Source organism: Schistocerca gregaria, chromosome 2 (genome assembly GCF_023897955.1).
Source record: "Schistocerca gregaria isolate iqSchGreg1 chromosome 2, iqSchGreg1.2, whole genome shotgun sequence".
In the NCBI taxonomy this organism is placed as follows: Eukaryota; Metazoa; Arthropoda; class Insecta; order Orthoptera; family Acrididae; genus Schistocerca; species Schistocerca gregaria.
The window spans coordinates 446131739-446275917 of record NC_064921.1 but is presented as its reverse complement, the minus strand read 5'-3'; the positions used below and the strand labels follow the sequence as shown (position 1 = coordinate 446275917).

The 144179-nt window shown below is 43.2% G+C and overlaps 1 protein-coding gene across 1 annotated transcript; it reads right to left on the bottom strand.

Moving 5' to 3' along the window:
* Window positions 1-45056: 45056 nt before the first annotated feature.
* Window positions 45057-142698, bottom strand: LOC126336237 (uncharacterized). The gene is made up of 5 exons (XM_049999727.1): window positions 142612-142698; window positions 100418-100573; window positions 93176-93334; window positions 46233-46401; window positions 45057-45193 (listed from the first exon to the last, which is right to left on the bottom strand). The coding sequence occupies exons 1-5, from the start codon at window positions 142696-142698 to the stop codon at window positions 45159-45161; spliced, it is 606 nt and encodes a 201-aa protein (XP_049855684.1). The 3' UTR covers window positions 45057-45158.
* Between the last annotated feature and the right edge of the window lie 1481 nt (window positions 142699-144179).

Here is a 144179-nt window from a genome sequence, read left to right as displayed (position 1 = left end):
GCACAGATTAGAATTTATGTGTGGCTACTTAGAGAATGAACCAGCTGTAAGAATGCGATCGGTCATTCACGATTGCCACAGTGAAGGAGAATTTTACCATGCCTTCCTCTCAGCATATTGGTCTCAAGCCACACAAGACCGAGTAAAACATGGCATCATAATGATGAAACATTTCGAACAATCTGAATTTTCCAGTCTTGTGAAATATTTTGAAGACATATTGCACAAGAATCAGTACCTGTCAAACCCATAGAGCCCCTCAGAACTCATCCGCATTTGCTTAATCAAATTACCGGAACATTTACGACAGATTATTTTAGCACGACGATGCAAAGACGACATTGAAGCTTTTCAGGGACTGTTACAAGAACTGGAAATTGACACTGACAATCGCGAAAACAGGAGCACAACAATTACAGGTCACACCTGTCACAATTCCGCAATGACAGAAATAATACACGGCAAGGCTATTCGTACAACGCAAATCGTGACCAAAACAGACACCACCCATATGACAACCGTTGGCAGAATAATAGTTAAGAGAAAGATCGCACTTCCATAGTAATGAATATTACACAGATAATCACAGAAACAGACAATATGGCAACCAGAACTATTATTATCACGGGAGACAGAATAATTTCAGACGCAAGGATCCACCGCGCAATGATAATTCAGGGAGAAATTCTCCACCACTTAACCGACAAGAAAGAAACTACAGGAACTACCGACATGACGACAGACGATATAATCATAACGACAGACCGGGATTTCATCAGAACTGGCGGGATTCAAACAGAGCTGGGCCCTCTCGGCAAGGTGAATTTGTAGAAGTTAGGTCTCCTAATCCCAATAACGACGCCAGCCAACAAAGAGATAGCAGACAATGACTCGCACCGCAGGCAGCCACGTGCGCCGGCTTGCTCAGAGAAAAATAACATAGGCGCTAACCTTGAGAAAAACTCCAGTATTCTTTACCGACGTTTACCGCATGATAATTGCGTTCAAGTTGAAACCCTGAGTACTATGAAGAGTAAAGGATTGCACCATATTTCACATGTAAAACCGTTTATTGAAAGATAATCTGCTTTTTAACTTTGTCTTTGCCACAAAACTTTTCACTTCACATTTCTAGTATGCTTTGTCAGACTTAAGAAATTGTTAACATGAAACAATGTTTTGAAGTTAACTATCCAATCTAGAACCTAGGAAATATTTTTAAACAGATATTACGAATGCATTGTTGCAGCGAACAGACGACACAGTGTTATTGTGTGTGTACATTCTTGCTTGCTAGTTGCACGATTACGTAACGACCATAAGGCACACATACTTAGAACATATACTGCTAATGAGATTTTAATGCAATATTTTGGTTTACTTGAAAATACATTCTTTATTTGAAGTACCTTCTGTGAGATTAAAGATGACTTAGCATTTGGTTTCTTTGATAGCTACACGATTATATCACGACGCTACTAATGTGTGACACAATTTACATTGTGCTTTTGCGGTGTATCTGTTTTATACCTGCACAGTTTTTCTGAATTATTCTGGAAAGTAAAACATGTTTTAGTAGTAACTTTTGTGGTATAGCTACAATGCGACAGCCTTTTCTGTAGCACAACAATACGTTACAGTACAGTACTTACTTCATCACGGCAATAAGCATAGTAACTACGATATCTATACGCAAAGCATTTCACTTTTGTTTATCATGAGGTAAGTACATTGACTTCTGCAGAACTTAGCTTTCGGAGGACGATAATTACGACACTTCCACAGCACAGAGATTATCTTACAACAAGACGCACAGTTTAGCGCTACAGTACATGTATTTGAGTGACTAATTTTTTACCTAAAACATTTACTTTTAAAGATATTTGAAGTCCAATGATACAAAGGTTTTCCGTGATACATTTCATTCCATTGCTGTAATCTGTAACACCTGAGGATATAATTACATTAATCCTCAGGGGGTACACGCTTACTTTGTGTACCATGTGTCTGGCAAGCACAAGGAGCCCTAGCTAATATGTTATTTGCATATACAACTTGACACATCGGTACCATATTTCTCTAACACATAAATTACACAGCTATCTGATCATCTAACTGAGAGACAAACTTTTTTTTTGTTACGTCAGTGACACATGTTTATGCAATTACACAGTTGGATAATTTCACACTTATGAAATTCTATTTTGTCTGTACTTTGTGAAATGTTCATATTTCTTCAGAACCATTGTGATACTATGAGAGGTTTGAATGATGTATTTGGTATGGGATCATGATTTTTAAAGTACGTTTGAAGTAGATGACACTTTTGACATCAGCAGAGAATTTTTTTAGGTTTTGAAATTATTGGAAGAAGCTACGACGATTTTGAGATTTGGCTGAGGTTTTATGATGTTATGATGACGATGTGTATTACGCTGTTGCGGTATGTTTATGATCAATATGCTGATGCTATATGACTTATTTGAATATGCTACGTATCTGTTGTGATGAAATATTGAAGAAGTGTCGACGAATAAGGTAAGGGATAATGAGTAGTGGTTAGGGACTCTGGTTTGTGAAAAAGGTGGTTGGAAACCAAGAATCGTATTTTAAGAGTTATGAAATGTATGTAAATGCGCGAATGTATTACAATAGGATTTTTTCTACAGATGTGTAATGCAAATTCTTGACCTGTGAAATTTTTTATATGAGACTGCCACTGTAGCGGAAACTGCTGTCATAAATATTTCAGTAAGAAAGGTAAGTGACCTTGACGTAATGAGTTTTGGGCGCCCGGCTGAGAGGTAGTCGTCTGACAACAGAAAGCCATTAGGTGAAAAAAGGGCATTATCCTCGCTATTGACATTCCCTTGTAGAAAGCATCGCAAATACGACACGCCCATTACTTGGAAAGATACTTACATCTGACACCTGATTATAACAAACGTCTTTCTACGAGAGTTGAGAGAATTCTACTAACTTATGAAATCTCGCATTGCTATTGAATGATATTTTTATGCTTTGTACGTAGTTGCTTATTTCATTTGATATCTGTTTTCCAGCTGTGTTGCAGCATTGGTTTTATAAAATAAAATTAAATTTATTTGCTAATGTGAACACTTTCTGTCAACAGATGTATTAAATAATTATTTTATGATCCATATTCTTCGAAAAAGGAGCTCTTGGAATGGAAAGAGCAATAAGAAGCGACTAATAACAGTAACTTTATATATAATTTTCTTTTCAAGTACTTGGTAATTTGTTGTAGCATTAGTTTTTGTGGTGCACCACTTTAATTACATAGACATTAAGATGTGATTATAACTTTCTCTTATCTGCATTGTTGTCTTTAGTATACTATTTTTTCTGCTTGTGGGTTTGTCATGTTTAGATATAAGTTATTACATTTACTGCTGCTTGCTTTGCAAATCTGCATTTTTTTGGGCCATTGCTGATTGTGTTAATTTGTTTCATGCTGCTGCATTGCGTCGTTCCTTAGTTTAGCATCTGAGCTCAGTAGGTTTAAGTTAGCTTAAGAGGGGGTAGACTATATAAGAAACTAACTATGATGAATTGGAAGAAAAGCATTGAGAAGCTATAAGAAAATGGTTTGGCCAAAAAAAGTAGTGTACAGTGGAGAACAACTATTTTCGAAAGAGGAGGTGAACAGAATACAGAAAGCATGCTTGGATAGGATTTTTTTGGCGGAAACAAATGTTGAAATAAGACGAAAGATCAATGGAATGAAGTTTTGGGTTGGACTGCAGTACCAAATGTTACAGTGAAAACAAACCCTGTCCTTTCCTTTTTTGTTATCCCACTATGTGTTTGTGTACCCTTGTGTATTTGTTTTCTTCCTGTCTCTGTGTACTGTTTCATAGAATTTTTTTCTTCTAATACTAAGCTACATTCACTATGATGAAGAATACTGTTATCCTCAAATATAATTTGCATTAATAACATGTTATTTACTTCGTAAAGATGTTTACACATTATTTATTCTGTTTTGTTCCAATGCACATGTGCGAAGTTGATGTTTCAAAAGTTATTCTGATCTTTTATGTATGTACTTATGGCATAATTTTTGTAACACTGATGTATTTGTTATTTCAATTCTTTTGTAAAGCCTGTATTACTGCAAATGTTATCTGTACTATTATGTTCTTTAATGATATATTTTGTACCTTTGTCATTGTATTCTCACGTTATAAAATTGAAATTGACACCAGTTCATCAAATTAAGTAACTTGTAAATTACATTTCACTGCACACGTTTTTGTTGGTCATAGTATATGGACAATATGTGAGAAGTAGGGACTGATAGTGTTTGCACGTGTGTTAATAATTCAGCAAGGGACTGGATAACAGCATTGCTGGTTCTAAGGACATTTCAAACAAATTCTTTGTGATTGGACAAGTGGTGGTTAATGAACTTGCTATATTCTCCGCAAGACTCTTCGATGGTGATTGTGCACCTGCACAGTCGCAACAGATGGCTGCTGGCTATCTCTACAAGGACTGAAGTGGGTCTACACCTTTGATGACTCACCAATACCATTATTTCTACAAGGACTGCAGTGGGTCTGTACCTCTGGTGGCCCACCAATACCCTAATCTCTACCAGGACTACAATGGGTTTGCTCTGTGATGACCTACCTACCAATAGTCTTCAACTTCGACTGACTCTGCTGTGGGTTTGCTCTGTTGTGGCCCATTACCTGTCTGCATGTCAAGAGTCAGCACTGTCTTTCCGTTGGAAGGACAACACTACTTCTTCAAGACTGCTTAGAAATCCACTACTTCCAAGTGCAATTTCTTTTATTGCTCAGACTTTGAGAAAAACACAGCAATTTTACTGTGATGAACGATCAGGACTGTCTTTATGGACTGTGAGAAAATTTTAGCTGTTGACCAACATTGTATCAATCAGTGTGTGCATTTGATATCTTTGTTATTCTAATGATGAAAAATTTTATCAAATCATTATTGGCCAGTGCCCAAAACAATTTGTAAAGTTTTTTGTGGGGAGCATGGGGGCTATGTAAGTAGGTTGTTTAGGTTTTTTATTGGTAACGCCACATAGCGCTCTGTATGAAAAATCACTGGCTGTGCTGTGTGCAGTCAGTGGCTGGTTGGCATTGTTGTAATACTCGCCATTGTAGTGTTGGGCAGCTGGATGCTAACAGCGCGTAGTGTTGCGCAGTTCGAGGTGAGCCGCCAGCAGTGGTGGACGTGGGGAGAGAGATGGCGGAGTTTTGAAATATGTAAGAATTGGTGTCATGAACTGATATATATATTATGACTATTAAGATAAATACATTGTTTGTTCTGTATTAAAATATTTCATTTGCTAACTATGCCAATCAGTAGTTAGTGCCTTCAGTAGTTTGAATCTTTTATTTAGCTGGCAGTAGTGGCGCTCGCTGTATTGCAGTAGCTTGAGTAACGAATATTTTTGTGAGGTAAGTGATTTGTGAAACGTATAGGTTAATGTTAGTCAGGGCCATTCTTTCGTAGGGATTTTTGGAAGTCAGATTGCGTTGCGCCAAAAATATTGTGTTTCAGTTTAAGCACAGTCTTGTATAATTTGTCAAAGGGGACGTTTCACTCTGACAAAAGTTTCTTTTAAGTACGAGTATTGTGATATACTTTGTGAAATTGTAGGTGCCCTACCAGCAAGTTCAAAAATGGTTCAAATGGCTCTGAGCACTATGGGACTTAACATCTAAGGTCATCAGTCCCCTAGAACTTAGAACTACTCAAACCTAACTAACCTAAGAACATCACACACATCCATGCCCAGGACAGAATTCGAACATACGACCGTAGCAGTCGCGCGTTTCCAGACTGAAGCGCCTAGAACCGCTCTGCCACTTCGGCTGGCCTTACCAGCAAGTCCCTCTGTTTTATTTTACCATGAAGATATTCAAATATATTAAGACCTTTTTCTTTTATACAAGATAGTAACGTATCTATTTGAAATTTGCTGCGGTGTTTGTGGTTGCATAAACATTTTAATTTTCAGGCGTAAGCTTCCCAGCTTCTGTTAGATTGTTTCTTATTTTATCTTTGTTTTAGAGATGATATCATGTCAATATTAGTTAGATATAAGTATTGTGCCTGTTTACGCACTGGAAAATAATCTTAATCCGTTGTGCAAACTATTTATACTATGCTTTCTCTGTATGTGTTGTTGTATATTTGTACCAAGTTGTAGTATGTGGTGCAATAAACGCAAGCAAAAAAAAAAAAAAAAAAAAAAAGCAAGAGCTATTTCCGCATATTTGACCAGTCAGAGACATGATGTGGGTCAATTTTCACACTGATGGAAAAGTTTCTGTTGTGTTCCGAAAGCCTTCAGTTACGAAGTTCTTTTCAAGATTTTTAATACACTGTTAGGACAATTACGTGGTTCTAGTTAAATGAGACAAAAATCATTTAGCCACTTTATCATCTTCATAAGAGTCACTCATTTTAATCATATCTCTAATTATTCAATCTTTTACGTCGTAAGACTTCTTGAAAACTTTTCTTCGCTGAATTTCACCGCTTTCGAAATATTAGCGCCAACAACTTTAGATGGGGCTAGCGGTAGCCTACATAACCTTGGGTCTTCACGTAGTGGACTCAGGGACAACTGCGCTGCAGCGAGATAGCACGCTTTGGTACTGTGTGTAGTGAGCGTGGAGACCTCCCAACAGCCGCCTGTTTCACGCCATGCAAGTTGTCATGGTCACTTTGCGATGCTGTACACAGCTTAGTTGCTTGACACACTGGGTGTACCATCGACTTCCGCTGCAAAACGTAACCAAATTTTTTTCTCCTCGCGAATTCCGCTTGGATACAGTTCTCCCTGTTTGTCGCAGTGAAATAGTGACGCAGTGAAACGTTTATACAGCTACTTAATTACACGCTAGAAATAAAGGAAATTACATGCAAATTAAACATCATGACTGTTTTACGAATCTGTCAGTCTTAAGGTTGAAGCTAGTCGCTTTCTATTAGTTGTCGCGTCCCAAGTATTTTTTTAACGGTTTTCATTTCTGATGCTCTGAGAAGAAAAGTTAGTATGTCCTAAGTACGACTAAGCGATTGGAGACTGAACACCAGCTAAGCTGCGTAATAGGAAATTAACACTCTTTCTGCTCACTCGTTCACCTGATGATTTAAATAAATCACTAGAACGTTACATCGTGGCAGCCGTCTGGTATTTGAAACCTGCTCCATCCGAAAAATGTCCAGTGTCACAACCACTCTGTTATCATATGCCATGGGACAGTTTGGGTCGACTTATTTTTACCCCCGCATCTGTAGCCTTGTTACGCGACAGAGTGTAGACAATGTTCGGTTTGTGAGTCTACGCAAGGTGTTATGTGGTTCTGTACAATGTTACAAATATTACAGCAAACACCCTGCAGGCCATTAAAACTGCGACATCGTGAGGACGGCGTGAAAAAACTTCAAATTTAAGTGGTGTGTACTACTCTTCTGGACACATAAATAAAATTTCTTTCCGAGCAACCACTTGAAGCAGGTAGGTGTAACGCCATCGACATTCTACACGTAGCGTATCAAAAGGTAAGGAGCATCCATGATGAGATGTTTTAGGACCTTATTTTGCAACAAAAATATGAAAACAGTTTTTCCGTGTTCGTTGTTTCGGAGTTACATTTAGCATTGTATGCCACACTTAGCTACATAACCGTATACAAATGATAGCTACAGAAAATCAGACAATGACTGGAAATGCGTGATGTTCAATATGGCGTGGAAAGACAGCGTCTCCGAAACTCTAGTTTTTTCGCATACAGGTTTGAATACGAAAAAATGGTATTCACGTTTAATGTTGCAAATGACGTCGCCTATGATCGCCTCAAACACTGACCTTAACCTTCTGAGACACCCCATATACGAGGAAAGATTATTCAGTGAAATTAACATACAGAAATCACGTTTGAATGGTACTTGTTGTGAGTAGATACCTTTAGGAGAAATGTTTGCCAGCACATGTTGGAAACATCTACATCTACATCTACATGATTACTCTGCAATTCACATTTAAGTGCTTGGCAGAGGGTTCATCGAACCACAATCATACTATCTCTCTACCATCCCACTCCCGAACAACGCGCGGGAAAAAGGAACACCTGAACCTTTCTGTTCGAGCTCTGATTTCTCTTATTTTAATTTTATGATAATTCCTACCTATGTAGGTTGGGCTCAACAAAATATTTTCGCATTCGGAAGAGAAAGTTGGGGCTGAAATTTCGTAAATAGATCTCGCCGCGACGAAAAACGTCTTTGCTTTCATGACTTCCATCCCAACTCGCGTATCATATCTGCCACACTTTCTCCCCTATTACGTGATAATACTAAACGAGCTGCCCTTTTTTGCACCTTTTCGATGTCCTCCGTCAATCCCACCAGCAATATTCTAACAGAGGACGAACGAGTGTAGTGTAAGCTCTCTCTTTAGTGGACTTGTTGCATCTTCTAAGTGTCCTGCCAATGAAACGCAACCTTTGGCTCGCCTTCCCTACAATATTATCTATGTGATCTTTCCAACTGAAGTTGTTCATAATTTTAACACCCAGGTATTTAGTTGAATTGACAGCCTTGAGAATTGTACTATTTATCGAGTAATCGAATTCCAACGGATTTCTTTTGGAACTCATGTGGATCACCTCACACTTTTCGTTATTTAGCGTCAACTGCCACCTGCCACACCATACAGCAATCTTTTCTAAATCGCTTTGCAACTGATACTGGTCTTCGGATGACCTTACTAGACGGTAAATTACAGCATCATCTGCGAACAACCTAAGAGAACTGCTCAGATTGTCATCCAGGTCATTTATATACATCAGAAACAGCAGAGGTCCCAGGACGCTTCCCTGGGGAGCACTTGATATCACTTCAGTTTTACTCGATGATTTGCCGTCTATTACTACCAACTGCGACCTTCCTGACAGGACATCACGAATCCAGTCGCAACAACTGAGACAATACCCCATAGGCCCGCAGCTTGATTAGAAGTCTCTTGTGAGAGATAGGATCGCGACGTCTTGAGACTGGATTTCATTGTTCGGTAGCATTGCTGCTCGCGTTGGTCAGGATCCCATAGCCATCATGCAATCATGGACTTAATAGGTTAATGACTGCCATAATGCACAGCATGCAGAATCTCAAAATCTCTGCAGGCTGGGCAGACGTATTCTTCACTCGGCCGTGCAGCGTTGCACAGCTACAGGACATACCCTGAGCCAGAATATGGGCAGATTTGCAGCGAGTCAGGAACCCACACGACGGCGGTCATTGCATCGTAGCTTCACGCTGCTCCAGAGAGACGGGCGCCAACAGTGGTGCATCCAACATCACTGGACGGGAGAGTGGGGCAACGTTGCGGTTTGAGACGAGTTGCCGGTCTGTGTGCAGCATCTTAACGGAAATATCCACGTGTGGAGGCTCCGAGGTGAAGAACCATTGCCAGACTGCAGTCGTTGGCATCATCTGCGCCCAGCGCCAGACAGTGTCTTATGGGGTAGCACTGCGTCGACGACACTATTCCATAGACTCTAATTTGGAGATCAGGCAGTAAGTTCATGACATGATAACGCTGGTTGTTATCTCCCATCTTCGATGTCTCCAGGAGGCTGTCTTTCAACGGGGTAACATAAGACTGCAGGTTACTCTTGCTCTCCTAACCTACCTCCAGTCAGGGGATGTTTGGCTACTGCCTTGGGTTGGACATTTTCTCCGCTCAGGGACTGGGTGTTGTGTTGTCCTAATCATCATCATTTCATCCCCATCGACGCGCAAGGTGCCGAAGTGGCGTCAAATCGAAAGACTTGCACCAGGCGAACGGTGCACCCGACGGGAAAGCGTCTCCACACAACATTTTTTTTTATTAAAATTGCTACACCAAGAAAAATGTAGATGCTAAACGGGTATTCATTGAAAAAATATATTATACTAGAACTGACATGTGATTACATCTTCATGCAATTTGGGTGCATAGACCCTGAGAAGTCAGTATCCAGAACAGCCATCTCTGGCCGTAATAACGGCCTTGATACGCCTGGGCATTGAGTCAAACAGCTCCGATGGCGTGTACAGGTACAGCCGCATGCAGCTTCAATACCACAGTTCATCAACAGTAGTGACTGGAGTATTGTGACGAGCCAGTTGCTCGGCCACCATTTTCAATTGGTGAGGGATCTGGAGAATGTGCTGGCCAGGGCAGCAGTCGAACATTTACTGTATCCAGAAAGGCCCGTACAGGACCTGCAACATGCGGTCGTGCATTATCCTGCTGAAATGTTGGGTTTCGCAGGGATCGAATGAAGGGTAGAGCAACGGGTCGTAACGCATCTGAAATGCATAGTTCACTGTTCAAAGTTCCGTCAATGCGAACAAGAGGTGACCGAGACGTGTAACCAGTGGCACCCCATACCATCCCGCCAAACACGTATGCGACCATCATGATGCTGTAAACAGAACATGGATTCATCCGAACAAATGTCGTTTTGACATTCCTGCACCCAGGTTCGTATTTGCGTACACCATCGCACGCGCTCCTGTCTGTGATACAGCGTCAAGGGTCACCGCAGCCATAGTCTCCGAGCTGATAGTCCATGCTGCTGCAAACTGCGTCGAACTGTTCGTGCAGACGGTTGTTGTGTTGCATACGTCCCAATCTGTTGACTCAGGGATCGAGACGTGGCTGCACGATCCGTTACAGCCATGCGGATAAGATGCCTACCGTAAATCAGGAATATGCAAACTCAAATGTGATACATGCCCTAAATTCTACATAGGACAGACAGGTAGAAGCCTGGTTCAAATGGCTCTGAGCGCTATGGGACTTAACATCTATGGTCATTAATCCCCTAGAACTTAGAACTATTTAAACCTAACTAACCTAAGGACATCACACAACACCCAGTCATGACGAGGCAGAGAAAATCCCTGACCCCGCCGGGAATCGAACCCGGGAACCCGGTCGTGGGAAACGAGAACGCTACCGCACGACCACGAGCTGCGGACAAATTAGATACAAAGAACATATTTATGCTTTAAGACTTGGAAACTTGAACAAATCTGCATTTGCAGCCCATATTGCTGAAGAAAACCATTCATTCAGAAACACTGACAACAACTTAAAAATTTTACGTCTAGCAGAAAAAGGAGCCACTATGAATATATTAGAAGAAATAGCAATAAACACACACAAAACATCACGCCAGACTATATCCTTAATGAACAAACAGAGTTAGCTAACAGCCCCTTCCTGAAAAATTTCCAAAAATTATTTTCTAACCTCCAAAGCAAATAATATTCCTACGCCTATCTGCAGATCAAGTAATAAATTTATATGTTACTATAATCCTCATGACGCTAAATGTAATTAAATAATGTACTATTTTACCTATACATTACTAAAAACAATAAGAGGAACAACTTTATAATTAATGTAATAGTATCAATGTCTCTCTCTAGTAGTGTAATAAGCATTTCAGTTGCATAAGTGAGTATATGATCCTTTTCCAAACATAGCACATCTTCAAATGTTACGATATATCATAGCATCTTTGATACTCATATATTCGTAAGCTTTTTGTATGTATTAAAACATGTGGTGCGTAGTAAAAATCTTTTCAGTGTCAAATCCAAAGTGTTCAGTGAGAAAAATTTACGTGTGCAACAATAAGAATGCAGTGGGAATGTATCCACATCTGTTGGACGAATGTTATGAAATCAAACACTCCAAACCGATATTTCACGTAAGTCAAATCCAACGAAAATCTGTAACGCAACCACCTGTGTGTGACGTGCTTATAATTATGTATTATTTATATTTTAGGACAATTAATCTGTAAAACACGCACCATATGTTATATGGAAAGCGTGTAAACCATCTGAAGATGAATCATAACGATTCGAAACCGGTAACGGTACCCTTTGAATAAAGGAACTGAAAATAAATTTGTGGTTGGTTGCTGTCCCAACACCAACATTTGTCTTGTGGTCGCTAATGCCTGTATTGTTCACGATCCTCCCTATTTGTCCAGGATTATTTGTTACTAAGAGGTCAAGTATGCTTTCGCAGCCATTTACGCTTCGAGTGGGCTCATGAAGTAGTTGTTCAAAATAATTTTCTGAGAAAGCATTCAGTACATTTTCGGATGACGTTTTATGCCTACCACCTGCTTTAAACAATTCGTCGATAACTCTCCTTCGCTGCAGGCTGAAAAGTTCTGAAATGCAGCATAATAAATCGAGAATTGGCATTACTGGAAGAGGCACTTGAATTTTCCTACAGTGCTATGGACGTCTGGATGTGTCCTGAATGGCTGATCTCTCACTGCTGCGCGCAAGTTACTTCCATATCTCGGTGAATACAAAAGTTTCGAGTATTTATCATACAACATAAGTGCCTCATCGAGTGCTATAATTTGCAGAAAACCACGTTTCGATATCTTGAATCGTTTATGAGAGATGACGATTGTTATGACCACACGATTCGAGATGCGCAAGGATGTGAATGGGAGCGTCATGCGCGACCGTCCTTCGGATGTAAAATAAATTAATTCGAGGACAGAACGAAACATCATTCTGTTTCCAATATCAAATAAAATTTCGGTATCTTATCTACGTTTCATTCCCTGCAATGTATGAGCCAAAATCCACCATACGCAAAGTTTATGCAATGTATTTTTACCTCTGCGAACAGTTTAAAATTAGGTACAATGTTTTACTTAATTTGGTGATGGATAGAAAAAAACAAATTCGGTTCTTTATTGAATAAAAATATCAGACTGTTAGATATAAAAAAAACCTAATTTTTTCACGTAAAAGTTTTCGAAACATCGGATGATAGGTATTTCGTATCGGCCGTCTCTCAAAATATGCACAAGTCTTTGGAGAGAGTACAGCCATAGCAAAAGTACCCTCAGCACAGAATACAAAGAGCTCGTCTGTAGGAGCCGAAGGATTAAACTTGCACAATATGCTTGTTTGGTTGGACCAAAACCCGCGTCCGCTGGTTATTCAAAATCACCAACACAGGGTCGGTTTTAACTTCAACGACAACTGCACGTATTTGTTGATTTGCGTGAGCCCAGGTCAGCCGACATAGATTTTGCATTGACTTAGGAGGTACTCAGTTCGAAGCCTGTTTGCAACGTAGACAGCACGATGTGATGTTCATGCTGGGTTTATTGACGTGATGAAGAACGTACACCCATCCCAGTGATTTCGATGCTCTCCAGTGGCAAGCCGTACGTTTCCGGATATGGATTCCTTCTTGAAAACCGATCAGTTTGCTTCCCCGCACAACCTACTGAGTTTTGTTGATGTTTTTTTGGGGGGGGACATCCTGTAATTAGATGCTCCTCTTAAAATGGAAAGGAATAATCAAATCAGACTTTACTAAAGCAATAGTTTTCTTCATCTCGTGTAACCTTCGCATGGTAAAGTTTACACTTCAATCGCGTGCCTACTGGGAGAGCATATTGTTTGTTTCTCAAATTATGGAGGCCCCCCAAACAGGGTGTTTGGGGAGGAAAGGTCAATGTTTTACACAGTGATAGCAAAAGTAATTCTGAACAATAAATGTTATATGAACATATCTCCACAGCTGCACCGTTAGGGAGCTATGGGTACTGAAAGGAACTTAAATTCTACAAAATTGATGTGCACAGCGTGAATGTATACGCAATATAACTGGACTGTAACGTGATTTTCTTGAAAACAATGTTAAAGAGATGTACAGTTATATTACACATTTTTACATAATGTTTATATTATTATATATAACATTAAAATATGCATGTTATATGTAGTGTTGAAAAAGACGTACCACTTCTTTACAAACGGCTTTAATGCTTATCGTACAGACGTACAGTTCACAGAACAGGTTCAAATATCCCACCATGAACGTCAACGCACTTTTGCACTCTAGCGATAACATGTCTTGCTTGTTCAATTGCCTGTGGTTGATTCCTAATAATTTCAGCAGCGTCCATGATGCGACGAAGCAGTTCATCTCGTGTATTTACCTTCACTTTGTGCACCTCTGATTTCATTCAACCCCATAAACAGAAATCTGAAGGTGTAGGGTCAGGTGACCTTGGAGGCCAGTTAATAGCGCCGCCGCGGCCAATTCAGCGATTAGGGTAAGTGCGGTTGAGATGGTCCCTCACACGTAAGGTAACATCTGGAGGGGCACAGTCATGTTGAAAGTTCGCTTGGCTAAAGGAACGACTTCCAATAGTTCCACAAATGAATTTTCCAAAAATTGCACGTACCTCTCTTCCGTCAATTGCTGACTGATAATAAATGGACCTATCAAAAGGTTACCTATCATGCCGAACCAAAAATTTATGGCAAAATGAACTTGGAAATTGCTATCCACTGAAGCGTGTGTATTTTCCCGTGACCACCGATGATTATTGCGTGTGTTGTTCATTCCACGTCGTGAAAACTGGGCTTCGTCAGTGAATGGTATGTATGGAAGCAAATGACTATTCTCAATTACCCAGTGACAGAATTGAAGTCGTTGGGCATTGTCGCCAACGTGTAGATTTTGGACACGCTTTATGTGTAATGGATATAGGTTTTGCGCATGTAATGTTTCCCATACACGTGTCTGTGGGACGTTCATACGCAGGGACATTCTTCGTATGCTCGTACCGGGACTTCGCTCAACACTTTACAGAATTTCTTCCCGTTCTTGCAAAGTTTGCTGACGTGCACGTTCGGACGAAAAATGTCTTCTTGGAAGAGAGCCTGTTGCATTCAAAGTGATGAGCACTTTGGTAAAGACTCGCGATCAGGTAATCGTCGAGTCGGAAAGCGCCTTTGGTATTCTTCTTTTGCAGCGGTAGCAATACAGTCGCAGAAGCCAGAAACAAACACCATATCTGCGTATTTCTTATTACTGTAGACGTGTGGCATTGTTAGCAGCCCATAATACGTGGTAGATTGCATAGCGTAAACATGGCATCTACCCGTGCATTGTTTACAAGAAAATCACATAACGGTCCAGTTGTATTGCGTATACGTTCATGCTGTGCACATCACTTTTTCACAGTTGAAGTTCCTTTCATACCCATACCTCCCTAAAGAAGCATCTGCGGACCTATGTTCATATAACACTTTTTGCTCAGAATTACTTAGAGTCTTAGATACTATCACTGTTTGAAATATTGACATTTCCTCCCCAATCAACCTGTATACAGGAGGCACTATGGTGCACTAAGTCCTTCGCCCACTTCTTCCACACGAATCAGGAGGCTGAATGGCTGGAATGCACAGGAAAAACCAGCTTTCTGATTGACAATGGTAACGCCTACGTGCGTCTCGGTGGCGCTAGCTGCGGCGGTCACCCCCGCACTGAGTAAAACAGAGCGCTTTTTCATGGGACATAAATCAGGTCAAGACGTTTCAAAAATGCTCAGAATGGAAGGGGAAGGCACAACCATCTCTTCTTCTCTTATAGCCCAATAATGAGCCTAGTGCTCTAGTTGGCCGCCAATATTGTGGTGTGGATTTTTCTCGCTTACGTAACAGAACAGGGGGCGATTCGTGCGGATAATCTCCTTTTCTTTGATAGGTCGACAAATATTCACAAGAACTGGCTGACGCTGAATTTGGCAAACTTTTGCGGTTGGACTCGAGAGGAGACGCAAACTTCTTCGTGGCAATCGGGTTCCGACTTTGCCATGTGGAAGACTGGTAAGTGTTCTCTCTTTGGTGTTTCAATTTAACTGACTGGATGTAGCTGATCAGGCATTCTTTAAGTTTTAGGAAGACCACGGCAACGTTAAAATTCGTTTAAAGCTATCTGCATGATTCTTAGTTGTGTTATTTCAGTACTTTCGCTTTTATCACTGGTAAAGCTATTATTTCTGCCACGTTATTGATTCAGACGTGATCACTGGAGCTAACACCTCTTTTATGATATATTTCCCAGCAATTTGTGCGCCAATCGTGTTTGTATTGTGTGTATCTTCATGTGCATTTGGTCATTTTTGAATCTAGATGTTTGGTATGTTCTGTATTTTCTTAATTTTTTTTTTTTTTTTTTTTTTTTTACATATGTGTAGACACTTGTGAAATAAATGTGCAGTTATTGAATTCCTTCTGCTTTAATTGCTCTAGCTAATAATCTCTGCCTCTCTCTCATTATCGATTAACAATGCCATCTGCGATACTTAGTATGTATGAAGGGCTTTTTTTCGACAATTCCGTTGTGCGAACCTTTCTCCAAATGACAGATAGCGTTTTAATTTGCTTTCCTGTAACTGCCCTGTTAAATTGTTAGAAAATTAGTCAGCCGGTGTCGTAATTTTGAAATGAGAGTTTATATGATTGTCGCATAATAAATATTTTGTGTGTTGCGTCATTGCGACACAGGCAAAAGTCAATTTTGGAAACTAAGCCAGTGAATATTAAAAGTAATGTTACTAAGGAATACACCCGACTGACTACACAAAATGAGAGAGCACGCACATTCGCAAGTGAGTGAATCAAAATAAGAATTAATAATGTAAGGTAAATGGGTTATAAGTATAATTATATCGGTTCACACTCAGTTGTATGTGAACGTACGATCCGGATAGAGACACATACATTCTGAGTACTATCATTCCCTGTGGCCTGGGTAAAAATAACTGTGGTTAAATGCATTTATTCATCTGAGAAAGAAAATAATCGGACCTCGTAATTAAACGAAAAGAAAGATTGCAGGTTCTTAAATGGTTCAAGTGGCTCTGAGCACTATGGGACTCAACTTCTGAGGTCATCTGTCCCGTAGAACTTAAAACTAATTAAACCTAACTAACCTAAGGACATCACACACATCCATGCCCGAGGCAGGATTCGAACCTGCGACAGTAGCAGCAACGCGGTTCCAGACTGTAGCGCCTAGAACTGCTCGGTCACTCCGGCCGGCGCAGGTTCTTAATGTCACGGGAAATGTGACCTAAATATTGCAATTGACACTGGCGGCCACGAAGGGAAAGAGATGAACACATTCACGTACCTCTATTGGTAAGCAGCGCCGTCGTGAAGACCATCGCCTCCTTGTAAATTCCCCATATAAAATTAAAATAATAATAACCTTCTAGAGTCACAGGAGCTGGGATCTTTGGTATCGTAAATGAGAAAATCGTATTGTTTCAGCAGTTGCTTTTATTATTTAACACAAGTTCATTAGAAATTACACAGCAGTCCACTTGTTCGTCTTTTCACCAGGACATGAGAATAACGAAAGGTAACTATTATTACAACTAATGAACGAAGAGCTTAAATCTTCTTTGTCCATCAGGGCTTTTCAAATTAATCTTAGCTATGTGAATCGAACAATTATCTATACATTTATCAATAAGAAGAATTATTAAGTTCCTTTAAATTGCCCCCTTGGGCGAACTGTCCGAAGAAATGGCGAATTCCGGGCAATGAGCCCAACCACTTTACACGCTGGTAGTTCTTTCACTCCTTTACACACGTACTAGAATTGCTCGTGTCTTTTAAGGAATTTATCATCACCACTTCGCTTATATAGTTGAGGTGCCGGCCCTGGCATGGAGCTGATCATTTGTTGTAACATTCGTTTCTCTCGTATACTTTACATGTGTGGCTTTTTAGCAACGGAAACATGTATACTAGGGTACATAAAATATACATTAATTTACATACTACACACAAAAAAAGTTACTGCGTCGTCCTTTACATAAAAAATATGAATATTATATTACATTTTATACAAGTCCATAGTTCAGTTCTTTATGACTGGTTTGTAGCGCCGTTGTTCCTGCGTACAAATAACATTTTCGATAGCACGTTGACAATAAAATTACATTCCATACGACTTTTCTATGATTCTACAACTACATTTTTCCTGAAAATAAAAAAGTTTCACAAGAACGTCGTATATTTTGGTGTGTCGATCCAGGCTGTAGGCTTAGCAAGGGTATCTGGAGTGGTAAGGGTGATAAATTCTTCCTTATTGTTGCTTATGCTCCCCGCTGCCTCCTTCTTTTATGTTAGGATATATTTTATAACGTCCCAGTATATCTCCTTTCTGGGTTTCATAGTTGTCTCATCATGGGCAAATAAACATCTAACAAATAAAATTTACAGACGTCGTACTTGCACGATATTTCGGTCACGTAGCTCTTAACCTTCATCAGGTGCGACCTGAGACTGTCTCAGGTCGCACCTGATGAAGGTTACGAGCTACGTGACCGAAATATCGTGCAAGTACGACGCTGATATACGACAGAACACCCGACAACCCAAGATGTCATTAGAACGCCGGGAAAGTCTGAAGAGTTACAAAATTCACAGAGATTAGTACTTAGTATAACTTAACACTAACATATCCATAACCATAGGTGTTGTTCTGCCTCAGGTTCAAGGAACGTGGGTGTCGTTTTTATTTCTTAACGTGAGGCATAGATCATAAGCTGTAGTGGTAAGACTATATTTAGTGAGTCAGGAAATCGTGTCTCTACATCTCTTTGCACTATGGCGAGTGTCCATTTGAAGGTAGATTTTGCTTTCCGTTCAAATTGTCCTCCTGCCTCACGTCGTTAATCAATAATGCGGAAGTTACAAGTCACCACACACGCAACAATTAGTCTGGCAGCACGCTACGCACCGTATGGAGTCCTGTAGTTGAGCACCCACTGCCGGGTAGCGACGCCGCGCGTGCCAGTCAATACATCTTTACGAAGTGTTTTGTGCAGCGTTCGCAGCATTTACGGAACTACAGCAACTGCTTCAACTCGTCGTACACCTTGGCTGTGAGAAGGGACCAGAGCGCACCTACTACGTTCACTGCACGAAAGTAAGTACAGCATTTTCAGAGGCGTCGACTTATAAACAATATTTGGGGGGGGGGGGGGGGGTTGCTGTTCTGATACTGCGAACAGCTGAAACCAAGGGGAAACTACAGCCGTAATTTTTCCCGGGGGTCTGCGGGTCTGGCCCCGGGAAATTTTCTAAATGTTAGATGATAAATAGTGAGTCATATGATCAACATTAGAACCCCGATAACTGGACTCTCGATAACTCGCCACTCCGAGAAACTCGACAAGCCTGACACATTTTTTGGCTTTGTAAAAAGAAACAAAACATAAACACACACGGTATTTTCGTAAAAAGCTAATTTAATTTACAGTAATGATCGTGCTTATAGACTATTAAGAGCAGTGAATATATAGCTCTGAAAAGACAGAAATTATATTTAAATAAATCCTAAACTATAATTAAAAGAATAAAACATAAAATATTGCTATCACACAGTAATAGCGCTTTGATTAATAATTAAAACTGCTAATTTAAGCTTACTCTTCATTAAATAAAAACAATATCCCAAAATAATCATTTAATACACTTAATAAAGTGAATACAGTATGCCTAATACTTTCAGTCAAAATATACTATTGTAATATAGTAATACGGTACTAAAATAGTACTAATATTTCAAAACTGAAAATTTAACATTATGTATGTATTTCAAAACTGAAAAAATTTAACATTATGTATGTATTTCATCCTCCCCATGAACCATGGACCTTGGCGTTGGTGGGGAGGCTTGTGTGCCTCAACGATACAGATAGCCGTACCGTAGGTGCAACCACAACGGAGGGATATCTGTTGAAAGACCAGACAAACGTGTGGTTCCTGAAGAGGGGCAGCAGCCTTTTAAGTAGTTGCAGGGGCAACAGCCTGGATGATTGACTGATCTGGCCTTGTAACACTAACCAAAATGGCCTTGCTGTTCTGGTACTGCGAACAGCTGAAACCAAGGGGAAACTACAGCCGTAATTTTTCCCGGGGGCATGCAGCTTTACTGTATGATTAAATGATGATGGCATCCTCTTGGGTAAAATATTACAGAGGTAAAATAGTCCCCCATTGGGATCTCCGGGCGGGGACTACTCAGGAGGACGTCGTTATCAGGAGAAAGAAAACTGGCGTTCTACGGATCGGAGCGTCTAATGTCAGATCCCTTAATCGGGCAGGTGGGTTAGAAAATTTAAAAAGGGAAATGGATAGATTAAAGTTAGATATAGTGGGAATTAGTGAAGTTCGGGGGCAGGAGGGACAAGACTTTTGGTCAGGTGAATACAGGGTTATAAATACAAAATCAAATAGGGGTAATGCAGGAGTAGGTTTAATAATGAATAAAAATTAGGAATACGGGTAAGCTACTACGAACAGCATAGAGAACGCATTATTGTGGCCAAGATAGACACGAAACCCACACCTACTACAGTAGTACAAGTTTATATGCCAACTAGCTCTGCAGATGATGAAGAAATTGATGAAATGGATGATGATATAAAAGAAATTATTCAGATAGTGAAGGGAGACGAAAATTTAATAGTCACGGGTGACTGAAATTCGAGAGTAGGAAAAGGGAGAGAAGGAAACATAGAAGGTGAATATGGGTTGGAAGTAAGAAATGAAAGAGGAAGCTATCTGGAAGAATTTTGCACAGAGCATAACTTAATCATAGCTAACACTTGGTTCAAGAATCATAAAAGAAGGTTGTATACATGGAAGAACTCTGGAGATACTAAAATGTATCAGATAGATTATATAACGGTAAGACAGAGATTTAGGAACCTGGTTTTAAATTGTAAGACATTTCCATTGCAGAAGTGGACTCTGACCACAATCTACTGGTTACGAACTGTAGATTAAATAGAAGAAACTGCAAAAAGGTGGGAATTTAAGGAGATGGGACCTGGATAAACTGACTTAACCAGAGGCTGTACAGAGTTTCAGGCAGAGCATAAGGGAACAATTGACAGGAATGGGGGAAAAAAACACCGTAGAAGAAGAATGGGTAGCTTTGAGGGATGAAATAGTGAAGGGAGCAAAGGATCAAATCGGTAAAAAGACGAGAGATAGTAGAAACCCTTGGTTAACAGAAGAAATATTGAATTTAATTGATGAAAGGAGAAAATATAAAAATGCAATAAATGAAGCAGGCAAAAATGATATCGACAGGAAGTGCAAAATGGCTAAGCAGGGATGGCTAGAGGACAAATGTAAGGAGGTAGAGGCATATGTCACTAGAGGTAAGATAGATACTGCCTACAGGAAAATTAAAGAGACCTGTGGAGAAAGGAGAGCCACTTGTATGAATATCAAGAGCTCAGATGGAAACCCAGTTCTAAACAAAGAAGGGAAAGCAGAAAGGTGGAAGGAGTATATAGATGGTCTATACAAGGGCGATGTACTTGAGGACAATATTTTGGAAATGGAAGAGAATGTAGATGAAGATGAAATGGGAGATATGATACTGCGTGAAGAGTTTGACAGAGCACTGAAAGACCTGAGTCGAAACAAGGCCCCCGGTGTAGACAACATTCCATTAGAACTACTGATGGCCTTGGGAGAGCCAGTCCTGACAAAACTCTACCATCTGGTGAGCAAGATGTATGAGACAGGTGAAATTCCCTCAGACTTCAAGAAGAATATAATAATTCCAATCCCAAAGAAAGCAGGTGTTAACAGATGTGAAAATTACCGAACAATCAGTTTAATAAGCCACAGCTGCAAAATACTAACGAGAATTCTTTACAGACGAATGGAAAAACTAGTGGAAGCCGACCTTGGCGAAGATCAGTTTGGATTCCGTAGAAATATTGGAACACGTGAGGCAATACTGACCTTACGACTTATCTTAGAAGAAAGATTAAGGAATGGCAAACTTATATTTCTAGCATTTGTAAATTTAGAGAAAGCTTTTGACAAGGTTGATTGGAATACTCTGTTTTAAATTCTGAAGGTGCAGGGGTAAAATAGAGGGAGCCAAAGGCTATTTACAATTTGTACCTAAAGCAGATGGCAGTTAAAGAGTCGAGAGGTATGAAAGGGAAGCAGTGGTTTGGAAGCGAGTGAGCAGGGTTGTAGCATATCCCCGATGTTATTCAATCTGTATGTTGAGCAAACAATAAAGGAAACAAAAGAAAAGTTCGGAGTATGTGTTAAAATCCATGGGGAAGAAATAAAAACTTTGAGGTTCGCCGATGACATTGTAATTCTGTAAGAGACAGCAAAGGACTTGGAAGAGCAGTTGAACAGAATGGACAGTGTCTTGAAAGGAGGGTATAAGATGAACATCAACAAAAGCGAAACGAGGATAATGGAATGTAGTCGAATTAAGTTGGGTGATGCTGAGGGAATTAGATTAGGAAATGACACACTTAAAGTAATAAAGGAGTTTTGCTATTTGGGGAGCAAAATAACTGATGATGGTCGAAGTGGAGAGGATATAATATGTAGACTGGCAATGGCAAGGAAAGCGTTCTGAAAAACAGAAAATTGCTAACATCGAGTATAGGTTTAAGTGTCAGGAAGTCGTTTCTGAAAGTATTTGTAAGGAGTGTAGCCATGTATGGAAGTGAAACGTGGACGATATATAGTTTAGACAAGAAGAGAATAGATGCTTTCGAAATGTGGTGCTACAGAAGAATGCTGAAGATTAGATGGGTAGATCACATAACTAATGAGGAGGTATTGAATAGAATTGAGAAGAAGAAGGGATCGGTTTGTAGGACATGTTCTGAGACATCGAGGGATTACCAGTTTAGTATTGGAGGGCAGCGTGGAGGATAAAAATCGTAGAGGGAGACCAAGAGATGAATACACTAAGCAGATTCAGAAGGATGTAGGTTGCAGTAGGTACTGGGAGATAAAGAAGCTTGCACAGGATAGAGTAGCAAGGAGAGCTGCATCAAACCAGTCTCAGGGATGAAGACCACAACAACAATGTATTTCATTTTCTATTTTATATAGATTTTTAATATTGCTCTAAATGCCATTTTTGGGGCTAGAGTGTCTTTAGAAAGGTGCAAATGTCGACTGTCTGACTGGATTACTGAATATGAAGTCGTTGATGACTGGTCGGATATCCATTTCATCCAGAACATCTCGTTGAGCATGAAAAACAGCCGAGTTGTTCAATCGCTTCTGTCCCATTGTTGATCGGAGATATGATTTGAGACGTCTAAGGCCGCTAAATGACCATTCTGCTGTTGCTGTCGTGATTGGAACTACTTGGAGAAGCTTAATGGGCTTCACTACTTCACATAACGTTTCTCCAACTGCAGGTTCTTGTGTAACGTATTTTCTTATACCACGCATGTTTTTTTAAGACCAGTTGTTTTTATTAGTGATATTAGCTAACACATTCAAGTGTAAGTGCAGTCTCTCAATGTCTAGGTCATTTTTGAAAAACTCATTTGATTTTTCCAAATTTGTTTCACCTCTGTTTAGTAAAGGCAAGCACTCTTGTTCAACTGCAATGACCTGTTTGAGTCCAATTGAAACAAACCGCTAGGTAATGCAAGATTGCACTGTTTCACAAACTTCGATGTAAATAGCTTTGTAATATTATTTTGGGGTTTTTAAAGTGCGTGGTGAGCTGACCTCATTGTTTTCATACTTCTTTGGTATACTTTGATTCAGAGGAAGCGAAGGATCATCAGCTTGTGAAAGTTTTTGTTTTAAACACAATTCCCAAAAGTGTTCAGAACTATCACGCCTTCCATTCAATATACAAATCAAGCCCTCACATTTTTTTTCGTATCAGTAACACTTAGATGAGGACATTAACGTTTTTCATTGATGTCCTCTACAGGGTATATTGCATGGCAATAAAGACGTAAAAAGTAATAAGTCTTGAATTGTAACATGAACTCTAAGTAGCCTGCACATTTATAATCTGCCTCTGTTTTTTCCTCTACAGAAAAAGTTTTCAAAAAGCTCTAGAACTTCTTCAAAGTTTTTTAATATTCTCAAGATACTAGAAGCTTGCATAGTCCGTCGAGTCGGGCAAAGGGGTCGTAGACCAGCTTGGTCGATGGCGCTCTCACAGCGTATGCTTCTGAAATATCCCATCCTCTTATTAGATTCACTTACGGTGTTTATTAAGTCCTTGGCTAATGCCGTAATATCCCTCATAGCCGTAAGATGGCGGAGACTGTTTACATCTGTCAAGTCTAAACTGTCGGCAGTTTAAGTTATCCATTGACAAATCAATGTGATTCAATGTTGGGGGTCTTGTATAAGCCAGTAAAGTCTTCATTGATGATTAAGCAATCATCGACAATATGAGTACATAATGACAATTGTTCGTGACTCGAAGAACCACTTGTTTCGTCAACCACAATAGAAAAATGTTCAATCTTCTTGACTGAAGCCAATACCTTTCTCATCACAGACTTTCCTAGTAGATCAATGATCTCGTTTGAATATGTTGGACGTGCACTTGTATTCCGAACCTCGTAACCAATCTTTAATCTCAGGTATAGCATTTTATAGGAGTTCCAAGAATTTAAAAAAATTGAGTTTACATCTTCGTTGTCTCTAATTGCTATGCTAGTCCTTGTTGGCATAGAAATCGCATGGTAGTAAAAATTGTCTCAAGAGCTAAACGGTCTTTCTTCATATCAGTATCTAACTGTGCATTCAATTGAGAGGCCACACTTCAGTTAATGATAAACTTTAGTTTCAGAACACCTTCTTTATGCGTAAACGTATTTTCATGAAGATGGAATTCTTCCAAAGCCTTTTTCCAGTTAGAAAACTCCGTGGAAGCAAATACATCTTCTTTTTTTGAAGAAAACTGTAATAGATTTTTAGCATCTGCCTCTTTGTAGGTTTTGCAGAAAACTTTTTCGGTAGTTGCTTCATATTCTAGCCATGTATATTTGATCAACCAAGACTTCTGAAACGATCTTCCCATACTGGATTGTCCAGGTTTCGCCAGTGAACGGTTCTTACCTGAAGTTGACGAAGCAATTGATGACACAATAATTGTTGGAGGTTGACATGCAGTATCATCAACTTCCAAGCTCGCCTTTTTGGTAAGAAATTTATCCACTGCAATCTTAATTCACAGTACACTAAGAGACTAAAGTAAAGAAATAAAATATAGTCATATAAAATAGTCCGCTAGACACTAAAGTGAGAAAACTAAACATGTCTGCAGCATGCCCTGATTGGAACTGTCCACACTGAATGACTGCAGCAGGAGGGTGGGCTGTATATAGCCGCGGCGTCAATGTCTCGAAGCGTCAAGGCGACGCGAGGCGGAGGGTTCCAGGCACTTCTGCTCCAGTCCTTTTGAGGTCGCCGCGGCTGCAGCACTAGCCCGCCGGCGCTAGACTTTACCTAAAGGTTCGCACACTGGGACAAATTCTAAGTGTGCCTACAGAGCTGTAACACTATCATGATTCACATCACTCGTTTACAGTTAACTTGCTGACTGCTATAATAATTATTTGTTTTAACTCATTACTGAATGTATTTTAAAAGGTAACTATCGTCAAACAAGGAAAATAAAAAAATCCAACATAATTTTGTGATTTTACAAAGCATAATATAACTAATAATTTTCTAAAATTATTGGGGGGGGGGGGGGGAGTGAGGGGGAGGGCTCTGCCACCTCAAACGAATTTTTGAGGGGGCTCAGGCACCCTCAGGCCCCATGGAGACGGCGCCTATGAGCACTTTGCTGATGAGATTGCTAACGGCACAACGTCCTAGTGCACAAACACCAACACCCTAGCAGGCTTCCTCGATCCACCAAGTCTCATTTATTTCGAAGAAGAAGGCTTGTGGTATAAAACTTCTTCTCACTTGCCTCTATGCATATAACTCACATGCCACTGAATAAATCACTGTCACAGAATAACTCACTGCTATTGGATGACTATACACTGTTACATTGATTTTTACCGTTCAGAAAATTGTAACTCATGAGACCTTTGGCTAGGTTTTAGTAGTTTATGCCCACGTTCGTTATTTTCTTCTGTATCATCTTTCAAAACTTTATCTGTGTACATACTGTCCATTTTCGAGATCAAGAGCACTTTCCTAAATTAGCATTGTGCTGCAAATGCACTTATACATCGAAGCAACTATACAAAAAATGAATGCACCAAATGTGCTTATAGAAATTGTCTCCAAATGAGGCAAAATCTGTGCATTAACTACCCATGAGTTACTTTGGGGGGGGGGGGGGGGGGAGGAGGAGAGAGAATTTCATCTCTACGTCGCCCAACATTGTAACAACGCATGGTACACATATCAAAAACAAGTAGAATGAAACAAAAACACATAAATAAACAAATCACTATACTTAACTTCACACATGAATTGAAAATTAAAATGCTAGGTAATATGAACTACAGATTGGTAATAAATCTTGGCTGCTGTACGCTATATTGCTTCCTAAGTCTGTGTCTGTGTTTGTATGTGTTTTCATGTTCGTGTGTTGATCATTGTATCACTGATATGCGCACAATTTTTTTTTAATTTAACGTAACCTTAGTCACCTCTTACGTTATTTCTTCTACAAAATATCTTCAACTCAGATTGGATAAAATATTATAAATGTAAGAGAAAATCAGTGTATGTATTCTTCTAAAGTCTACATAGATTCGTAGTACTTTCATGTCGAAGAAAAGACAAATTATTAAATTTCTCTGGTGTTGCTGAGCGTCAAGTACTGTAATTCTCAACGATCTTGGTAATATTTTATAACGTCGATAGTAAATCGTGTTGACATTACTGTAATTTAGTTGCTTCTCATCGCCAGTTGATGTCTCTAGCACCTCGATGAACGCCATGTGTAATGAATTATGTTTGTTTCGGTATTATATGATTTCTCTGCCAGTTAGTTTCCTGTAACTTATCTTGTATATATTTCTTTTTTTATTATAAGAGACACTGTTAAGTTTGCCTCGGGTAACGTTTACCAGTCGTACCTCAACAGTGTATTTGCACTCTAACGTGTGTATTAAGTTAAAAAATTATTTATGTTTCAGTAAGATGACACCAGTTTTTATTCGTAGGTTATATCTTTAGATGCACTTTACTTAGATTAGGTTGTCATGCGTGTGGTATATACCATGCTAAACTTTCATTAGCAGCCAGAAATCATGTCATCATTGCAGTATACAAAAAAATTAATACCGTTTTGCTCGATGAATTCATAGATGATGCATAGTGGTGTGGATACGTCAGACAAAAAATTTTTTCTCCTTGCAATATGACATGTACTTGCTTGACCCTAGACTTATGCAGTACGGTACCTTAGGGAGTCAAATATTTTCTGTAACTTGCCCCATAGCTTACAGCCTTGATGTACAAGTGGCATAAAAAAAACTTACAGCTACTTTGTTCTGAGGTCTGTGCTAATTGTTCGCTCCAGAATCCTTCGTATGTGAACTTAACACTAAAATACCACTGTGCTCATAAACTATTCAGTCAAACCTTCCAAGTACACCCTGTTCTAAAATTTCTAGCCATCAATTGATACGTGTATGTCCAAGCTGCTTGTGTATTGTGTCCACACTCACTGGCAAATGTAAACATAGGTGGTGAAATGCTCTGATTCACGTAGCTGCATAAAATGTACTTACTTTACCCTAATTGTATTCCTTCTTTTTACCATAGGTTACTTATTTCACTCATGTGCATAGATGTGATATGTGATAATTGAACATGGTAGAGTATCCTCAATTCTCTGTTTGCATAGAGTCCTTTGACTTTACCATTGTGAGGATATGCAAGTAAATTAAATCCACCATGCGGAAATGTCCAATAATGTACGGACAAGTATACCTTATTTGCCACTTAGCATTTTTCTTGGCTAACAGAGAAGATTTCACATGGTCTTGAGCAACACTTTCTCTCCAACCACAAATCTGTTAAGACCATGTAGCTGTTTGTCAAAGTGTTTCTTATGGCGTTGAGCTAGTTCTTTAATAGAGATCAATACCTGTCTCACCTTGTCATTTAAATCTACAGGTTGTCTTGGAACAGGTGGGATGAAGTTGAGAGATTGTAGGGCACTCTCACTGATTCAGTGTCATGCTGCTTAATGTTCTTAAGGAGGATGACCTTTATTACGATCTGACTTCATACATCATGATGAAATGGTGGTCAGCAGTTAACACTCTTTCTTGTGTGCTCGAGTGAAGGAATAGTGGTAAGCTCTTTATCTGCGTTCAAAGAAATAGGGTGCCTACATAAATGACTGCAGTAAAAGTGTATGGCAGCTGAGGGCCGAGGGGAGCGTTTTTTTCTGCGGAACCTGGGTGAAAACATTTCCGGAGCGCCGAGTTCCGCAGTCTCATTGTGCAGACACACTGGATTGCGCCGGTCAGTCGGGGACCGCATCCAGGTAGGCTGACTAGCGCCGAAAAGTCGCCACTGCAATGGGCAGTGCATTGAAGACCGGCAATAAAGCGGAGGATGGACCCTTGTTAGGCAGGAAGCTGATGAGACAACTGTGAGCTTTCTGCGAATTTTCATAGGACAAGTTACTGGCGCCCAGGCGTCCAGACTCTGCTACAAAACATATTTGTGAAGGCATGAGGCTTTTAGCAAGTTTATGGCTGTTTTTTGGGAAGTTCGAAATAGTCATAACAGCGGAGATAACAATCTGTTTGGAGGGCTGTGGTTCCAACCAGGTCATGTTGTTAGCAAAAGACACAGCGTAAATGCATGGGAAAGAGGCCACGAAGCTGTATCTATTTTTTCTTTCCTCCCAATTAACTTTAAAGTCTCTGGCTGGTCAAATCTGTGTATGCAGAGCAAGGGGCAGTCTCCCATCTTCGGATGCGGTGCTCCAGCTCGTGATTGGCTTGTACTAAAGTTGGAGCAATCTAAGATGTAAAGGTGCTTTGCTACCGAGATGGTGAGGTAGTGGAGAGAAAGAAACGTGAACACTCTTGTAATGGTGCTTCGCTATTAAAGAATTGCAGGTCTCTGCCTAAAGGGCGAGACTTGTGTCCTTTGCTAGTGTGCCACTTAGAGCCTGTGCCAATCACCTTCTGAAATGTCAGAGATGCTGTTTCTAGCACCATGCACACAACGAGTGATGCATGGATGTACTTAATTGTCTTGAGTCGACCATCTAAACATTTGACATATTCCGTCACGCATAGGCGTGATACGGAGTCTAATTAGTTTGACAGACCGGCTAATGGGTCCACCTGACACTGGAATCCACCGGGGTTTCAGAGGCTCATAGGGAAGTACCTGGGTTCGGAATTAGCCAAACGCGAGACCGCGTATTTGCATTTTTCGGGCGCGCGCCATTAATAACAGATTGCTGCCGTCAATGACATCAGTAGCCGAACGCATCGTGGTATGCTGCCCTGACCAGGAGAAGGGTAAAGTATTCGCTGCTATGGCGTAGAGTTCCAATGTATGTTTCTCAGCACCCTGTTCTTTCGAACCATATTTTTCTTTTTAGAATAGTAGAGTATAGACGCTTGATGGTTGCATAGTTCTTGTGCCATATCCCAGATTCACGTGTATGAAGTCAGGTAAAGCAATTAGTCTTCTGGTTAGTGTTGTGTGTCGGTCCCTAGCTGATCAGTTTGTCCATCATAGATCCCATGTTAGTGAAAGAACTTGTCAAATGCAAATGTTTGTGTGACGTTCTGTAGCCATTTTTTTGTCTTGTGGTGTTAAGAATGAATAAATCTATTGTTATTTAGATCACAACTCTTTCCTTTGTTATGATTAACATTACTTTTGCCATTTTTATTAAAGTCTTGATTACAAAAGAAAGTAGGAAGCTTGCAAGGTTCATCTTGATACCTTAGCCAATTACTACCATGCCAGCATGGATCGCTCCCACAACTAGGCATGGCCACCATTGTGGAGCATAATGAGGCCACGTTTAGGTTAACCCCTCATTATCATTGTTTGTAGATGTTTCATTTGTCACTCCTATAATATTCTATCCCGACATGTTGTTCCTCTGTTGCGCATTACGATCATGATTCTGCCCTGAATTTATAGGTGTAATATTACTTTGCACTTGGGACTAATAGGGTTGATTACTAATCGGGTGCCGCGACTGCACATTTCGTGGGTCAGCCATCTTGTTGTTGCTAAATTGACACTGAAAATTACTGTAAGCGTTACCCCACTGTTTCCAGTACCGTTTCTATTCCAATTTCATTTCCGGTTACCGGCGTAGCCACAGTAGTTTGGTTCAAATGGCTCTGAGCACTATGGGACTTAATATCTTAGGTCATCAGTCCCCTAGAACTTAGAACTACTTAAACCTAACTAACCTAAGGACATCACACACATCCATGCCCGAGGCACGATTCGAACCTGCGACCGTAGCAGTCCCGTGGTTCCAGACTGAAGCGCCTAGAACCGCACGGCCACAGCGGCCGACCCCAGAGTAATTTGTGTCACCAGTTTTTTTTTCTTTTCCTTTTATAACATAGGTTAAATTTTTGGTTATAGTTACTACTAAAATTGCCTCCCAAACTCGTGCCTGGCATATGCGCTGCTGCGGCCTGATCGACAAAAGCCGGTTGTGACTCAGCCGCGCACGCTACATTGTTGACGCTGCACTGTGGCTGGCGCTACGGAGGCTGGTTGCCACCACTGCCACGGAAATTATTTTGGTTGGTGTGGTCTGTCTTGCATCTTCATTAATTAAGTCAATAGAATCCAAGATAGCTAGAAAATACTCCAAATTGCTTCTGGGTACTTGTACTAGCTTTTCCCGATTATTAAGCGGTAGTGTAGCTTTCAGAATGCACAGGACTTCAGTGTGTGTCACTGGCTCGTCCCAGAATCTCGTCTTATTTCAATATGTCTCAAAATACTTTCGCAATGATCCAGATTTTGGATTACATTGTTCAGGGTGAAATAGGGCTTTTTCTTAATCTCCCTTGAATGCCATGTGACCAGCACTTCGAAAGAAACGTGTTTTCAAGCTGTTCTATTGTCTGACAAGCTTCTGACATTTCCATCGCCCATAACGCTCCATCGCATTGGATAAAACCACTAACATATTGTATCTTTTGCTGCTCCAACCACGTTTTAGGCAATACATTTTTGAATGACTTCATAAAATTTGTGGGTGCACAGACTTCTTTTCAGGGATAAACACTTGAAATTGCTGGTGTTTTATAAGACTCTCTTCTGTTTCTTTCTTTCGTCACAGTGTCGTTGGTTACCATACATCTCATAATTTGGTGAACGCACATATTCATTTGGGGTAGGATAGTCACTAATTGCACTATCGCTCTTACCTGTGGGCATGTTGTCAAGCTCTTCTTCTGTGTATTGCTGTCCCTCTTTCATTGTACTAAGTTTCCTGTTAAGTTGCTCGATTATTAGATTCTGCCAGCGTGGCCTATGTCAGTTTGCAGTTTAACTACAGATATGTTTTGTGCAATGTATACTTGTTCCATTGTGTTGTAATTTTCAGTTAACTTACGTATCTGATCTGGCACATCCTTAACCGTGATTTTTAAATTATCAATATCCTGGTTCATGGAATTTAAATCTTCACATACCACTTCTATTACCTGATCCGCTACCTCTCTTTCTAGTTGTGTCAGTTGTGTTGTCTGGTTATTGTGCATATCAGTAAGGTTTTTTATATCTCTGCCTAGCTTCTTTATATGAGTGGTTTCACTCCCTGTCTGTGTTGTGACATTGTCTACCTCTGTAGTGACATTGCTTATCTGAGTTGTTACAGGACCTGTGTTGTGATATTTCCTATCTGTGTATTCATTTGGGCTGTTATCAGAGTTACAAATTGTGACACCAAATCTGTCTGCATTACTCTAAACATCTGCCTAATGTATGGCTCTACTGAACTTTGAACATTTGCTGAATCTGGAACAGTTTCCAAAGTTGACATATTATCGTCTGTCGCTTGCGACTGAGTACCGCTACTCGCTGCGACTGCGTCATCAGTATCTGCAATGTGTTCTACTTCTGTGTTAGGCATAGGTTGAGCAGCTGCTTCCTCATCGGATGAATTATCTATCGTTTTGGTTTGTGATCTTAATTTCACCATAGCTGTATATAACCGTAAATCAGCGTGAAGCCAAACTTCACTAATATTGCGGCGCGAACTACACGTAAACAAATCACAGGTGACGTCGCGAGCGTTCGAGAACTTCAAAGTAGTAAAATATGTCTCTGGTGAAACAGAAGACTGAGAAATGACTTCTGCGTGCACAATCACGAAAATGATCCGCCATCTTGTGAAATATTCACGTATCACAAATTTTCAAAAATCTGCAACATTATCTGAAAAAGAAATTTTGAAAAAATGCGTGCTACGCAGTGGGTGTCGCAAAAGTGCAATTATATCCTACATTTACGGTCAACCAAAAGTGCAGTAGTGCCGTTACTCTTGCCTTACGTATTTTCTTTTTCCGGTAGGTTTTCTTGGTAGTAGGGTTAACGTTTAATGTTCCAAAACTTCCTCCTTTTGCAAACTTTTAGGATAAATATTTGTAAATTTTATGTACTGATTTCGGTAAATATTTTCTTGCCTCGTACACAGTTGGTGTAACATGTAATAGAAAAAATTGGCTATAGTCACAATAATGGATGGAAAAATTATTTAAATATTTCAACTTAAAATTTGTAATATTTATTTTTTGAAAAAAATCTCATGGCACACGGTCGCCATTGTTCAAAATGGTTCAAATAGTTCTGAGCACTATGGGACTTAACATCTGAGGTCATCAGTCCCCTATACTTATAACTACTTAAACCTAACTAACCTAAGGACACCACACACATCAATGCTCGAGGCAGGATTCGAACCTGCAACCGTAGCAGCAGCGCGGTTCCGAACTGAAGGGCCTAGAACCGCTCGGTCACAACGGCCGGCCGTTGCCATTGTAACCCTGTTAAATTGTTAGAAACTTAGTCAGCCGGTGCCGTAATTTTGAAATGAGAGTTAGTATGAATATCGCGTAATAAATATTTCGCTTGAAGAGCCGTTGCGACACAGGCAAAAGTCAATTGTGGAAACTAAGTCACTGAATATTAAAAGTAACGCTATTAAGGAATATACCCGACTGATTCCACAAAATAAGAGGGCGAGTACGTTCGCAAGTGAGTGATTCGAAATTAGAATTTATACTGTAAGGGAAATGGGTCTTAAGTATAGTTACGTCGGTACACACTCAGTTGTATGCGACCATACGATCCGGATAGAGTCACGTACATTCTGAGTACTATCATTCCCCGTGGTCTGCGTAAAAACAATCGTGGTTAAATGCATTTATTCATCTGAGAAAGAAAATAATCGGACCTCGTAATTAAATGGAAAGAAAGATTACAGCTTCTGAATGTCGCGGCAAATATATCCTAAATATTGAAATTGACATTGGCGGCCACGAAGGGAAGAGACCAACACATTTACGTACCTCTATTTTTGAGCAGCGCCATGGTGAAGATGGGCGTCTCCATCTAAATTCCTCATACAAAATTAAAATAATAATAAAATTCCAGAGTTACAGGAGCTGGGACCCATGGTATCGTTGAGTTTTAGGAAGAAAACGTTAGACTTCGATTAAAGTTGTTTTCATGATTCCAAATTTTGTTATTTCAGTTCTTTCGTTTTTATCACTGGTAAAGCAATTATTTCTGCCACGTAATTGATTCAGTATTGATCGCTGGAGGTAACATCTCTTTTATACTATATTTCCCAACACTTCGTGCGCTTATCGTGTGTGTATTATGTGTAGCTGAGACCGTTTAATGCTTCGTGTACATTTGATCACTTTCGAATGTAGATGTTTGGTATGTTCCGTTTTTCTCCATATGTGTAGATTCTTGTGAAATAAATGTGCAGTAATTGAATTCCTTCTTCTTTTATTGCGGTAATTAGTAGTGTCTGCCTCTATCTCATTATAGATTAAACAATGCCACCAGCCATACTTAGGGGCAACTGCACCAACGCCGATTGAAAATTAACCACAGTCAAGTCAGCATTTAACCCTGATTAACTTGATATTCGGCTGCACCAACCTCGATCAAAGTTAATCGAAGGATTTGATAGCGATTAAAGTTAACCGAGCTCGAAGGGTCGATTATCTTGAATTGATCGCGATTAACTTATTGTAAACACGTAACATGGCAGCCCGTTTTGACGTTTTAGATGGCACAGAAGACGAAGAAATGCACAGACTTCTGATGACATTAAGGGCATATGCAACTGGAGCATTTAATACAGTAATTGGTGACACTGCTATTGTGCATTCTACAACGACACAAAGAACTATAAGTGAAGTGTCGGGAATCATAGCAACAATGTCTCGTCAATGCATAAAGTTTCCTTCTCGGGCGGAAGAACGCTCTGTGATGGATGGTTTCAGCACGTTGGCTGGATTTCCTGGAGTCATTGGTACAGTGGATTGCACTCACATAAGGATTCAGTCAACTGGGGGACAGAATTCAGAACTTTTCCGCAATATGAAATCATATTTCTCCTTTAATTGTCAAACAATCAGTGACCGCAAGTTAATAATAAGGGGCATTGTGACTCGGTGGCCTGGCTCTGTGCACGATAGTACAATATTTCTTAATTGCGCTCGAAGGGCACAGTTTGAAAATGGTGAAATATCAGTGAGTCACTTACTAGGAGATAGTGGCTATGCATGCAGACATTACTTATTGACACCACTTTCAAATCCACAGAGTGCGGCAGAGCACCGATACTATAAGCCTCACATTACAACAAGGAACACTGTGGAGAGACAATATGGTTTGTGGAAGAGGAGAGTCCCCATTTTATCTATGGGAATGAGGTGTAATCCACAAAAGACAAGGGCAGTTATAGTGAGTACAGCTGTCTTGCGTAATATTGCAAGGAGCACAAGCCAGGCAGAGCCACCAGAAGATACGGAAATTATGCGGCTGCTGAAGCTATTACGTAGCGCGAGGGCCCCCGATATCGACTATAATGAGCCAATGCCACCCGGTCGACAAATGTATCGTGATGACACATTACCAGGACGAGCAGTTCGTCGCACTATAATTGATGAACATTTTCACTGAGGTAAACTGTTACTTAATACATGTAAAATATGTAATTATTTTTATTTGAAATTATTATAGTGCGCAAAAAAAGTTCAAGTGTCTGTGAAATCTTATGGGACTTAACTGCTAAGGTCACCAGTCCCTAAGCTTACACACTACTTAACCTAAATTATCCTAAGGACAAACACACACACCCGTGCCCGAGGGTGGACTCGAACCTCCGCCGGGACCAGCCCCACAGTCCATGACTGCAGCGCTTAGACCGTCGGCTAATCCCGCGCGGCATAGTGCGCAAGTTAACAAATTGTTTTTTAAACATTTACATTACATTCGGTAGAATTCTTCCACTTCCATTATTTTAATTTTTCTTTCAGTGCCAAAATTTTGAGATTTTTTATTCTCATTTCTTTCATATGTTCTCTCTTCATCATTTCCAGTACTTCCTCCCTCTTCTGCATCACAGTGCCCAGTGCAGAGGAGGAAGTTGGTTTAGGTCTCGGTGGCATCCTTCTCCAATTACATGTTTGTGTTCCTGCACTTGACGGTTTGGAAAAGGGTTATTAACATTCTCCATATCAACCTGTGCTGGGATCAGGCTTTCGCCAGCTTCAGCAGCAGTTACTGTTTGTGGTACTGCTGGCATCGCCAACTGCTGCATCATCAGCCAGATCAACATTTAGATCCATTGTTACACTGTACTGTGCATCCGAATCGAAGGTATTTTCCAATGGTTTCAATTATGAGTCAACTACACTCCTGGAAATTGAAATAAGAACACCGTGAATTCATTGTCCCAGGAAGGGGAAACTTTATTGACACATTCCTGGGGTCAGATACATCACATGATCACACTGACAGAACCACAGGCACATAGACACACGCAACAGAGCATGCACAATGTCGGCACTAGTACAGTGTATATCCACCTTTCGCAGCAATGAAGGCTGCTATTCTCCCATGGAGACGATCGTAAGGATGCTGGATGTAGTCCTGTGGAATGGCTTGCCATGCCATTTCCACCTGGCGCCTCAGTTGGGCCAGCGTTCGTGCTGGACTTGCAGACCGCGTGAGACGACGCTTCATCCAGTCCCAAACATGCTCAATGGGGGACAGATCCGGAGATCTTGCTGGCCAGGGTAGTTGACTTACACCTTGTAGAGCACGTTGGGTGGCACGGGATACATGCGGACATGCATTGTCCTGTTGGAACAGCAAGTTCCCTTGCCGGTCTAGGAATGGTAGAACGATGGGTTCGATGACGGTTTGGATGTACCGTGCACTATTCAGTGTCCCCTCGACGATCACCAGAGGTGTACGGCCAGTGTAGGAGATTGCTCCCCACACCATGATGCCGGGTGTTGGCCCTGTGTGCCTCGGTCGTATGCAGTCCTGATTGTGGCGCTCACCTACACGGCGCCAAACACGCATACGACCATCATTGGCACCAAGGCAGAAGCGACTCTCATCGCTGAAGACGACACGTCTCCATTCGTCCCTCCATTCACGCCTGTCGCGACACCACTGGAGGCGGGCTGCACGATGTTGGGGCGTGAGCGGAAGACGGCCTAACGGTGTGCGGGACCGTAGCCCAGCTTCATGGAGACGGTTGCGAACGGTCCTCGCCGATACCCCAGGAACAACAGTGTCCCTAATTTGCTGAGAAGTGGCGGTGTGGTCCCCTACGGCACTGCGTAGGATCCTACGGTCTTGGCGTGCATCCGTGCGTCGCTGCGGTCCGGTCCCAGGTCGACGGGCACGTGCACCTTCCGCCGACCACTGGCGACAAAATCGATGTACTGTGGAGACCTCACGCCCCACGTGTTGAGCAATTCGGCGGTACGTCCACCAAGCCTCCCGCATGCCCACTATACGCCCTCGCTCAAAGTCCGTCAACTGCACATACGGTTCACGTCCACGCTGTCGCGGCATGCTACCAGTGTTAAAGACTGCGATGGAGCTCCGTATGCCACGGCAAACTGGCTGACACTGACGGCGGCGGTGCACAAATGCTGCGCAGCTAGCGCCATTCGACGGCCAACACCGCGGTTCCTGGTGTGTCCGCTGTGCCGTGCGTGTGATCATTGCTTGTACAGCCCTCTCGCAGTGTCCGGAGCAAGTATGGTGGGTCTGACACTCCGGTGTCAATGTGTTCTTTTTTCCATTTCCAGGAGTGTATTTCCAGTAGTTTTGCCTTGTGTGGACTCTTTTTAGGTACTGGTACTGCCTTCCCTCCTCCTGTTTTATCCACTCGAACTTTCTCTTCAGCCAAACCCTTCCGCAACCTCCTCTTCAAATTCTCGTAACTTGTTTAAGACTTTCAGACGTTTTTGTTACAACTGAAATGGATATATTTTGTAGTAGCTGATATCATTTTTGTTGTATGTATCTTGAATTGTTATTCAATATTAATCTAAGCACCATGAAAAATAGTGTTTTAATTTACATTAGTAACAGATATTTATTGATTTATGATTCAAATAAAATTTAACCTTACCGGGAGTTGAATTAAATTGTTTTGCTATATTTTCCCATGCATAAAGTTTTTCTCTAACTGTGTAATCATCCGTTTTTTACACTCTAATATACTTGAATTGGAGGCAACCAACTACAAATGTCCACATCAAATGTGGAAAAATTCAGCGTCTGTTTCTTGTTCTCCGTAGTGCAACAACAACGCTTACCTTACGCCAACAATATGAAAAGCAGGCAGACCAAGGCGGTTACAACACCTTTGCCACAGGCAGACAGCGAATATAATTGTCTTTGCATGTATATGGGCGCTTTTCTTCGTAACACGCGGAGTTAACTGCAGTCAAACTACAGATTAGCTAACCGCATTTTGGTAATAGGCGTTTAACGTTGGTGCAGCACAGAGACAACTTAATCGCGATTTAGTTTCAACGGTGATCATGGGACCCTCGGTTCTCTTGCTTTTTAATCGGCGTTGGTGCAGTTAGTCATAATGTATGAAGGGCTTTTTCTTTTGACAATTTCGTTGTGCGAACCTTTCTCCAAATGACAGACAGCGTTTTAATAAGGTTACCCTACCAAGATAGTTTTTTTTATTTAGTTTCTCCACTAGCAGATACATCTGATGACAACTACCTTGTCGGTTACATACTATGAACCACTTATCGCTCATTATTGCTTAATAATTCGGTGTTTGGGTGTCACTTTGTTACCTTCTCTGACAGTTTTTCCCAAGTTCTGGAAACGTCCGGTTAGCAGGGCGCTCAGTCCAGATGGTTTGCCATCATTTCCGTGTTTCAGCTGTCGGGTGTGCCAGCGTGACGTATGAGGGCGTGCTGAAAAGTACTGTATTTGAATTGTTTCTGTGAAAACTCTTAAAACTTTGTAAATAAAACAAACGTTATTAACATTCTGCATCTTTATCCTTCATTTCTACATATTTATTTCTCGTACTCACCCTGGCGACGAACACATTCTCCCAGCGAGATAACTGTACTTTGGTAGTACCACTGTAGAATGTCTGACTGTTATGGGAGCCATAACCTCACCTCTGCTGTCACAGTTACATCAAATATCGCTCACCACAAACATAAGAACCGAAGAACCTGAAGAAGGCGTTGAGTCGGTGCCCGGCAAAATCCTGTGGTGAAGACGTTCCGAATCGTGCCAAATGCTCCGGTAGGAACCCGGGTACTGCGCGAACAAGTACAGCCAGGGTAGGACTAGGCTGCCCCAAAACAGCACGTTAACAGTCGCACCGCCCTGCATGGAGACCGCGAACGCCAACGATCACACCACCAAAACGGTGCGAAAGTTTTTTCTACTTAGCAATTCTACTTAGCCATTTTGCATTTCCTCTTGATCTCATTTTTTAGACGTTTGTAATCTGTAATCTGTATATTGAACAAGCAGTGAAGGAAACAAAAGAAAAATTTGGAGTAGGTATTAAAATCCATGGAGAAGAAATAAAAACTTTAAGGTTCGCCGATGACAGTGTAATTCTGTCAGAGACAGCAAAGCACTTGGAAGAGCAGTTGAACGGAATGGACAGTGTCTTATAATAAGATGAACATCAGCAAAAGCAAAACAAGGATAATGGAATGTAGTCGAATTAAGTCGGGTGATGCTGAGAGAGTTAGATTAGCAAATGACACACTTAAAGTAGTAAAGGAGTTTTGCTATCTGGGGAGCAAAATAACTGATGATGGTCGAAGTGGAGAGGATATAAAGTGTAGACTGGCAATGGCAAGGAAAGCGTTCTGAAAAACAGAAATTTGTTAACATCGAGTATAGGTTTAAATGTCAGGAAGTTGTTTCTGAAAGTATTTGTATGGAGTGTAGCCATGAATGGAAGTGAAACATGGACGATAAATAGTTTGGACAAGAAGAGAATAGAAGCTTTCGAAATGTGGTGCTACAGAAGAATGCTGAAGATTAGATGGGTAGATCACATAACTAATGAGGAAGTATTGAATAGGATTAGAGAGGCATCAAGGGATCAGCAGTTTAGTATTGGAGGGCAGCGTGGAGGGTAAAAATCGTAGAGGGAGACCAAGAGATGAATACACTAAGCAGATTCAGAAGGATGTAGGTTGTAGTAGGTACTGGGAGATGAAGAGGCTTTCACAGGATAGAGTAGCGTGGAGAGCTCCATCAAACCAGTCTCAGGACTGAAGACCACAACAACAACAACAACAGTCTCTTTCGGCTGCTTCGTTTGTTGCATTTTCATGTTTTCTCCTTCATCGATTAAATTCAATATGTCTTGTGTTACTGGAAGGATTTCTGCTATTCCTCATCTTTTTACCTACTTGAGCCTCTGCTGCCTTCACCACTTCATCGCTTAAAGCTGGGGCATTCTTCTCCTTATTCTGTACTTCTTTCCCCTGTTCTTTTCAATTGTTCGCTAATGTTCCCTCTGAAACTCTCTACAACCTCTGGTTCTTCCAGTTTATCCAGGTCCCATCTCCTTACGTTCCTGCCTTTTTGCAGTGTCTTCAGTTTTAATCGGTAGCTCATAACCAAAAAATAGTGGTCAGAGTCCACATCTTCCCCTGCAAATGTCTTACAATTTAAAACCTGGTTCCCAATTCTCTGCTGTACCATTACATAATTAATATGAAACCTTCCGGTGTCTCCATGTCTCTTCCACGTATACAACGTTCTTTCAAGATTCTTAAAACAAATGTTAGCTATGATTGAATTACGCTCTGTGCAAAATTCTACCAAGCGGCTTCCTCTCACATTTCTTTCCCCCGGTCCATATTCACTAACTGCTTTTCCTTCTCTTTCTTTTCCTACTATCGAATTCCAGTCTCCTAGGACCATTAAATTTGCGTCTCCCTTAACTATGTTTTGATAATCGAGAATAAATACTGTTGTTTCTGACACGTTGTTTTACGTACCTTGTATTCAAAAAATACAGGGTAATGCAAAATAGGTAGTAGAAAGTGTCTGAAGTCGTCCAAAATACAGTGTGAACTTGCTCCGTTCTGCATGAGCCAACAGAATTTCCTTCAGGTGACGTTCATAGATTGGGCAGTTGCCTTGGATACTTCAGCATTCACTGGACACGGTGTGGGATGGTTCCCTAACAGTCCCGATCTCAATCTGTATAAATATTTCTCACGCTGTAATCTAAAGGACTTAACCTTCAAACATACACCTTCAACATTCCTAGACCTTTGCAGTCAGAACTGATGTTCTCCAGAAAGTCTGCATGGGATTCAGTTCAAGGATCTACACACTCATTCCTGCAGAAGGAAAGCACTTTGCAAACATTCTGTACTAAATTCCAGGTTGTCTCTTAGAGACAAAATGGCGTAGTAGACAAAAAAATTTTAACACCATCTTGCGCCACCTGGTAGAAATAATATTTTGAAGTAACTATGTCACGTGTTGAAATTTATTTTTTGTGCTTATCACCATTTCCAGATCCTGATAATATCTATCATTATCAACAATGTTTTGAGATTAAAAAACGTGGCGTTTGAAAAATTTCTTTTCAGTTCGTACAGAAGCACAAGATCGTGGCCGTTGAAAGACGGATCACTAATTATGATACGCAAATTTGGATCTGCACACTTTTTTGTAATATTTCATGGAACACGTTTATATTATTGTCAGAGCAAAGACTTCTGCGGCATTTAACATACAAGTTTTTCTGATTGCGAACCGCGTTATGCTGTAAATCGTCTCTAAATAAGTAAAACGGACATTTTGCTGAGGCAGCACTGACTTTCTTCTGCATCTACTAACGTCGAATCCTCCGTTATCAAAAAAACATAGTACGCCGATATTTTTTTTACGTCATGCCAGGCCCATTTGAGTGGTCTTGACGAAACAAAAGTGGACACTCGCCAAGAATTTACGCCAGTTTTTCCATTAACAGATCCAGAGGAAAGCTACTGCAGCCGTCACCAACATGTTGGTTTAATTCATCTTACTTATTTATTACGGTTCCGTTAGGAAAAAACAGAGTTTCTTTGTAATTAACAAGGGAATGTATGAGTATAAACAGTTCTCGTGCAAATGCTTCGCCTTTTTAAAGTACGCGGACAACTCAAATGCTACTTTGCACACGTCTGCAGGCGAAGTAAGTACACAGAGGTATGACAGAGGACGCAGAGATGGCTGTTCTCGCCAAAGCTGTCGCCTCATACTTCTCGTACCTGTTCTGTGCAACTTATTCCTGTGTGAACATGATAGGGAAGACAGTCTGGTATAACAGCAGAAGGGGGCAGGTCTCGCACAGTGAAAACACACTTTTAGACGCCGAGGTACTGCCTACTCTTCGGGCGCTCCACATCCCCCACATCAGGTGGATAGTATTGGGTGGCGAGTGGTCATGAACATAGAAACCTCCTTCCAAGAACGTCGTTGCACATGTAACGTGTCTGCGGCATGAATCGAGAGGTTCCCCACAACCACACCCAGACCCTCTCCGTCTTCACGCTGCAATGTTTAGCCATTCTGACAGCAAAGATAGCTTCACACCATGCTATATTCTCCAAGTCACATATCAAGCTCAATTCGGTAATTCTAATCGGTTGTGAATTGCCATGTACCAAAACTATAGTAAAAAATTAATTTCCGTCTCATGTATTTCTAATGGTGTTGCAATTTCGGCAAACCTTACTGCAGTCTTAGTACAAAAATTTACAGCCAAGTCACTTATAGCTGTCAAAGGTGACAGCTATTGCTAGCCGGAGTCACAGTAGCGGTCCAGGTGGTGAGAAACCAAGCTGTCTCAACGTCACTTACGCCATACGAATAGTGATTATTTTCGTCCTGTTCATATTAAATTTACGAGACATACAGGGTGAACACTTAATAAAACAGACAAACTGCAGGGGTTGATTCCTGAGTGGAAATGGAGGAAAAAACGTCCTATGAACATGGTTCCGGAAATGAATCGCTGCTAAGGTAGATGGCGCTGACGAATGACAGTTCCTCTGACCACGTGCCAAGTGATCCTTGTGTGTTACAGGCCAAATCATTGACGCAGCGTACTGTAAGCAGCAGAATGGTCCGGTATTCATGTCAGAAACAAGCCGAGATGGCGTTTGTGTGCAGACAAGATGCAGCACAGCTATAGCAAAATAACTACTGTCACAGACACCAACCACATCACCCAACATTTCAAGCCCTTTTCGGGCTTCTGTGTGATGACAAGTACTTTCAGACAGATGAACGTGCAAGGAGGCAGCGGACTGAGCGTACACCAGATTTGGAGGACGGGACTCTACAGAATATTGAGACGAATCCTACTACAATCTCGAGGCAAGTGGCCCGCAGACATTGTGTAAGCCAAAGTACGATTATGTGTCTCCCGCCTGACAATCGCTATTGTCTGTATCACCTGCAACGAGTGCAAGGAATATCAGCAGCGTATTTCCCTATACGGGAAGGATTTTGTTGATGTCTTTTGTACCCGACTACCAGAATTATGGGCTTTCTGTCTTCTTTGGCGACGAAGCAACCTTTACCAGAACCGGCATCATCAATCTGCATAATCGTCATCTGTGGACTACGGACAATCCTTGGAGAATAGCTGAAGCGTCTCATCAGCATCGGTTCAGCATCAATCTGTAGACAAGGATTCTTGGTGACCACGTACTTCGACCGGTTATTGTTCCACACCGCCTCAGCAGAGCAACGGAAGATTTCTGTGGAATGCTTTGCCTGGGCTGCTTCAGAATGTGTCTTTGGCTATACGGCATGTTATGTGGTTTCTGCATGACGGAGCACCACCACAATTTGCATTACAGTTCTCCAACAACACAACAACATCTTCAATATTGGATAGGACGTGGAGGCCCTGTACCACGCCCTGCTAAATCACCGGACTTAAACTCCTGGATTTTTACATCTGGGAACATCTGAAAAGTACTGTCTTTACTGAACCAGTTTCGGATGTGCAGACCCTTCAACAGCGTGTTCACGACGCCTTTGGCGCCATTCGAAGACAGCCGGAACGTGTGAAAGAGTGCGGTAGTCCATGATGCGACATGTGAATACGTGTACTACATCCCATGCAGGCCACTTTGAACATTTGTTGTGACGTGGATTCGATGCAGCTCTGTGCTGTGTTTCGGGACGATTTCATGTCGTTGCACGCAAGCCGTCCATTTCTTGACACACGTTCATTCCATCATTTCTTTCTCGATTTCCAGTCAGAAAAAAGTCCCTGCAATTTGTCGGTTTTATTGATGTTCATCTTGTATTTTTGCTTCCCCTGCTTTAGCGTCATATTAGTGATTGTGAAATAACTGTAAAAATAGCTGTATTTTATGAATTAAATGTTATAACCTACAACATTGTCGGAAGCAATTCTTGCAAAATTAAATATATTTACCAGACCGGGACAAAGAGCACATAATTACAATATTCCGTGTTTAAGAAACGCGGATGTTTACGTACTTGTGTACAAAGAAAGATCAGTTATTGTTTCGTGCTGGTTTGTAATCAATAAAGCTTCGGTTGCCTGAAACTGAAAAGATTCTAACACAAGACAATGTTATAAAATGGAACAGTTGAAGCAGAATTCCTATGCAATAAATATTCTGAACGCAGTAATTCAGTGCTGTGGTAAACATATCTCGACTGTCAACGCAGAGCAAATTGTAGTCAGAGTTAGTGTCTGGCACTAGGTAGCAAGACCAAAATGATATTATATCTATAAAGGTAAATACGCTATTTTGGAGAATAAATAGCACAAAAAATAATGTCTGATTATCACCCTACTATAAAAGGAATACCTGTAATCACGGTTTCTGTCATATTCTTAAAACGCAAATGGAACCATTGGAAACATGGCATACCAAAGCTGAACTAAAAATTTGTGTCTTAAGTATGCAGAAACACGTCACACAACTACGTATTTTTATGACAAGGGATAAACAAAATGTTTTCTTAATGGCCAATCAAACAACTGAATACTTGCAGCTTCGTTCCCTTACGTATTAACGTATTAATGCCGAATTTTGCTTATGTGGTTAATCAGCTACTGCCAATGTGTATTTGTCGCAGTTTCATGTCAGGTTTCTGAAAGACAGTGACGCATCAGGATCATTAGCAAATAAAAAATTACCAGCACTTCCATGAAAATGGATAACAAAAGTGACCGCTAGCATCTCGATTGCATACATTAAACAGTGGTGCACTGACCATTTTTAAGCATAATAGTTTTGGATGCTTTCATAACAACAGCAGACTGGTACAAGAAAACAATATGCTGTCTATTAAGCTATTTAAATGGTGTGAGCAACAAGAAAGAAAAGAAAAGCGTCTCGTCTCAGGACGGGTGAGGTAGGCGAGAAATAAGGTAAACTTCGATAACACTTTTAATAAGTAGCATTCAGATACATTTCATCACATAAATGGATCTTATTTGAAAAAACTTAGTAATGTAGCAGAATATATGCACCTGTAGAATTATTCCATGAAATTTCAAGCAAACAGCTGGATTTAGTAGCTTTTTGACATTCTTCGTAGGCAGCACTGCTCATTTGCTTGTTTGCTAATGGTATACCCGCTAGAGGTGTTTGCAGAAGGTGTTGTTGAACTCTGAATTAGACGTTGAAATTTCAGCTTTCTATCAGTAAGACGATAGTTACATCAATAACGTGTCTGTAGGTGCCTGGTATTAGTTTTGAGGACAAAACCAGATGATTGTTTTCACAGCAACAATACGAACAGCGTGTATGCCAAACGAACGTTTATTTTCTGTACAAACATCTCATATTAGTTGGGCAGTAGCGTGTACGTGTCCGTTTGCGCGTGCGACTTAATTTTTATGATCGTGTTTCCATGTGTTTTCATCCGTTGTTCGGCGTACCGCTCATCTTGTCAGCTGTAAATAAAAAGTTTCTTGTTATAAATTTGTGAATCGTTGTACTATTATACCAGAAGACACGGTGAAAAGTCTAAAATGCTTGTCTGACAATCTTAACTGTTGTTCTATCTCCCTTTGTCTTTTACACAATCTCCTCGCCGTATGTGCACTTCTGTACAGCAAGCCCCTTCAGTATGTCTGTCGAAGATTAGCCAGACTCATGTCGGTATACTACGAGTCATAAGTTCCAGTTACTCTGTATTATTCTACAATGATGTAATGGGAGATTATGCCGACATGAAGGAATGGAATGGAAGATGTGGAATTAACTTCGCGTGTGTCCCAGGGAAGTGTGTGGGAACACTTGCTGTTCATGTTGTATATTAATGACCTTGTGGACAATATTAATAGTAATATCAGACTTTTTGCAGATGATACAGTTATCTTTAATGAAGTACTGTCTAAAAGAAGTTGCATAAATATTCGGTCAGAAATCGATAAGATTTCAAAGTGGTGCAAAGTCTGCCAATTTCCTTCAAATGTTCAGAAACGTAAAATTGTGCACTTCTCAAAATGGAAGAACAAGGTGTCCTATGACTATAGTATCAATGAGCCACTGTTCGAATCGGCAAACTCATACAAATACCTGGGTGTAACACTTGTACGGATATGAAGTGGAATGATCACATAGGCTCATTCGCGGGGAAAGCTACAGATCTATCAAAACATGTAATATACAATATATTTACAAAATAACGCCAACCAAATAGAAAAAAATTTTCTCTGCGGTACAAGATGATCGTAGACTTGAAAAACTACTACAGTCAGATAAATCAATGTATAACAGCGTATCGGAAACAAGATCGTCGAATTTTAATGTGAGGCTAAAGAGGCAGAGGGTGACTTTTTTCTACTTAAAGGAGTTGAACAAAATTGTCGAATACACAGGTAAAGAAACAAAAAAAGAGAAGACTAAACATCGCCTGAAGTACGTCAGCTAAACTTAAAAGGTAAATTATATCAATAAATGACAATTATTCCAGTTTGAGCTACTCACCTGGCACCACAGAGGCGTCTTCCTTGACATAGGTGATGAACTGAAGACAACCGAGGTCAACATCATCTTTGGACTGTATCGCCATAAGTTTGTAGCAACCAAACATCAGAGCATCCATCTTTTTCAGTTTGAACCCCGTAGGTCTGAAGTTTTCTATGTGGTAGGTACCCTGCGAACAGCGACAGTGTAGAACTTACATTGTCTATTCCATTCCTCATTAGGTGAGGGGTGGCTACGATATAAAACGCTATCGCCTGCTTCTGCTACCGAAACTGTTAGATGCAGATTCATTTGCCAGTAAGTAAACAATGCACATCGATACACAACGATTTACAAACATATGAAACTGATGTATGCATACCGTATTTGCACAAGTAGAACTTAAAAAATAAATACACTCTGAGACAAAAAAGAAAAACGACGCACTGCAAAGGAATTATCCGAATGGGACGGAAACCGGTATATGTGACGTAAACGTAAAGACAAACAAATGATTAAATTTTCACACAAATTTTAATGATTTATTCAAGAGAAAGAGCTTCACAAACTGAGCAAGTGAATAACACGATGATCCACCTCTGGGCGTTATGCAAGCATTGGCTGATAGACTTGTTGGATATCCTCTTGACGGATATCGTGGCAATTCTGGCCAAGTGGCACGTTAGGTCGTCAAAATCCCGAGCTGGCTGGATGGCCCTGCCGATAACGCTCCAAACATTCTCAATTGGGGAGAGATCCGGCGACCTAGCTGGCCGTGGTAGGGTTTGGCAAGCACGGAGACAAGCAGCAGAAACTGTCGCTGCGGTCAGGCGGGCATTGTCCTGCTGAAGTGTAAGCGCAGGATGTCTTGCCAAGAAGGGCAACAAACAATATCGCTGACGTACCGCTGTGCCGTAAGGATGCTGCAGATGACGACCAAGGAGATCCTGCTGTGATATTGAATGTCACCCCAAACAGTCGCTCCTGGTTGTCGGGCCATATGGTAGGCCACAGTCAGGTCGGTAAGCCACTGTTGTCTGGGACGCGTCCAGAGACGTCTTCACTGGTCATCACGGCTTCGTCCGAAGCGGGACTCATCAGTGAATACAATTTTGCTTCAGTTAACGAGAATCCAGGCCTCTCTGAGAGAGACCAGCCCATCACCCTGAAGACTGCTCGTATCAGCGAGTCGAGGGACGGCAGTTACTGCGATCCCCCGGAGCGATGGTGGTTAATCAGCGTGCCAACGGCTATCTGAGACCTACAGAGTCCGTTGTGTTGACAGAGACCAAAGTCTTCCCATCAACGATGGTGAGGATGAGGCAGCAGCAGCAGCTCTCTGCAGCAGAGCTTCTCTGATCTATTTGGAGATAGCATATTACATCTACATCTACATACATACTCCGCAATCCACCATGCGGTGCGTGGCGGAGGGTACCTCGTACCACAACTAGCATCCCCTCTCCCTGTTCCACTCCCAAACAGAACGAGGGAAAAATGACTGCCTATATGCCTCTGTACGAGCCCTAATCTCTCTTATCTTATCTTTGTAGTCTTTCCGCGAAATATAAGTTGGCGGCAGTAAAATTGTACTGCAGTCAGCCTCAAATGCTGGTTCTCTAAATTTCCTCACTAGCGATTCACGAAAAGAACTCCTCCTTTCCTCCAGAGACTCCCACCCGAGTTCCTGAAGCATTTCCGTAACACTCGCGTGACGATCAAACCTACCAGTAACAAATCTAGCAGCCCGCCTCTGAATTTTTTCTATGTCCTCCCTCAATCCGACCTTATAGGGATCCCAAACGATCGAGCAGTACTCAAGAATAGGTCTTATTAGTGTTTTATAAGCGGTCTCCTTTACAGGTGAACCACATCTTCCCTAAATTCTACCAATGAACCGAAGACGACTATTCGCCTTCCCCACAACTGCCATTACATGCTTGTCCCACTTCATATCGCTCTGCAATGTTACGCCCAAATATTTAATCGACGTGACTGTGTCAAGCGCTACACTACTAATGGAGTATTCAAACATTACGGGATTCTTTTTCCTATTCATCTGCAGTAATTTACATTTATCTATATTTAGAGTTAGCTGCCATTCTTTACACCAAGCACAAATCCTGTCCAAGTCATCTTGTATCCTCCTACAGTCACTCAACGACGACACCTTTCCGTACACCACAACATCGTCAGCAAACAGCCGCACATTGCTATCCACCCTGTCCAAAAGATCATTTATGTAGACAGAAAACAACAGTAGACCTACCACACTTCCCTGGGGTTCACCAGATGATACCCTCATCTCCGATGAACACTCACCATCGAGGACAACGTACTGGGTTCTATTACTTAAGAAGTCTTCGAGCCACTCACATATTTGGGAACCAATCACATATGCTCGTACCTTAGTTAGGAGTCTGCAGTGGGGCACCGAGTCAAACGCTTTCCGGAAGTCAAGGAATATGGCGTCCTCTGATATCCTTCATCCATAGTTCGCAAGATATCATGTGAAAAAAGGGAGAGTTGCGTTTCCCAGGAGCGATGCTTTCTAAAGCCGTGCTGATGCATGGACAGCAACTTCTCTGTCTCAAGTACTAGTGTAGTAACGCGACGTAGATAGCGACATACTCAGTTCACGTTAGAGGGGAAGAAGAATTTTTGATCATCCGTTTCTTGGTACATGAGATGCTGCAAACGGGAGTGACACGGCGAAAGGGTGAAGCTGAGATTTTTCAGGTCAGTACGGCAGGACTTGGGTGTTAGGCTAAGCAGGTACATATGGTGACACTAGAGAAATGAGACTCTGTGTTGGCTTACTGGTCGGCTTTTTATTGCCTCTTCACATATTTGCAATGAACATGCTGAAGAGTACATATACTAGTCCATAGCTTCAGGGAGAGTAAAGCATAGATGTGGCAAATTGTCAGAACAAAAGGCCACCCTGTGGTATGGTACTACAGACCACAAATCATGGAATTGTCAGATTCTATTGTTCTAATCAAACCCTTAGGTTGAAGTACCTGTCACAGTGAAAGTGACTTACAGACACAGGTATAGGAAGACAAACGTGTGATGGAAACCAATGTTCCTAGTCCAGAGGCTTTTGCAAGTCCTTCTTAGACTACAAGATTAATTGAGTTCAGTGCTCACTCACATCACATCTGCTGTAGGCGCTTTCAGCGGAGCTGCTGTTGCTGGATCTCTTCCATTCATTGGAACTGTCAAACACTGCCTTGCTTGGCGTATGAGTGGCTCTATAAACGGTGTTTGGTGCTGCTTGCTTACAGATGGGAAGAGGCTGCGTCGCTTTTTGCCTTCAATTCGCAATCAGTGAGCGTAAGTCATCTCACTATGCCACGAATGGTGTGTCACCTCAGTGCTAGTTGCCGCAAAACTGAACTCTAACTGCGCTGTAACTGTGTAAGTCAGAGCAGAATTAAATGTTGATCTATTCCAGTGACGTTATTCTTCTGCAGGGATGACCGAAGGTGCCCTGGATTTCGGAACTCATCAACACTCTCAGTCGCTACAGTGCGTCACAAGTTTGCTCAAAAAATGGCTGTTAGCACTATGGAACTTAACATCTGAGCTCATCAGTCCAGTAGACTTTGTTAGAACTACTTAAACCTAACTAACCTAAGGACATCACACACACCCATACCCGAGGCAGCCGCGTGGTTTCAAACTGAAGTGCCCAGAACCGCCCGGCCACATCGGCCGGCCACAATTTTGCCTTTCAGGCGCTCTTTTCTGCTGTGTCAGAAATTGAACAATTATTCTTGCTTCAGACCAGAGCTTTCTTGCGATATTTTACGCAGTCGACATTGTGAGAATGTCCTTCTGTGTGATGATGTCATTTTGTTACGTTGCTTGTCTGAGGGCACAGCCGGTCTGTGGTGCTGCAATAGTTTCCATGTTTGTTGTTACTCTAGCTGCGCTTCCCTCTCGCTGGCATTTTACCTGGCTGTTGACCTATTCTGTTTAGTCTCTGGCGTTCCCGGGGAAGAACTTCAGTAATATTTTAATGTCCGCCCGAAATATTATTCTGGGGGGCAACGATGCTCCCGTCAACCTCATTCCAATGATTCGATATTTTTCAGAGTCTGGAAGATGGCAATAAGCTGCATGTGCAATTTCTCTGTGTCGTGCTGTCCACCTGAAAAGTACCATCATCGCCATATGTACCCAACAGCCATAAAGTACTCGTACTGTTCTTCACGTGTAGAACTAGTTTTCTCTGTACTGAAACCACTGAAAATAAACTCTCAAATGGATGCAGTTGTAATCAGTATATCCCAGTGGCTTGCAAATAGTGAAGTATCAGTTTCGTAGCGTTCGACCAAGATGCTCATGGTTTAACACTTCCCATTCGCGTCATTGTAATTGAATACAAGATTGCATATTCTTAAACACACGTTGTAGCTTTTTCTAACGAATGCCAGGAACACTTATTTCTGTTTCGGGAGCAGCGTGAGGGTGAGTTTTGTAAACAGCGTCCTTAATGTATCCCTAAATGAAAAATTTGTGTGGATAAATCAGGAGACAGAGATAGACCACAACTCCTTCGAAATTAATTGTCCGTGAAAACAATGACACAAGAATGCCATTGCCATAGCATTTTACTGCTGAAACTAGGAGTACTACAGCTGATCTCCAGGTTAAATATTTAGAAAATTAATGCGCCATCTGTAAGCAGCGCTACTGTCCATCGTGCCACGAAAGAATGTAATGAAGTTTACTCCTACCTGAAATTACACACCAAACATCCCCTGTTTGTGCATCCAGAGGGGACTTGCACTACTAATGAGGATTTTCTGTGGCACAAATGCGTGTATCCTGTACATTCACATGTACATCGATGTGAGACCATTCATCGTCAGGTCAAACCCAAGCATAAGAACCCTCCCATCTGGCGTTACCAGCCACACAAACCGCTGACAGAAAGCTACACGTTTTCCAGTCTCTTCACGAACAGAACGATTCAGACACTTTTGCAGTGCCATGTTGGCACTGCTGATGAAGAGACCATACCTGCTAGATAAATGTCTCGTAGATAGATTCTGTGCGACTCAGAGAATATGTAGCTTGCGACATCAGTGCGTTGCTGTGTCTATAATACAAGAGAGAACCACTTCTAGAAGGATAATACTTTCCCATAAACTTCCAGCGCAACCATGCTAGTTTGCCAAGATTTTCGTCAGCTCGTATGGCAATCGGAACACAGTAACTGTCACTTATTAGGAGTATGTGCAATATAGCGCAGAAGTGATTCGGTTTGTGTATCCAGCAAAATCCTTTGACCTATTGAGTCAAAGTCGGAAGTAGAACGGAATACTAAATACCATCACGATATCAAATGCTTTTCATCGACTCTACACATGTTAGCAGAACTACACTGCATTGGACCAAGCTTTATAAATTGTTGATGTTGTTGTCTTGGACAAACTGCATATGCATGTGCGACTCTGTGATTGCGCCAGAGTGCTTGTAGGAAAAGTCCTTGACCCCATATTAATGAGTTTTAAGGAATTTGTTGACGTTTGCCTGCATGACGAACTGATATACCTTGTCGTTTTTCTTTCAGCACGCTCAAAAGTGGGTCCCAAGTCTTACTTAACTGGAAACTGCTGCATTTATTTATCACAAAATGTTTGATCAGGGGAACAACTACATTTGAGGAACATATTGGTGGAATAAAACTTCCGTTTCAGTTGCCAGTAATTTATTTATTGCACGAACGGTTTCGAAGCCTATAACTTCATCTTCGAGAGACACCAAATAATTATGGAGACATAAATTTGTGATGGTCGGATCAGTCAGAGATGGAGGGGGGGGGGGGGGGGAGGCGACTAGTACACTAGAGCCACTAGTCAGTCCCGTGTAGTGCTGTCGAGGCGGGCGCCGTGGTTGCTGGTCCTACACACTGACTGGCCCGACTGCTGTCTTCATAATTATTTAGTGGCACCTGAAGAAGAAGCTTTAGGCTTCGAAACCGCTGGTGTAATAAATAAATTACTGGCAACTGAAACGGAATTTTTATTCCACCAATATGTTCCTCCGATGTGGGCGTTCAATTGCTCAAGTATTTTGTGACAAACAAAGACAGCGGTTTCCAGTTCAGTAAGACTTGGCACCCGCTTTTGATCGTGCTCAAAGCACAACGACAAGCTACGCGTAGATCCACTCACTCCACTAACGAACTGACGCACCTCTTCCGCATCTTCAGCGTCCTAACTCCGTGGTGGCGGCATAAACGCTGAGGTCCATGGTTCATGTCCTCACTAGGCATTTCCCCTCCACATCTTCAGTGGTAGTAGTATCTGGTTCTGCTGGCCCGAACTGACAACGAAAGAGGAAGGGGTATATGACATGGAGCCCAGTAGAAGACAATTAGCCAATAGGTTCGCCTGTTGATGGCAACAAGTCTGCTTGACGAAATATCGCATTATTATGCTCTCGGCTGAATACTGGAGGACATTTCATAGTACCATGACTCCGTTCCATCAAATCTGCTATCACAGCTTTCTCCTTCTGTACGGCTACAAAGCATTTACTTGTCTTCCTCGGCCAGATATTTATGTGCCCCATTACAGCAACAGCATACTCAACCAACGAGACGTTAATTTTTTTATGTGTTGCCAAGTTACTACTGCTTATTTTATTTTTTATTATAATTTTGAGTTTTCCTCATTACAGAGGCTTATCTCCAACATAATAATTTACTTGGAAATTACAATATAAACAATAACCGTTCTTAAACTACACTCCTGGAAATGGAAAAAAGAACACATTGACACCGGTGTGTCAGACCCACCATACTTGCTCCGGACACTGCGAGAGGGCTGTACAAGCAATGATCACACGCACAGCACAGCGGACACGCCAGGAACCGCGGTGTTGGCCGTCGAATGGCGTTAGCTGCGCAGCATTTGTGCACCGCCGCCGTCAGTGGCAGCCAGTTTGCCGTGGCATACGGAGCTCCATCGCAGTCTTTAACACTGATAGCATGCCGCGACAGCGTGGACGTGAACCGTATGTGCAGTTGACGGACTTTGAGCGAGGGCGTATAGTGGGCATGCGGGAGGCCGGGTGGACGTACCGCCGAATTGCTCAACACGTGGGGCGTGAGGTCTCCACAGTACATCGATGTTGTCGCCAGTGGTCGGCGGAAGGTGCACGTGCCCGTCGACCTGGGACCGGACCGCAGCGGTGCACGGATGCACGCCAAGACCGTAGGATCCTACGCAGTGCCGTAGGGGACCGCACCGCCACTTCCCAGCAAATTAGGGACACTGTTGCTCCTGGGGTATCGGCGAGGACCATTCGCAACCGTCTCCATGAAGCTGGGCTACGGTCCCGCACACCGTTAGGCCGTCTTCCGCTCACACCCCAACATCGTGCAGCCCGCCTCCAGTGGTGTCGCGACAGGCGTGAATGGAGGGATGAATGGAGACGTGTCGTCTTCAGCGATGAGAGTCGCTTCTGCCTTGGTGCCAATGATGGTCGTATGCGTGTTTGGCGCCGTGATGGTGAGCGCCACAATCAGGACTGCATACGACCGAGGCACACAGGGCGTGGGGAGCGATCTCCTACACTGGCCGTACACCTCTGGTGATCTTCGAGAGTACAATGAATAGTGCACGGTACATCCAAACCGTCATCGAACCCATCGTTCTACCATTCCTAGACCGGCAAGGGAACTTGCTGTTCCAACAGAACAATGCACGTCCGCATGTATCCCGTGCCACCCAACGTGCTCTACAAGGTGTAAGTCAACTACCCTGGCCAGCAAGATCTCCGGATCTGTCCCCCATTGAGCATGTTTGGGACTGGATGAAGCGTCGTCTCACGCGGTCTGCACGTCCAGCACGAACGCTGGTCCAACTGTGGCGCCAGGTGGAAATGGCATGGCAAGCCATTCCACAGGACGACATCCAGCATCTCTACGATCGTCTCCATGGGAGAATAGCATCCTGCATTGCTGCGAAAGGTGGATATATACTGTACTAGTGCCGACATTGTGCATGCTCTGTTGCCTGTGTCTATGTGCCTGTGGTTCTGTCAGTGTGATCATGTGATGTATCTGACCCCAGGAATGTGTCAATAAAGTTTCCCCTTCCTGGGACAATGAATTCACGGTGTTCTTATTTCAATTTCCAGGAGTGTATATTCTCAAAATATTTCTCCAGGTGTTTCGATCTTGTGTGTCTTCTTCCTCTGCGCCCATTCTCCTCCTTGTGTGCTGTACATTTTGGATCCAGGTGGTCATAGGGCGTCCTCTTCTTCTTCTCCCCTCCTGTTCCCACTCCAGTATCAATTTTGGTATTCTGGTTTTCTCCATTCGTCGTACATGTCCGTACCACTGTAATTTCTTCCTACCTATTACATCATATATTCTTTCTTTTATTTCCATTCTCCTTATTTTCGGAAATACTCTTCCCATTCCTTTTGTGTTATCAATTGGAGATTAGTTATGCTTTTTGTATCCTGTCGAAGCCCTTTCAATACTGACCATGCTTCTTTTGCTCTCCCAAATCCTAATTCGCTATTCACCTTGGCACATTTTCTCTCCCATGCTTCATTTTTTGCCATCCTTATTTTTTTCATCACTTCATTCTTCTTTTCATTGTATATTGATCTTGTTTCTTCTGACTTATCATTCAACCACTGAAGGAACGCATTTCGTTTTTCTCTAACGAGGACCTCTAGTTCCTCTGACCACCACTCTGCTGCACGGTCGTGGTTGCTATCTTTTTTACCCAACACCTCTGTTGCTATGATTTTCACATTAGCTTTTATATAGTCATATATTTCCTCTGTATTTCCTTCAAATGATTCAACCAGTTTCCTTTCCATCCTGGCTGCAAAGAGTGTTCTGATACTTTCTTCTTGCAGGCTGTCAATATTAAAAGGCAAATTTTCATCTTTCTCAGTCTGGTTCGTTTTATTTATGTTATTTGTACCACTCCTTGCATTCTTCCATGGCCAGAAAGACTTCATTTTAACTAGATAGTGGTCTGATCCACACTGGGCTCCTCTATAAGATCTCACGTCTACTGCTTTGAAACTACTTGTTTGCCTAATGGTAATATAATCTATTATAGAACTAAGTTCTTTGGTGTTCTTTTGCCAAGTATATTTATGAATGTCCTTATGTTTGAAAAATGTGTTGGTAATTTTTAGATCAAATGGTTCACAAATTGAAATCAATCGTTCCCCATTGTCATAATATTCATCCTCTCCATGTTTTCCTACTACTCTACAAGATTCTCTAATTCCTACCCTTCCATTCAGATCTCCCATGATAATCAGTTCCTTTCTCCTTGGGATTTTTTCAATAGTCTCCCTGAGGGTGTCCCAAAATGTATCCTTCTCCTTATCTTTTGTGTCGTTCGTGGGTGCATCTACGCCAATATTCACAACTTCCCTAGCACATAATGTCATATCAACAGTTATAATACGTTGATTGATGAATGTCCAATTTGTGATTCTTTCTTTCCATGATTTCTTTATCATAATGGAGACTCCTGTTTTGGCTCTTACTGATTTTGATACCCCACTCCAGATATGTACATAATTATCCAGTTCTTCTTCTCCTTGGCCTTTCTTCTTTGTTTCAGAGAGTACGACCACATCCATGTTGAACATGTCAAGTTCTGCAGGTAGTAAATTTATTTTAGTGGAAATACCTTGCACATTCTAGCATCCAAACATAATTTTCCGTTTCTCATCGCCAGTTCGTCGTCCAAAGTTCCAATTTTTCCGAGGCATATTATTAGGTTTTTTAGCATTTTTATGTTTTTATGCGAGTGAGGAGCTGGCCCACTGCACAACCCCCAACCCGGAGGACCAGGTAATTTTTACTCAAGGTTTTCTTGCTTTGGCCTTTGATAAGCCAATATCATACTACAAGGCAGCAGTTGCTAGTTTTGGTCCACCCCGGGTATTTTCTTTCCCCGGTACTCACCATATCTGGTGAGCATTCCCCTATCCGACACCTGGGGAGGCGCCCGATGGGAGACCAGCAAACTCCACACGGGTGCTTATTTTATGATCCTTTAATTAGTGGAGATCACATAACGGCTATCTGCCTTTGGAGCTGTCAGGCACATTTTCTCTCTGTGTCGGGACGTATTTATAAATTCATTTCTTCAATTTGTAAATGGATTCAACTCAAATGTACTGTGCTCATCAGATGTTTCACGCGACGCCCACTGTCAATTTAAAACACAGATTTGTTAATTATCACAAATAAAATTTATCTTGAAGCGGAAATTTATGTAGCCATTTTGTAGAACGATTCCAATTTAGTCTACTGCGATGTTCATTTTAATGATCTATGCTAAGAGGGACAGCAAACCAAGAAGAATCACCAATACTCCAGCAGCAATTTATGTAGCACTGAGGCACCTACAAAGGGCGATCAAAAAATTTCCGTTCGAAAACCGTTCAGTCCAGAATAGGTGTGCCAATCAGTAAAATTCGCCATGAGCATTAACGCCGTTATCCACCAGCGCATAGGGTTGCACATACCCGTCTGGTAAAACCCCGCGTCCTGCTGCTTTAGAAAATCTGCAATTGCATGCTACCCATTCTCGTCCGTCAGGAATCGTCTAGAATAAGATTTTCACTCTGCAGCGGAGTGTGCGCTGATATGAAACTTCCTGGCAGATTAAAACTGTGTGCAGTACCAAGACTCGAACTCGGGACCGGGAACAATATCCTTTCTGTCAGGAGTGCTAGTTCTGCAAGGTTCGCAGGAGAGCTTCTGTAAAGTTTGGAAGGTAGGAGACGAGGTACTGGCCGAAGTAAGGCTGTGAGGAGGGGGCGTGAGTCGTGCTTGAGTAGCTCAGGTGGTAGAGCACTTGCCCGTGAAAGTCATAGGTCTCGAGTTCGAGTCTCTGTCCGGCACACAGTTTTAATCTGCCAGGAAGTTTCAGGAATCGTCTACCCTTCAAGGCCTTTTTTGAGGGATCAGAGACCTGATGATCGTATGGGTAGACATAAGGACTATAGGGCAGGCGCTGGTGTGTCTCCGATTCGATTTGGCGTTACTCCTGAATTACATTTGCTATACGGGGACGTGTATTATCATGAAGCAGCAGCACCCCATAAGGAACTTGGCGCTCCATTCCACAACGGCAGTCTTCGACAGACAGGGTGTCCCATACACATTCCTCATTCTCCGATGGTTGTCTACTGGTGTTTGCTCTTCGCCTACCAAGAAAAGAATAATAGCACTTTGGTCCTGTTCGGACGCAATTGGTAATAACGTCGCCATAGTTCACGTTTCCGCATTTACCGCACACGTGACCGAAAGTCACGAATGCCACACTAATCCCTTGCCTACATGACGGTGCTTATATACCCACGTCGGATTAGCTCTACGAGGCATACAAGCTGCAGCAATGCTCTCAATCGGAAATTTTTTATCATCCCTTATATGCCTACTCCTTCAACTATACTCTTCAAATCACTGTGAACTGTGGAATGTACTTGATCTGAACTATTTATTAGGGCTTTCCCGGCCTATTCGCTTGTGGGACATGTAAAGAAAGATTGCGTAAACAACTCTGTGTGCACTTTGAGGCGTAGCGCCATATACCGATCCTGCCTTGGAGGCGGGTAAGTGGGAGATGTGTCTCAGAGCTGGGTGGTGACAGACGGTGATGCGAGACTGGACGCGCACGTAGTTTATGTATCAGCCGATAGAGGACAGTATTGGATATGGGACTGTGATTATTTTCGATTGTGCCCACTAGAGTGGACTGAAGTAATAGAATTTTTTTCATAAACTGTTCTAGCATTTTCATAAAGTGTTAATATGTCTTTTTGTGTATGTAAAATGCTGTAAATGTGTTTTAGCAGTATGAACGATGCGTGAGTGTGGTTTAAGATTAATATGAAGATAATTGTTTAACGAGTTATGTAGTGGGATTTAGTGTGGTAACATTTCGAAGAAGTATGGATGTGGACAAAGAGGATTTTTGTAGAACAGATTTGTAAAGTAAGTTTATGGTAAATGGAAGGTTAATTCAAGTATCAATAACAATAGTAGCTAACTTTATGCATAAACAAAACTTCAGCCTATTAGATAATTACATCGGTAAAAAGTGCAGTCGTTAGGTTTACTATTTTGCGATTGGTTATTGATGAAAAGCGCGAAGTGACGCGGGAGAATGTTGTTTTGCTATTGGCTGTTGAGTAAACTGACCAATGGTAAAGCAATATTCTTCGCGCGCCTTTCTCTGCAGGTAGAGAAAGAGTATTCTAGAGAGGAGTCGGAGCCCAGCCACGAAACAGTTCGGGCGTGTGTAGTAGTAGTTCCGATGGAAATGATAAGTTACCGGATCTAGCAGTGTTTCATACATCAAAATTGTGGTAAAGTGACGGCATAATTATTCCGTTGGATGTGTAGAAATTTCAGAATTTTAAGTGAATTTTGTGACGATAAAAGACATAAATTCCGCGTGGCGTATTAAGCAGGTCGGTGGCTAAAAACTGTGACAGCATTAGGTACCGACAGACTTAATATTTGTCGAGCATATTCAATCAAAACCAATCCGTATTTTTGTAGCTATTACATTTTCGGGAAATGCAACACCATAAACTTGGTAACGTAAGTGAAAGGGAGTGTGAGTGACTGTGTTAAGACTAGCATGGACTTGGCAGTGATACTTGTTCACCTAAGTTTCAGAATATATTAATTAAGGACAAAATTTCCAACCTTTCATTTCATGTGAAACCTTTCTCCCGAAACGTAGATTAGTGACTTTAATTGCAGCCTGGTTCACGTCGAAGTACAGTACGTTTCGCTCGGCTCCCCTACTGATGATCTGCTGAGACAATGTTCACAGGTAGGTGCAGGTTCGTCGTAAAGGGACGGAAGGAACCGCGGCACCGCAGCTTCGTACGCCGTTCCACTCTTTTGGCAATAAAACCCTATTTTTCAACATAGTATCGGTTCAATCGTACGGCCTTAGGTCACCTTTCTGGGAGAGTTATAGGTCCCGTGGTACCACTCTACTGGTCGATGTAGGATCTAATGTCTTGCCGCATCAGTAACCTCCCCATTATCCACGTACTGCTTTCCGCGGAGTGTATTCCTCATTGGGCCAAACAAGTGAAAATGGGAAGGTTCGAGATCCGGGCTGTAGGGTATATACGACCAGGAATAGTTGAATGACATTTTGTGAGCTCTCAGGAGCGCAGTCTTGTGTGGGGCTTTGCAGTGTCATGGAGAAGTTCATTTGCATTTTTATGGCGACTAACACGACGAAGTCATTTCTTCAGTACACTTCAGAATTGGTCGTTTTACCGTGATGGAGCGTATCAAACACAATAACCCTTTCAGAGTCCCATAAGACAGTCACCATGACTCTACCGGCTGAGTGAGAGGCTTTGAACATTTGTGCGGTGCCACTCCATGGAATACCGTTGTGTTTCCAGCTAGAAGTAATCGACCCAAATTTCATCGCCTGTGACGATATTCGACAAAAATTGTCACGATCAACCTCGTAACGCGCAAGCAATTCCGCATAGATGGTCCTTCGCTGGTCTTTATGGTGTTCTGTTAGACAACGAGGATCCTAAGGGGCGCACTGTTTTGGCGACAGACGCCTCAACCAACGACTCACCTCGCTTTTGTTCACTGCCAGGTTTCCATAGACATTCTGTAAGGGTATATGAATATCTATGATACTCTGGTTTTCCGCTAAAAGAAACTCAATGATAGCTCTCTGCTTCGAGCGCACCTTCGTTGCAGCGCCATTTTGACGGCTGCATACAGCGCCGCCGCGTATCAGAACTTCATGAAACTCCAGTGACTGAAGTGGGAATATTCCGCGGTGTCCCACAGCAAATATCGCATTTTTAAACGGAAAATGGGCGAGAAAAAATGTTTTGCATTGCTTATTGAACGCCCCTCAATTGGTTATTGAAACTTTCTAAGCAAACTTCTACGGTATAGATAGCTTCTACCTTCATCTGTCTCCCAGTTCAGGTTTATCATCATCCCCGTCACACTCTGCCAATATTCAGATTTTCAGGCAAACCTGTGACCATTCGGATTGCCCTCCTTTCCATACGTCCAATATCCGCTATTATTCCTATTTCTTATGGCTCCGAAGAACGTGAACAATCTTGTAGGGTGGTTGTCGCTGTTTCATTATCCAGCTATTTTCTTCTTTCCAGTATTCAACCAGTGGAAATACGCCTGCCACCTCTTCACCGTGGGCTCAGCCCAAGTGATCATTCCATCTCATATCCTTACAAATTTTTGATGGCAATTATTTGGGTGAGTTAACCGTGTCGAAATGTGACTTAATGATATTGCAGATAGGATACCACGTTTATTTCGTTTTATGATTTATACGGTTACACATTGCTGAATATTTAAAAGAAGTTCCTATTCCTTGAACCATTTTGAAATGATTTGACTGATATTTTATGCAGCAACGGTGCCAACACCCTTCCCTGGAACTTTTTGCCTCCTTCCTACCAATACGCCCTCAGTTCCCTGACAGATCTTCATTGATACACCATATGAACGTACTTTCTTTAATAAGGGCTGCTTTTTGGAAATCAATAAATACTCTATGTACCTGACTACCTGGATCCATGGCTTCCAGGATGTCATATGAGAAAAGCGCGAATTAGGTTTCGCACGATCGATGTTTTCAAAATCCATAGTGGTGATTGTAAGTCCTTACGGGACCTAACTTAAACTAACTGACGCTAAGGACAACACACATACTTCCTCCCGAGGGAGGACTCGAACCTCTGACGGGTGGAGCCGAGTGAAGCCGCGCGGCCAGGATCCACGCAGCCTGGCGTGGAGAATGACATTATGTTCGAGATACCACATTACGTCTGAGCTCATATGTTCTAACACTGTACAACTGGTGGTATACGCTATTACTGATCAGTAATTTTGTGGAGCCCTTCTGCTGCCCTTGGTGCACACAGGTGTGAACTTTGCTTTGCTCCAACTAGTGTGGGCAGTTTTTGGTTCGAGGAATCTATGTGATGCTACGGTGCATTGTATGGCGGCAGCAGACAAAGCGGCGCGGTCTGTCGAAGAGGAAGACGTGGGAAATAACTGTTTTCTAATCAGGCAAGTTCTATAGGATGCTAGTAATAACAGTTTTCTTTACTTTTTTCTACAATCCCAAAGCACAGAACCGAGTTAGGGATATGGAAAGTGAAACAGCAGACTGTTTCGCAAAAAAGTCTTGGAAGTGATAGTGCACTAGATTGTGGTAGTGCTGTGGCCACGTGGTTCGCTCTTGGTCGTGCGAGTTAAAGAAGCTGAAAATACGAACGGCTGGGACTGGGCCCAGGGCACCTCAGTGCAAGGAGCTGCCCCTAGCCATTGGCCGGCAAGCACCCACGCCCCAAACTGAGCTTGAGGTCGTGCACGCCCGCTGATCGCTTCGCGGAGCACGTAACTCAAACGGCACTCGCGACCACATGCAGGCCATAGCCCGACGTGTCACAGACGGCCTCAAGTTCAGTCGATAACAGATACTGGCACCGAAAGGTCGCAGATTTATTGACGGAAATGGAAAATCTGACACCATGAACACCTTGAACGAATGCTACCAAACTGTATTTTAAAGCCCTCTTGAATATGTTCATCAAGATTTTATTCTTATTCCAGTTTTTCAGTGGAGAATAAAGCTATTACTACAGACGAAAAATAGCGTTAATACGAGGTAGCTATTGTGTGTGTCCAACTCAGCAACGGCTTCCGTGACTGAATTGCTAACTTGCCCAAAGCTCTTCTCGGTGTGGTTATTGTTCTTTGTTTTGCTCTTATTAAATAAGATTCGCATCAGCGAAAGGTTATTTCCTACCTGTACAGAATTCAGACTGTATTTATAAGAGTGATAAGATATGACAGGGAATTAGTGTTTGAAATGGGAGTGAGACGGGGCTGCAGCCTGATCCTGATATGATTCAATCTGTACATTCAACAGGCTGCGAAGGAATCTGAGGATAAATCTGGAAAAGATTTCTGGGAATAGAAACAGAAATTTTAAGCTGTGCTCATGAAAAGATTATCCAAAGCAAGTAAAGCATTTCTGGAACCGGAATTTAACAACGAATATAAATTTAAGTGTTAATAAGTGTTTTCTGAAGGTACCTGTAGGAAATGTAGTCTTGTACCTGATATGGAAGTGAAAGTGGAAAATAAACTGTTCAGATAAGAACAGAACAGAAGCTTTTCAAATGTGGTGCTACAGAACAGTACATGGGTAGACCAAATAGCAAATGAGGAGATACTGGATTGGAATGGGGAAAAAAGAAGTTTGTGGCACAATTTGGCCAACAAAAGAAATCGATTGATATGACACATCCTGAGGCTTGAAGGAATCATGAATTCAGAATAGAAGGAGGTGCTGGTGATAAAAATTCTAGAAGGAGGCCAAGTCTTGAATACAGTAAGCAGGTTCAAATGGATGTAGATTGTGGTAGGTGTGCAGAGATGAAGAGGCTTGCATAGAATTGACTAACATTGAGAGCTGTATCAAACCAGTTTTTGGACTGAGGACCACAACAATAACACGTAAGGATGAGAATTCGCTTCCAGTTCCACTCCTTCTACTCTGATCTTGGGGGAGAATGGAGGACACAGGGGAGGCTTGAGTTGTCTGGCTTGGGTATAGCGATGCAGGGCGCTGAAGTTAGAGAGAGGGATTTTGTGATGGATATTTAGTGTAGACGTTGGAATAAACGGATTTGATATGGACAGAAGCTTCTCAGGGTATAACTGTTTTGTGGTAAGATATGGGAGGTATTTCTTAATAGCAGATGTTAAATTTTTGGATCTAATTGTTTTGCAATCAGAATGAGATAGAATGAAGATGTGAAAAGTAGTAAAAGAAGAAGGAGGGTAGGGGTGGGGGCAGACTAATGTTCATTTATATGAGGTCATCAAATTAAATTTTGTATTGTGCTGGAGACTGATTCTCTATTAGTCAGCGTCAGAACTTCTTTTGAGACAGCAGAATGAAAGAGGAATTGTAGGTGGCTGAGTATATCTCGGCTGCACGTTGTCTGTTCTTCTGTGGCGCTACAGTCCAGGATGAACCTTGGCCTTCCTATCGAGCTTCCACCATCCATCACTGTCACATGCTACCCTCCTCCAGTTTCTGCATCCGAGCATCCATAGGTCTTCTTCCACTCCATCCAGCCATCTTGCTCGAGGTCGACCTCGCCCTCTTTGCCCTCCTGGATTACCAAAGAGAATCTTCTTCATCACCTCAGACTCCTCCATTCTAGCCACATGACCTGCCCATTGAATAACATTACGGATACGTAACAACTCTGTCTCATACTTTCTCAACCACTGTTTCCCTTTCATATTTTTCAACTCTTATATCAGCTATTTTGTTTCTGTCCAAGTCGTAAATAGCCTTTCGACGTCTGTATTTTATCGTTGCTTCATTCAACATTTCAAAAGCGTAGTCTAGTCAACACTGTCAACAGCTCTAAATATGCAAATGCTATAAACGTAAATTTGCTTTTTCTTAAGCTTAGATTCCAGGATGAGTCGTAGGGTCAGTATTATCTCGCGCGTCCCTACATTTCTCCAAAACCCAAAGTGACCTTACCCGAGGTCGACTTCAACCAATTTTTCCATTCTTCTATAAATAATCTTCGTCAACATTTTGCAACCTCGGCTTATTAAAATTGATAGTTTGGTAGTGTTCACGCCTGTCAGCAGCTACGTTCTTTGGAACTGGAATTTATACATTTTTCTTGGAGTCTGAGGGTATTTCACCGGTGTCATATATTCTGCACATCAGATGGATTAGTTTTGTCATGGCTGTCTCTCAATAATTCTTTAGATTAGATTAGATTTATTTTCATTCCAATTGATCCGTGGTGAGGAGGTCCTAAGGGAATAGAACACGTCAGAAAAACATTAATACATGACAAATATTCTGACGGAATGTTGTCTACTCCAGCGACCTTGTTTCCACAAAGGTCATTCTGTACTCTCTCAAATTCTTGTTCCACTGTTATACATCCCATTTCATCTTCACCTACTTTTTCCTCTGTTTCTATAATATTGTCCTCAGGTTTGTTTCTTTTGTATACGTCTTCTATGCTGTCCTTGTGCCTTTCAGCTTTCCCTTCTTTGCTTAGTACCGACTTGGCATCTGAATTCTTAATATTTCTGCATTTATTTCGTTTTCCCCCAAACGTTTCTTTGATTTTCGGACTGGTGGGATCTGTCTTTGCGCTAGTAGTTATTCAAACTTCTGTAGCTTTCATTTTTCCTCTAGTCATTTTTGCTTAGCCAATTTGCACTTTCTACCGATTTCATGTTTTAGGTCCGTATTCTCTTTTTCTGCTTCATTTGCTATATTTTTGTATTTTCTCCTTTCGTAAATTACATTCAGTATCTTCCATGTTATGTAGGGATTTCTACGAGACCTGGTCTATTTACGTATATGATCCTCTGCTACCTTCATTATTTCATCTTTCAAAACAACCTGTTCGTCTTCTATCGTGTTCCTTTCTGCTGCTTCAGTCCAAAATTGTCTAACGCTCCCTTAACCTTTCAACACCCTCTGGTTTTTCAATTCATCTACGTTCCATCTCCTTAATTTCTCGTCTTTCAACAGTTTCTTCCATAACATCCGTTCCTTCCCAAAAAACAGGCCTCTGTTTATCCTGTCCTAATGTAAAGCCCATACCTTCATTTTAAATAAAATGTTTTGTCAATCCTTCCATGCCATCCGAACCTTCCTCCGTGTCCTACAGCATTCAAATAACCCCCTTCCCCAGATCTCTTTCACGTATGCAACCTTCTCTCATGACTCTTAAACCTTTATATCCCGAAATCGTCTCCGCTTCAACACTGACTTAGGCCGTACTTTTCTCTTCTGCTTCCTCACTAAATCTCTCAACTTAATAGATCACTTAATTATCGAGGGATATTCCATCGCCGCCAAGAGTTTGAACCATGAAAATCCCATCGATGGTCCTACCATTGCCTAAGGCGTCTCCATTACAATAATCATGGTACTGCCGATTGCAAGAACTCACTAACCTACCATCAATGTACGTCTCACATTGCCTGAAACAGAGTGTAAAACTCATTTCTCCTCCATCTGGCAACGACTCCCATCCTACATACTCCGTCAAATGTAAAAACTGAAACACCACCATCCAAACCGGTATGAACAACATCTATCTGACCCATTGATATCACATTCATCCCAAATCCTCTCTGCGCCAACCTCCCAGTACTAAAGATAATTCAAGTTTTCCTGACCACCATACTCCAAAGTATCCAAAAAGTTCAATGACCACAACAACATTTACTTACATCTTGCTCCGTATAGAGCCTAACTACAGGTATCACCTATTCCCAAAACCAAGTACACTTCATCATCTCTCATCTCGACACCCTAATCCAAATCCTTGCAAGTCTTCGCCCAAACAAACCACTCCTTCAGCTTCATCATTCCATGACAGGTATACAATACTCTGTTCCATATCGTCCGTTTCCTTCCAAAAATTAAACTCTGGGTGTATGCATATGCTATCCCAATACAAAGACCAGAATTTTATCCTGAACGAAATGTTCGTTAGCCCCACCATGTCATTTGAACCTCTCTTCATGTTATACACTGTTCACACAATCCTCTTCCCATGGCCTGAAGTAGAGATGAAATTAGCCACCAAAAAGGCATATCAGTTTGCCCACAATCTCACCACAGAACTCCCTTCATCCATATCAATTTTTACGTAAGAAGGTAAAACTTTGACGAAGGACAGGTGCATCACACTGACGACAGCAGGAGAATGGTGAAAGCATGTATAAACGTAGACTTTGGATTTAGTTGTCGAATTTCTACTGAATTCTTCTGCTGCATGATTAATTTCAGTCTCATGAGTTATCCATTTTATCATGTCGTTAAAGTATCAGGCTCAGATGTCGTCGTTAGTAAGCGGCAAGCTTGGTGACACAGGACTGTGTTGTTGTTAAGTTTTAATGCAAAGAAATGACTTGCATATTAATATCAAAGATGTTCGGACGTCCTTAGAAGCATGAATTTCAGGTTCAATTTACAGACATAGAAATTCATATAAGACAGCGCGCTTATGGCTAGCGATTGTTGCGTCCCTAAACCGACCACTTCTAACATATTTAAAAGGCTGAAAACTTTGCGGAGTTATGAATCATTAAAAAAGAGCAGGAATAGGCTCAGTACTACTGCGTAGGAGCGTATTTCAAATAAATGTTTATTCCACAATAAAATGCAAAGTTCGTGTAATACCTGACCTACTCATAATATGGCTCAAACATAAGACAAGCAAAAAGAACGCATATAATAATTATAGCGTTGAATTAAAGTTCGTGTGACGAGATACAATTTCATTGCTGACTTCATTAAAACACAAAGGTTTGTTTCATCGACCCCTTGAATGGCGCAGACTATGTCTATTATAGAATTTGGATGCACCATTCAACATATCATTACTTAGGGTCTGTATACTGGACATACAATAATAATTACCTAGCTATAATTAATGGACCATGAATAGGTTTTTGTTAAGTCAACTATTTTGTTGAAGATTAATAACGGTTTCTTGTAAACAGTTTAGTTATGCAATTAATTTGATAAAAAAGGGTCTTTTTAGGTGTTTTAAGTATGGTTTTTTTGCAAGATAACTTATGAGATTATGTTGCTCAGTAAAAAAGGCATTCAACACACGGTTTGAAAGTCTTTGATTGTGCAATTTAAATTCGTTGAAATAATTTTCTGTCCATGAAATGACCGTAGATCTACAAAACTTTAGCTAGTGTTCTTAGTCTTGAGTTCGTTTGTCCAAAAATGTGTGTGAAATCTTCTGGGACTTAACTGCTAAGGTCTCCAGTCCCTAAGCTTACACACTACTTAACCTAAATTATCCTAAAGACAAACACACACACCCATGCGCGAGGGAGGACTTGAACCTCCGCCGGGACCAGCCGCACAGTCCTTGACTGCATCGCCCAAGACCGCTCGGCTAATCCCGCGCGGCGAGTTCGTTTGTTCTCACACATAACACAGTATGTGTGTCATGCAATACGTAGGATAAGTATAGTAAGATGATTACAGTTTGTGTTTGATAACAGTAAGTACCAGAAGTTAGGAGAAGCTGAATTTTGATGATGGCTGGACGGTTCAGCTGACGATGACAAAGTTTTATGGACCCAAGGAAAAGGTGTCGGCGACGTTGTAAGCTGTTTAGGGACACGTCAATATGGCTAGGATCCCGACAGCGAGGTCGATGACCGGAACAACTGGCGGGATACCTCAACATAGTTTTGGGATGTATCTCAAAGGGGCACCAGGTAGCTCATATTTATCCAGTTACTCGTAACAGTTGTACAAAAGAATTAGTACTACATAGTGCATGACTTACATAAGTTGTGCTGAAAGAAAATCTTTGTTAATGTACAAGTAATTTTTTACATATTACAGAGGGGCCGAGCGGATGACGCCTCTGCACCATGCCAGGAATGGTTTGGAAGCGCTCGTGGGGCTAAGAAATCATTATTAGCCAGTGAATCGTTTATTGTGACAACTTTACTAAGGGTAGTGCACTGCGTCGATACGGATTCTTAATCCAGCCTGGTACAGCATGGATAGCTGCTACCGTCTGAGGGAGTGTACTCGATCCCACTCCGTGTCTCTTGTTCCCTGGACCACCCCATCCACGGTGTGGTGTAGGCGGCAGGCGTTGAACCCAGTACTGCCCGCCTGGTAAGCCCACACCTGGATGCGCTTAGGCGTACCGGACGGTGGTCCGCCAGGAACCCTGGTCGTCGTCTTCCATCCCACACTCATAAAGTACAGCAGCTGGTACTGCTCTGCTGATGGTAGTTCATCAGCTCTCCCATCAGTAATGGTTGGTGTGACACAATATGAAGTTCGTCAGTGGAGTTCATCTCTGCGGCACTCCACGGCTGGTTGGTACTGCGCTGGTTGATCTGAGACAAGACTTGCTAAAACAACATGGTCGTGGAACGGAATGTCGTCGATTCGGACTCCATCGTTCCCATTGACCTGAACCGTTCTCCCCTACTTGGAGCTGGGGCTCCGGTATTTAAAGAGTCCTCTGTAGGCCTGTGACGTGCGATTTACTAGCGATGACTGCATGTGGCCTCGTTGTTCTTCTACCCCTACTTTAATTCTCTCTTAGCAACTAGTTAAATTGGTCTATGAGTGTTTTCCCTAACCGTGTCTATTGTTTCTTGCGGTATCTCGCAGCGTTAAAGAGCATGCGTGTTATTTTGTTTAGTCGCTGTCCTTTTCTGTTTTCCTGCTGCGTATGCTTTCTCTCACTCAGCTACTGCAAAGTTGTAGATTGTGCTGCCCGTCTGTATTGCATCATCGAGCTTCCTGGTCCGCCGCTATACGCGTCGTAACCAGCCTATCTTACGTTAAAAGTTTTAAAACTTGGAACCCGAATTACTCTCTGCCGTAACTGTATATAAACGACAAAGAATACCTTGACTTAGATACATGAAATGGATCTGTGTTTAGCTTAGTGGTATCTTTTTATATTTCCTCATTTTTAAAACACCGTTCAATGTCGAAGACGCAACGATTTAAATGTTTAACTTTTGCCTTAAATTAGCTGATGGGGTTAATAGCACTCGTGCAGTTAATGTCCACAACGTGCACTGAGAGACTGTCTCTGTGGGGCAAATTTTCATTTGTGTTTACTGCACATTTCAAATTAATAATAACGGCGTGCACGTGCGTCATGACGGCAATCAGACTTAACTGTAGGCAGACAGGGCTGCCTGCCTTGCCATATTGGAAGACAGTGTCCGTTACGTATCCATCACAGCCACTTAGTGAGCGTGTGTGCAGATGAAACTATTTTATCTCTCTCGAAGGAAACCTTTCTCAACTCAGGCAAGTGCAAAACTTTTCATAGAGCTTCTGTTAGCAAACTAGTTTTGGATGTCCTATTTAACAGGCACTAACACCTTACTTGTCCATCCGTGTGTATTCACCAGCCAGCCGTGTATATTCACCATCGCAATGACTTTTTCAAAAATGAATTCACTGGATTATAATCTGACCGTACATGTGATCTAAAACACTTGCTTTCGAGCCACCTCCGCGGATCTCAGCACTTTATTCAAGTGAAATAAAAGCAAAATATTTACAAGACAGATAACCACATGTTTCAGTGGAAATCATTCCCGTAATTTATGATAGGAACACATTTCCATATAATGATATAGTGTTTACAATTCTGGGCTGAGCTAGTGAAACCTCAAAATTCTTTAGCGTTTCACAATTTATGGTGGCCAGAACAGCATCACATATTCGTTCAGAACACCAATTTTGCCTTTATGTATATGTATTATATCAAATTCTATGCGCAAAACTCGGCAGAACCGAAATAGAACAAAATGCAAGCTCAAAAATCAGAGCAGAACAACAACCTAGCTCTCGCAAAGTACCAAATCAAACGTAATCATATAAAGCCCATGTATACTCTTCTAATACAGACTCAAATATCTTTCTTGGTATCACAGTAACGAACAACCAGTAATGAAGGTTTTCCATTCAGATCCCAGCCTCTGGTTTCATCAGATACAGAAGTGCTACGAAAAACAAATACTGTACTTAGAATGAACAAAGCTATAATAGATTATTTGCATATAAAAGGATTGGGCTTTATATACACAAATGTGTCTTCTTCCCTTTTGATCCCAGGTGTAGTAATTTTAAATAGGACAGTAGCCATATTATTTCTTCTAAACTATTAGAAGCAGTGGAACCTGTTCAAATTATGATTCAGATAGTGCACAGTTCATACAGAAAACACACTAAAGCTGAAATTTCCTTTCGTTTAGTCTCTATAATAGTTCCTATTTACATGTATACATGTTATTTACATTTCAGTAAGTTAGCGTAGGACATAGCCAGTGCAGTGCCTAGCACTCAGTTTCTCTAATAAGTGTAAATTGTGTGGCAGAGGTTGCCTAATCTATGCACTAGTTTTCTAATTTTTCCTCCTGTGACAAGTGTCTAACTTTAAATAATACTGCTTGCATGGACTTCTTCCAATCTATGTGGATTTCATGAGTAAACATAATTCTATAATTTCCTCCAAGTATTGCAAGTTAGTTATTCATTTCTTCTTACAAACTTCAATGAAAGACAGATAAGATTATCATTGTAGATACGTCTTAAGATAACGATGAGAGCAAAATCCTTTTATTTGGTTGGTTCTAGGATAGGCTAACAAGTAGGTCCCTTCGCAATGAATCCTGATTCCTTTAGGAACCTGTGTAAAGTAGTTGCCGCTTATGGTTGTTATGATGTAAAAAGTGAAGATTTGGGATTTTTTTTTCAGCAACACACTGTCTCCTACAGTTGAAGATCCTATAATCTTACCCTTCCTGTGATCTCCGTTATTCTTTACCGAAAAGCAGTGAGGAGGTTGATTACTGATCTGTCCAACTTTCTTCTTAATAATCGTCATCCTTATGCCTTACAAAGATCAGCCTTTGCTTTTACTAAATCAACAAAAATGTTCTCTCCATCAGTGTTAATATAGCACTTGCCCGAGGATAAGTCGATCTTTGCACCTCTCTCCCTTAGACATTCCATCCAAAAAAGGAATTTTGCATTAAACTATTCACAATTAGGAAAGGGCAAGCTATAGTCCCATTTCCTATAACTACGTCAGCCTGTATCAGCTCTTTGACCTGACACCAGCTGCTCCAATACACTTGCTGTTTCGTACAGGGATAGGAGGTACCCTCGTACCCTCATCAATCTTACTAAATCAATTTGCTCACATCAGATTCACTGTAGTATCTGTAGCAAGAACAGCTGGAACAACTGGAACTTTTCTCGCAACAGTGTTTACACTAGCCTTAACAATTTCTTTATTTCGACCACGGTATTTATAGTGGTCAGTACTTATTCATTTCTGATGTCCATGTTATTATTATATCTCACTAGGTTTACTGAATTATGTCCTCTGTCTCCATCCTACAACTGTCATTGGAGGGTGTTATGCGGCCAGATCTAATTTGTTGAATTTGTCGCAGTCGAATTTTCAATAATCTTTACTACTGGAGATTTTGTTTGGTAGCTCACATCAACAGCATAGTTTTGTATTGTACCATTTTGCTAGTATGTACTGTTCATGTTTAAATCGCTATGGTTTCTCATGTGAGAATTTCACTGATATTATTATTATTATTATTATTATTTCGCCACTGACCTGCTCAGTTACCGTAGTATCTGGGGTGGTATTTACGAGGGCTATCCACAAAGTACATTACGTTTTGGAATTAAAAATAAACAAAGGATTGGAATTTTTTGTTGTACACAGATCAAAGCCACGCTTAAATACTACTTTTCTACGTAGTTGCCATTTAAATTAAGGCACTTATCGTAGCGATGGACGAGCTTGGAAATTCCTTCGTCGTAAAATTCGGCCGCCTGCGGCTTCAACCACGTGGTTACCTCTTTTGGGACAGAAAAGGTGTGATTTTTGTGGCTTTCCTGGAAAGTTGCACTACAATAAACTCTCAAAGATATTGCCAAACTCTGCACAACCTCAGAAGAGCAATACAAAACAAGCGCAGGGGAAAGTTGGGCTCAAAGATCTTGCTCATTCACGACAACACCCGGGCCCACACGGCAAATGCCACTCGTGAAGTTCTAGAATCTTTTAAGTGGGAGTTGTTTCCTCATCCACCGTACAGTCCCGACCTGGCACCGAGCGACTTCCACTTATTCCCAGCAATGAAGAAGTGGTTGGCTATGCAGCGTTTTGATGACGACTCACAGCTTCAAGAAGAGGTAACCACGTGGTTGAAGGCGCAGGCGGCCGAATTTTACGACGAAGGAATTTCCAAGCTCGTCCATCGCTACGATAAGTGCCTTAATTTAAATGGCAACTATGTAGAAAAGTAGTATTTAAGTGTGGCTTTCATCTGTGTATGATAAAAAAATCCAATTCTTTATTTCTTTTTAATTCCAAAACGTAATGTACTTTGTGGATAGCCCTCGTATTATCAGGTGTTCATTTCACTACACTCGGCAGACCTAGACCAGCAAGCCAAGCATTACAAAGCAGAGGTAATGTCAGCTACGTCACAAAGTTAATGTGACAATCTCTCGATCTGCTGTGTCTCTAAAACTGCGAGTGTGTCAAAAACTGAGTAATGCCACCATCACTATTGTTATTATTTAACTTCAAACTCATGTTTATTAAATCGAGTGAATCTAAAATGGGCGTGAAGCGGTCTATATTTCCTTCTAGAACACCGATTAATTAGTCTCTCATGTCCAGTGACAACTTCACCCTTAATATTCACAAAACATCTCTGCTTGAAATGGGTTAATCCCAATACCAGGTCCTCTTCAGTTAATTTTCTAAATATTTTCATCGCCTTTCTTACATACTGTGAAACGATTCTGAGTTAGACACCTTCTTGTGGAGTCTTTCCTATTGTGTACAGAATTGCACTCAATTCCTTACGGCCGGCGGCTGTGGCCGAGCGGTTCTAGGTGCTTCAGTCCGGAACCGCGCTGGCGCTACGGTCGCAGGTTCGAATCCTGCCTCGTGCATGGATGTCTGTGGTGTCTTTAGGTTAGTTAGGTTTAAGTAGTTCTAAGTCTAGGGGAATGATGACCTCGGATGTTAAGTCCCATAGTGCTTAGAGCCATTTTTCAATTCTAGATAACGCCTTCTCGAATTGTTCATAAGTTTAGCATTTCTTAACTATTTCATTTATCCAAATGTAGGCTTCTTTCTGAACGAAGTATGCAGTGAAATTTATTTTTTGTTGATCTGTCCATTATCTACGAAACACTTCTTGAAAGGACTTTGTGAATATGACAGGATGAATCATCTTCATCTTGGGTGTGAAGACCTGAATGTATTTCAACAAGCTTTCATGTAATAAAGCGGACGATAAGGAAGGGGCTTCCCACCCCATAAAATACGAGTATAAGGTTAGGTGAAAGATCAGTATAACCTTTTCCATTTCTACACATCTTGTCATATGGCGTAGGACTATTACATTTTCCACTTGCCCTAGTAACAGAAGGCGGTTGTCATGTAGCCTACTATCTGCTTACTAACAGACAGCTCCTTCTGCAGATTACTCATCTGAGTTGTGACACTGTCACACCATTCAGATAAATCTCTACTTAATCCAGTTTTTATATGGTTTAATTCTGTCGTAAATGTTTCTTATGAAGTGTCTCTCTGAGATAACACTTCAGTAACAGACTGCTGTAGAACAAGTGGTAGTTCTGAATCTAACCTTTCATTTATTTGTGTGTCTTTACTTGAAATGTACCGTGAAAAATCCTGTGAAAAACTTTCTCTTTGAGCATCAGACTTCGCCTTTAACTTGTTGCCCAGCAGTAAAATTATCTACCTTTTCATTCAGTTTATGAACAGATTGTTTTATCTCATAATTTCGGTTGTTAGGGCATCCAGTTGTCAGTTTGGAAGACGCTTCATTTATTGAGCAGTATTTCATTATGCTTAGATGACATTTCATTTAGCTTAGATGATATTGTATCTTGTTGTGATGAAATTTCATTATACTTAGTCCACACTTCATTTAGCTTTGTTGATGTTTCAGATGACGTTGATTTCTGCTGTAATGAAAGTGTTCAAATTTTGTTTTTTTATCATTTCCTTCAAACTACGATACGACGCCGCAGTTGGGTCTTGAGTGGGGCTAATTTGAGGAATAAGTTATTCACTCTTAGCCTGCAACTCCATTTATTGTGCTGAAGCATCGAAAATTTCAATAGCCATATCAGCAAATTTACTGTCCACATCATACGATTCTACCTCATCACGTGTTTCGGATACCATTTTTGTGAACTTCACTATTTTTACCACACGTAAGGGTAGCTGAGTTTGTGCGTGTAAAAATTACATATTTTAATTTGATATCAGCGCACAATTAAGAATAGTGCTGAACGCGAACTTTCTGGAAAGATAACATTAATTTTGCTGTAACACTATACAAGCACTGCACCATTCTACATGCTTGCAACATAAACTCTGCCGTCTTATACAAACCAAAATTATATTATTGGACGTAATAAGAAAAACTTCTACTAATCAGTTTTTGAGTAATGAACGGGTCGTGAATGATCAAGTTTGACTGGTAACAGAAACGTGAAACATAATCAAAGGAGAATAAATAATGTTGTCCTTTACGTTCTACGTTGCTTTGTAATTAGCATCAGTTTCTCAAAAATGTTATTTTAGCAATTGTTCCATAAATTTCTGTTATGTTCTTTTGTTAATTGCACATTATTCAACGCAATTTGTTGTTCCTCAGCTTCACAGAGTTTCGTCCTTAACAGTTTGTTTCTTTTATTGTACATGTAACAAATAAAAAAATTATGTGACAATACAATGATAATAAAATTTCATAGAAGGAATATATGTCAAATTACAGTCCTGCAACAAGTTCGCCAGTGTAATGCTACCTCCTTTGTACCAGAGTGGATTTCATTTTAATTTTCACACAAGAAGACAAAACGTTGATGAAGAAAACGCACATCACATTGACAATGAGAATGGTGAAAACATTTATCAACATAGACTTCAGATTTGGAGCGTTGTATTATTACTGAATTCTCCTGCTGTGTGATTAATTTCATTCTCGTGAGTTACCTGCTTTATCATGTTGTTAAAGCATCAGCCTCAGATGTCGTCGTTAGTAAGCGGCAATCTTGGTGATAAAACCATGTTACAATTAATTTTTAATGCAAAAAATTACTTCCATACTAATAATAATAGTGGTCCAACTTTGTTACGAGCATATATTGCAAGCTCGATCTACAGATATTGAAATGCGTAAACCATAGTGCGCTTATGGGGTGCGATAGTTGCGTCACCAAAACGACAACTTCCAACATATTTAAAAAGCTGAAAAATATGCAGAGTTATGAATCATTAACAAAGAGCAGAAATAGTCTCAGCACTAGTACATACTAAAATATTTAAGATAAAATAAATTTTTATTTCACAATAAAATACATATCTCCTTTAATAAATGTCCTCATAGCAAGGCTCAAGCTAGAAGAACAAAGTAGGTGGCCATACATTTATGGTGTTTTTCTTTTAACGTAAGACAATCAAAAAGAACGCAGATAGTAATTACAGTGTTGAACTAAACTTCGTACGATAATTAATCGAAGCCCTCAGCTGCTAACAGGTGTTGTTGATATGCCTCAATGGGGACAACTGAAATAACAGGTGTTGTTGATATGCCTCAATGGGGACAACTGAAAATGTGTGCCCCGACCGGGACTCGGACACGGGATCGTCTGCTTACATGGCAGACGCTCTATCCATTTTTTTTCTTTTGTATTTTGTTCGCTGTTGATCGTTGCGTTTGGTCGTTGCGGACGTCACAATGACATCTGTTCAAGTTCGTTTGTTGATCCTTCCACTCAGTTTTTTTTTTTTTTTAATTACAGAGGCCAACCGGCTCTCTGACCGAACACGCTGAGCTACCGTGCCGGCAAATGAGCCACAGAGGGCACAGAGGATAGCGCAACTGCAGGGACTTACCCCTTGCGCGCTTCCCGCGAGACCCACGTTCTCAACTGTCCACAACCTACATTCGTAATGTTCCTAAAGGATATTTGCCCATTCACTAATTACTCAAGGCAACTAACGTGACGATTCCCGTAAGAGTTCGGGCAAAGTGTGCGCATTCGCGTTACTTCGTATGATTATATATAATTTCACCGCTGACTTCACTAGAACACATATGACTGCTACTTATATTAATACCCATATCAGGTGCTGTGCAGGAGTCCAGCGGCAGCTGACCAACTCCCTCTCAAATAACATAGTCCCCATCCCACAGTACACACGTCCTGAAAGTATCACAGCTCTAGACCTAGTCCTAGAATTTCCTAACCTCCTTGGACGCATCATTACAGAAGTTCTCGATCCTACTGGAAGTAGTCACTTACTTTTCCTACTCACAATCCCCTACACACTACCTCATCACCACGCAACCTTACCCAGAGCCGCCATAAAAGTTCATAATCCTACTTGGAATGTCTATCAGGAATCCAAAGATACCTACGGTATATAACAAGCCATCATCGAGCGGGTTAGAGCAGTGATTAGTACACTGGACTCGCATTTGGGAGGACGACGGTTCAAACCCGCGTCCGGCCATCCTGATGTACGTTTTCCGAGATTTCCCTAAATTTCTTAAAGCAAAGGCCGCGACGGTTCCTTCTAAAGAGCACGGTCGCTTTCCTTCTCCATCCTTCACTAATGCGAGCTGGTGCTCCATCTCTAATGACCCCATTGTCGACGGGATGTCAAACACTGATCTCCTCTCCACGAGCCATCCATTAATCTTCGAACAGTCTCCAATACCACACGTCACTCACATCCTATGGCTCAACTTGTCAGACGCTATAACTATCTACCCTAGCTGTTACTCCTCCCCTCTCCCCCTTCAAAAAATTCTACTCATCCTCCGTGAATTCTATCGACAATGCCTTCCCATAGACTCGTGGTGAGTACACTCACGTCTCAGCAGCAAATATAGGCACACATCACAGACGCACTAGTACTAACTTCATTAATTCTTAGACAGGACTATTTATACCCATTCCCTCCACATACATTTAAATCAATTTTAATTGTGTTAATACTATTTTATTATTATCTGTCATATTAAAATTATGACACTTCTTAGGTAACTATGATCTAAAAAGCGTTACTCTCTGTTAAAGTCCGCAGCATGTGGTCTAGCGGTCGCGTTCTCGCTTACCGAGCACGGGGTCCCGAGTTCGATTTCCGGCTGGGTCAGGGATTTTCGCTTGTGTTGTCCTCATCATTTCATCATCATTCGTGAAAGTGGCTAGTTTGGACTCAGCAATGGTTGGGAATTTGTACGGTCGCTGACAACAGCACAGTTGAGCGCCCCACAAACCAAACATCATCATCATCATCATCTCTGTTAAACCCTGGTTCGATGTAAGAGAGGGTCTGAAAGCACTTAATCTGATTTGGTTAAATAAATAAACAAATACACATATAATTGACTATTTCATTAAGTTCTCCTCATTGCATACACTCTAATTAATCTCCCATTGTTATTCACTGTTGACATTACCAAATCCCGTATCTTTTATCCTACAGCTGATGTGTACCAAGGCTTTGTCCTCTCTCCTCTCTGCTATATGCTTTGCACTGCACAATGCCCAAACCACCATAAACTATTTCCTCCTTCAGTAGCCTGATGACTACACTTTCCAAGTTCTCTTTCCCACACTTCACAAATCCCATGAATTCCTCTAATTCTACCTTAAACATTGTGCCTCCTTGAGTAATGAATGATTCCTCGAGATAAGCAGTTCGAAACATCTAGACAGGAACTATATGAGAAACAGCTTCAGTCCCCATGGTTTTTACCTAACCGTTTATGACCAATATACTCTACTAACCAATACACTAAAATACTCTGCACTATAGCTCAACTGACAACTAACCCCACTTGTAATCATTAAATAAAAAGTCCAGAATATCGTCAAGGTGCCAAACATGGATGTTGCACCCCTTCATTATCTTCTAGACCTACAGAAGCTTGATCTGTCCTAATATCTCCTACACCAATGTAGCCTGGGTATCTGCTCTACCAAAGTTCTGTCACTTTCTTCAGATCCTTTAGTGAAATGGTCTCTTCCTTTCATATCAGTTTACTTTTCTCAACATGTATCCTTTATCCTCTCTTCATGCTTCCATGTCTTTTTACTCATACCAATCACCTCCTTATAGCCTACACTACCTGCAAATCCAACTCAAAAATCTTATTGTCTCCACTCTAACTCCCAATCCTGTTACTCTGCCAGGCCAACGTCGACACATCCCACCAATCCTGCATCTACACAAACTCCATATCCTCTCTTAACGAAACTTTAGCTGAATGCCTCGCTGTGACAATATCAATCCCTCCAATATTTAGCCGTCGTATTATTGCTAACTTTTCCCTTTCTACTTCACTGCACGTCAGAGCTCCTTCTTCCCTCTCCATCCTTTCCTATCCCTCTCCTCTTTATATCATTTGCTAGCACACACGCCACTCTCCAAAACCTCTTCGGTTTTTTGCACGATTCAATTGCCACCTAGTCTTATCTCCACTGCCACAGCCCACCGCACCCCTTTGTTTATAACTACACCCAACAATTCCAAAGAGCTTCTAAAGATTCACTCCCATATCTGTACCCTAGAGCAGGTCTGCCAACTTCTGCTGAATATGCTCTGCTTCATTTCAAGATCTGCAACTACCTGTGCCTTATTTACAGAACCTTCATTTATTGTACTTAATGGGAAATGAAGTTTACAATTTAACATGTTTTAATGCCATCAATGAATATCACTTTGTAATAGTTTTAAAAGACACATGTAAATTTTTGCCCCATAATTATTTTTTTCTTTATATATTTTTGAAAAATATTAGCTGAAAACGCATAATTGTACAATTTACGACCCCGCCCCCACCCTATAATGCGAGGGTGATGAAACAACTATAACTAAGTTACATTTACGTAATTGAAGTAATGCTCAGCCACAGGTTCAAGTTGCTTTTGTGAATAACGTCCTAAAAAGTTTATAATTTTTGGTATATTCTGAATCCGTAAAATGTAGATACTATGTTCTACAAATTTATGTCCTTTAAGGTTTAGAAGGCAGTGTTCAGTGCACATGCATCAGTGTTACAATGAAACAATATTTACTCAATATCACGCAAAATCATAGCGAGATGAGCGGACACTGGAAAAAAAGAAAAAAAAGGGAAACAAGAAGAAAAAGAAAGCACAGTAATTAGAATTCGAGAAGGAATACAATAAGAGGAACCTGAAATATAGAACAATATGAAGATATTATAGAAGAGACGAGAATTAGTCTTTAGCATGTTTGGATCGAAACAGAGAATCAGACGACCGACCGACAATAACTGTGGAAGCGTGAAAAAGAGAAAGAATGAGCACTCTTCTCGAAAATCAAAGGGCCTAAGTGCGCAGGAATTGCAATTTGGGAACTGTGTTGTTCTATTATGATACCATAAAGGAATTCAGTCAACATCCAAGTGTCGTCATCGAGAAAATAGACAAGACCTATGGATAGTGTCGTTCAATTAAATACAAGGGCGAGATTCCGGTCATGTGATTTACGAGTGGCAAAGTGAGATTGTCAATTTCACAAACGCTGCTTCCAAAACTTTTCACCTATAAGACCATGAAAATATCAGAAGGGAAACACTTGCTACAAAATATACGCGGTTACAATATTTGTTTCCATATGACGTCGTCTGAGGCTGCATTTATACAAAACGGACGCACTTTTCAATGAGTATTCGACGGTACTAGCCCCTTACTTATGTTTTATTTATCGCGAAACTGTCGCCCAGCGCAAGATCCTAAGCAAACCCGCAGGTGTCTCCTGTATATAAGAATGGTAAATGTGGTGTCACAGCCAGACACCACACTTGCTAGGTGGTAGCCTTTAAATCGGCCGCGGTCCGGTAGTATACGTCGGACCCGCTTGTCGCCACTATCAATGATTGCAGACCGAGCGCCGCCACGGGGCAGGTCTAGAGAGACTTCCTAGCACTCCCCCCAGTTGTACAGCCGACTTTACTAGCGATGGTTCACTGACGTCTACGCTCTCATTTGCCGAGACAATAGTTAGCATAGCCTTCAGCTACGTTATTTACTACTACCTTGCAAGGCGCCAGTATCCGTACTATTGATATTGTGAATAATGTACCATAAAGAGCGACGTCCTCCATTAATGGATTAAAGTATTCCACCAGCTACGTCCGTTTTTCTCAATTCTAATTCCCTTGTCATGTTCCAGACCTCACACCAGAGTGCGTGAGATAAAACGCGTGCATTTCGGCCTGCTTTAACCATACGGTTGGCTCTCCTGCCAACCACTACATTGGCGGCGAGAGTAAAGGTGTTCTTATCGATATTGCCCTGAATTACTTGTATAATGGCTTCGCCACACTCTCCAGATATACTGTCCGAATTTTATCGCTTACAGAATTAGCAGACGCAGGCCTTACTGGATGCCGACAGCTCGTCCAGGGTCAACGTGCGATGCAAAACGATGCGGCAGCAGCCGCTTCACCGCTAACGCAGCCACAACACGCTGTTGCACCCACTTTTCGACCTTTTGATGCGGCACTGGAACGCTGGACGGAGTGGTCCCGCCAATTTGGATTCCATCTCGCCGCCTACAGAATTCAAGGTAACGAGCGGCAACCTTTTCTGCTTTCATCCGTCGGGGTGACAACGTACCGTGTGATAGTCAAATTATTTCGCCGACGCGACGTCGCAACTCTGTCCTACGAAGAAATTTTGTCTGCATTAGATGTATATTTCAAGGAACCAGTCAATGTAGTTGCGAAAAGGTATACCTTCTTTCGTACGAAACTTACGGCAGGTCAGACTAATCGGGAGTGGGTTGCAACATTGCAAGGCCTTACTAGAGATTGTGCTTTTGAGTGTCAATGTGGACTCCCTTATTCAGATAGTTTGGTACGTGATGCAATTCCACAGAACGTTTCTGATGTTCGTATAAGGGAACAGATTTTGAAACTAGTCAATCCCTACCTTCAACAAGTGATGGACATATTGGATCGGCAGGACACACTTGACTTTGCTTATGAATCATTTGAAACTTCGCCAGCAGTGTGTCAGGTTACGCGGCCCGCCGGGCGAGCTGCACGTAACAGTAACAGCCCTCGCGCCCGGCCGCGCCGCTGCCTCCAGGCTCTCAGCCACGTGTACCGCGCCGGCAAGCAAATGCAGTGATCAAATCATGCCTGCGGTGTGCTACTAAACATTCGCGTGAGAAATGCCCGTCACGCCAAGCTATTTTCTTTTATTGTAATAAAAAAGGACATGTTCAGAGTGTTTGCCAGAAAAAGCTCAGATCGGAAACTCAAAACCGTTCCATGCCCTTTGCTTCGCGCCGCATTCGGAATCGAACCGCGGATACTCAGGCTCGCGAAACTTCGCCCATGGAAATTCATGTAGTTCATTCCACTCCGCCCAGTGCCACTCTCTCTAATAGTGACTGTGTTCGTCCCAAAAATAGTGTGCGTCGACATCGACGGAACTCCCGTCAAGTCGCAAGTGATTCTGTACCAGTGTCAGTTCACGTTGCACGAGACAGTCGCTCTTGTCGTCAGCAGGACAATAAACCTTTTGTAGACTTGGACATTAACGGCAAAGTGATACCATTCCAGCTCGATACCGGAGCTGCAGTTTCACTGATCAATCATGACACTTACAAACTGCTGGGCACACCTCCGTTGCGTGCCGCAAATGTTACGTTAAATAGCTACTCCGGTCAAGATATCCCTGTGTTAGGACAGTGCAGCCTTCTTGCAACATACAAAGGACAAACAAAACTTGTGTCATTTTACGTCCTTAGTTCTTCTTCTGCAGTGATCAGTGAACCAGACTGTGCCTTCAGACAGTGTTTCTCGTCTATGTGAAGAATTTGCAGACATTTTTGCACCGTGCCTCGGTTGTGCTAAGAACTATAAAGCACATTTGGAACTGAAAGTAAACGCACAACCGAAATTTTTCAGAGCGCGCAATGTTCCCCACGCATTGCGTGATGAGGTCGCAAACACATTACAAGATTTGGAGTCACAAGTTGTAATTGAACGTGTGCAGGCTTCTCTCTGGGCATCACCCTTAGTCATTTTGCCAAAACCTTCCGGAAAGTTGAGACTTTGTGTGGACTTCAAGGCACCAGTGAATCCACAACTAGTGATTGCAACTTTTCCTTTATCCCGCCCGGTAGATCGTTTGGCAAACTGTGCCCGGGTGAAACGTACCCTTTGAAAAATTATACATGACTGTGCTTAAACTGACACACAATATTTTTAGCGCAACGCAATCTGACTTTCAAAAATCCCTACAAAAGAATGGCCCTGACTAACATTGACCTATACGTTTCACATATCACTTACCTCACAAAAATCTTGGTTACTCGAACTACTGCAGTACAGCGAGCACCACTACTGCCAGCTAAATAAAAGATTCAAACTACGGAAGGCACTAACTACTGATAGGTATAGTTAGCAAATGAAAGATTTTAATAGAGAACAAACAATGTATTTACCTTACGTCATAATATATATATATATATATATATATATATATATATATATATATATATATATATATATATATATATATATATATATATATCAGTTCATGACATCAATTCTTACAAATTTCAAAACTCCGCCATCTCTCTTCCCACGTTCACCACTGCTGGCGGCTCACCTCCAACTGCGCAACGCTACGCGCCGCTCACATCCAGCTGCCGCTGCCCAACACTACAATGGCAGACAACAATGCAAACCAGCCACAGACTACACACAGCACAGCCAGTGATTTTTCATACAGAGCGCTATGTGGCGTTACCAATAAAAAAAACTAAACAGCCTACTTACACGGGTAAATATTTTTCGAAGTTGGACCTAGCAGATGCGTACTTGCAAATTCCGGTGGACGAAGAATGCCAGCGCGTTTTGGTGGTTAACACGCATCTTGGTTTGTATCGATTCAAACGACTGCCATTCGAGTGTGCATCCGCCCCTGCATTGTTTCAGCAGTATCTGCAAACTGTTTGTGCGTCGGTCCCTACTGCAGCAAATTATCTGGACGATATTGTGATCTCTGGAAAGACGGAAGAAGAACATTTGGCCAATCTCAGAACATTATTTCAGGTCTTGCGACAAAATGGTCTTCGCTTGCGGAAGGACAAATGTGTGTTTTTCGCTCGGGACTTGCCATATTTGGGACATGTACTCAATGCCCAAGGCATACATCCAAGTCCAACGCACCTCAGTGCCATACAAGACTTGCCGTCGCCGCAGAATTTGAAGCAGCTACAGAGTGTGCTGGGAAAAATCAATTATTATCATAAATATGTTCCACACGCCTCTTCCATTTCAGCTCCGCTTCATCGCTTACGCCGTAAAGGTTTTCCGTTCGTCTGGACGACGGAATGCGAAGGCGCCTTTCGCCAGTTGAAATCGGCGTTACTTTCCAATACTTGCCTTACGCTATTCGATCCCCAGAAGCCCCTTTTGTTGATGGTGGATGCATCGGATTTCGGGATCGGTGCTATGCTTGCGCACAAAGATGGATCGCACGATCGCCCTGTTGCCTTTACGTCCAAATTGCTCTCGTCTGCGCAACAAAATTATTCACAGATCGAGAAAGAAGCGTTGGCTCTCATATTTGGTGTTACAAAGTTTCATGATTTCTTCTATGGTCGTCACTTTACCATAATCACAGACCACAAACCATTGGCATCGCTTTTTCATCCGACCAAGCCTGTACCTCCACGTACAGAGCAGAAATTCATTCGCTGGTCTATTTTCCTCTCGCAGTACCGCTACGATATCTTGTATCGGTCCACTGCTAAGCACGGAAACGCCGATGCGTTGCCCCGCTTGCGTGTTGCTGAGGATAGGCCATTCGATTCCTCCGAACTTGCTTGCATGTTCATTGATGCGGAAACCGATGACATGGTCGAATCGTTTCCGATTGATTTTCGTCGTGTAGCTACAGCCACAGTTGCCGACCCTGTGCTTGCTCCAGTTCTGCGTTTTGTTGCGACGCAATGGCCCTTGTCAAAGTCACGGATGGGGGACCCGTTGGTTCGCCGATTTTTTGCTCACAAGGAGAGACTTTTTGTACGACGTGGTATTTTACTGTTGCGTTCTGATAACGATCAGTCCAGAGTCGTGGTACCACGTTCGTTACAGTCCTCTGTCTTACAGCTTCTCCACCAAGGACATTGGGGTATAGTGAGAACGAAACAACTTGCTCGTCAGCACTGTACTTGGTTCGGAATCGATGCCGCGATTACAAATTGTGCTCTTCTTGCATGGTGTGTGCCGAACAACAATCAGCATCAGCGCGGAAATTCTTTGCATGGCCAAAAGCCAGTTCCCCTTGGCAACGCTTACACATCGATTTTGCTGGTCCATTCTGGAATGCTCGATGGTTGGTTGTGGTAGATTAAATCAGTAATTTTCCTTTTGTTGTCCGGATGTCTTCCACGACTTCATCTGCCACCATCCAAGCGTTATCCGCTATCTTTTGCATTGAAGGTCTTCCACAGACTATTGTTTCCGACAATGGCCCACAATTCATGTCCGCAGAATTTCAGTCATTCTGCAAGGCCAATGGTATTCAACATCTGACGTCCGCGCCGTTTTCGCCACAGTCAAACGGTGCCGCTGAACGATTGGTCAGGTCTTTCAAGTCACAGATGTTGAAGTTGAAAGAGTCGCATTCTCGGGAGGACGCGTTATTGCTCTTTTTGTCCTCGTATCGCTCTCAGCCCCGAGATGGTCGCTCGCCGGCTGAGTTGCTCCACGGTCGTCATCATCGAACCTTGATGTCTTTGCTACATCCGCCGCATCAGGTTCCTGTGCAGCGGCAGACACCTGCTTTTGCTCCAGGCGACGTTGTCTACTATCGCCACTCTCGAGGTTCACGGCGTTGGCTCGAAGGGCGCATTCTTCGCTGCCTCGGCAGCGCTATGTATCTGGTTTTGGGGGCCTCTGGTGAGGTGCGTCGACATCTCAATCAGTTGCGCCTCTGTCGTCGCACGGGATCTGCCGCTCGCCGTCTGCTTTCAGCGACGGTGCCGTCCGGTCAGCGCCCCGGGGACCCATCTACTGGCTCGCCTCAGCCCCAGGTGTTACCGACGCTGCCTTCCATATTGCCCCATGGCGACGCGCCGCCGCCGCCGCCGCCTGCTCTCCCGCCGGCGACGCCCGCAGTGGACGCGTCGCTGCAACCGCCGGGCGCCTCCCTGGGTCACGCGCCGCCGATCGCTTCCCGTGACCAGTTGTCCTCCGACATGGAACTCTTGCCCGCTCCGAACCATATGTCGTCTTCGCCCGTCGGGTGCCCCGGCCCGATGGAGGTCAACCCTTCGGCCCCTCCTGTCTCCCTACGGGCGCATACACCGCATGTTGGCGTGCACCCTGGAGCAGGTTTTCAGGCGTTTCCTAACTCCCCGCGGTCCGAATGGCAGGGTGCTTGTGGCACAGCCTCGCCTGTTGTTAGGCTCCCCACCTCGTCGCACACGTCAATATGCGGTCCTCCCCACGGCGGGCGGATGTCTTATGCCACAACCGTACGCCGATTTGCGGGGGAGGAATGTGGTGTCACCGCCAGAGACCACACTTGCTAGATGGTAGTCTTTAAATCGGCCGCGGTCCAGTAGTATACGTCGGACCCGCTTGTCGCCACTATCAATGATTGCAGACCGAGCGCCGCCACATGGCAGGTCTAGAGAGACTTCCTAGCACTCCCCCCAGATGTACAGCCGACTTTGCTAGCGATGGTTCACTGACTTCTACGCTCTCATTTGCCGAGACGATAGTTAGCATAGCCTTCAGCTACGTTATTTACTACGACCTAGCAAGGCGCCAGTATCCGTACTATTGATATTGTGAATCATGTACCATAAAGAGCGACGTTCTCCATTAATGGATTAAAGTTAAGTAATCCACCAGCTACGTCCGTTCTTCTCAATTCTAATTCCCTTGTCATGTTCCAGACCTCACGCCAGACTGCGTGAGATAAAACGCGTGCATTTCGGCCTCCTTTAACCATACGGTTGGCTCTCCTGCCAACCACAACAGTAAAAGAACGGACACACAAAATTACAGCATCGGTACGCTGCAGAATTCTTGAAGATAGTGTGATTTCGAATGTAACAAATTTCCTTGAGCCGGAAAAGCTTCTGTCTACAAAATAGCACGGATTTAGAAAGAGTCACTCGTGCGAATCAGATTACCCTTTTCTCACACGATATTCTACGAAAATGGATGAAAGCCAGCAGGCAGATCCCAAGTTCCTACATTTCATAAAGCGTTTGACACGGTGCTCCACTGAAGACTCTTAACAAAGGTACAAGCGCATGGAGTAGGTCTCCAGACTTCTTAATGTAATAAAACCCAGTACGTTACCCTCGTCGGCGAATATCCATCAGAGACAAAAGTATCCCAGGACTGCCCCAGAGGAAGTATTAGTAATCCTCGTATTCTCTATACCAGAGGTTCCAAATACTTTTTTCTGACGGAACACTTTGACAATCCTAGTACTTTGATGGAACGCCTTGTTTATTTTGAAGGTTAATAAAATTTGAAATGAATGGACTACTTCAGTTTTAAATTATAACTAAAAACAAAAACATCACAATGAAACTTTTAAAAAAATACAGTGTCAAAAATATAAAATGCCATGTTATTAATAGTTTTCGCGAAGCACTTATTCACTTCCCACGAAATACCAGTGTTCCGCAGAACACAGTTTGACAAACCCTGTGACTATATACATTAATGATCTAATGGAAAAGGTGAGTAGCGATCTACTCGTTTTCTACATCCGTACTCTGTAAACCACCGTGAACTGCCTGCCACAGCGTATGTGCCACTGTACCAGTATTTAAGGCTTTTTCCCATTCCACACACCTATGGAGCGCGGTAGGAACGATCGTTTAAATGCCTCCGCGTGTGCTTTAATCAGTCTGACCTTGTCCTCGCGATCTCTATTGGAGGAGGTTGTAGCAATATTCCTAGAGTCATCATTCAAAGTCAGTTTCCTAGACTTCGTAAGTAGGCTTTCTCGAGATAATTTACGACTGTCTCCAGGGGTCTGTCAGTTCAGTTCTTTCAAAGGTCACACAAACATGTGACTAAGGTGTCGTCCGAAGAGTAAGGTCCTAGATTAAAGCTGCTACCTCACGACGATACCACAAGCTAAAGACAGTCGATGTCAGATGCAGCCACAAAGGAGAGATGTCGGCGATGACACGCCCTCTAGAGGTTCCATACATCGCCGCTCCTGGGTGTCTACTTACGTCTGAGCGCAGCACCGCTCACCCCATTCTGTGATTGCCGATTAAGGAAGCAGCAGCAACATAGTTCACATCCAGCGGCGCCAGTATTACTTAGAACTGTGTACCAAAGTTTAAAGGTAGATGTACATAGATATATGACTGTCCTTCAATACTATCAAATAATAAACAGTATTCTCGAACTCTGCGACACTAATAAAAGCATATTGTCATTCAAGTGGACGTGGAATACATCTAAGTTGAGTATTCTATATTCAAGAGTTATAATAAAATGCACTAATATGTTGTGTGCGTTATAGTAAACGCCCGACCTCCTCCTCAAGTAAATCTAGCTTGATAGGACCCACAACAAATGCAGCCGAGGCTGTCTCAGGTGCGTTTTTTCATACGCCTCAACAACAATCAATCGTGCTGACATTCTCTGTATAGTTCGATATCCCCTGTCAGTCCCACCTGGTACAGGTTCCAAACATTTGAACAATATTCTAGGTTGGTTCACACGAGTGCTTTGTAAGCAATCTCCTTTGTAGACTGGATGCATTTCGCTATTATACTACCAATATACCGATGCCTACCGCCTGCCTTACATACGACTGAGCCTATTTGATCATTCCATTTCATATCCACACGAAGTGTTACACCCAGGTTTTTGTATGAGTTGGCCGATTCCACTTGCTTCTCATTGATATTATAGTTGAGGTACTACGTTTTTTTCCTTTTGTGAAGTCCATAGTTTTACATTTCTGAACATTTAAAAAAAGTTTCCATTCTTTGTATTACTCTGAAATCTTATCAAGATTTGACTGAATATTTGTGCAATTTGACAGACTGCACTTAGCTATAAATAACTGCACAGTATGCTATAGGTCTGAGGTTATTATTAATATTGTCCGCGAGTTGATTAATACATAAAATGAACAGCAAGGGACACAACATACTTCCTTAGGGTACCCTCGAAGCTATCTCTATCTCTGTCGATGACTGCTTACCCTTATCAAAAAATCTTCAATCCAGTCACAAACTTCGATTTATAACCCACAGGATCATACTTTTCATAATAAACTTACGTGTGGTACTGAGTCAAATGTTTTTTCAGAAATCGAGAAATATTGCATCTACCTGACCGTCTTGTTCCATAGCTTTTAGGATGTCATGTCATGTGTGAAAAGCGAGACCTGGGTTTCACATGATCAATGTTTTCGAAATCCGAACTGAATGGAATTAAGGAGGTCATTATGTTGGAGATACCACATTATGTTTTAACTCAGAAAATGTTCTAAGATTCTATAACGAAAGGATGTCATGAATATTGGACGATAGTTTTGTGGATCACTTCCGCTTCCCTTCTTGTGACCTGTGTTTCTACCAACTACTGAGCACTGCTTTTTGTTTGAGGAATCTATGATGTATTGTAGTTAAGAGAGAGGCTAACTCAGATGCAAATTGGGCATAGAATCTGATAGGGATTCCACTGGGCCCTGACGCTTTGTTCAGTTTTGACGACTTCAATTGTCTCTCAACGTCATTGACACTAATATCTATTTCACTCATCTTTTCAATGTTACAAAAATTAAATTGGGGCAGTATGTCTGGGTTTTCTTTTTTAATGGAAGATTTGAAAGCAGATTAAACGATTTCTGATTTGTTTCGCTCTCCACAGTTTCAGAAACTGTCTCGTCCATGAGTGCCTGAACACTAATTTTGGTGCCAGTAATAGTCGTTACGACCAGAACTTCTTTGGGTTTTGCGAAAGATCATTCGACAGTATATTGCTATGGTACTCATTGAAGGCTTCACGCATTGCTCTTTTGACAGCCAAATGCGTTTCATTCAGCATCTCCCTGTCTATCTGTCTATAGTCTTATGCTTTATTTTATACCTGTTTCTTTAGAAGTTTCTTTACTGTTACTCCATAGCATGAAGAGTCCCTCCCGTCACGAACTGTTCTACTGGGTTCATATATATACAGCGCATGGTCAAATTTGAGCCATATTTCCTATATATGTCCCTGTCCTGAGATAAAAGTTTCCTCACTGAGATGTGACACTACTACTTCTTTGTATAAATCTGTATATATTTCTGCTAGTTTTAGTTACCCTTTTTACTTTGGTAATAATTGTTGCTGCAACTGCCTCGTGGTCACTTATACCAGTTTAGACGTGGGCATCTCTAATATGGTGGGTTTGTTTGCTGCCATTAATTCATATATATTTTCAGCATGGGTGTATTCCGAACTATCTGTTCTAACTAGTTTTCAGAGAAGGTATTTAGTAATGTTTCGCGGCACATCTGAGTGTCTTGTCACGCCCACCATTAAGACCTGTAACTATCCCAGCTAATTGTTGGACGGTTAAAGTTTCCTCTGATGGTTACAGTATGATTAGGGAACTTTCGTACAAGCGAAATGACGTTTTACCTGTAGTTTTCGGTTACATTTGGAGGTGACTACGATGGTCGATAGAAGGACCCAGTATTATTTTATCCCCACGCTTGATGCTGTGTCTTGCCCAGACAGTCACGCATGCAGCTTCAGTTTCTATCTCGGTGGATTTGAGTTTCTTGTCTACTGCGACGAATATATCATCTCTATTTCCCATTCGTCTACCCCTTAAGTGCACGCTTAAATTTTCCCCAAAAATTTCACTGCTGTCAGTTTTCGGTTTTAGCCCTGTTTCTGTACCCGGTGTTATGTGAACTCACTGCCTTCTAGGAGCACTTGAAACTTTGGCACTGTGTTGCAAATGCTTCCACAGTTAACCACTAGGATTTTAATACTTTCACGTGGTGCGTACGTTTCTATCCAGCTTACACTGATATATCTCGGTTTTCTACAGATATCGTTTTCTGGATGGGTTGGAGAGTCGCCTAATCTAAAAAATCCTTGTGTACGACCCACACACAGTCAGCTACCCAAGTAGCAGCCTCTGGCGTGTAGTGGACACCTGACCCGGTTAGGGAGCCCAACAGCTCTCAACCAGGTTTGCGGTTGTTTGTTTACGAGACAGTTGTGTACAGGATCACGTCGTCTTTGCGTGAACAGGGTGACTTACACAAGATTTGTAGCTGGTGTAATAAATGGCAGCTCACTCTAAACGTAGGAAAATGCAAGATAACGTTGATTAATAGGAAAAACGATCCGATAATATTCGAATACAGCACTGCAGTGTGCTGTTGACACAGTCGACTCAGTTAAATGTCTAACAGTAATATTCCACAGTAATAAGAAATGCAAGAAGCACCAAAGGATGGTAGTAGGAAACGCGAATGTTCGACTTCAGTTCATTGGGGTAGCTTTGGGAAAGTGTGGTTAATCCGTAAAGGAGACCGCGTATTGAACACTAGGGCGAACCATTCCTGACTACTGCTCAAGTGCTTTGGATACCCAACAGGTTGAATTAACGAAAGTCACTTAATCAAATCAGAGGTGGGCTGTTACATTTGTTGCCGGTAGTTTCGATCAACATGCGTAGTTGCTTCGTGAAATCATATGAGAATGGACGGAGGAGCGACGATCTTCTCACGAAACACTATGCGGTACATTTGGGGAACTGGCATTTGAAATTGTCTGCAGGATGATTCTATTGCCACCAACGTGCGTTTCGCGCAAGGACGACGAAGATAAGAGAAATTAGGGCTTGTACGGAGGCAAATAGACAGTCGCTTTCCCTCGGCCTGTTTGCGAGTGGAGCAGGAAAGGCAGTGACTGGTGGTGGTGCAACGTATCCTCTGCCACGCGACATCTGTGGCTTGCGGAGTATATATGCAGATATAGATATACACTAATGAAAAAAATCCCAGAACTAAAAAACAATTAACGTACAGAAACGAAATTTCGGGAATACATTTGTCTACGCAACACATTTAAGTGATAATTTTTTTTTATGACACATTAATGTAAGCGCGATATTAGCCATTACAAATGTAAAGTGCTGGTACATTTGTAACCGGTGCAACCACCAGAATGTTTAATGCAGGAATGCAAACGTGCGAGCATTGTATGGCGCCGGTGCCTGATGTCAGTTTGTGGGGTGGAGTTCCATGACTGTTGCACTTGGTAGGTCAATACAGGGACGATTAAAGCTGTTTGTGGATGAAGTTGGAGTTGTTATCCGATATTATCCCATATGTGATCGATTGGAGGCAGATTTGGTGATCGAGTAAGTCAAGGAATCATATCGACACTCTGTAGAGCATGTGGCGTTACAGCAACGTTATCACGTTGGAAATCACTCGCTGGACTCCTGTTCTTGAATAGCAGCACGACAGATTGATTCACCAGATAAATGCACAAATCTTCAGTCAGGGTGACTGGGATAACCATGAGAGTCCTCCTGCAGTAATCTGAATTCGGACCCCAGACCATAACTACAGATGTAGATCTAGTGTGACTAGCATGCAGACAGGATGTTTGCAGACTCTCAGCTACCCTCCTTCTAACCATTGCAAACACCACAGACCTCCACCCTGCCCTCGAAAAAATGGTTCAAATGGCTCTGAGCAGTATGGGACTTAACATCGACGGTCATCAGTCCCCTAGAACTTAGAACTACTTAAACCTAACTAACCTAAGGACATCACACAACACCCAGCCATCACGAGGCAGAGAAAATCCCTGACCCCGCCGGGAATCGAACCCGGGAACCCGGGCGTGGTAAGCGAGAACACCACCGCACGACCACGAGATGCGGGCGCCCTGCCCTCGAATGGGCTCTTTCTTGACATCACTGAATTCGCAAATGGCGGTGGTTTGGAGTCAGTGGAACGCACACTGCATGCCTGGAGCTGTCCTTGAAGTAACCGACTTGTAACAGTTCGTTGTGTCACTCCTCAGTTTGCTGATGCAGATGCAGTACGATGGACCGGACCCATGCGCCGAACACGTGGTCTTCCCTCTCGGTAGTACCAGTTAGCCGTCCGCAGCCCGGTCTACTTGTCGCGACCGCACCTTCCTGTGACCATAGCTGCCAGCAAATGTGTACGTCGCTACGTTCCTACCAAGTCTTTCTAAATATCGCAGAAGGAACATCCAACTTCTCGTAGCCCTATTCTATATCCTCGTTCAAACTCAGTGAGATGTCAATAACGGCGTCTTTCTGGTCTCGAAGATATTCTCGACTAACATTTACTCACCATGTCCAGTCTCAAAGATAAGTAACGCTTACGACCGTTACAGCGTGCGTGTAAAGCAAACCTGACTTGCCTCCTCATAGTGGCGCCACTAGCGTCACCCTTATGAGACTGGCGCAATATTTGAATAGACTTCCCTTTCAGGTGTAGAAACTACCTTACCAACTTTTGTTGGTGTCGCTCAACTCTTCCTTGGTGTTGCGACTTTTTTCCGTCAGTGTAGATGTAGACCATGTTTTAACGTCTAACAAAAGGTTATCAATGAGTTGGATCCCAATAGCCGACACCATATCAAATGACAAAATTCAAACAAGGATATTCGTATTTTGCCACAACTTGAAGTGGAGCAGCATTCCACTACCATCTAGGACCCACGACGATAAACCGTCCGGGAACTACACCTACTCGTGAGCCGGTTTAATGTGGTGAATGTCCTTAAGATGTCTCTTGGCCAACTATGAAATCGTCATTCTGGTCGATAAAGACCAAGCAGTGAGCATGAACGAAATCGCAGCGGTAATCGTCGGCAACAAATACAGATTCAACGCCGAAGGAATACACAGCAGCGTATTGCGGAAATACATAGCAGCTGCGATACGTTACAGTATCCCTTACCTTTTCACAAGGTACCGTCTGATAAATAAATACAAGTGATATACAGTCCAGATAACAAGACAGCAAAATTTAATATACAGTACGAGCAAGCCTTGTCGCAAAAATGTAAATAAGCAATGGCAGTAAAATAAACATTAAAAATAAAACAATCATCGCGTTAAATAAATAAAAACACTTTTACTTAATAGAAAGCTTTAACTCTCTCTGGACTAACTGTATGAGTTTTTCATACGTACAACTGGAACTGGCTTTCCTGTGATGCCCATGGGACCGAAGAAAATCGCGAAGACGTTTGGGAAGTTGTTCATCATGTACCGTATAAGATCGTAGTGTGTCACATTATACAATTCGCCCCAACCACCAGTACTACCCCACATGTAGGTCTTTACATTGGTCTGTGGAAATAAGATGTACTGTTAGTACAAAACATGTTTACTTGTTAGTCGTTAACATATCAAAATACAGTCAAACTATGTGTTTTACTCATTAATTCTGATTCTACAAAACAATTTTTATAACAAATATATGCACTACAACGACGCTAACTCGAATTTGTCTACATACACAGGAACATAGTTTCATTATTCTGAACGTAACAAGATATAATTGTAGTCCCTGACCATGAGAAGTATTAGAAATTAGTAAACACCATTCACACTGTAAATTAGAACTAATATTACGTGCTCTTCAACCACATCGAAGCTACATAGTGACCTCCATAAATCTTTGGTTTAAAACACTCAGAGGACATATGATCATCAGTTTCTAATGTAATTCTATAGTTTTTAAACTTAGTTAAACATAGTCTCTACCTTTTTTCTATCGTCAGTGATGTACACAATGTCTAGCGACATGCTTCCTTAAGATAAAACACATATTGGCGTACCTCAAGAACGATTCAGAAATACCCCTGAAGAGATAACTGAATAACAACCCGCCGGGTTAGCCGAGACCGCTAGTGCGCTACTTCCTAGACTCGGTTAGGCTCGCCGGCCCCGGATGGAATCCGCTCGGCCGATTAACGACGAGGGCCAGTGTGCCGGCCAGCCTGGATGTGGTTTTTAGTCAGTTTTCCACATCCCTCTAGGTGAATACCGGGCTGGTCCCCACGTCCCGCCTCAGTTACACGACTCACAGACATTTGAAACACATTCGCACATTTCCATGATTTACACTCGACGCAGACAGATGGGGTACTCTGATTCCGTCCCGGGGGTGGGGGGGGGGGGGGAGGAGGGGGAGGGGGTGGCGGCAGGAAGGACATCCGGCCACCTCTTCAAATTAACGTACCAAATCCGATTTAACCGCACCAACCCCGCGCACAATACGGGACAAAGGCATAAGCGACAGATAGATATCTGAATAACCCAATGAAGAGAAATGAGAAAAAAATAGGAATAGTCCGAATGGTCGAAATGATATCTGGGAACAAATTGTAAAATATCATAAAATTTGCACTTATAACAAACAGGTGTGCGATTAAATGATAATTTTAATAAACATTTTTGGAACAGTGGCCGGTTGTTAAAATTACCCCTTGAAGAAAATGAAATTAAAAAAGAAACAACTATTCTAAAACAGATTGCAAAGACCAGTTCTTTTGATACACGTCAAGTTGACATTATGTTTAATAAAATGCAACAATCACTAAGTACACCACTAATAGAAGCTCATAAATACCCAAAAATGACCTACATGGGGAACATATTAGATAGGATCAGTAATCTATTTAACAATTCTGAAATAACAATAGCATTTGAAACTAAGAATACTTTGCAAAACATCAGGTACCGCACGAGCAAAATCAATCTTTGGCCATCACATAACTTTTAATAAGCATGCCGAAGGGACGGTACAACAGAATTTACAAGTCCTTCATTACGCGAATAAAGGATTATTATTAAATATTTTGGAGGAGATCGAGATATATGCCCATTATAGAGATGAACCGTCAGTGCTTCTCAATGAACAATTAGATTTTTGTGAAAAACATTTTTATGATCTTTTTGACGAAATGCTGTGAACGCATATGTTCCGTTTGGTTCAGAAAATCATAGGACCCAGTTGTATCCATAGCAGAAATGTACCTTAGGACAGTATGTAAATATTTGTATCACAGTTTTAAACTTCCAAATAGAAATATTACGAAATATGACTCCACTTTCAGTAAATCAGTTTCATGACATTTTAATAAAAGACAGACAGACTGAATCTAGCATAGATACATACTTGCAGTCAAGTCACAACTCACATAACGATATGATGCCGCAATGTCAAAGACCTCCACAACATCGTTGACTTTGAAACCACTGTGGTAGGACCACCTCAGCCCATAGAGGGCACACTGACTATACATCGTCTGTACAGTTACTTTAAAGTTTTAATTGATATTTTATACTGTTCCATGGTTGTAAAGAGATACTATACATAACTATTTTTGTGTTATTACCGTACTTTGTTTTTTTTTTTACATTTTGACGATTATGTGAACCCATTTTTATACTGATTGGTTGATGTGAGATGGAGGGAGAAGAGGTAGGTGGAGCATCTTCGTACTTAAGCGTATGCTCGTCACTTGCTGGCACCAGCTGACATCACAGCAGCTGAGAGGAGTGCTCCGCCTACCACTTTCGAAGGATGCCATGGGTATAACACGTCTTATTGTATTTTGTCCCTATAAGCATTCGGTCTTAATTTATTGTAAATCTAGTAAGGTCTCTATTACTTTCTAAATTAAATAACAGGTCTGATGATGGTCATGTGATATGACCGAAACCGGTCACCTACGTTCTTGTAACATACGTGGTGTGATTAAGACTGAATTTTAAAAACAAAAAATTTTAATACAATAATATTTTCAGGCGCAGTACCCGTGGTCTAGGGGTAGCGTCTTTGATTCATAATCAAAACGTCTTGGGTCCCGGGTTCGATTCCCGCCACTGACTAAATTTTGATAAATTATCAGCATTGGCGGCAGAAGACTTCCGGCATAAGAAGTCAGCCTCATTCTGCCAACGGCCTTGTCAAATAGGGCGGAGGAGCGGATAGAGGTTCAGGGCACTCTCTTGTCCTAGGGGTGGGAAATTGCCCCTAAAGGCGGAAGAATCAGCAATGATCAACGACATGAGGATGCAGAAGGCAATGGAAACCACTGCATTAAAGACACGTAACGTGTATCCACAGGACATGTGGCCTGTAGTTGAAGAAGTGTAATGATTATCTCTCCATTGGCAAAAGATTCCGGAATAGTCCCCCATTCGGATCTCCGGGAGGGGACTGCCAAGGGGGAGGTTACCATGAGAAAAAGATTGAATAATCAACGAAAGGATAATGTTCTACGAGTCGGGGCGTGGAATGTCAGAAGCTTGAACGTGGTAGGGGAACTAGAAAATCTGAAAAGGGAAATGCAAAGGCTCAATCTAGATATAGTAGGGGTCAGTGAAGTGAAGTGGAAGGAAGACAAGGATTTCTGGTCAGATGAGTATCGGGTAATATCAACAGCAGCAGAAAATGGTATAACAGGTGTAGGATTCGTTATGAATAGGAAGGTAGGGCAGAGGGTCTGTTACTGTGAACAGTTCAGTGACCGGGTTGTTCTAATCAGAATAGACAGCAGACCAACACCGACAACGATAGTTCAGGTATATATGCCGACATCGCAAGCTGAAGATGAACAGATAGAGAAAGTGTATGACGATATTGAAAGGGTAATGCAGTATGTACAGGGGGCCGAAAATCTAATTGTCATGGGCGACTGGAATGCAGTTGTAGGGAAGAAGTAGAAGAAAAGGTTACAGGAGAATATGGGCTTGGGACAAGGAATGAAAGAGGAGAAAGACTAATTGAGTTCTGTAACAAGTTTCAGCTAGTAATAGCGAATACCCTGTTCAAGAATCACAAGAGGAGGAGGTATACTTGAAAAAGGCCGGGAGATACGGGAAGATTTCAATTAGATTACATCATGGTCAGACAAAGATTCCGAAATCAGATACTGGATTGTAAGGCGTGCCCAGGAGCAGATATAGACTCAGATTACAATATAGTACTGATGAAGAGTAGGCTGAAGTTCAAGACATTAGTCAGGAAGAATCTATACGCTAAGAAGTGGGATACGGAAGTTCTAAGGAATGACGAGATACGTTTGAAGTTCTCTAACGCTATAGATACAGCAATAAGGAATAGCGCAGAAGGCAACACAGTTGAAGAGGAATGGACGTCTCTAAAAAGGGCCATCACAGAAGTTGGGAAGGAAAACATAGGTACAAAGAAGGTAGCTGTGAAGAAACCACGGGTAACAGAAGAAATACTTCAGTTGATTGATGAAAGGAGGAAGTACAAACATGTTCCGGGAAAATCAGGAATACAGAAATACAAGTCGCTGAGGAATGAAATAAATAGGAAGCGCAAGAAAGCTAAGACGAAATGGCTGCAGGAAAATGAAGGACAGACTCAGCATACAGGAAAGTCAAAACAACCTTTGGTGACATTAAAAGCAACGGTGGTAACATTAAGAGTGCAACGGGAATTCCACTGTTAAATGCAGAGGAGAGAGCACATAGGTGGAAAGAATACATTGAAAGCCTCTGTGAGGGGGAAGATTTGTCTGATGTGATAGAAGAAGAAACAGGAGTCGATTTAGAAGAGATAGGGGATCCAGTATTAGAATCGGAATTTAAAAGAGCTTTGGAGGACTTACGGTCAAATAAGGCAGAAGGGATAGATAACATTCCATCAGAATTTCTAAAATCATTAGGGGAAGTGGCAACAAAACGACTATTCACGTTGGTGTGTAGAATATATGAGTCTAGCGACATACTATCTGACTTTCGGAAAAGCATCATCCACACAATTCCGAAGATGGCAAGAGCTGACAAGTGCGAGAATTATCGCACAATCAGCTTAACAGCTCATGCATCGAAGCTGCTTACAAGAATAATATACAGAAGAATGGAACAGAAAATTGAGAATGCGCTAGGTGACGATCAGTTTGGCTTTAGGAAAAGTAAAGGCACGTGAGAGGCAATTCTGACGTTACGGCTAATAATGGAAGCAAGGCTAAAGAAAAATCAAGACACGTTCATAGGATTTGTCGACCTTGAAAAAGTGTTCGACAATATAAAATGGTGCAAGCTGTTCAAGATTCTGAAAAAAAGTTGGGGTAAGCTATAGGGAGAGACGGGTCATATACAATATTTACAACAACCAAGAGGGAATAATAAGAGTGGACGATCAAGAACGAGGTGCTCGTATTAAGAAGGGAGTAAGACAAGGCTGTAGCCTTTCGCCCCTACTCTTCAATCTGTACATCGAGGAAGCAATGATGGAAATAAAAGAAAGGTTCAGGAGTGGAATTAAAATACAAGGTGAAAGGATATTAATGATTCGATTTGCTGATGACATTGCTATCCTGAGTGAAAGTGAAGAAGAATTAAATGATCTGCTGAACGGAATGAACAGTCTAATGAGTACACAGTATGGTTTGAGAGTAAATCGGAGAAAGACGAAGGTAATGAGAAGTAGTAGAAATGAGAACAGCGAGAAACTTAACATCAGGATTGATGGTCACGAAGTCAATGAAGTTAAGGAATTCTGCTACCTAGGCAGTAAAATAACCAATGACGGACGGAGCAAGGAGGACATCAAAAGCAGACTCGCTATGGCAAAAAAAGGCATTTCTGGCCAAGAGAAGTCTACTAATATCAAATACCGGCCTTAATTTGAGGAAGAAATTTCTGAAGATGTACGTCTGGAGTACAGCATTGTATGGTAGTGAAACATGGACTGTGGGAAAACCGGAACAGAAGAGAATCGAAGCATTTGAGATGTGGTGCTATAGACGAATGTTGAAAATTAGGTGGACTGATAAGGTAAGGAATGAGGAGGTTCTACACAGAATCGGAGAGGAAAGGAATATGTGGAAAACACTGATAAGGAGAAGGGACAGGATGATAGGACATCTGCTAAGACATGAGGGAATGACTTCCATGGTACTAGAGGGAGCTGTAGAGGGCAAAAACTGTAGAGGAAAACAGAGATTGGAATACGTCAAGCAAATAATTGAGGAAATAGGTTGGAAGTGCTACTCTGAGATGAAGAGGTTAGCACAGGAAAGGAATTCGTGGCGGGCCGCATCAAACCAGTCACCAGTCAGTAGACTGATGACGAAAAAAAAAAATTTTTCAGTAGCCATAGACTGGTGAATAGAACTGACCAGTACATCACTCCAGTCAGTTGGTCAGACTCACCAATCAAATGACGAAGAGCAGTGGTGAATAAATTATGAAGTCATGACATTATAAAGATACATACTCGGTAGCAATTCATTAAATCTGGGATACAGAAAAGCAAAATGTCTGTTTCGTAAAGCGTAGAAGGCTTCGACAATCCATACACTCAATGGCTCGCGGTCATATTGAGGGAAATATAACATCATAAATTTACTAAAACAGAGGTACGATTCCACTATCACTAGCAGCTAGCAAGCAGAACCATTTTAATCCTTACTAGTCTTTTTTATACTTACACTTTGTTTTTTATCTTAAAGATATGTCTGTAATGACTATAGATTATAATGGCTGCCATTATTGTCCTGCCACACTTCACCTGACGTTGTTTAACTGCATAATGACATGATACAAATTTAAATGCTATCCTCATCTGCCCCTCATTTATTTGTGCTTTTTTTGTTTCCTTTTGGTCACTTTGTCTTTCACATTTTACTTCAAAATTATGTTTTTAATGTATTTTGTATAATTAAAAGATATACATTTGTGTACCATAGGTATGTTCTCTTTTATTTTCATTTTTGTTGTTACTTTTTATTTTATGCATTTTGCTTAACACTCATGTTTTTAGTGTATATTATATATATTTTTCTTTCTGTGTTTTTATCGTTTACACATTTGAGGGGACAGACCAGTCAGACTTGTTTTATATGCATTTTCGGTGGTCTATCTTTTCTCATCTAATTGCTCCCTATGATAGTCACATTCAGCTGTCTACAAAAGATTAAGAACTATTTCATAGATTCCAATGTATTAAGCTTTGTATTAACTCTTAAATAAAATTATAAGTCAGACTTTTTACTTATACCACAGCCATGATGATCATATTATCACATATAATATTACAAAAATTTTAAAACGTTTTTCTTTAAAAAACCTCTTAAATGTGTCTGAGAAAATATGTAGAAAATTTGTGAAAATGTTAAAAAGCTATATACAGAGTTTTGAAAATTTTATGCTTTTTTATTCGATTATCTGCTTACAATTACTTTCCCGTAATCTGAGAATGTCAGATATATTCATCGTAGCTGTGAAAGGATCGTAAGCAGATATTTTTGTGTAAACATATTTTCTGGTTTTTTGATTTATAATTTGATGTAACTTAATGAAGATATTCTCACCATGGATCCATGGAACGAAAAGTATATCTTATCTGATATAACAGGGATAAATTATGCATTTGTTGGCACATACCAGCAAGTTCTCGTCGTCCAAGTCGTATGGAAACGTCATGTTACCATCATAAACAGTTCTGCCATCCTTACTGACGAGTTTAACGTTGAAATCGATAGAAAGACTGCCAATCCCATCACACGGTGAAAATTCTTCGAGATCCACAGAGTATGGACCCTGTCAATAGAAACAATACTTGCATACTGATAGAGTGAGGTCTATGACTGTACCATTATTGTTCCTTAAATGTTTGGGTTTAAGGTTAAACAGTGCAACATGAAACTGTAATTTATGTTTGACCATTAAAATTTTTAAGTACATTGCCTGGAAAAAAGTGAATCAGAACGGACCTACTGTTTCCAGTCTGTACTGTGGCGAAAATTGTGAGGATAGGATTTGCAACTTTAATAGTTACTTACAAGCTCGTGTTGCTCATGTAGGTCCACTTGCTAATATTCGCGTGACTATAGGTAGACGTTTAGAAAAGATTATGTTTATTCATCTACATCATTCTCCGCGAGAGACGTAAGATGTGTGGCGAAGGGTACTTCTGGTACTGCTAACTGACTCCCCTTCCCCTGTTACACTCATGAATGGAGTGTGGGAAAAATGATTGTCGGCAAGCGTGTGTATTAGCTCTAACTTCTCAAATTTTCTCGTCGTGGTCATTTGGTTGGTTGGTTGGTTTGTGACATTGCTACGGACATCGGTCCCTTTTTCCAAAACTTCAAACACCCACTCACAATAAAAACGAACAATGGGGATGGCAACAGACGACACAGTACAAGAAAATCTCAGAGACCAGACAAAAGGAATTAAAATCCCACAGAGTGTGACAGTGGTTGGCCGACCATAGAGATAAAAAAGGAAAAGCCAACCACCTATAAACATACTAAAAAAAATAACCCAGTTTAAAATCGTAGGCCAAAGGCCACACTCAAAACAAAAAAAATGACAAACAATATGATTAAGTGATAAAAGCCCCCTGCCCGAATAAAACGTAAAATTGAGCCTGCCATGGCAGTGTCATCTGTTAAAAGGGCAGGGAGCGTATCAGACAGTGCAAACGTCTGCCTAAGCACAGCTGAAAGGGGACAGGCCAACGAAATGTGGACCACCGTGAGAGCGGATCCGCAGCGACATAGAGGTGGGTCCTCACGGGGCAATAAGTGGCTGTGGGTCATCCGGGTGTGCCCAATGCACAGCCAGCAGAGGACAACAGACTCCTTGTGAGAGACCCGCAAGGAGGAGCATCCATGCACCAGTTGCCTCCTTGATGACCCGAAGTTTGTTTGGTGAAGACGGGGTGCGCCATTCTTCACCCCAGGTGCGAAGCACATTCTGCATTCACATTGTCCTGAGGTGGGGCACATGGGCGGGGCACACACCATGGGGGTGTACGCAGAGGGGCCCGGAAAAGAGCTGGAAGAGGGAAAGCCCCAAGCCCAGAGAGAGAAGCTCTCTGACACGAACTGCGATCATACTACCCGACTGGGGCCGACGTTCTGGGAGATGGACGACAGACTGAGGGAACACGAGATGATAATTGGGATGCCCAAGCAAGCTAAAAACGTGTGTAGCATAAGCGGCCAGTAAGCGTTGGCTCTGTAACCGCAGTGGAGGGACACCTGCCTCCACAAGTATGCTGTCCACAGGGCTGGTCCGGAAAGCTCCAATGGCAAGTCGGATCCCGCTGTGAAGGATAGGGTCCAGCACCCACAACGCAGAAGTGGATGCTGAACCATAAGCCAGGCTCCCCTAATCCAGACGGGACTGAATTAATGCCTGGTAGAGCCGTAAGAGAGTGGACCGGTTGGCTCCTCAGCTGGTGTGGCTCAAGCAACGCAGAGCATCAAGATGCCGCCAACACATCTGTTTAAGCTGCCGAATATGAGGGAGCCAAGTCAACCGGGCATCAAAAACCACACCCAAAAACCGATGTGTCGCCACCACAGCAAGAGGTTCGCCATCAAGATAAAGCCGTGGCCGAGGGTGAATAGTGCGCTGCCGGCACAAATGCATGACGCACGTCTTGGCAGCCGAAAACTGGAAGCCATGCGCTACAGCCCAAGACTGCGCCTTGTTGATAGCTCCCTTCAGCTGATGTTCAGCAGCTTCAATGCCAATGGAGCTATAGTAGAGGCAGAAGTCGTCAGCATACAAGGAAGACAGACGTTCCCACCTCCGCAGCGAGCCCATTAATCGCAATTAACAACAGGCATACACTTAAGACAGATCCCTGCGGTACCCCATTCTCCTGAACTTGGGGGCAACTATGGGAGGCCGCAACTTGCACGCGCAAGAACAATGCGACCGAAAATTTCGTATGAAGCGTAGAGAGGATGTGATTTCGCCATGTCGTATCATATGCCTTCCGCATGTCAAAAAAGACAGCAACAAGGTGCTGACGGCGGGCAAAGGCCATACGGACAGCAGACTCCAGGCTCACCAGATTATCGGCGGCAGAGCGGCCCTTACGGAACCCACCCTGAGACTGAACCAGAAGGCCCCGAGACTCTAGTACCCAACTCAACTGCCGGCTCACGATGCGTTCGAACAACTTGCAAAGAACGCTAGTGAGGCTAATGGGGTGGTAGCTGTCCACCTCCAGTGGGTTCTTGTCGGGTCTCAATGCTTTCCCGCCATTGCGACAGGAACTCACTCTCGACCCAGATACGGTTGTAAAGGTCTAGGAGGCGTCACTAGCAGTCCGCCAAGAGGTTTTTGAGCAGCTGACAGTGGATGTGATCTGGCTCGGGAGCCGTATCAGGGCAAGTGACTAAGGCACTTTGGAATTCCCACTCACTGAACAGAACATTGTAGGATTCAGGGTGGTGGTTGTGAAAAGAAAGGCTCCGACGTTCCAACCGCTCTTTGAGTGAGTGGAAGGCCAGTGGGTAATTTGCAGCAGCGAAACTCAGAGCAAAATGCTCTGCTAAGCAGTTTGCAATTATGTCGGAGTCAGTACAAACTGTTCCATTCAGTGAGAGCGCAGGGTTTCTGACAGGGATCCGATAGCCATAGAGGCGCCTAATCTTGGCCCAAACCTACGATGGAGAGATATGGAGGCAAATGATGGAGACATACCGTTCGCAGCACTACCGCTTGTGTTGGCGAATGATGCGGTGGGCCCGCGCACAGAGCCATTTAAAGGTGATGAGGTGTCTAATGAGGGATGGCGCTTGTGACGCTGGAGCGCCCGCCGGCGATCTTTAATCGCCTCAGCGATCTCAGGCGACCACCAAGACACAGTCCTCCGCCGAGAGGACCTAGAAGAACAGGGAATGGCAGATTCTGTGGTAGTAAAGATGCCGGTGGTGACCGAGTCAACCACCACATCAATGGTATCGTTAGAGAGAGGCTCAATAGCGGCAGTGGAGGAGAACTAGTCCCAGTCAGCCTGATTCATAGCCCATCTGCAAGGGCGCCCAGAAGAGTGACGCTTTGGCTGTGACAGAAAGATCGGAAAGTGGTCACTACCACACAAGTCGCCATGCACACTCCATTGGACAGACGGTTAGAGGCTAGGGCTGCAGATCGAAAGGTCAGTGGCTGAGTACGTGCCATGTGCCACACTGAAATGTGTGAAGGCACCATCATTTAAAAGGGAAAGGTCGAGCTGTGCCAATACATGCTCAACGGTGCCGTCTCGGCCTGTTGCCACTGTTCCATACCACAGAGGGTTATGGGCGTTGAAGTCGCCCAGTAACAGAAAAGGTGGCGGCAATTGGGATATCAGCACTGCTAGTACATGCTGCGGGACATCACCATCTGGTGGAAGATACAGACTGCAGACAGTAACAGCCTATGGCGTCCACACCTGAACAGCGACAGCCTCTAAAGGTGTTTGTAGAGGGACAGACTCGCTGTGAAGAGAGTGAAGGACATGGATGTAGACGCCACCAGACCCTTTTGTAAGCTGCCCGGTTCCTATAATAACCCCGATAGCCATGGAGGGCAGAGGTGTGCATTGCTGGAAACCAAGTTTCTTGAAGAGCAATGCAGAGGAAAGGGTGAAGGCTGAGAAGTTGTCTGAGCTCAGTAAGGTGGTGGAAAATACTGCTGCAGTTCCACTGGAGGATGACATTGTCCATGGCCGAGGAAGGCGTGAAGGAACTGGGGAGGCAGATTACGCTGCTGTGTCACCTGCCGCCACCGATTGAGCACCTGTGCAAGGGCTATCCATTGTGTCTGAGGGACCAGCGAGATCTAGGTCCTCAGCGGACGCCAGGATCTCCACCTCATCCTCAGACGCTGAACTTGAAGTTTGCAGTGGAGGGGAGGGGGGGGGGGCGTGACACCGCAAGTTTCTTGGTCTTAGAGGTCTTTTTCTTGGTCTTCTCTCGCTGCTCCTTGGGTTTCACTGGCTGGGAGGACTTCATTGATTCAGTCTCCGGGATGGAGGAGGATCGTGAAGCCCTACAACCAGCTGCCTATGGGCACTTATGCCACTGTCAGGATATGTTATTCGAACAGGATGTAGTCATATTTTCTCTTAGCCTCAGGATAGGTCAGTCGGTCCAGGGTCTTATATTCCGTGATTTTTCGCTCTTTCTGTAAGATCCTGCAGTCTGGCTAGCAAGGTGAATGATGCTCTCCAAAGTTGACACAGATGGGAGGCACGGCACATGGAGTTTTGAGATATGTTGGGCGTCCACAATCTGACATTTGAGGCTGGAAGTACAGCAGGAAGACATATGGCCAAACTTCCAGCACTAAAATTACTGCATCAGGGGAGTTATATAGGGCTTGACATCACAACTGTAGACCATCACCTTTACCTTCTCCGGTAATGTATCACCCTCAAAGGCCAGGATGAAGGCACCTGTAGCAATTTGATTATCTCTTGGACCTCGATGAACGCGCTGGACGAAATGAACACCTCACGCTCTAAATTGGCGTGCATCTCGTCATCAGACTGCAAAACAAGGTGCCTATGGTAAATAATACCCTGGAATATTTAAACTCTTATGGGGTGTGGTCATAACGGCAACATCCCCCAACTTGTCACAAGTAAGTAACCTTCGTGACTGGGCAGAGGATGGCGTTTTTATCAGTACTGACCCAGAGCGCATTCTGGACAAGCCCTCCACCTCCTCAAACTTGTCCTCTAAATGCTCTACAAAGAACTGAGGCTTTGTGGGCATGAAAGACTTCCCATCAGATCTCGTACAAACTAGGAACTGGGGCGAATAACTGTCACTGCCATTCTGGGGCTACGCTCTTCCCACTGTGTGGCCAGGGAGGGGAACGTTTTTGGGTCGTACTTCTGAGCGTTAAACTGAGCCCGAGAACGCTTAGAGAGTGCTGGCGGCTGGCCACCCACGCTTCATTGTGGGTCATCCGCTCCTGATGCCACCCACTCCGACCAAGGGCCCTCCCCACGGGCGCCACCCAGACTCAGCAAGGGCCACGTGGCAGGATGGACATTGCCGGGAGTTCCGATGCCCCAGGAAGATCGGCATCTGCTCCTTGGCATATGTGGGGAGTTAACGGCGCAGGCATCAGTAGAGCGATCCCTGTGTTGTCAGGGGGCTACAACCAACAGGGTACATGGCGGCCCCAGCACAACGGACTGGCTACCGTATTGGATATTAGGTGGCAATTAGTCCATGGTCGTTGGCAGTGCAGACAGCGGCACTGCACATTGCATGGGGGAAAGTGCACGCTGGAACATATCCATGCCCAAGAGATGGAAAGTGGGCAGGACTGCAGTGCAGCGACGAATAAGCTGGCGAAAGGTCTCAACGCACGATGGACCCAATGCACCAAGTAAGGCGCCCTTCCCCAATCGGCTCGCTCTTCGGAATAATTTTGAGATATGGAGGTCAAACCCGACAGGGGACCATTACATAAGGGCCGAAACGTTTGAGACTCCTTTTAGTCGCTCCCTTACGACAGGTAGGAATACCGCGGGCCTATCCTTACCCCCGAACCCGCAGGGGGAGTGGTCATTTGCCGAGATGTATGCGGGTGGAAGTATTTTTTGTCCATTCTTCCCAATAAGTGCTCTCTCTAAATTTTAATTAGTGCACAACGCGTCTGTCGTAAAATCTACCACTGGAGTTGGTAGAGCATTTCTGTAACGCTCTCGCGCCGACTAAACGATCCCGTGACTAAAGAAACCGCTCATTGCTGGATCTCCTCTGTCACTTGTACAGGTCCTACATGGTAAGGATCCAAAATAGACGAACAATAGTCAAGAATATGTCGAACAAGCGCCGGCCGGAGTGGCCGTGCGGTTCTAAGCGCTACAGTCTGGAGCCGCGCTGCCGCTACGGTCGCAGGTTCGAATCCTGCCTCGGGCGTGGGTGTGTGTAGTGTGCTTAGGTCACTTCCTTTGTGAGTTACATTTCCTTAAGATTCTTTTTGTGAATCTCAGTCTGGCATCTGTTTTTGCAACTATTTTGTTTCATGTGATTATTTCATTTAACCCGCGAGAACTCACGCCTTTAAAAGCTACGCGATCGGTCGCGCGTCGAGCATTTTGTTTGCACTCTATATGCAGTCTGAAGTGTACTTAATATGTGTAAGTAAGTTTTTTTGTTATTTTTGTAATAAATCTGTCATATTTTGCTTGGAGTGCCGTCGAGTATCGAGAGCGGCACAAGATGTATCGACCACCGCAGAGACACTACACAGCAGAGCGGTATGTAGTGACGCCAATGATATGCTTGGAAGTAGTCATGTCTGACATAGTTCCGAGGCGCCTCCGCCCTAAAAGAGCGCCGCCAGAGGTCGGATCCTCTCCACTTCCAGGAAGTTCCTGTCGGAGTAGCGTAGCCGCCCTGCCTTCTCGCCGAGAGGCAGCCCCCGTCAGCCGTCGGGGAGTGAAGAGACTTCCGCCTCCTGTGAACTGCGCCTACGCGCCAACGCTATCAGAACTGCGCCTACGAACTTTTGTTTTCTAATGACTGTAGTGCAGCCACTGTACGGCCATTTTGAACTTGCATCAGTTTGCCACTCAGTAATCATGGCCCATGTAATAAGTTCTGCACCCCAAGTCAACGTGTACAGTTCACAGCTACATCCCACACTGGTAAGCAAATATAAGTTTTGTTGCAATTAATAATGTATTACTTATTCAGAGTGTTCCAATTAAGTGTTTTACGACTAGCTAACTCAGCGTCCAAGACGTCGGACACAAAATTAGTATTTAAAATATTTATTTGCAGTACAAAACAATCAGTATAGTGTTGTTAATAATCTTAGGATAATTAAAATCGCCAGTCTGCTAATGCACTACAGAAACTGAAAAAAACGAGTATTTCTTACAAGGGAACCTCCCCATCGCACCCCCCTCAGATTAAGTTATACGTTGGCACTGTGGATAGGCCTTGAAAAACTGGACACAGATCAATCGAGAAAACAGGAAGAAGTTCTGTGGAACTATGAGAAAAATAAGCAAAATATACAAACTGAGTAGTCTATGCGCAAGATATGCAACATCAAGGACAATATAAGCTCAGGAGCGTCGTGGTCATGTGGTTAGCGTGAGCAGCAGCGGAACGAGAGGTCCTTGGTTGAAGTCTTCCCTCGAGTGAACATTTCAATTTTTTATTTTCAGATAATTATTTTGCGAAGCTGCACAGGTACACAGAACAGTATTTTTTACGTGATCGTGTGTCAATTATCAAAGTTCAGGCACTCACACATAATCAACTTCGCTCTCTTCCTGTTTTGTCGATTGATCTATGTTCAGTTTTCAAATCCTATCCACTGTACCAACTTACAACTAAATCTGAGGGGGGTGCGATGGGGAGGTTCCCTTGTTAATATTTAACTTTTGTGACTTAATCCCCGTCGTATATCTGAGCTTTGTACATGTCACATAATGTTACAACATGTTCATTCCACAAAAATTTTTGACAATGAATAGATGCATTTTTGATCTTCCGATATTTTCGTCTTGGACAGACTTCACAAATGCCACTGGGTTTTTCAGCAACTGAAAATTCACTTTCACTGGTAAATCGTTTAATAACTTATTGTGAAGGATAAAACGCAGCTTTTTGCAGCCACGCCAAAATTCCTTCTTTTTGTCTATCCACCTATAAAAATAAATGTTAGTTTACCCATTTCATATATTCTCAACCACCATAAATAACAAAAAACCAAATAAACAAAGAGCAATACACAAAGAATGACATTTAAAAAAATATGAATTGCGAAATACATAAGTACGTCGACACTCGCGCGGTGAACTAAATGCCGCACGGCGGCGCCCGCCCCAAACAACTGACCTCTGCATGAGACACCCGCATACTGACAACAGTCTGCGGGGTTCAGGGGACGTACAGACTCCAGCTACTGAGTGAACGAGAACCCTGTAGAATTTGTTTAGAAAATGCAGAATGCTTTAGAGTATCTGTGAGCAAAATGCTCATAGCAAGACTGGTGGCGCGTTAAGGTCGCTCTGAATAGTTACTCCAGCATATTACAGTAGATGCTGTTTCCAGAAATTTGTAATCAGTAATGTAATTGTGCAGCAGCGGATTTCTTTTCCTATGTACGCACAGTATGTTACATTTATTCACATCTCTGTGCGATAGCAATGAAGTTACTACCGAAGACAGTGCTGCCAAAGCAGAGTTACTAAACACAGCCTTCCGAAATATCTTCACAAATGAAGACGAAGTAAATATTCCAGAATTCAAATCGTGAATAGCTGCCAACATGAGAAACGTAGAAGTAAATATCATCGGCGTACTGAAGCAACTTAAATCTCTTAATAAAAGCAAGTCTTCTTGTCCAGACTGTATACCAATTACGTTCCTTTCGGAGTATGCTGATGCATTAGCTCCATACTTAACAATCATATACAACCGTTCACTCGACGAAAGATCTGTGCCCAAAGACTGGAAAGTTGCTCAGGTCACACCAATATTCATGACAGGTAGTAGGAGCAATCCACTAAATTACAGGCCCATATCGGTAACATCGATATGCAGCAGGATTTTAGAACATACATTGTGTTCGAACATTATAATTACCACGAAGAAAACGGTCTATTGACATACAGTCAACATGGGTTTAGAAAACATCGTTCCTGTGGAACACAACTAGCTCTTTATTCACGTGAAGTGTTAGTGCTGTTGACAAGGGACTTCAGATCGTTTCCGTATTTCTGGATTTCCGGAAGGCTTTTGACACTGTACCACGTAAGCGGCTTGTAGTGAAATTGCGTGCTTATGGAATATCGTCTCAGTTATTCAGTTACATGAGTGGATTTGTCATTTCCTGTCAGAGAGATCACAGTTCGTAATAATTGACCGAAAGTCATCGAGTAAGATATAAGTGATTTCTGGCGTTCCCCAAGGTAGTGTTATAGGCTCTTTCCTCTTCCTTATCTATATAAACGATTTTGGAGGCAATCTGAGCAGCCGTCTTCGGTTGTTTGCAGATGACGCTGTCGTTTATCGACTAATAAAGTCATCAGAAGACCAAAACAAATTGCAAAACGATTTACAAAAAATATCTGAACGGTGCGAAAACTGGCAGTTGACCCTAAACAACGAAAAGTGTGAGGTCATCCACATGAGTGCTAAGAGGAACTCGACTTCGGTTACACGATAAATCTGTCTAATCGAAAAGCCGTAAATTCAGCTAAATACCTAGGTATTACAATAACGAACAACTTAAATTGGAAGGAACACATAGAAAATGTTGTGGGGAAGGCTAACCAAAGACTGCGTTTTATTGGCAGGACACTTAGAAAATGTAACAGACCTTCTAAGGTGACTGCCTACACTACGCTTGTCTGTCCTCTTTTAGAATACTCCTGCGTGGTGTGGGATCCTTACCAGATAGGACTGACGGAGTACATTGAAAAAGTTCAATGAAAAGCAGCAAGTTTTGTGTTATAGCGAAATATGGGAGAGAGCGTCACAGAAATGATACAGGATTTGGGCTGGAAATCGTTAAATAAAAGGCGTTTTTCGTTTCGACAGATTCTTCTCACGAAATTCCAATCACCAACTTTCTCTTCCGAATGCGAAAATATTTTGTTGACACCGACCTACATAGGGCGGAACGATCACCACAATAAAATAAGAGAAATCAGAGCTCGTATGGAAATACACTCATGGAAATTTAAATAAGAACACCGTGAATTCATTGTCCCAGGAAGGGGAAACTTTATTGACACATTCCTGGGGTCAGATACATCACATGATCACACTGACAGAACCACAGGCACATAGACACACGCAACAGAGCATGCACAATGTCGGCACTAGTACAGTGTATATCCACCTTTCGCGGCAATGCAGGCTGCTATTCTCCCATGGAGACGATCGTAGAGATGCTGGATGTAGTCCTGTGGAACGGCTTGCCATGCCATTTCCACCTGGCGCCTCAGTTGGACCAGCATTCGTGCTGGACGTGCAGACCGCGTGAGACGACGCTTCATCCAGTCCCAAACAGGCTCAATGGGGGACAGATCCGGAGATCTTGCTGGCCAGGGTAGTTGACTTACACCTTCTAGATCACGTTGGGTGGCACTGGATACATGCGGACGTGCATTTTCCTGTTGGAACAGCAAGTTCCCTTGCCGTTCTAGGAATGGTAGAAGGATGGGTTCGATGACGGTTTGGATGTACCGTGCACTATTCAGTGTCCCCTCGACGATCACCAGAGGTGTACGGCCAGTGTAGGAGATCGCTCCCCACACCATGATGCCGGGTGTTGGCCTTGTGTGCCTCGGTCGTATGCAGTCCTGATTGTGGCGCTCACCTGCACGGCGCCAAACACGCATACGACCATCATTGGCACCAAGGCAGAAGCGACTCTCATCGCTGAAGACGACACGTCTCCATTCGTCCCTCCATTCACGCCTGTCGCGACACCACTGGAGGCGGGCTGCACGATGTTGGGGTGTGAGCGGAAGACGGCCTAACGGTGTGCGGGACTGTAGCCCAGCTTCATGGAGACGGTTGCGAATTGTCCTCGCCGATACCCCAGGAGCAACAGTGTCCCTAATTTGCTGGGAAGTGGCGGTGCGGTCCACTACGGCATTGCGTAGGATCCTACGGTCTTGGCGTGCATCCGTAGGTCGCTGCGGTCCGGTCCCAGGTCGACGGGCACGTGCACCTTCCGCCGACCACTGGCGACAACATCGATGTACTGTGGAGACCTCACGCTCCACGTGTTGAGCGATTCGGCGGTACGTCCACCCGGCCTCCCGCATGCCCACTATACGCCCTCGCTCAAAGTCCGTCAACTGCACATACGGTTCACGTCCACGCTGTCGCGGCATGCTACCAGTGTTAAAGACTGCGATGGAGCTCCGTATGCCACGGCAAACTGGCTGACACTGACGGCGGCGGTGCACAAATGCTGCGCAGCTAGCGCCATTCGACGGCCAACACCGCGGTTCCTGGTGTGTCCGCTGTGCCGTGCGTGTGATCATTGCTTGTACAGCCCTCTCGCAGTGTCCGGAGCAAGTATGGTGGGTCTGACACACCGGTGTCAATGTGTTCTTTTTTCCATTTCCGCGCGCTATACAAGATTGGAATAATAGAGAATTGTGAAGGTAGTTCGATGAACCCTCTGCCAGGCACTTGAATGTGATTTGCAGAGTATCCATGTAGATGAAGATGTACATTCAGCGTGAACTGCGGAGACCGCACCACTCATCAATTCTCTGTTGGCCATTCTGCAGATCGATATTGTCTTCTGGCGTACTACTCTGTTACGGATTACTGTATCATCTGCGAACAGTCTTAGGAGCTTCCGATGCTTTCTACTACATCAGTTATACAGGGTGTTTTTTTTTTTTTCTACCATGTACAAACTCTAGGGATTGAGCGATGAGAGGATACGGAACTAAAAAGATCTAATGAACTTGTGTCTGGAAATGCATGGTTTCCATGCCAGAAACCATTTACTCAGTCATACATTATTACAGAGACTGCGTTTTAATACGCGCTGTACCATGCAGCCACAGTTACAGTATGCATGGTTTCCTTCTAGAAGGTGGTACTGTTCCTCATACTTCATGCCCTAGCGCCCTCTCCTGTCATAGTAACTTGTAATGTTATGTCCGATTCACTACTCTTGCTGACTCATCCTGTAGTGGACGTGATACAGCCTTGTACACAATGGTTGCGTATTCGAATCGAGTGCGTGCCGACGTGGTGTTTACTCGTGGAAAGGCAAATGGCAACGGGTGGCGGGCACCAACGTTGGATCAGAAGACCTATCAGCCACCAATAACCACTGCAGTCAATGCTTGCAACAGTGTTTGCCGTTTGTCTGAGACATGAAATCATAAAAGACGACCCGAAACAATAGAAAATTGCACTGAAATGCAGGAGGACCTGCAGCGAATTGACGCATGGTGCAGGGAATGGCACTTGAATCTCGTTGTAGACAAGTGTAATGTGCTGCGAATACATAGAAAGAAAGATCCCATATCATTTAGCTACAATATAGCAGGTCAGCAACTGGAAGCAGTTAATTCCATAAATTATTTCGGAGTACGCATTAAGAGTGATTTAAAATGGAATGACCACATAAAGTTGATCGTCGGTAAAGCAGATGCCAGACTGAGATTCATTGGAAGAATCCTAAGGCAATGCAATCTGGAAACAAAGGAAGTAGATTACATTACGCTTGTTCGTCCACTGCTTGAATACTGCTCAGCAGTGTGGGATCCGTTCCAGATAGTGCACGAACAATACGAGACTGGAATAGAAGGGAGAACCGATAGAGGTACTCAAGGTACTCTCCGCCACACACCGTCAGGTGGCTTGCGGAGTATGGATGGAGATGGAGATGCAGATGTAGATGTAGATGTAGAAATGTTCGGCCAGCAGAACTGGAGAAAAATGTGATTAACACTGTGGAAAGCGTCCGCCGTGTCAGTGCCAGGTAGTTTGCCCGCCAATATAGTGTAAACCAGACGACCGCGTGGAACTTTCTCCATGACAATGATTACTAACTTCATCACTTACAGCGTGTGCAGGACTTACTAGCGACAGAGCAACTATGATTCCGGGATTTGTGTCATCCATCTCATCCACAGATGCGGCCACCTTCACACGGAGTGGCATCTTCAACTTTCGTAAGATTCATCTGTGGGATAGTATGCAGAACCCCCATGGAATGGTAACAGCAAATAATCAACATCGGTGCAGCCGGAATGTGTAGACCGGAATAATTGGCGGCCTATTTTGGGACTAGTCTTCCTTCCACGTCGACTGGCAGGTCGGAACTATCGGCGTTTCTTGCGATTGACTTTGCCTCCCCTGCTGGAAGAAGTACCATTGTTGATTCGAAGGGTTATGTGTTTGCTACATGATGGTGGTACACAGCACTTCGCCGTTAACGTCCGAACGTATCACAATCCAGTGGATTGGTCGAGGGCGTCCAGTTGCAAGCCCTGCTCGTTCACCGGATCTCAACCCGTGCTATTTCTTGTTATGTGACCATCTCAAATGTAGCGTGTATGCAGAGTCCATTCCATATGTGGAGACACTGGAGCAGCGCATTCATGCTGCCGTTGACAGTGTTCGGATGCAGCCTGCCCGGTGTGGAAGTGTGAGACGGTGCGTACATGCATATGGAAACCATTTCCAACACATACTGTAACTGTGGTTGAATGGTACAGCGCGTATTCGACCGCAGTCTCTGTAACGATGTATGACTGGATAAGACGTCTCTAGCAGGGAAACCATGAATTTCCGGAAATGGTTCATTAGATCTTCTTTCTTCCGTATCCTCTCTTCGATCAATCCCTAGAGTTTGATCACGGTGGAAAAAGTCAACCTGTATACCCTGTAAATTGTAACAATCCTATCACACATCCTTGGGGTACTCTGGAGTTATGTTTACATCTTGGATACAATATTTCTGGGTTTTGGGCTCGTTGTCAACTACAAAAATTACTAAATTGTCTTGTTCCGGTCGTCTTCAGGACGGTTCACTTACGTAACAGCCGTGAACAGCCCGTAGAGGAGCGCAGCAAGGCAATCCAAACGTAGGCCTAGGCAAGTTAGTTGCTTTAGTAGTTGACAACGACGCGACCCAATATCCAAAATTATATTATCCAAAGCAAACACAGTCCGTGGAAGCCTACGAACTTCTACATTTACAACTGTCGATTTTGTTCCGCTAAGAGCGACGTGTTGAACTCTGTATGCAAGGAAGTCTTGACTGCTGATGCGAATCTGCTCCGATATTCATGAAGCTCCTATTTTTGTCACTAAAATGTAGTTCACGACGGTATCATATGCCTTTCTGACGTCCTGGAATACGGTATGAACCTGAGGGCCGTTGTCTACAGTGCTGTGAATTTCATGGAGGAACAGAGAAAACTGAGATTTGGAAGGTACGGTTGTCGAATCCATGTTGATTTTTGTAGGGGCGTTTTTCGTTCTCCAAAAAGTACGTAATTCTTGAGCGCACAAAATGTTCCATAATTGTACAACAGATTGACGTCCACGATACATGCCTATAATTATGTGCACCCGCCCTACGAGCGTTCCTGAAAACCGGAATGACGTTCGCTTTATTCCAGTCGCCAGGTACCCTTCGCTGCTCAAGCGATCTACTATAAATTGCTGCTACAGGAGGAGCAAGTTCTTCATATAATCTTTGTAGAATCTTATAGGTATCTCATCTGGTTCTGATCTCTTTGCACTACTAATCGATTGTAGCTGTTTTTCTACTCCGCAATCGATCTGAATATCTGCCATTTCGCCACTTGTATGATGACTGAAAGAAAGAACAATGTTACGATCTTCAGCGATGGAATAATTTCGGAAAATCAAGTTCAGTTTTTCGTCCTTCTCGCTGCTGCCTTTCATTAAGGCGCCAGTATGGTCACTGAGTGAATCAACAGATCATTTCGAACAGTCCCCTGATTTTATATAATACCGATAACTCTTAGTGTTTTACTCAGATCGGTTGACAAAATTTTACGTTCAACGTCATTGAACGCATTTGTTTGCCAGCTAGGTTTTGAATTTTCTTGAATCTGATATGAAGCTCTTTTTGTTTACGGTGTAGTTTTCTAACACGGTTATTAAAAGATGTTGGATCTTTCCAGTCCCTGAAGACATTGCTCGGAACGTACTTGTCTAAGCCGTATTGAATGATGCTTTCAAGTTTTTTCCATTTGTGCTCCACATCTTCGTTCTCAACACGGATATTTGATGCTAACTGCTCAGATAATCTGAAATTTGAATCCTGTCACTCTTGTTAAGCATAAACATCTTCCTACCTTTCTCAATATTCCTTGTGAAACCCTTATCCCTAGCTGCTATCGCAGCTTTGTGATCACTGATACCTTATGTACATTAACTTGGAATAAGTTCGGGTTTATGGCTACGAGGTCTAAGACGTTATCTTCATGAGTTAATTATCAAATTATCTGCTCAAAGGAATTTTCGGTCAACATGCTCAGAATAGTATCACGCGGATCTCTGTCTGTGGCAACAGTTTCGATGGCATGACTCTTCCATTCTATAGCAAGTTGAAGTCAGCCCCTATTACAAAGGCATGATCGGAAAAATTATTAACGATAATCTGCAATTTCTCTCTGAAACGCTCTACCACTGCAGCTCCTTCACTTCGATGCTTAGCTTCATCCAGATTAATTCACATTCGGAATCCATAACAACTACGCTGCATATTATCGAATTTCTTACTGTAGTAAAATGCCGTCACCATTAGCTACTAACCTATCCTTATGATAAATGTCCCAAACTGAAATTAGAATTTCGTTGCTGATTTCGACCAGCTTTCTGTCCCTAATATCCTTTAATAAGCGCTACTAATTCTCTGATATTTCCTTGAATACTCTCGTAGTTTACGAAAATCATATAAACCTTTTCTATATCCTATATGCGAGGACAAGCATTTTCTGAGAACATTGTCGGTAATGTAACTTCGATTTTGCAGGCACTCCGTCTATGATCTCAAAGGCGAGCTCTCGAACCTCAAAAAAAAAAAAAAGAACTATGTGCTCGCCACACGTACTCTGCTACGCTAGCAGTCGATTCCTGCGTGTAGCGCATGCCTGACATACTAAGAGAAACGCGACAATTCTCCAGCGATAGCATAGGTCGAAAAAAAACCATCCGATGTCGTCGCAGAGTCGTCTGGTTTAGACCTTCACTTTGTCCGAAAGAGACAGCTTAGCCTGCACTCCACGTGCGATGCTAATTGCGTTTATCAAATTAGCCTTCCGCTGAAACGAGGTGCGGATGGCTTCAGATGCGCCAGGCGTCATTCGTTCTAACATGCGTCATTACTTGCAACCGGTTGCACCCAGTGCGCTCTATTGCGACGGCATGACCTATTCCACATCAAGGACTTGACCCCCCAGCACACGTACCATGCGGGCACTGGCATTCTTCCCGTCCTGTATGCTATTTCCCTGAGGGGTGCAAACACCCGCCTCACACTGGAGCTCGCGAGACTAGCATACCCGACCTCTGCGGTTGACATCGGATGTTGCACCACGACTCATTCACAAAATGAAAGGAAAACAAATTACCACGAGGGAGCTTTAAACCCGGCCATCTCGCTCGACAGTTCACCCCATGACGACTTAACCACGACACCACGGCTCTAACGCATATCTCTAACTTGCACTTCTTATTCTTGGACCATTCACTGTTTCTATTTTGCTTTTCTCATAGTTGAGTACACTTCCTCCCTGTTTTCATTCTTGATGTGTGTTCAGTTTTTGATAGGCTGTTGACTGGGGCCTCTTTCCACTAAATTTGAGAGTGGTGCGATGGGGAATCTCCCTTGCTAGTAACACCTCTCACCTGTTGCTAAGGCGTGAGAAGACAGTCTCGCGGCCTGTTCCCTCTTTCGCCTTCCGCCCAGTAACATGCATACATGCATGTCCAAAGCAACATTGGTACGTAATTCGGAACTACACAAGCACTGCAATATCGCATATCAGCCGACACCGGGCGAGCGACTTTCAAGTACGATGCCTCCCCTGAACGGCAATGTACATAATGGATGTAAGAGTATAGGTTGTACACAGGTGCACGACGAAAGCTGGAAGTTTGGGGCTGGGTGTGTTTTGCGCTCGAGCAGTCAAACGGCAAGGCGATTGCTCGCGATAAGTAGGAAATCTGGGTTCGAGTCCCGCTCCAGCCGAAATTTTCACTGGCTTTATTCCATTAGACAGTTAATGGTTGTGCATATTCGCATCTGCGAATATATTTCATTTATTAACGATGACTGGGTTTACTTCCAAATACCGCGTCAGGTACACTTTGTGGCAATCGAGTTCCAGTGTAATGAGTGCTAATTGATTCCTTCCTACAAAAAATTGATTTGTGCCACCGGCAATTGAAACAATTAAATATTCATGCAAGTCTCTACCACTTTAGGTGTTGGCGGCGGACTAACCCTATACTCCAATTTTTGTTAGAAAAGTGGTGGAGTACTCGATTTAATTTCCCATAAAGTGATCAATAGCACTGAACGTTGTCACCATTTAGTGGTTTATTACCACAATGAAAATGGTAATTCGGTACAGTAAGAGCAAATAAAACTTCCTCATAGCTCGAGAGTTAAGGAAACAATAGACCTAATGTAGCGCCTGCTAATATAACAAATGTGCTCTTGATTATCACACTCGTACTCAAAGCAACTCATTTAATATTTCAAACACCGCAAAACAGCAACCGCTCCTCATCTTCGAAATGGTTCAGCGCCAGACCACTACTGCTACACGGTGAAACTAATTCCAAAAGGCCAATCCAAATACTGTATTGTTCTCCTCACATTGACACAGTTACATTTGAGTTGTTATCAGAAAATTATAGGATTATGATTGTAGGTTTCACAAACCCAATATTCCTTCAATGTAGAGCCCCTGATCTGATCAATAACTCGAATTCTGTTCATTACTCAATAATGCAGGAAGTGCAAAATGGCTAAGCAGGGATGACCAAGAGGACAAATGTAAGTATGTACAGGCACATATCAATAGGGGTTAGATAGATACTGCCTAGCGGAAAATTAAAGAGACCTTTGGAGAAAAGAGAACAGCTTGCTTGGATATCAAGAGCTCAGATGGAAACCCAGTTCTAAGCAAAGAAGGGAAAGCAGAAAGGTGGAAGGAGTATATAGAGGGTCTATACAAGGGCAATGTTCTTGAGGACAATATTATACAAATGGAAGAGAATGTAGATGAAGATGAAATAGGAGATATGATACTGCGTGAAGATTTTGACACAGCACTGAAAGACCTAAGTCGAAACAAGGCCCCGGGAGTAGACAATATTCCATTAGAACTACTGGCAGCCTTGGGAGAGCCAGGCCTAACAAAACTCTACCATCTGGTGAGCAAGATGTATGAGACAGGCGAAATACCCACAGACTTCAAGAAGAATATTATAATACCAATCCCAAAGAAAGCAGGTGTTGACAGATGTGAAAATTATCGAACTATCACTTTAATAAGTCACAGCTACAAAATACTAACGCGAATTCTTTACAGACGAATGGAAAAACTAATAGAAGCCGACCTCGGGGAAGATCAGTTTGGATTCCGTAGAAATGTTGGAACACGTGAGGCAGTACTGATACTAAGACTTAGCTTAGAAAATAGATTAAGGAAAGGCATGCAAACCTACCTTTCTAGCATTTGTAGACTTAGAGAAAGCTTTTGATAATGTTAACTAGAACACTCTCTTTCAAATTGTGAAAGTGGCAGGGGTAAAATACAGGGAGCGAAAGGCTAGTTACAAATTGTACAGAAACTAGATGGCAGTTATAAAAGTTCCAGGGGCATGTAAGGGAAGCAGTGGTTGCGAAGGGAGTGAGACAGGGTTGTAGCCTCTCCCCGATGTTATTCAATCTGTATATTGAGCAAGCAGTAAAGGAAACAAAAGAAAAATTCGGAGTTAGAATTAAAATCCATGGAGAAGAAATAAAAACTTTGAGGTTTGCAGATGACATTGTAATTCTGTCAGAGACAGCAAAAGACCTGGAAGAGCAGCTGAACGGAATGGACAGTGTATTGAAATGAAGATATAAGATGAACATCAACAAAAGCAAAACGAGGATAATGGAATGTAGTCGAATTAAGTCGGGTGATGCTGCGGGAATTTGATTAGGAAATGAGACACTTAAAGTAGTAATCGAGTTTTGCTATTTGTGGAGCAAAATAACTGATGATGGTCGAAGTAGAGAGGATATAAAATATAGACTGGCAATGGCAAGGAAAGAGTTTCTGAAGAAGAGAAATATGTTAACATCGAGTATAGATTTAAGTGTCAGGAAGTCGTTTCTGAAAGTTTTGTATGGAATGTTGCCACGTATGGAAGGCAAACGTGGACAGTAAACAGTTTAGACAAGAAGAGAATAGAAGCTTTCGAAATGTGGTGCTACAGAAGAATGCTGAAGATTAGATGGGTAGATCACATAACTAATGAGGAGGTATTGAATGAAATTGGAAAGAAGAGAAATTTGTGGCACAACTTGACTAGAAGAAGGGATCGGTTGGTAGGGCATATTCTGAGGTATCAAGAGATCACCAATTTAGTATTGGAGGGCAGCGTGGAGGGTAAAAATCGTAGAGGGAGATCAAGAGATGAATACATTTAAACAGCTTCATAAGGATGTAGGTTTCAGTAGGTACTGGGAGATGAAGAACCTTGCACGAGATAGAGTAGGATTGAGAGCTGCATCAAACCAGTCTCTGGACTGAAGACCACAACAACAACAACAACAACTCAATACTAAATTAGCAATAACACAAAGGTCTATAGGGACCCGTGAAAACTCGATGTAGAAACTCGTTGTAAATCAGCCTGATGACCTGTCAGTAGCGACTGGAAGCCAAGCCCTCAAGGTAACTTACCAAAGTTCAGTCCGGCAGCTCAACTACACCAGATCAAAACCGTCCTATACTCGGTCTGGCAACTTGACCATGCCCAGATCAAAACCATACACTCATATGACTCATACTAAAGTTCAGGAACCGTTAAAATTTAGCAAACGAGCAGCGCTGCTAGTACTTTTGTACAATCAATGCATTGTGCCTTCCGACCGTCGGAGTACCTCGCAGCGGCCAGCTGCTGGCTCGTTATATACTCTTTGCCGCCAAGGAGTTTTAGCATGTGAGAAAATGCTCATGTAAGAGCACAAAAAAGGCGAACATGCTTCTGTTTATAAGAGACTCTGACTGAAAAGTCGAGCACCGGCTGCCTCATTCAGACTTCCTCAGCAATTTTCACATAAATTTTGGAATGCGAACATATTTTCAACTCATCTCTCTCTCCCACAATCTCCCCTAACTGTAACTTGCTCACACTCAGTAGTCCATTGCTGTAACTCGCTCATACCCATCCACTCCCACTTGCCCATTCTCACTCACTCATTCAGCCAAACTCACTGTCATATCGCTTTGCGACTTCTACCACTGTATCCTGTCCCACAGCCACAGAATCCTTAATTCTGTCCTGTCACTACAGTCCCCTCTCACTGTCACTGTCTCCCTGTTGCCATCTCATACTGCTACGAACTCATTCACTCCTTCCCACTGCTGGCGTCTCTTCCCACTGTCAGTACCTCTCTCTTCATCGTCGTCATTGTCATAGGCACTGCATCTCATTGTCACTGGCTCTCACCCACTTCCACTTTCTCCCCTTCTTTGTTCCTGTCCCACTGTTACTGGCTCCTTCACTCTTTTCCTAGCACTGTTCTGTCACCGTCAGCTATGCGCCCAGTACCACTGTGTCCCACTCTTTATCGTAAACTGCCATTATCTCGTTCGCTCTTTCTATACCACAACCACCGTCTACTGTCTTCCAGTATTTTTTTTCGTCTCTTTCTCACTGCCAACGTCTCCTCCTCTCTCAGCATAAAAAAGCGCGAATGTGTATGAAGGGCAGAATTTTTGCGAAAAATTTTAGAGATGCTGAGGAAGGTAGAATGCGTCACATCAGATATAGCTTGTGACACCTATCGCGGCTGTACCTGTTTTCCCGGAGGACTTTCCGGAGGTGGCTCAGTTCTAGTGGCAGACTTTCAGCGCCTGAGATGACTTTAGCACTTTGGACGAGGGTATTCACAACGCCACGTTTTTGTGTCGGATGGTGGTGGCTGAGAACGTGCAGATACCGATCTGAGTGTTGGTTTCCTGTAGACACTGTAGCTGAGGTGCCCATTGGTTTTCCGTCGAACGAGGACGTCAAGGAAGGGCAATGCACCATCTGTCCCGACTTCCATCGTAAACTTGATGTGGCCGTGAATCCTGTTAAGGTGTGCTAAGAATTCTCCCAGATTTTCACGACCATGGTGCCAGATGATAAAAGTGTCATCGACGTAACGATAAAAGTAACTTGGCTTAGCTGGAGCCATGTCCATGGCGATGTCTTCAAATTTTTCCATAAAAAGGGTGGCTATGGATAGAGTTAATGGACTTCCCACAGCCACTCCGTCCAACTGTTAGGAATACTGGCCACCATGTAAGAAATACGACTATGTCAACGTGTGCTTAAACAGTCCCACAATTGTGCTATCAAATAACTGGGAGAGAAATTCTATACAGTCTTGACCGGAACACGTGTAAACAGGGAAACCACATCACAACTAACCATTATATCTCCTTGACTAAGACTCAGTTGTTAAATTCTGCTGAAAAAGTCGTCGGTGTTCTTCATGTGACGCACACAATGCGGTGCAAGGAAGCTGGCCAGGTGTTTTGTCAATCTGTAAGTGGGTGAGCCAATGATGTTGACAATGGGACGAAGAGGAGAATACGGTTTGTGGATTTTTGGTAGTCCATAAAGCGTAGGTTGTCTCGGCGCCTGAGGGAGAAGATTCTTAATAACGCCCTCTTCCAGCGTTGACTGTTTAAGAACCTCTGATGCCTTCCTCATTATTCTTGACGTCGGGTCCCGTGGCAGTTTCCCGTATGTGTCCTCTTCAAGAATCAACTGAATTTTGACGTCGTAGTCAGCTTTATTCAGAATGACGGATGCATTGCCCTTGTCAGCTGGCAGAACCACGATGATGGGGTCATTGCGGAGTGCGTGAAGAGCAATGCGTTCAGCCCTAGTCAAGTTAGACCTCGGTGGTTTAGATTTTGAAATGATATGACACGTTTCGCGACGATTTTCGTCTGCACTCTCACTAGGCACCTTGCGGATTGCTTGTTCAACCCCACTTATAATATCACAGACTGGGATGCTCCGAGGCGCTGGTGCGAAGTTAAGACCTTTCTTAAGCGCTGAAATGGCATCCGCGTCGATCTCTTTCTCCGTCCCGTTCATGACAGTTCGTTCTGTTGATTTTCGTTCTGCACCGTGTTGTTGTTGTGATAGCCGCTAGAACTTCCCTTTCTGTTTCTCTGTGGTCTTCTTTTGCGATGACACCTGTTGTGCTGTGGTGGCCGCATCGATCCACTCCCAATTTGTTTGCGAGAGTACCTCTGTCACTTGCAGATGGATAGCCAGCAGCTCGCGACCGCTTAAATCCAGCTGCCTCCTACTGAGGTGTATCCTTTCCCGCAACAGGGCAGAGCTGGCAAGACGATAGATTCTTCTGGCTGCCGAGGTGTTGATGTTATGGTACACCATGGCAAATCGAGGAATCGTATTCTCATCTCGACAACGTAGCAGCAGGGCTAGAGAGCTTAATAGTTTAGCCTTCATAACACTCAGGTTCACTAGGCGTTTAATGCTGCTGCGCCACGTTTCCTCCCGTAGAGGTACGTCATGTATGAAAGCATGGTTTCGCGGCGATATGAGTTAATAAAATTTTCTCTGACTTCTAGCAGCGTTAGGTGGTTAAACTCCCACGAGCTTTCGACCGAGCTCTCCTCAGTCATTTTCAAGTGGTAAGAATGACTGCTGTGTCGCCGTGGGCGCGTCGTTACATAGCCGCACTTCCGGCTGTGACGTCACTAGTGCTCTCTTCCTCGCCATATATGGTAATGTTTTCGTCCCGCGTCCGTCGCTCCCGTTTTAACCTCGCGATGGCCGGGTCCCAGGCTGTGCTGAGCTGCAAACCGCCGTCCTTTTTGATGGTCTTTCAGAGGTTTTTATTTCAATAGCTTCTTTTATGACGCTATTCCAAAATCCCTTCGTCCTCATAACGACAGATGTTTCGTCGAATAGAATTCGATGTCCATTTTCTAAGGCGTGTTATGGCACGACTGATTTTTCTGGATGGCGTAGGCGTAAGCACCTCTCGTGTTCCGTCCGGCGTTGCTCCAACGTGAGTACTGTTTGGCCGACGTAGTGACAGCCACATGGTATCTTGTACAGTCCAGGCGTTCTAAGCCCTAGATCGTCCTTCACAGATCTCAGAATCTGTCGAATTTTTGCTGGGGGCCTGAACACCGATGAAATATTATATCTCTTCAGGAGCCGGCTAAACTTTCCCGACACTGTGCCACAGAGAGGCAAAAACACAAGTTTCTTGCTTTCTTCTTCGGTTGTGTTCTTTTCTCTGTTGGCGTCATAAAAGAAGCTATTGAAATAAAAAAACCTCTGAAAACACCATCAAAAAGGACGGCGGTTTGCCGCTCAGCACAGCCTGGGACCCGGCCATCGCGAGGTTAAAACGGGAGCGACGGACGCGGGACGAAAACATTATCATATATGGCGAGGAAGAGAGCAATAGTGACGTCACAGACAGCAGTGTGCGTATATAACGACTCGCCCACGGCACCACAGCAGTCATTCTTTAGACTTGAAAATGACTGAGGAGAGCTCGGTCGAAAGCTCGTGGGAGTTTAACCACCTGACGCTGCTGGAAGCCAGAGAAAATTTTATTAACTCATATCACCGCGGTACCATGCATTCATACAGGAGTATATTCGTTTTTTGTTCAGAAGCATTTTCCCGCTGGTTCCTTTCTTTTTCCTGACAAAGCGGTGCATGTCAACCATACGAAAAGAGCTTTATGGATTCGTAAATTTTTGATAATTTACTTACGGCGACTTGACTATGCTCAGCTCTAAACCATACACTCATATGACTCATAGTAAAGTTCAGGAACCGTTCAAATTTGGCAATCGAGCGTGTTGCTAGCATTTTTTAACAATCAATGCATTGTGCTTTGTACACTTCACAGCCTATTTCTCCATGCTATGTCATTTCATAAAGTATTTCTTTGCCTCATACTGGATTTTATGACCGTATTTTACGTGTACAAGTAAGGGAACTTTGAACCACCCATTTGCTGTTCCAAGCCGTCTTCGAATATGTGGCTCGGTTTTGGTACGAAAAAAAATGATAAAAGATAACCTTTTCGACTAGATATTCATTATTCACTGTACAGATACTTGTGATACATGTTTGACGATATAAAAATGACAAACTCGAGCGAATCAGATTAATGCAACACGCGAAACTTCAAAATTGCCATTGCTCTTCAACCATATCTCGTGCGTTAGCCCTGCACATTGCCGATTAACTCCACAGCAACCCCACAGAATGTTCCTGCCATGGGCGCCGCGCAACCTGATGTCGACGGATGAAAGAAGTCAAAAACTTCGTAAATATGTTGTATAGATTTAGGTATTATTATTATGTTAGTACTGAAGCGCTATTTGTATGTACACATACCATGTCCTTCCCCTCCTATCCCTGAGCGTAGTCAACGTTAGCTGACAAGCAGACGATTTTTAGCAGCGGAAAACCTGTACAGAGTAATACCAACTCGGTTTCTTCCACTCTGGGATGAGAGCAGATAGGACATAAACAGGTAGTGACCAGAGATAGTCGGTTGACTGAAAAAAGCTTGAAGGTGGAGAGGTTGGTCACTCGGCAGACGGGGCAGAGGGTAAGAAGACTTGTAAGGGAACAGAAGTACTTTCAGTATCTCTGTCTCCAAATTCAGGACAAATGTATTTGAATATTTGATAAATGTACCAACCCATTCTGTTTCTAGCACGTCGTTGCATAGAGAAAGATTTCAAGTCTGCCTTCTGTGAAATTTATTAAGATTTGCCTTAAATGTGTTGGAGAGGACTCTGTTCCTTGTTCTTCGCGACGTGGTAGCCAGTGTTGAATTTTAAGCCTCTCATATTCCCCTATTACATTGACTGCAAGCCCTTATAGTGCATGAAATGTCTAGATTAACGAAGGATAAGATCTCCTTTCTGGCTTGTGAATTTCGTGACGGTTTGTTCTTTATGACCCATGAGGCTTCATGTGGAGCACTTGTACAGCGCCGCTCTTAAAGCGACTGTTTCCCACCGCTGATAAAATCAGATGCCGAACAGAATCGACTCAGTAATCCTTGCCGCTTCACAACCCTTTTCACACACGCGTTAGATTGATTATGCAAATAGGATACCGGGTGATGTGTTTGACTAGGACTACGTGGTCATCGGCGTAATAGGCGAGCACAGTAAGCTAGGAACGCACAGACGGAAGAAGTTTAGAAAGTGTAACGTTTCCTTGTACTCAAAAGGTAACTTCGTGTCCGTTAAAGATCTGAATGCGAGTAGTGAATCTCTGCTCTCTCCCCAGCACTCTCTATCTTATTACATTCCTGTCTTTTGTATTTGATTTCTGATTTCGTGTAGTTGAATGCATGCACACTAGACTAACAAATTAGGGGTTGTGGCAAGTTGACGAAACGTAATCCCAACCAACCCCTTAAGTGTTCAAGCAGTGTGCACTCGTAGTGATAATAAGTCTCTTCTTAACTGTACTGTGTGTCAATGAAACTTTTGTCTAAATCGTAATGAAAGTATTGTCTAAATCGTAGCGATGTTAATATTTGTCTTAACCGTGGTGTATGTCGATGACGACGTTATGTTATTCAGTTAATAGATAATTAAATGACGAATAGAAGAATCTTTAACATGCAGACAAATATCTCGCAGAAATCTGTAGAATAAGTCGGATGCTACCATCACAATCATGTGAAACCCCAGTCCCTTCGACAACCAGTAAATACGAAAGAGTAGACACGTTCTGCTGTTCCGTTTGGACCTCCCTCATTCTCTCCCCGGTTATCCGTTGCGCGCTTATAATATTAGGCAATATTAATTGAAGTAACTATTGCCGCAAACTGCCAGTTTTCTCTCATTCTCGGCCTTTCCCCCGGTTGTGGACCGCAAGCAATTCCACGCATGTCTGAGGGCTGTTCCAACAGAAAAGGAGAACGTTGCAAAGAACGGTTTGAATAATAATAAAGAAGGAGCAAATACGAGTGATCATACAGACTACGTATAGGAAAGCAACTAGCCGTTAAGTTTCATTTGGTTTCTCCCTCTCCCAGAATTATCAATTGTCTTCTGTTTCTCACCTCCGTCGCAACACGTCTACCTTCAGTGTAAACACAAAGAAAGCGTAATATGACTTATGTGCAGAGCTTATTAGTAGATTTATCAGATTCTTTAGCGGCACTCACGGGTGATAATAATTTCTTCACGAAGGTGTCTTCGGTGGATAGCTGTACGGAACGTAGAATCGCTAGAAGAGTTTAGCATTTGCTGTACTGGATGAATGTTCTCCTTAAAAGCGGAAAAATGTAAGTAAGCAAGATGGAGAAACCTACTTAATCATGTTCGGATACTGACTGAGTACCTAGCATTGGCCTGGAATGTATATTTTTCGCGCCTTCTATTAGTCCATCTCCTTCCTCCCTCTGCCTCTATCCTCTTCCTCTTTCCCACTCTCCATGCCAATCTCCTCGCCCTGCTCTCTCTGTCCATCTCCTCCAAAACTCCTCCCCTGCCTTGCTCTCTGTCTGTCGTTCTGCAGCAATCTCTGTCCACCCCTTCCTTTCCTTCTCCATGTCCATCTGCCCCCCACCCCTCTAGCTATCCACCTACTCCTCTCCCCTCCCCCTTGTCCATTTGCTTATTCCCCCTCTGCTGATCTCCTCCTGCCTCCTCTGTCCATCTCTTCCTCCCCCCATCTCTGCCTATCCCCTCTCTTTGCCCATCTCCTCCTCCCACACTCTCTGCCTGTCTCCCCCTCCCCCTCTCCATGTTCTTCTCTCTTCGCTACTCTCACTTCTCCTCCTTCATCCTCTGTCTGTCCATCTCTTCAAATTTCCTTCCCATCTCCTCCTCTCCCTTCTCTCTCCATCTGCTCCTCTTCCCTTCCTTCTAAATCTCCTCCTCCTCCCAACTGTGTCTCTCTCCTCCTTCCCCATTTGCCAGTCCATGTCCTTCTCCCTTCTTTTCCCACATTATTAATCTCATCCTAATAGGAGTTGCTGGTTCTTACCCGCACAGTATGTACCAAGGGTTCCAAGGGTTTAGGACGAGCTTTCACATGTGGCTATATTTCAAACATATTTAACATATTTGACACGTATTTCTACACATATTTCCCAACATCTCAGTGTGTACGATGTCAGATCTCTTGAACTACGTGTCGTACAATGTTACATCCAGTGGTATATGTGAATACCTTCTGCAAAATGTATGGAGTTAGTACCAAAGGAGTAACAAACTAAAATGTGACGCTCCATGTGGCAGTTTTACTTCATGAACAGCAAAAATGTAGTAAGCGATAAACTTTCTTCCTTTCATTATTTTGTGGGGCTGTTAGCAAGCAAAAAACCGTATGCCTTGTTTGTTGCAAGTCACTAAGTGATCCCATTCTCAAATGCTGGCTGAATAAGGTATGGTTATTCACGCATCATGGGCAAACCTACTTTTTGACCTCGATCCCTTTGATAGGTACGCGATTATTATCCCCATAGTGTTTCTTTCTAGACAATAAGTAATATGTGTATCACGTTTGGTTGAAATTGGGCCATGGTATAGGAGGAGTAGAACATACATACAAACGTTTTATATTGTGTTTGGATTATTGCTAAACCTCAAACTTGATTATATAGTGATGTGAGTTGGAGCAAAGCCGTGAAATCAGTAGTAGCGACCACATTGAAAGACAGAGATTTTTATGGAGGTGTTTTGAGGACACGCATCTTTAATACTAAACGGCGAACCCTCTTGATGGCTCTCAATCTCACTTAGAAGTAGCCTAAATAACAGCTTCCAAAGGTAACAAGAATTTGATTTTAAGTGTTTCATATAATTATTGACAAGATTTAAAATGGTATCATGATCTACTCTTTAACACTTATAATCCTATGTTGAAGAGTTAACACAATAAGAAAAGTATTACAGTTAGGAATTTTTTATATGACTTGAGGTAGACTAGCTCATTGGGAAAAATATCTAGAGTAGATTCATCCAGTATTTGAGAATGAAAGCACTTTTAAATAATTTTAAACATAATTTCAAACTTTTTTCTATACTTCCCCCGCTTTCATGCTTAACGTCAAAATATTTAACACATTAACCGGTTTGTAAAAATATGACAAGTTTGAAGCTGTTTTATGCATGGGAGTTCGATACCTTAAAAAATCGTGGGTTTACTGGTGTGCTAAGAAAATTGGATACAAGACTCAGTTGCAACAATTGCCTCAGTGTTTGTGTCGGATAACTTGAGAACCAATAGGGAACGTATTTCTCGACCAACAATTTTGTGGTCCTCTGTTGGCACACAGTAGAGTGATATTTGTGCAATAAAGGAAAGTAGAGACGTGAATCACCGACGCAGCCTCGATGACTCAAGAGGAAGAACACTGCAAGCCAGGGACAAAGAACCAGTGCAGACCAGATTACACAGTATCTGAACTTGACAGGAAACTACCTTTCAGAGTGAAAGGAATCCAGCCTTCGAACACGTTTCGCACTTCCCCGCCCCACAGTGTTTTGACCACGTCAGATCGCAGTGTTGAAAGATACTGTGCGAGTCAGTTGGTCCTGAGGAGAGAGCGGCAGGAGGCTACGCGCCTAAGCCACCAGCAGTTTCGGAGGCCGTATACTGCGCACGAGACGAACTCTGCCAAATAGCGCAACGCAGTTAGCTTTCATATAAGTCCATATCTGATCCTCACACTTCCTGTTCCGTGTGACGCATACATCCTGCGCCTTAATGTTTACTGCTTCCACTGCGCTGCAGCTGGCAATGCTACTGTGTTGCTAGCTCATTAGCAGAACGGGCGGAATTGTAATTTGCAGCGATTAAACCCCCAGCAGCTGTCAAGCTGCGCTCGCCGCTGTCGTTCTCACTCAGAATCTCTGTTACTCTGAAAAAGTGAGTGGTCCACTCCTACATGTCGAAACCTTTCCTGAAATTTTTCACGATGGAAGAACACGTCGAAATAAATACTCTATCAAAATTTTAGCTGCTAAGGCGCACTGAAAGATTATTTTTTTTATATATAAATGTTAAAATCACTTGTTTTTTCCGCTTGATGAACCTCTCATAACAGCGGTTTGCACAGCACCAGCACTCGAATAGCGAATAAGCAGACTATTCATGACGAGACGACGTAGGCCGCATTGTGCGAACTCCAAAGTGCCCCCACGCGAATTTTAAGCACTTAAACCACACCAAAAATGTCTCACTTCACAAATCTTATTAATAACTTGCAGGTCAAAAATGGTTCAAATGGCTCTGAGCACTATGGGACTTAACATCTGTGGTCATCAGTCCCCTAGAACTTAGAACTACTTAAACCTAACTAACCTAAGGACATCACACACATGCATGCCCGAGGCAGGATTCGAACCTGCGACCGTAGCGGTCACGCGGTTCCAGACTGAAGCGCCTAGAACCGCACGGCCACACTGGCCGGCCTTGCAGGTCATATCGACAGCTAAATGTTACAGGTGTAATTGTTACACAAGTGACCGACAGAGAACAGAAAATCAAGCAAGTATATGATGTTACTCTACAGACGACTTACATCAGACGCGACTTTAATCTGTTGACGTGAAATGTTTTATAACAATACTTGTAGCACAGTTCTTATGATAATTGTCGAATAACGTATATTTTGAAAATAATGAAACGTTTCCTTGCTTATTCCTTGTAGTCGTCACAAAAATGCGAAATATCTATTGGATGACGAAAACTAATATTTTCTTTAGACCTCGCACATCGCACATCTGCTAAAAGAAAAATCTTTGTATTTGTGGGTGTTGGAGAAACCAATTCCTTTATTCCCACATATATTTAACAATAACTTAAGTCTACACACACGAATGAATTGTGTAGACGCGGAATAACTAACACAAGCTAAGTCAAAGAATAACTATATCACTGCACGTAAATTAAAACTTCGCGGAATGCTTATGAAGCACTGTACACTTGTAGGGATCGATTGTCAGAAATAGGTCACTACATGACTCCCCACTTTAATGCTAACGATACCGCAGATTAAATTTCACACGCCGCCAGCTCTTGTAACTACATCTTTCTTGAAACCGGGTGGTGCATCACGTGTGTCAGTGGTTGTGTCAGGGAGTGGTGCAGTAGTCCTCGATGTCGGTCTTGGTGTTGCAGTGACTGGTGTTCGCTGAGCGTTGTGGTGTTCATGGGGTACAGGAACACATCTTGTAGCTTCTCCTGCCTTCTCTGGTTTGTGTTCAGTGGTAGCTGTGGTGTCTGTTGCGTCCAGAAATGCAGGCTTGATACGGTCCACTGCAACTGTGATGGGTGTACCGTTAATCATTATGCGGAAAGTATTGGTATCCCTACTTACTACCAGATATGGTCCGTCATATGGTGGCTGCAGTGGTTTACGCACAGTATCATTGCGTAAGAACACATGCGTGCACTTGTCTAGCTCCGCAAAAACGAATGTCTTCCAAGCTGGTTTCTAGGCATTGTTGGTCTCAATTAACGTATATGCTCTCTTAATCTTGTGGCGAATTCTGAGGCTGTGATTGTATCATCTGCCATGCTGTGCACAAATTCTCCAGGTAGGCGTAATGTAGGGAAGCAGCATACTCACGCCTTATAAAATTCACATCAGTCTTTCCATTGTGTGCCAGCCTAGTCCACTGTAACTAGCTATAACGTCATCCTTTATGCGCAATACTTTAAAATGAAGTAAATAACCTAAAACTTTTCTAGCATGTCAGGAGTAATACAAAATCAATATCTCTGGGATATCAGTTCACCAACTTTAACCATTTTCGAAATTTGGATGTTTTTCTGTAAAAATCATTGGCGCAACAGAAAAGAGCTAGAAACTTAAAAATTTATATTTAGATTCCTTTTGCATAATAATTTAGTAGAAACGGTATTCTGGATCTCGCAAATTAAAATTTTAATTGAAATTCATTATTTTCTGGTTTTTGTCTTAGAAATTAAGGAAGCAAGATAGATTAAGTAGGCGAATAAATAAAGCTAGGATGTTTAAATTTAAGTAAAAGGGAGATCCGCTATAATCATAAAAATGTAAGAAGTTTCAACAGAATAACTATAAAACGATAGCTGTAGCGTATCTCCAAAGAGCAAGTTCAGAGCTCGTCTACTGCATGTAGTGTAATTAAATTAATTCTCTCGCCCAAAATATTTGACTTAGCCACATCAGACTTTCATTATGATTACTTACTTGTGTGCTGATTGCGCAATTAAATTGAAAGCTTCATCGGCCATCAGCAAAGGAAGGATTGATTTATTCGATAACTTAAAGTGGTTAGTCGGGAGACCAGATTTGATCAGGCGTTCCCTTAGCCGTCCGCACCGCGGCTTTATATGTAAGAATGCTACGTGAGAAAGAAGGCACACGTACACACGTCGCTGAGATGTGCAGCCGCGAGAAGGACGTACCTGCGCTTGCTGGCGACGCGAAGGGTGTGGCAGATCGCCGTCCGGCTGCGCTTGCGCCGTCGGCAGCCCCATCTGGCCCCCCACTTATGACGACCAGTGCTATGGCTATGGATTTGATGGACACAGCTCTGGAAACTTTGAAGACAGCGCTGTCTGTTCCGCTCCCTGATTCTGAAGATGAGAGCTCCACCGCCCCTCAGCCACGCGGACGAAGTAAGAAACAGAAGAGGAGGGCAACAGCCGCGACGTCCGCTGTTCGCAGCTCGCCGATCGAGAAGAGGTCCAAGCAAGATTTCGCCCCTGACGCTGATGGTTTTGTCCCGGCCGGGGCACTGCAAGACGCATGCAGTCATCGACGACGCTTCCAACTGCCGTCGCCAACTCATTCGACGCGCTCGCTAACGCGCTTGACCAGCTGCCGCGCGATCCTGCGCCGAAGAAAGACTCCCATCTTCCGCCGGTGGTCCTCCAGTTTCGGCCGCCCTATGGGGAACTGCAGAAGTTGTTGCGCAGCTGGACAACGGCCGTGTATACTGTGAAGCCTGCCGGACGAGACCTGTACAGGGTCACACTCCGAACTGTTGACGACTATCGCCGGGTCACTCAGGAGGCGTCTGAGCGTGGTATCCCGTTCTATACCCACGCTTCCGCACCTGACAAAGTCTTGAAGATTGTCATCCGGGACCTCCCATTAAACATGGAAGCCGATCACCTGCATCGCGAACTCGCTGACCTTGGCTTCTACATACGGGCAGTCGTGAAGATGAAGTCGCCTAAATCGCGCGATGATATGCCGCTCTACCTGGTCGTCTGCTCCGACACCGTGGAGAACCGCAAACTCTACCAATTGACGCGGGTCGCCAACGTTCCGGTTCAGACCGGAGATCTTCGCTCCAGGAGAGGCCCTGTGCAGTGCTTTCGCTGCCAGGGGATCAATCACGTCGCGCGCCACTGCTCTATGCTGGACAGATGTGTTAAATGCGCCGGCGCCCACACGGGAAGTGCGTGCCCCCGTCCGCCCACCGAAAAGCCGACATGTGCACTCTGTGGCGGTGCTCACGTGGCCAGCTATCGTGGGTGTGAGGTGTGGAAGCGTGCCATCGCTCGCCAACGTGGCCAAACACCAGCGCCGCGTCCGAAGAAGCCAGCAACGAGACGGCCCGGCGTCTCTTTCGCGGCGGCAACGTCAGGGGCGCCCTCCGTCGTCCCGGCTGCGTCGGCTGCTCCTGCCCCTGCCGCGTCCGATGCCGTGCAGATACCTGAGGCTCCTGCTCCTCCACCACAGCTGCTAGTGGCGGACCCGGGTACTGCCTCTCCTGGGCCGTCGGCCAGACCGCGCCCCGCCAATCGCCTGCGCGGGGGTCAGCGCCCCGTGGGTACCCAGCGCTCAGCACCGTCAGTCGAGCAGCCCCAGGTGGACTCTCACAACGAGTCAGCCACGCCTCCCCCTTCCAGCGACAGGGGCCGCGCCGGCTGCCTCCACCGTTGACGTGGCCAACCTTGTCGCGCAGCTCACTGCCTTGGTGACCAGTGCTACGAAATTGATTGAAGTCCTGTCGCAGCAACTCACCGCTGCAGTGCCGCTGGCCTCTCCGGCCCTGACCGCTGTCAACACTCACCAGCTGCACCATGGGCAGCGTTAGAGGGCTCACGGGCGTCGTGTGGAATGCCAACGGCGTCCGCACTCAAGCTGGTGAACTTCGCCAATTTCATCGAGATGAAGCCGTCGACGTCTGCCTTATCAACTAAACCCACCTGAAGCCTGGAGTCGACGTCAGGGCGGCCAACTACTCCAGCTATCGCACCGATCGACTGACGGCGGGTGGTCGGACAGCCGTTTACGTCCGCAATGGCATTCGTCATCACGTGATACAACTTCCACCACTGGCAACCCTGGAGGCCACTGGTGTCGTCGTTCACACCTCGGCGGGCGCCATCACGTTCGTCGCTGCCTATCGGCCGCCGTCTCGTCCACTGGACCCTGCTGACATCGATGCTCTGCTCTCCTTGAGGGGACAGGTGTTCGTCGCCGGGGACTTCAATAGTAAACATGTCTCCTGGAACTCCAGGATCACCAATGCCGCTGGCTGCTGCCTGCTCTGGGTAGCAGAACGCCACCATGTGCTTGTGGTGGGGCCGTACGATCCGACAATCTTCCCTGCCCGTGGCCTCCCGGATATCATCGACATCGCAGTCGTCAAGGGCATCTCTCATCAGATCACCGCCGCGACGAGGACGGCACTGTCTTCTGATCATGTTCCAGTGGTTTTCGATATCGACCTAGACGCCCTGCAACAGCCCAGGCGAGTCATCTCACTTGCTGGCATCGACTGGGGCAGGTTTCAAGCAGCTGTGGTGGACTTACGCGCCGCCGCGCCGCCCCCTGCGGAAGCTGGAGCGGACGCAGCACTTCTGCACTTTGCGGCAACCACGATCGACGCTGCCAACATAGCAACGCCGCCCCGACCTCGAACTCCACCTGACTACTCCCGCCAGCTGCCGCCGAACATCCTTGCGGCCATCACTGAGAATAACCGGGTCTATCGGGAGTGGCAGCGGACAAGAAATGCCGACACCAAGCGCCTCCTCAACAGGATGCGGCGGGATATCCGGGTCGCCATTCACAACCATCGCAATCGCGACTGGAATAACAACGTCGCCACCCTCTGTCTTGACGACGGCACGGCCTGGCAGACGACGAAGCGTTTCCTACGCCGCACGCAACGTATCCCTTCACTGCTGGTCAATGGTCAGACTGTCTGCGAACCAGCTGTGAAGGCTGATGCCCTCGCAGACGTCTTTGAGGCTGCATTTACGCCAATCGAAGACCCGACCGACGCTGTCCCCGACGACCTGGTTGCTGACCGCCTCCCACGCTACTTGGAGGCACGCGACGAAAATGACGTCATTGAAGAGACGACGGCGGAGGAGGTGTCGTCCATCCGGCGTGCTCTGAACCACAGGAAAGCTGCGGGCCCAGACGAAGTTTCCAACGCCCTACTCCAGAAGTTGCCGCCGGTGGCTGTCACTCATCTCGCCGCCGTCTTTAATGTAATCCTCCGGTCCTGCAGTTTTCCTCAGTCCTGGAAGCATGCAGAGATCGTGGCGATTCCGAAGATGGGGAAGGATCTGCGTCAGCCCGCGAACTACAGACCTATTACTTTACTGCCGGCCGTCTCCAAGGTCTTTGAAAGGGTGTACATCAGGCGGCTGCAGCGCCACGTTGACGAGGAAGGCCTCCTGCCCGAAGAGCAGTTCGGTTTTCTTAGGGGCCACTCGGCAGTTCACCAACTTCTACGGCTAGTGGAAGATGCGTTCGTCGCCCTCGAGCAGCGCGAGTTCTTCGGCGCTGTCTTCCTGGACGTGTCGCATGCTTTCGACAGTGTGTGGCACCGCGACCTCTTGTTCAAACTTTTTGAACTTGGGGTCCCGACGTCACACGTCCGTCTCATCCATTCCTATCTTGCCGATAGGACCTTCCATGTGCGGGCCGCGCATGGCTTGTCCTCCCTCCGCCGCATCAACGCCGGTGTGCCACAGGGCTCGGTCTTGGGACCACTCCTGTATTCGCTGTACACTTCTGATGCGCCGACGATCGACCGTGTGACACGGCTCTACATACGAGGAGCCTCAATACCGCCGTCATGCGCCGCCGTCTGCAGCTCGCCGTTGACACCCTGGCAGCCTGGGCCGTCAAGTGGCGTCTACAATTCAATGGGGCCAAGACGCAGTTCCTGATCGTCACCAGGCGACTCGTTCCTGCGGGTCTGCAACCGTTCACCGTCGGTGGCAGCCCTGTCCCGTGGCGTCCCACGGCGCATTACCTCGGCGTCACCATCGACCGCCGGCTCACGTGGGTTCCGCACATCCGCGAAGTGAAGGCCAAAGTGCGGAACCGGCTTCGCGTCCTGTACCCGATGCTGAACCCTGGCTCCCGACTACCACCGCGTCTGGGCATCACTCTCTACAAGGCGCTGCTCCGCCCTGTAATCCAATACGCCGCCGTCGTCTGGGGGAACGCCACCGACACGAACCTGAAGAAGCTGGAGACACTGCAGAATCACATCCTTCGGCTCTCCTTGCACCTGCCTTACGATTTCCCCACCGCTCATCTTCACGACATCGCGGAAGTACCTCTGCTCCATGACCTCTTCCAGGCGGCCGCCCGCACCTTTTACGAACGTGCTGGCCGGTCACACAACGCCCAAATCCGGACGCTGGGCCGCAAACTGCCGCGCAGCGTCAACACCTGCTTGTTGCATAGCTAGCACTGCAGAACTGTGCTGAGGAGACACCCAAGAAGACATTCCACATGTGAAGACGCATTACATCGGCATGCATGGGAGGCAAAGCACTAACTGCTGCGAACTCCATCACACATCGGAGGAAAAGTTATCTCCGTGCAGATCCAATCGAGAAAGAAGGCGGCCCCAGTTCGCTCCAGACGCTGATTAGCGCACCACCTGTGCCGAGAGTCGCGTCTCGTAGCGTCGGTGTCATTGCTATAAACAGCCTCGGATGCCATAATAAGTTACTCGGGATACGCGTAACCATGAAATCGTTTTCGAGTGAAGTGTTAATTCTGGGATGACTTCAATGATCTATCTTCATTTTGCGTATGTCGTATTTTCACGTGCCGCCGCAGGACAGACATTCTACCATTATTTAGCGTGGCGTTTGATGAACATTGTCATCAAATTATGGCGAGCATTCACTTAAAAATTTAATTTGTACAGTTATAGTTGCATCACTGCATTAGACTCTGAACTGCTCTGGTAGTTGGACTGTGTGGATTCTTTTTGGCCTGTGATTTTCAGAATATAGTGAACATTTTAGAGAGAATGGTTTTTGTTTATGAATCCCAGACAATCTCCTAATTCCTCAGAACTATAAGCTGTAGCTATAAATGTCTTTCTCTGATGAAGTGGGCACTAGGAATTCTAATTACAGGCTTCACTTTTGCTAATGACTTTCTGGTTGCCAATATTGTAGTTAGAGAGCCAGTGTTGAGAACGGCAAACAGCATAAATAACAGGAACATTAACAATTATTCCACCCGCCGCCCCACAGTAACGTTTGTCCATACACCAGCTCTGCTACTGTTGCTTTCAGATCACTTTTGAATGACGTTCGTAGACCCAAAAGTACGAGAGGCAGTGTTGCGTGACATCTCATCCATAAAACGTTGAAAGGTCTGGGCGGCATTACATAGTCCGAATGGCATCCGGCTGAATTCAAATAGACCGAATGGTGTTGTCACCGCTGTTTTAGGAACGTCTTCTGCAGCTATAGGGATCTGATAGTAAGCTCGAACTAGATCAATGGTAGAAAATATAGTCTTACCGTGAACATTTGCAGAAAAGTCTTCTATATGTGGGGCTGGGTACCGGTCTGGAATGGTCCTTGCATTGAGTTGGCGATAGTCGCCGCAGGGGCGCCATCCATTCTTCTTTTTAGGCACGATCTGAATTTGGGATGCCCAACTGCTACTAGAAACTCTGCAGATATCGTGTGACAGTATGCTGCGAAATTCCTGCTTTACCACTTTTAGCTTTTCGGCCGTTAAACGTCTAGGCCGAGCGTGAGTTGGCGGCTGTGGCGTGGTCAAAATGTGGTGGACGGTTGTATGCTTAACTGGTGGGAGAGTAGGCGATTGCTGTGTGATCTCGGGGTATCCTTTCAGTTATCGTATAGATGGTGTGTCGCCTGTGACTGTGCGTACCTCTAGTTGTGTGGTACAACGGACTTTTCCTGTTGTATGCAGACTAGTAGTCAAATCTATTAGTCGCTGACGTCGCAGATTTGGGAGTAAGTCGTAGAAGGATAACAAATCTGCTCCGATAATAGACTGTAATATATCTGCCACTGTAAATTGCCATTCAAACACATGGCGTAGCCCCAAGTTAAGGAATAATGTTACTCGACCGTATGTTCTAATTTTGGAGTCACTGGCGGCGAATAGATAACAATGGTCGCAGCTCCGGCATGATACTCGGTTTGCTGGATATACGGACACTTCTGCGCCTGTATCGACGAGAAACTGTAGTTTTGTTTCGCGGTCTGTCACAAAAAGTCGGCGAGTGTTTGCACTGCAAGTTATCGCTACTACGGTGTCTCCTTCATGTTTCCACTTGCAAGGTGGCGTATACTTTCGTGCATCATTACCAAATGTCTTGTGGTACCAGCATTATTTCTGTAGTGATGGTGATCGATTGCGACTTCGTGACTGTCGGCGGCGTGGCCGTTGGCGGTTGTGCGTCGTTTGTAATGCAGCTATGTGCGGTCAACTCTGCCAGTTGTGATTGTAGGGAGACTAGCGTCACTGTGGCCGAATTTTCTTGTTGTGGCGTTAATCTTGAGCCACTTGATGTGGGATACATGTCAATTAACCTATCGGCCATTTGTGCCAGTGCGTTTAAATCGCCTGCACGTACCGTGAGAATTTTTTGAGTATCTGACGGCAGCCGGGACAACCATATATTTCGTAGCACATCATCAGTTACAGTGTTACTTGCCAGTGTGCGCAAACGTCGTAAGAGTTGTGATGGAGTGCGATCTCCGAGTTCCTCAGTGCGCAGTAGCTTCTCTAGCCGTTTTGCCTCTGATTGTGACAAACGCGTTATTAATGCGTTTTTATTGGATGCATAACGATCGGTATCCGGTGATGCAGCTTGGATATCTTGTACTTCTGCTGCTAGAGCTTCTGTAAGTGCTGCAACCACATAGCTGTACTTAGTTTCGTCCGCCGATATTTGTACGAGGACGAACTTGCTTTCTAACTGGGCAAACCACAATAGAGGATTATGTCACGAGAATGGTGGAGGTTTTATCGTCACCCTGTTAATTGCACTGCTGGCTTCAGGTTGAATTGAGACTGGCGAATCGGTCATTATCGTGCTGAAACGAGTGCGACGCTGCTGGCGGGGAAGTTACAAATGTGAACGTTGCGGAACTTCGTTAAGCGCTGAAGCCGACGCGGATGTTAACGTACTTCGTCGGGGTCACCTAATGTGGGTATTGGAGAAAACAATTCCTTTATTCCCACATATATTTAGCAATAACTTACCACTACACACACGAATGAATTTTGTAGACATGAACAGCACAGAATAACTAACAAAAGCTAAGTCAAGGAATAACTATATCAGTTCACGTAAATTAACACTTCGCGGAATGTTTATGAAGCACTGTACACGCGTAGGGATCGATTGTCAGAAATAGGTCACTACATATTCATGCACTTCACGCTAATTACTAGAGTTGTTAAGACAGAACTGGAAGGGTAAGAAATGATCATGCATTTTTTCTGCATAGTGTGTGGGGTGTATTTTTCCTTCTTTTCCTGCTGTTGTTTATTTTGTAAGAGTTATAGTGGGTCTTATACCATCGCTAGCGGGAAGTGGCGTCCCTGGCCGATATAACAGGGCAATATTTTGCCGACGCCAATACACAGCCAGATGAAAGTAGTATTGCCTTTATCCTCTCTTTTCAGAGCAGTTTTTTGGTGGTCCGGATCCGTCCGACCAACCTCCCGGTCGACCCAACTGAGATGAAGATTCCCGGAATGCTTCCGCAAGTTCTCTCTATTGCGCTACTAAATAAATAGCCACACTTCTCACAAACATGGGTATATTTTGCCCAACATTTTCACTATTACTTTTCACAACACATCTAACAATTGCTGTGGTAATGTCACTCTCTTGAACACATTCAAACGTCCGTACATGCGTACTGTAGAACCAGAGAGAAAAGCCAGAAAATCAACTACCGTTCTTCAGTTGTTAATCACGGCCTTGTTGATGCGTCGTTTACTCTGTGGATCTGTGGCTCTCGGAATCAGGCACTTGCTGCACCATGGCACAAATGACCCCCGGACGACCAATGGCTGTAATACCGTTTTTACTGCTCCCCTCTTTGCCGTCTCCACCATTGCCCCACATTCACTGCACACAAGACTGGAAAACACACAGTTTCCCTTTCCCACTACATTTATCCTTATTCAATTTACTCACGAGCGTCTCTTGTTGACGGCTTACCAATGGTGTTTTGGGATGTTTACAAATATCCCGAAACACTACATGTGTTGTGTACCAGACATATTTGTTCAAATTCCTAAAAAAGGGGTGATGCAAAACAATAATGCAGAAATGACTTAAGTTTAACAATACTGTTCCGCTGACAAACCTGAAATGACATTGTGCTCAAAAAAATTATATTGCTCAACAATGGTATAAAAATGCTTTAGACTTGGAAATTCTTTTATTGAGAGGCCGAATCACACTATTAGTTCCGGGTGGAATCTAATTTATATTAAAACTCTTTTCGTAGCCCTCCACAGAGGTGTCGCTATGTCCAGGCCAAGAGCGCAACAAAAGCAACGAATTATTTTCTGCCAATGGTACGAAGACGTTCCGCATGTAACAGCGCAAATGATTCTTTCCCGTTTCTCCACATTGCGCTACTTCGATTATAATATTTTTCCAAGTTTTATATGAATGTGTCTCAGCATTCATCAACTGCTCAATTGACTCCTCTTTTTTCTTTCACGCGAAATGTTAAATTGCGGTTTGTAAGATACCTAACTGACTGGCTTCACACAGAATATTTTAGTGGATGCCAAGACGATTCATGTCAGCTACGAATTTCTCTATAACATTACCAATTAATGATACTTCCTCTACACATTTACTTCAAGTAAACTTCGTAATTCTGTGACTTCCTTTTCTGTACAATTTCCTGAATCTGGTAAAACAGGTCAAACAAGCCTGGAAATCAGTAATATTCATCTCACTTGCAATTCAGAGCGCGCGTTCTCATAGATCTCCTTGGTCAATGTTGCGTTGGGTCTCACGAGCAGTTCCAAATCGTTCGAACAGATTTTTTTTCACACTTTTGTGACTTTCATTTCGGCGCATATTTTGCAGTTCGTTTAAATCTTTTTTCCATTTATACAATCCATGTTCAGGATTCACGAAATGAAACCCGCTCTGCACGCTGCTTATGGATAACCTTTTTCTCCCCCCATTTAACTAAAAAATTTAAGGCCTCTTCTGAAAGCTATTATTGTGCATGTTTTCTTTGGGCTTCGAAGGTGCTCTAATTCTGTTCTGGACTTTAATTAGCATAACAGTCATCATTGCTAACACTTAGCGATATCACAAAGGCAGCTGCTAATTATTATGAATATTAAATGAGCTGCAAATTCGAGCGAAGTTTCAACGTGGACTATTGCGCCGAATAAACTATTAACGGAAACGGAAATTCGCTTTATAAATTAAGGTCAAGTTGTGTCGTTTTATATGTCTACTCATGCGGCGTCAACCGAGTATATGTGCTCGCCAAATTGCGCATGAACTGTCTGCTACAACTACGACAGAAGTACACATTTCTCCATCCGCCTGGTTAGCTACGAATTTGACATATTTGAACATTATTTTTAAAATACGTACAGTCGTACAGTGTGTCTTATCAGCTAAAATTTTGACAATATGTTTCTTACGGTGTATTCTCCCCGACATGACGGGCTGGACAGCTGCCTGTGGGAGCGCATAACCCCTCCAATCGAGAGATGCATGTTATGACGGAGAGTACTAGACGCTGAGGTACTGTCTTCTGGTGTTGATTTTTAGGGCTATCAACTATTTAAGAAACGTCACTCACGAAAACATTGATTACGTTCGAATGTAAAAGCAGCACGAAAAGTGTTCTGTCGCACGTTTTCTTCCTCTCTATGAACTCGCAAGCTTTTAACCACATGGAGAAAGTACACATCACCTTCAGGTGTAAATATCAAGTAATCGCCAAAAGATCAGACAACAACCTGTTAACATGCTTCATTTATAAAGCTTTTTAAAAAACTAATTTTCCGGGTCTGCTTCAAAACAATTGGAACAAATACGAACATTTTAGGTTAAGCTTTACCGTGACTGTTATTGACATTAAATAAACCAACAAGTTTAATGTTATCGGTCACCGTTTTATTTATCTCCACGACCCATTTCATAGGTTTAAACCTCCATCATCGGGTGGATTTACATTAGTTAGTATGACATTTGTGTGTGTGTTGTGTTACGATTTTTTGGAGAAACTTGTGGCACTGCCTAGTGGAGAAACAAGACACTATTTCAGAACATGGTTTTGGATTTCTTCTGACAGAAAATTAAACTGATATATATTGGTAAACATAAAATAGATAAAATAGAATACCTCCAGTGGTCACACTGGAGGTACTCTATTGTACTTAAAATACATTTTACATAAAATAAGTGTTTGTCATATACCATGTTGCCAATAAGCAACTTTATTCTCGACATAGAACTTCATAGTCCTCTGCAAGCATGCAATAGAGTAAGTTAGAGGAGCAGAGAACTTAATAGAGAAATGTGTATGCAAGATGGCCTTGATGACGCAGGTCGAAGAGCATTGCAAGCAAAAAGCAACGATGCAGTGCATAGAAAACTATACAATTTTTTAACTCGACTACAGCCGTCCTTTCAGAGTAAAAGGTAATCGATATCAGATACCTGTCGCACTTCCTTGTGACACAGTGTTTTGACATTCATCTAAAGTGTTGCAGAAGATTATGTGAACCAATCGGTCCTGAGAAGAGCCTGCACTCACCGCTAGGGCTATGTTCGCCAGCACGGAGACAGCTGCAGAGAGCACCAAGACCACCAACAGCTGAAGCTGAAGCTGTACGGGCCCCATGCTGCGCCACACCTGAGCTATGCCGATACCGGCAGCTCAGCCAGCTTTCATATCACACCGTATCAGATGCTCACACGCAAACGACGTGCCTTCCTGTTCCGAATAACATCCTGTACCTGCATACACTGTCTCATGACAAAAGTGAATATACAGAATAAAAGGAACAAACGATATGAAACATCACGGATTGAGAGATACGTGTAGTTATTTCAGTGAATATGAAATCGAATCAAATTGACAAAGAAACTGGTAGTATGTACCAACTTATCAGTACGAGCTAAACCCCTTGCGGCCCCGGATGTAAGCACTGATTCGACTGGGAAAAGTGTCAGAAAGCCATTGTAGCCTGTGCTGAATCGAGGTGGTCCACAACTGCTGTAATTGGCCTTTGATAACCTGGACACTGGCGATAGGTCGAAGTTTACGTCTAAGTTGGTACCACACATGTTCTATTGCGGACAGATCTGGCGATCTCGCTGGCCGCGGCAGAACCTCAAAATTACGCAGACAGTTCATAAAGGCAGGTGCTACGTGTGGACGAACATTTTCCTGTTGTAAAATGGAACCACGATCCTGTTGCACGAGAGATAACACATGAGGTGGCAAATATGTCTGTGAATACCGTTTTGCTGTCAGAGTCCCCTCAATCACTAAAGGTCTGATCGGAAGCCATACCCAATGGCTACCCACATCATGACGCCAAGAGTAACACCCCTGTACTTCTCCAAAACTTTGGACGAACTGGACCTTCAGTCTGATCGCCGTCGTACTTGCAGACGATTGTCATCGGTTCTTCGCTGAACACAATGCGACACCATTCATCAGCAGGCCATGCTTCATGACCACCGCATCACTCCAAACGCGCCCGTTTATATTGTGCTGTTAACAGATGCGTACACAAGGCACGGTCATTCTCCTGTGCAACTGCTGTGAGTCTCTGACCAATGGAACAGGGTAGCAAGGAATGTTTAGGGACTACATTACTTATCCTCGAATGGTAGGCGTAGATGTGAATAGATTGTGATGTGCATGGTGCACAATATGGTGATCCTCCCTTGTGGTGGTCACCCGTGATCAACCAGAACCTTCAGGACTGGTATGCGTGCTCTCACGTTCCCGTGCAATCCAACATGAGGCCGCTGTCACACGCGAATGCCCCAAAAATCTGGAAATTGCACTATTCGACCAGCCGGTCAAGCGTAGACTCACTATGACGCTCCTTTCAAACTGTCAGGAGCTCATAACGCTGTCTCTCGTGAATAAACGGCATCTCCGTGTCCTTCACAGCTATTGCTCAACATTTGACCCCATTCAGTTCTTCGTATACCCTACCAGGCCCGGCAACAACATTAACCAGGAACAACACTAACGCACTCTGCCGGCCATTTTACTTGTCACAGACAGTTGGAGCTCAAATCATTTACACATCCACCGATGGCGTGTACATGCAAAAGTTATATCGATATCTTCTTCTTTCAGGC

Excerpts from the sequence above, each read along its gene's own strand:
- LOC126336237 (XM_049999727.1), bottom strand. The coding sequence starts at position 142,698 with ATGGGGCCCGTACAGCTTCAGCTTCAGCTGTTGGTGGTCTTGGTGCTC. Across the intron at positions 100,574-142,611 it reads TGGCGAACATAGCCCTAGCG|GGTCCATACTCTGTGGATCT; the intron begins GTGAGTGCAGGC and ends TTCTATTGACAG. Across the intron at positions 46,402-93,175 it reads CAGGAAAGCCAGTTCCAGTT|GGTACCTACCACATAGAAAA; the intron begins GTACGTATGAAA and ends CGCTGTTCGCAG.